The sequence below is a fragment of the Xenopus tropicalis genome, chromosome 5 (assembly GCF_000004195.4).
Source record: "Xenopus tropicalis strain Nigerian chromosome 5, UCB_Xtro_10.0, whole genome shotgun sequence".
Lineage (NCBI taxonomy): Eukaryota > Metazoa > Chordata > Amphibia > Anura > Pipidae > Xenopus > Xenopus tropicalis.
This window is the reverse complement of record NC_030681.2, coordinates 152,305,466-152,449,644: the sequence shown is the minus strand read 5'-3', so window position 1 is coordinate 152,449,644 and position 144,179 is coordinate 152,305,466. Positions and strand designations below refer to the sequence as shown.

The 144,179-nt window shown below is 43.0% G+C and overlaps 3 protein-coding genes and 1 long non-coding RNA gene across 5 annotated transcripts; 1 reads left to right on the top strand and 3 right to left on the bottom strand.

The window, feature by feature from the left end:
• Positions 1–10,561: 10,561 nt before the first annotated feature.
• LOC116410796 lies at positions 10,562–19,162 on the bottom strand. Its single transcript, XM_031901855.1, has 12 exons — positions 18,875–19,162; positions 16,737–16,811; positions 15,801–15,887; positions 15,573–15,593; positions 15,159–15,173; positions 14,531–14,620; positions 14,313–14,363; positions 13,762–13,836; positions 13,553–13,653; positions 13,199–13,352; positions 11,871–12,030; positions 10,562–11,087 (listed from the first exon to the last, which is right to left on the bottom strand). Exons 1-12 carry the CDS (start codon positions 19,143–19,145, stop codon positions 10,955–10,957), a joined length of 1,233 nt encoding a protein of 410 aa, XP_031757715.1. The 5' UTR covers positions 19,146–19,162; the 3' UTR covers positions 10,562–10,954.
• Positions 19,163–27,097: 7,935 nt separating this feature from the next.
• pnoc (prepronociceptin) lies at positions 27,098–80,083 on the bottom strand. 2 transcript variants are annotated; one of them, XM_031901483.1, is made up of 3 exons: positions 80,030–80,083; positions 63,244–63,383; positions 27,098–29,081 (listed from the first exon to the last, which is right to left on the bottom strand). In XM_031901483.1, the coding sequence occupies exons 2-3, from the start codon at positions 63,367–63,369 to the stop codon at positions 28,479–28,481; spliced, it is 729 nt and encodes a 242-aa protein (XP_031757343.1). In that variant the 5' UTR covers positions 63,370–63,383; positions 80,030–80,083; the 3' UTR covers positions 27,098–28,478.
• A 28,498-nt stretch (positions 80,084–108,581) lies between these two features.
• Positions 108,582–127,909, bottom strand: LOC116411099. The gene is made up of 3 exons (XR_004222843.1): positions 127,817–127,909; positions 117,776–117,909; positions 108,582–108,740 (listed from the first exon to the last, which is right to left on the bottom strand). It is a non-coding gene; the product is annotated as an uncharacterized LOC116411099 (long non-coding RNA).
• An 11,288-nt stretch (positions 127,910–139,197) lies between these two features.
• On the top strand, positions 139,198–143,904 carry stk35 (serine/threonine kinase 35). The gene is made up of 3 exons (NM_001004779.1): positions 139,198–139,841; positions 141,206–141,422; positions 143,365–143,904. The coding sequence occupies exons 1-3, from the start codon at positions 139,296–139,298 to the stop codon at positions 143,598–143,600; spliced, it is 999 nt and encodes a 332-aa protein (NP_001004779.1). The 5' UTR covers positions 139,198–139,295; the 3' UTR covers positions 143,601–143,904.
• The last annotated feature ends 275 nt before the right edge of the window (positions 143,905–144,179 follow it).

Below are 144,179 nucleotides of genomic sequence, written 5' to 3'. Positions count from 1 at the left end.
GGCTGGTGGGGGGGGGAAGGGATTTATATGTGACATTATAAGGTTTCCAGCTTTTTTTCCCGCCAGCTGATCCCATGTAGCCTGGAATTTCACATTACACAATGATTGTACTATCACTATCACATCCCCGTTGTCCAACCGTTTCCCCAGAGGGGCCCAATATCCATTGGAACCAGTGACCCAAGGGTCTGCAATGGATTAAAATGATAAAGAACTGAATAAATACCGGTTCTGTTCCAGTCAGTGTTGGGCCCGGCGCAGTCTGTGCTTCCATTTAGTTACGGCTGGATATTTACGTGACCTTTGGCCTCTGGCGCTTCTCAGACCGACCCCCCGGCCCTCGAGATGGCAGAACAACACGGCAGCATCGATATTTGTTATTACGCGGTATTTATATAACACAGACACGTCCATGTGGTGCTTTTCCGTCACACCAGTCCCGGCCCAGTGTAGCGCACAAGCTCAGTCCCTATGGCGGTCACATTGTCTCGTTACTCACAGGGACAACATACAGACTCCCTGCAGACTGCCGAACTAAAGTAGCGCCCAACAGGGTCTGACTGGGGGGTGCAGGGCCCACCGATGCTACCGCCCCTGGAGCCCTGCACCCCCCAAGGTGCCCCTGCCAGCTGCTTCCCCCCAACGTGCTCCACCCCCCGACCTGCCCCCCCTAACCCCCGTAGGGGATCCCTCCCAACATCCTCCCCCGAGTGCGCATAAGTGAAACGCGTCAGGAGAGGACAACAAACTTTAGGTCTGGGCCCAGTGTCCCGGCGACCCAGTCCGACCCTGGCACCCAAGATGAGACCCTCGCCATGATGAGCAGGGGGAGGGTGGCAATGAGCAGGTCATTGATGCACGATGTCGCCCCCTCAGGGTCCCGCAGGTATTACACAAAGTTGAATGAGGGGCAGGCAGGCCCAGTACTCACCCACGCTGTTGCGCTTTAGACTCACATTTCTTCTGCCCACCCCTAGTTCCAGCCCTGGCACACACTGCCCCATCTCTAATCAAACTGACTTTGCCACCCGTGTAAAATAATGTCGCTGTGCCAGTCTCTGCCTCGTACAGGCTCAGTTCATGCCAGGGCCTCTTTGGTAGCCCAGAACATGTTGTGCAGCATAAAAACTCAAAGCCACACTAGACCCACAGCATATACACCCCCTGTCCCATAGAGCCTGTGTTCTGTATTAGTGTAGGGGCCCCTACCTTAAAATTAGATAGGGGGCTTTCCAAGGGCTCCCATGTAGCAGCACAAATGGCGATCCAGCCATATACACGTTAGTCTGCTGACCCGCACACCCACATCTATACCTGCATCAGAAAATTCTACCAGCAACCCATAGGGTATTCTCTTTTTTCTAACCTACTGTAGGACTCTACCAACCAATATTAATGTTTTTTTGGCCTTATTGCAAATATATAAATAACCACTAGAGGGAACCCTTACACAGGGAATAGCGGCCAGGAATAAGTGATGTTTTATTACCCAATGGGCCTGATTCACTAAAGTGCGATAAAAATTATCGCACGCTTTTTTGCGTTAAAAAAGACGCGATAATTTGAGCGCGATTCACCATAGTATATTATCGCGTGCGATAAAACGCCATTTTCGCATGCTGTATTTCTCACGCTAGTTTTACCGCATGCGTTAATTTCCGCGCTGAAAAGAATACGATCGCATGATTCACTATAACTTTTGCGCACTAAATATCGCATTGGGCTATGCGAAAATTAACACCTACTACAGGCAGGCGAAAAATTATACAAAAGTACAGTAAATGAGTTTTTGCAATAAAATATGGACTTACAGTGTTATTTATTCAAGTCTGTGTTTCCCCCAGAGTGACGCAGCCGCCAGTTTGCAGGGAAATGTTCATTTTTAATACAGTAATTTTCTGCAAGTATTGGCGTGTATGGCTAACATGGCGTGCGTTCATTTGCGCGACTATTTATATTTGGCTACAAGTGATGAAATGTTTCGCCAGGCATGGATTCGCAGCGAATTTTTGGACGTGCGTTGAATTTTTTCGCGGCGGATTTTTTCATGCGTTTCGCAAAACAATCCGCCAATGGCAAAACGCATGAAAAAATTCGCCACGCAAAAATTCAACGCACGTCCAAAAATTGATACAAGCATCAAAAAATAATAGTCACGGGCAACAATTTTTTTGCCCGCACAACATTTTTGCCGTTTCGGGGATCTTTCGAAAGATTTGCTAATTTTTCACTAAAGAAACCAGAACACATTTGCTCATCACTAGTGGCTACTATTTATATGCTACTATTTATATGCTACTATTTATATGCTACTATTTATATGCTACTATTTATATGCCACTATTTATATGCTACTATTTATATGCTACTATTTATATGTGGCTAATATTTATATGTGGCTAATATTTATATACACCATTTATATGCGGCAACAATTTTTATACACTATTTCTATGCTACCATTCATATGCGGCGACTATTCGCGTGCGTAATTTACAAATACCGCATTGAAATAGTCTTCGCGAGTTAAATAACGCATGCAATATCGCGCGTAAAAAAGCGCAAGTATGCTTATAGTGAATCGTGCGAAAAATCGACAAAATTAAGACGCGGTAAAAATTTTAGCGCACAATAAAAATAGCGCACGTTTTATCGCACTTTAGTGAATCAGGCCGAATATCTCTATATAGATTGGCCCCTGCACCAGTGCAGCTTACAGGGAACATTCACACCCACTATGGACAGTTGGAGCTTCCAAAACTAGAATGTTTGATATTTATAATAAGCACAAGAAAATTGAAAAATTGAAATGTAATTGGTCTTTTGTATTGTAATACTTTTTTTTATAGTTTTTGAATTATTTGCCTTCTTCTTCTGCCTCTTTCCTGCTTTTAGATGGGGGGTCAGTGACCCCGGCAGCCAAAAACTATTTGTGTGGCTACAATTTTATGGTTTCTGTTAGTTTTTTATTATTTATCTTTGTATTCAGGCCCTCTTGTATTCATATTCATGTCTCTCATTCAAATGACTGCCTAGTTGCTAGGGGAATCTGGACCCTAGCAACCAGATAGCTGTGGGAATTCCAAACTGTAGAGCTGTTAAATTTAAAGCTAAATATTTTAAAAACTACAAATAATAAAAAATGAAGACCCCTTCAGTATATACGGAATGGCATTGCAATAAATGGCCACTAGAGGGCAGCCTGCTATCACAGATGGAATTGTATACCGTAGTGATTATCCCAAAATGATTATTTTGACTAATTATTGTCATTATAATTCCCAAGAATTACATTGTAATAGGGAATTATACATTTCCGTATAAAGATATAAACAGGTTTAGTATCGAGACATTCTTATACTTAGTACATAGAACGACAAATGGTACCATAGAGCCGGATCCATTTCATTGTAATCCCTTTTTTGCACACACAGAATTAATTAGAAACTACAGGTATGGGACCTGTTATCCAGAATGCTCGGGACCTGGGGATTTCATGATAAGGAGTCTTTCTGTAATTAGGATCTCCCTGCTTTGTCTACTAAAAAAGTAATTTAAACATTAAATAAACCCAACAGGATTCTGTTGCCTCCAATAAGGGGTAATTATATCTTAGTTGGGATCAAGTACAGGTACTGTTTTATTATTACAGAGAAAGGGAACCATTTAACCATTAAATAAACCCAATAGGGCTGTTCTGCCCCCAATAAGGGGTAATTATATCTTAGTTGGGATCAAGTACAGGTACTGTTTTATTATTACAGAGAAAAGGGAACCATTTAACCATTAAATAAACCCAATAGGGCTGTTCTGCCCCAATAAGGGGTAATTATATCTTAGTTGGGATCAAGTACAGGTACTGTTTTATTATTACAGAGAAAAGGGAATCATTTAACCATTAAATAAACCCAATAGGGCTGTTCTGCCCCAATAAGGGGTAATTATATCTTAGTTGGGATCAAGTACAGGTACTGTTTTATTATTACTGAGAAAAGGGAATCATTTAACCATGAAATAAACCCAATAGGGCTGTTCTGCCCCCAATAAGGGGTAATTATATCTTAGTTGGGATCAAGTACAGTTACTGTTTTATTATTACAGAGAAAAGGGAATCATTTAACCATTAAATAAACCCAATAGGGCTGTTCTGCCCCAATAAGGGGTAATTATATCTTAGTTGGGATCAAGTACAGGTACTGTTTTATTATTACAGAGAAAAGGGAATCATTTAACCATGAAATAAACCCAATAGGGCTGTTCTGCCCCCAATAAGGGGTAATTATATCTTAGTTGGGATCAAGTACAGGTACTGTTTTATTATTACAGAGAAAAGGGAATCATTTAACCATGAAATAAACCCAATAGGGCTGTTCTGCCCCAATAAGGGGTAATTATATCTTAGTTGGGATCAAGTACAGGTACTGTTTTATTATTACAGAGAAAAGGGAATCATTTAACCATGAAATAAACCCAATAGGGCTGTTCTGCCCCCTGCGACGCTCAAAATGGAAATGTTTTTACTTTAAACCAGACTCTGCTTATCTGTTCTGCATTCATAACTACGGCGCCGCTCCTATAGCAACCGTAACTCATAACTTTAGCGCTTGTTCCGACGCTCCTGTGTACAAAGGCCGGGGAGCCTGTGATGGGAAACAAGGGGCGGTATAAGCGCACTTACCCTTTGATGCTTAGGGCCCCGGGGCTGTTCATCTAGACAAGTGCTTTTATGCTCAGATACATTCGGAATCTCTTTATTCAATTAAAAGTGCAGCACAATAAAGGCAGCGCGGAAGGTTCTTCAAAGAACTTGGATCACGCCATAAAAATATATTTTCTTTAATAAAACTCATGTACAGATTATTGGGGAAATGTTATTACTGGGTTTCATTTCAAATGTAGCAGAATCCCAAACTGTGCGGACAAGTAAATAAAACACAGAATTAAATAAACCCCAGCGGCCAAATAATGAAACATTACGCTTTATGGATCAGGCTAAAAAAGAAGTAGTTCTTGGGCAAATCAAATGGAATATACAGTAGGTCTCTTTCTCTAACAGTATTTACTGAACCTTTAGCCACTAGGATGGGGTATTTACTTACCTTTAGCTACTAGCTTGGGGTATTTACTTACCTTTAGCTACTAGGTTGGGATATTTACCTTTAGCCACTAGTTTGGGGTATTTACATAGTTACATAGGGTTGAAAAAAGACCATTGTCCATCAAGTTCAACCCATCCGAGTAAACCCAGCACACAACCTATACTAACCAATCTATACACTCACATACATAAACTATATATATACAACCAGTAATACTAACTGTAGGTATTAGTATCACAATAGCCTTGGATATTCTGCTTGTTCAAGAACTCATCCAGGCCCCTCTTATAGGCATTAACAGAGTCTGCCATTACCCCATCACTAGGAAGGGCATTCCCCAACCCCCTCACTGCCCTCACCGTGAGGAACCCCCTACCCAACATCTCCCGGCAGGGCATTCCCCAACCCCCTCACTGCCCTCACCGTGAGGAACCCCCTACCCAACATCCCCCGGCAGGGCATTCCCCAACCCCCTCACTGCCCTCACCGTGAGGAACCCCCTACCCAACATCCCCCGGCAGGGCATTCCCCAACCCCCTCACTGCCCTCACCGTGAGGAACCCCCTACCCAACATCCCCCGGCAGGGCATTCCCCAACCCCCTCACTGCCCTCACCGTGAGGAACCCCCTACCCAACATCCCCCGGCAGGGCATTCCCCAACCCCCTCACTGCCCTCACCGTGAGGAACCCCCTACCCAACATCCCCCGGCAGGGCATTCCCCAACCCCCTCACTGCCCTCACCGTGAAAAACCACCTACGCTGCTTCAAATGGAAGCTCTGTTTCTCTAATCTATAGGGGGGGCCTCTGGTGCGCTGATTGTTTTTATGGGAAAAAAGAACATTCCCCAACTGCCTATAATCCCCTCTACTTACCTTTAGCTACTAGCTTGGGGTATTTACTTACCTTTAGCCACTAGTTTGGGATATTTACTTACCTTTAGCTACTAGCTTGGTGTATTTACTTACCTTTAGCTACTAGCTTGGGGTATTTACTTACCTTTAGCCACTAGTTTGGGGTATTTACTTACCTTTAGCCACTAGTTTGGGGTATTTACTTACCTTTAGCTACTAGGTTGGAGTATTTACTTACCTTTAGCTACTAGCTTGGGGTATTTACTTACCTTTAGCCACTAGTTTGGGGTATTTACTTACCTAGTTTGGGGTATTTCCTTACCTTTAGCCGCTAGTTTGGGATATTTACTTACCTTTAGCCACTAGGTTGGGGTATTTACTTACCTTTAGCCACTAGTTTGGGGTATTTCCTTACCGTTAGCTACTAGGTTGGAGTATTTGCTTACCTTTAGCTACTAGGTTGGGATATTTACTTACCTTTAGCTACTAGGTTGGGATATTTACTTACCTTTAGCTACTACAAACCGGATTCCAAAAAAGTTGGGACACTAAACAAATTGTGAATAAAAACTGAACGCAATGATGTGGAGGTGCCAACTTCTAATATTTTATTCAGAATAGAACATAAATCACGGAACAAAAGTTTAAACTGAGAAAATGTACCATTTTAAGGGAAAAATATGTTGATTCAGAATTTCATGGTGTCAACAAATCCCAAAAAGTTGGGACAAGGCCATTTTCCCCACTGTGTGAATTAACATATTTTTCCCTTAAAATGGTACATTTTCTCAGTTTAAACTTTTTTTCCGTGATTTATGTTCTATTCTGAATAAAATATTAGAAGTTGGCACCTCCACATTATTGCGTTCAGTTTTTATTCACAATTTGTTTAGTGTCCCAACTTTTTTGGAATCCGGTTTGTAGTAGCTAAAGGTAAGTAAATATCCCAACCTAGTAGCTAAAGGTAAGTAAATATCCCAACCTAGTAGCTAAAGGTAAGCAAATACTCCAACCTAGTAGCTAACGGTAAGGAAATATTTGTTTAGTGTGCCAACTTTTTTGGAATCCGGTTTGTAGTTTGGGGTATTTACTTACCTTTAGCTACTAGTTTGGGGCATTTACTTACCTTTAGCTACTAGGTTGGGCTATCTACTTACCTTTAGCTACTAGTTTGGGGTATTTACTTACCTTTAGCTACTAGGTTGGGCTATCTACTTACCTTTAGCTACTAGTTTGGGCTATTTACTTACCTTTAGCTACTAGGTTGGGCTATCTACTTACCTTTAGCTACTAGTTTGGGCTATTTACTTACCTTTAGCTACTAGTTTGGGGTATTTACTTACCTTTAGCTACTAGTTTGGGGTATTTACTTACCTTTAGCTACTAATTTGGGGTATTTATTTACCTTTAGCTACTAGTTTGGGGTATTTATTTACCTTTAGCTACTAGTTTGGGCTATTTACTTACCTTTAGCTACTAGGTTGGGCTATTTACTTACCTTTAGCTACTAGGTTGGGCTATCTACTTACCTTTAGCTACTAGGTTGGGCTATCTACTTACCTTTAGCTACTAGTTTGGGGTATTTACTTACCTTTAGCTACTAGTTTGGGGTATTTACTTACCTTTAGCTACTAGTTTGGGGCATTTACTTACCTTTAGCTACTAGGTTGGGCTATCTACTTACCTTTAGCTACTAGTTTGGGGTATTTACTTACCTTTAGCTACTAGTTTGGGGTATTTACTTAACTTTAGCTACTAGTTTGGGGTATTTATTTACCTTTAGCTGCTAGTTTGGGGTATTTATTTACCTTTAGCTGCTAGTTTGGGGTATTTACTTACCTTTAGCTACTAGTTTGGGGTATTTATTTACCTTTAGCTACTAGGTTGGACCTTGTTAAAGCGTAACCAGGATTCAGGCAGAAGTTGGATGCCAATATTGCTTATATAGGGCCCAACACATAAATGCCCCCTTCACCTTTTTTACCTCTTTATACTCGGCCTATAGAATACTGGAAGCTAAAAGATTGACCAATTCTAAGCAACTTTTCAATTGGCCTTCATTATTTGATTCTTATAGTTTTTGAATTATTTCCCTTCTTCTTCCAACTCTTTGCAGCTTTCAAACAGGGGTCACTGACCCCGGCAGCTAAAAGACTGTGTATTACTCGGCTTTTTATAACTTTTCTCTTTCTATTCAGTCCCTCTCCTATTCAAATATCAGTATTTCATTCAAACCACTCCCTGGTTGCTAAGGTAATTTGGACCCTAGCAACCAAATTGCTGCTGTAACTCCAAACTGGAAAGTTATTACACATTACATCCGCCTGGCAACCCTAGATAAGTCTCCGGAGGGGAAGGCCAATTAACAGAGAGTTGCTGTAGTCATTATAGGATATGAGAAAGGAGCGAATCAGAATCCAGGTTACATTGTGGCTGATAAATTGTCATTATTCCTTAGGGGACCAGTGACAGGCTCTAGGGAAGGGAGCCCCCCCCCCCCCCATAGATCTATTAGAGTTAATTGCCCATCAAACTATGACCTTATCTAAATGAAGGGAATTACATTGCTGAGAGATAATAATATCAGAAATGGGACGGACTTTTTAATGAACGAGAAAGTTTCTTATTTCAACGGGATAAAATTCATATTAATTAAATGAGTGTTATTCCATGGGAATAAGAAAGGATTCACTCCCCCATATTTCACAGCTTTGAGGTATAGAATAAAGTATAAAAGTGCCTTCCGTTATATTATTATTAGGCTCAATAAACTACATGTGAATATTAAATATATAACGGGCATTTTATCCCATAGATACCCCTAAAGGTCCAGCTGAAAGGTGATTTAGGGTAAGATTTGGAGTGAACACTTATTTGCTGTATAGTCTCGGAACTAGGGTGAAACTCTGGGGCCCCACACAGGTTATTTATATGGGGCCCCCCATGAACACAAGCGCAGTACCAACATTTAGGCCCCGCCCCTTGTGTGTGCAATATAAACAGCTGATGTTACTCTATAATAAGCAGCTCATATAGTTCCATTGATTAATGTGCTAATAAGTCACTCAGTTTATTGGGGGTCAGTGGAGTTTGCCCAAAGTTTAACCCCTTCCCACCTACCTGCCCCTGCTCTACCTGTCATTGCTTGATATGGAGGTTACGTGAGTTTTCGCACAAGTTACGCAAACTGCGTAAGTTTAGGGGCCCCAATGATGTTGCTGCGGGGCCCAATAACTAGTCAGTAGTAGTTAATAAAAACAATAAAAATCATGTGCTAATAAGTAAGTATTTTAATTGGTTGGGGGTCAGTGAAGTTGGCTAGGGCGCCCGGTCGGCTTGGCCCCCCCTGGTCTTATCTATATACGTGTCTCTCCCTTTCTGTTTCCCTTCACTCCCCCCATTCACACTATTATTCTCCCCAACACTTTCTCTTACCTGTGCCTTGTTTTTTCCATCCTGTTCTCTATGGGGGAGGCTGGGCCAATCCAGGCTGGAGGAAGCATGCAGGCCAATCTGGGCTAGGGACAATCTAGGCCAATCAGGTTGGGGGAAAGCTGGGTGCAGGCTGGGCCAATCCAGGTGGGGAAGCATGCAGGCCAATCTGGCATCTCTCTGTACAGGCTATGAGCAAACTTAGGGGGCTGTTCCTGCTGAATTGTGCCTAGTACAGGGGTATCCCTATGTGCCATAGTTTTATGGTATCTCTCTGTACAGGCTATGAGCAAACTTAGGGGGCTGTTCCTGCTGAATTGTGCCTAGTACAGGGGTATCCCTATGTGCCATAGTTTTATGGTATCTCTCTGTACAGGCTATGAGCAAACTTAGGGGGCTGTTCCTGCTGAATTGTGCTTAGTACAGGGGAATCCCTATGTGCCATAGTTTTATGGTATCTCTCTGTACAGGCTATGAGCAAACTTAGGGGGCTGTTCCTGCTGAATTGTGCTTAGTACAGGGGAATCCCTATGCTGCCATAGTTTTATGGTATCTCTCTGTACAGGCTATGAGCAAACTTAGGGGGCTGTTCCTGCTGAATTGTGCTTAGTACAGGGGAATCCCTATGTGCCATAGTTTTATGGTATCTCTCTGTACAGGCTATGAGCAAACTTAGGGGGCTGTTCCTGCTGAATTGTGCCTAGTACAGGGGAATCCCTATGTGCCATAGTTTTATGGTATCTCTCTGTACAGGCTATGAGCAAACTTAGGGGGCTGTTCCTGCTGAATTGTGCTTAGTACAGGGGAATCCCTATTCTGCCATAGTTTAATGGTATCTCTCTGTACAGGCTATGAGCAAACTTAGGGGGCTGTTCCTGCTGAATTGTGCTTAGTACAGGGGAATCCCTATGTGCCATAGTTTTATGGCAGTGCAGTCCAGCTTCATTCATAGGTTCATTATGTCATATTAAGCCACACCCTTAAATCCATTTGGCTCCTTCTCTTCTGTGAATAGCACAGCAACCCCCAGCACAAAATGACACACCTCAGAGACCCCTTAACAAATATTTCCTAACAAACCCCCACCAGGTTCACTTCCCACAGGCAGCATTGGGCAGGCAGAGTATAGCATCCAATAAATATGACAGAAACTACAGAAATACAATAAAAATATAATTTATTGTACAATATTTTAATAGACCAAAAGAAAGTTTTTTAACAGTCTTCTGTGATGTCTACAACATAAGTGATGTACCACCAAGAGCGCTGAGTATTGTACGTACATAATATCTTTCTGAATACACAACAGCAGCGTCTGCTCCCTCTTTATACCCCAACCCACCGACCATCCCGCTATCGCCCTTCCGCACCAACGTATTCATTATTTTGGCAAATGCCCTTTAAATAACATCAGCCTCTATAACAGGAGCTGATAATAAGGGGTATAAAGAGGGAGCGCTGTATAAGTATTCAGGGCCGCGGCTATGGCAGTTAACATGTACCGGCACACACACATGTAACAGAATGTCCTTGGGGTACAGCCATAGGGGAACGGAATATCTGTTGCCCTCAGACACCTGTTTGTGTTGCCTTTTCTCTCGTGCCCGGCTTGCTCTTCTTAATATCCGTGGAGATCTTCACTTCTTCCAGTTCCTTCTGGGCAGAAGCCTTTTCTTCTCTCTTTCTTTCTCTTATTAACAAACTGAAACATCAAAAACAGTCTTGTGAGGCATCTTCCAAGGGGTCTAATCCTTATTTCCCACAGCCCCCCATAAAGCTCAAATATAGTAAGCCCAGAAAGATTTGGTGGTTTATGCATCTATGCTTAGCCACCATGGTATAAAAACATTCTCTCCTGCCCCCCCCCCTCCCCCTTTGTGTATAGAGGTGGCCATACACGGGCCGATTGTAGCTGCTGATATGGGTCCCTTGGACTGATTCGGCAGCTTATCGGCCCGTGTAGGGGCAGGAACGAGGGGCATGCCTGACTGACATCTGGCCTGAAATTGGCCAGATATTGATCGGGCAGGTTAAAATATTTAGTCAGATTGGGGACCGCATCGGCTTGTTGATGCGGCCCCCAAACCGACTGCCCCATTGCCGCCATTATAATTTGATCGTTTCGCCCCAGGGCCAAACAATCAAATTAGCCTACACGTTCCCCGGTATCTCCCGCCCGTAGGTGGGAATATCGGGAGAAGATCCGTTCGCTTGGTGACCTGGCCAAGTGAGTGGATCTTCACGTGTATGGGCACCTTAATAGGAATTGCATGAAAGCACCAGCTTGGCCCTTCTCACCTGTTCTCACATGTTAAGGACCACTACTAGTATTCCCAGGCCATACCCACAGAATAAAATGGGAAAGGGACGGGGTGATTTTGGATGTTTAGAAGCCGAATTGTAGGTACTAAATAGGAGGAATGCTTGAGAATCGTTCCATGTGCCTCAGCTTTTAAATCCCCATGGTTAATTAAAGCACACTTACCATATGCAAGTCATTATTGATGCAGTAATCGCCAGGGAGATAACCGTAGCACATATCACTGTGATTTGGGCCAACTGGTTATCTTTAAATGCATCTTTCATTTCTTCAGCAGGAGGTGAAAGTGATGAGCCCAGAGATTGGGGTTTCGGTGCGCTCACAACTACACATGAGAAACAAAGAGGAATATTTGTTATACTGGGTATTAGATCCTGCTTCCTGAATAACAATATGAAAACTATTATATATTGTAGAAAAGACAATTTCTAATTGGAAATGATAAAGTATAATAAGGACCCCTCACTATGTCTGTAATTCTAAGGAGAATATGATATGGGACCAAAATGTTGGGTCAGTGTTTAATACCCTGAATGCTGTACAGGTATCGGACCCCTTATCCGGAAACCCATTATCCAGAAAGTTAACGGAAAGGCTGTCTCCCATAGACTCTATTATAAGCAAATAATTCTAATATTTAAAAATGGTTTCCTTTTTCTCTGTAATAATAAAACAGTACCTGTACTTGATACCAACTAAGATATAATTACCCCTTATTGGGGCAGAACAGCTCTATTGGGTTTATTTAATGGTTAAATGATTCCCTTTTCTCTGTAATAATAAAACAGTACCTGTACTTGATCCCAACTAAGATATAATTACCCCTTATTGGGGCAGAACAGCCCTATTGGGTTTATTTAATGGTTAAATGATTCCCTTTTCTCTGTAATAATAAAACAGTACCTGTACTTGATCCCAACTAAGATATAATTACCCCTTATTGGGGGCAGAACAGCCCTATTGGGTTTATTTAATGGTTAAATGATTCCCTTTTCTCTGTAATAATAAAACAGTACCTGTACTTGATCCCAACTAAGATATAATTACCCCTTATTGGGGGCAGAACAGCCCTATTGGGTTTATTTAATGGTTAAATGATTCCCTTTTCTCTGTAATAATAAAACAGTACCTGTACTTGATCCCAACTAAGATATAATTACCCCTTATTGGGGGCAGAACAGCCCTATTGGGTTTATTTAATGGTTAAATGATTCCCTTTTCTCTGTAATAATAAAACAGTACCTGTACTTGATCCCAACTAAGATATAATTACCCCTTATTGGGGGCAGAACAGCCCTATTGGGTTTAATTACTGTTTAAATAATTTTATTAGCAGACTTAAGGTAGGAGATCCGAATTATGGAAAGATCCCTTATCCGCAAACCCCCAGATCCCGAGCATTCTGGATAACGGGTCCCATGTACTTATTTCCATTTTATCTGCCCAGAGACTAATACACACGGTATCAGTGCTATTTAATAATAAATACTTACCTTTCACAGTAAAATCCACTCTGCTTATCGGGAACATTGAATCCTTGCTCTTTGCCGTACAGGTGTAACGACCTGAAAACTCCTTGTCAACTTTGTGTATAAGAATGTCGTGTTTGTTGACACTCTTCAAGGGTGAGATTCCCGATTCATCTTTCTAGAAATCAAAAAAATGATAAAACCATGTTATATGATAGTGACAAATATCAGTAAAAGAGAAAATACTAAATCACATTGATTCCTGTATAAAAGCTTACAGGTACCATTATATACACTTTATTATACCCCCCTCACTCTTCATCACCCTCCAATGTAAGAAATGAATGAATCAGTATTTAGAGAATTGGGGCAATCTACCTTTTCTAATACAAATTCAAGATTTCCACCAATGTTGTTTAGAAACTTCACGTTGCAGTCGAACTTTAGATCTTCTCCTTCAGCAACTTGCAGATCCTGATCTATAAGATACAAATATCACAATATAAATGAATAAGTTCCTCTCAAGCTCTGACTGATTATGGGCCCAGCCAGAACCCTACCAAGACCCAAAAGAGAACACAACTCACCTTTACAATGTAGCATCTCATTGAGGCACTTGTGGTAGTCAGTGCAAGGTTGACACGGCTTCCCAGTTGTTCTGTCTGCAGATATAGAAATGAATATATTCAGATTTTCATTTTTCACAGCCACAATGCTTATGCTTGGTGAAAGATTATAATTCTAAGGAACTTTCCAATTGACATTTATATTGATTTGAATATTCTTTGTAAATGTAATTGCAATTGAAAGCCATTTGGCACTGCCGGTTCTGCCTCCTGAAACCATGTAGGAATCCCTCAATAGCCTACATGCTTCTTCATAGAGAAATGTCAATGAACTGCCTTCTGCTACATTGATTCAACAGCAGGAAATAGCCAGCGGTGCTCAGACACGGCTTTCAATTGCAATTCCATTTAGGAATAACTTTAAAGCCAATGAAAGTGTATGGGGAAAGTTGCCAGGAATTCTATCTTTCCTTAATAAAGCATTTTCCCTGGGCTAGTAGTATACATAATTATATTTATTATACTATATTATATTGTATTCAGACATGAATGTGGAAGCTGTAAGTACTTACGGTGACATACTTTTCCGTGACATATGCACATCAGGCAGTTGGTCATAATATCTAAAGAAACAGAAAAAAAATAATGTAATTAGTAAATGAATTTTCCAACACTCTAACAAGAGGCCTCTTCATGCAATACAGTGACATTTCTATTATAATAACACAATAACTTAGTGGTCTCCGCTCCTTTACTATGTTCTATGGAAGCTTTATGGTATAAAACGTACCGTTACATTTGTTCTCATTGGAGCCCCCGACACACGGCAGAGTCTGCTCCCTGCACGTGCCGCACTGAATGACTTTCTGCTCAAGAATGCCTAGAAATAGAGAATGATTATATATCAGTACTAAGTTACACAAAGCTAAAGTCACAAGGGTCAGACTGGCCTGCCAGGGTACTGGGGGATCTCCCTGTGGCCCCCAGATAGTACTAATTCCATCTGCCCTTTTTTTATACCCCTCCCATAGGTCTATATCACACCTGTTACATTTAGAATTGTTTATATCTAATTTTTGTCAGTGGGACCTCAGTGTGTCCGGTTGGCCCAGTCTGGCACTGAATAAGTCACTAAGAACATTCTAACGATGGAACGGCTATATGTTACTTTCCTTTTGCAGTCAGGGTCATACATTATAGTAAGGTTATAGTAAGGTATCCTTAACTGTAATATAAACTAATGGATAAGCAGTACATAAGTAAGTAAAGTAAATATCATTAGCACTAAGATCAAAAATACATGTCTCTTTAGTCTTCCTGTTGCATTGGAAAATAGTATAGAAATAGTAACTTTATAATACTGAATACCCAAACTCTATTTATATTACGCTGTCACTGAAGCATTAGACTATACTCACCACATTTGAATCCACCTAGAAAAGACAAAAAGAAGAAAAAGTTATTATATAGGAAATAATATATATATAAGCAATGGTCGGGTACAGAAAATTCTATTAATATATAAAGAGACACAGCTTTATCCATAAATGGGCATTTCAGTTTGCGTTGATTTTTAAAAATGTTTATTAAATTGCTGCTTTGTTAGATAATTTTATGGATTAATTACTAAGGGAACATATTTAGATAGAACTGGGGTATTGAGCAATTTAGAGAGTTAACATAGTGATTAAACAAACCCCCACATTTAATATGACAATGTATTGGTAAATCTAGATTTATATCTGCATTCGGGGTGCAAAATACAATGCGCTACTCTTGCTACTGCCTTACTGCTACTCATCACTATAACACACAGGATCCATAAAACTTACCTTTCAGGTTGGGGCATGCACCTATAAAAAGAGAAACAGAGAACAATTAGTAAATATTTCAAGATAATTAATTTCGAACATATAGTGTTTTAGATTAAGTGGATATGTTATTATATGTGTCATATCTGAATGCTTTAGCTGTGGCTTATCCTTTCTATTGGGGGGGTCATGCATATATAAGACAAGACAATACAGCCGTACAGGTATTATTGGGGTTAAATTACTTACGTTCTTGCTCAAACATTTGAACAATAGCCTCCGCTTTCCGTTGGAGCTCTTGTATGTTTGATTGTATGACTTTCATACGTTTGGTTCCTGCATAAACATGAAAAAAGAAGGCAGAGTTCAGAACAAAGAGCTGGAGGTGTGAATATTGGTTGGTTAGAATTACAGTCTCTTGCATTAGATACAACATTATGTTGGGGGTCAATTCTCATTCCTAACTGCAGGGGCATTGAATTGTTGAATTATTAACAAGACAAATCTGACCCAAACAGCAATTGCACAGCTTGAAACATCCCGTTGGGCAAAGAGTGTATTTCAGATCTTATTAATGTGATTCTCATCTGTCCGGCCTCCATAGGCCCCAGTGTAATGGTGCCCATACACGGGCCGATTGTAGCTGCTGATATGGGTCCCTTAGACCAGGTCGGCAGCTTATCAGCCCGTGTAGGGGCAGCAACGACTGGCCTGCCCGACCGACATCTGGCCTGAAATCGGGCAGATGTCGATCGGCAGGTTAAAAAATCAGTCGGATCGGGGACCGTATCGGCTCATTGATGCAGTCCCCAAACCGACTGTGCTCTTAACAGTCGTTATAATTCGATTGTTTGGCCCCAGGGCCAAACAACCAAATTAGCCTAAATTCCACTGATATCGCCCGCCCGTAGGTTCCCCTGATATCGTCTGCTCGCTTGGCGACCTCGCCAGGCGAGCAGATCATTACGTGTATGGCCACCTTAAGATCCAATCATTGACCCCAGGGCCAACAATTGGATCAGTCTACTTTGGCCCTGTGCATGGGGGGGTCGTATTAAATCCAGATCCACTTGTTTGGTGGATCTGGCAGAGTATGGCCCCCTTTATTCCAGCAACTAGAATACTGTTCCATTGTAGCTTTTTGTTCTCCAAATAAACATCATTTTCTAGTAGAATTAAGCTTACCTGTCTCTTTAGTATTTGCTATAGATTTCATTGTTTTTCGGAACTCTTTGGCCAGTTCAGCTATCCCGAGGGTATCTGTAAAAGAAACAGATTATAACGTTTGTCTTGAATTTCACATACTGGGTTAGTCTGAATGTGCATTTATGGGACTTAGATTGTAAGCTCTATGGGTCAGGGACCTCCTTCCTATTGTGTCTCTTATTCCCTGTGTATTTATACTTATTTATTGCATTTATTATAACACTTGTCCTCCCTGTGTAATTGTGTAGACTGTACAGCGCTGCGTATCCTTGTAATGCTTTATAAATAAAATTATACCCATTACATACATAAAGGGGCACATTTACTAACCCACGAACGGGCCGAATGCGTCCGATTGCGTTTTTTTCGTAATGATCGGTAATTTTGCGATTTTTTTTTTTGTTTTTTTGGCGATTTTTTCGGCGTCTTTACGATTTTTGCGTAAAAATGCGAGTTTTTCGTAGCCATTACGAAAGTTGCGCAAAGTTGCGATTTTTTCGTAGCGAAACGTCGCGCCTTTTAAGTTTTAACGCTACGAAAAAGGCGCGACTTTGCGCGCAAGTGTTAACGCTACGAAAAAATCGCGACTTTGCGCAACTTTCGTAATGGCTACGAAAAACTCGCTTTTTTACGCAAAAATCGTAAAGACGCCGAAAAAAATCGCAAAAATATGAAAAAATCGCAAAATTACCGAAAAAGTCGCAAAATGTTCGTTTCCAATCGGAATTTTTCCAATTCGGATTCGAAATCGTGTCTTAGTAAATCAGCCCCAAAGTGTTTATATACTGTAGGGCCCTAACTCGGTTATACATCTCTTATTTAGAAAAACACCAAATCCATCAGTATTGCATTTGGATCAATACTAAATCTGCTGCAAAAGATTCAAAGAAAATACCAGATTTGATATTGATGGATAATCTAAAGAAGTTAATTATATTGAAATTTTGCTACAGCAACAAAATCATAGGGAACAATTAGGCCGTAAGATTTCAGATTTTTTTTTTTAAAATTCGGCTCATGGGGTTTTATTTGCAACTGAGTTTTTTCGAAAAAAGACTTTGAGACTTTTCCCTAATTGCAGCAAAACTGCAATCTTGCAACTTTAGTAAATTCCCCCTTAGACAGATCGGGGGTTGGATTCAGTGCATCCCTAAAAGAAAGACTTTTGTAATTTATATTACTGGGTTTTGTATTAAATATTGGCCTTTAAAAACACAAAGAAAACATTATATTATGATACATTTTTAACAGACAATATAATTAAATACAGGTATAGGACCCCTTATCCAGAATGCTCGGGACAAGGGTATTCCGGATAAGGGGTCTTTCTGTAATTTAGATCTCCATACCGTAAGTCTACTAAAAAATCAATAAAACATTAATTAAACCCAATAGGGCTGTTATGCACCCAATAAGGGGTAATTATATCTTAGTTGGGATCAAGTACAGGTACTGTTTTATTATTACAGAGAAAAGGGAATCATTTAACCATGAAATAAACCCAATAGGGCTGTTCTGCCCCAATAAGGGGTAATTATATCTTAGTTGGGATCAAGTACAGGTACTGTTTTATTATTACAGAGAAAAGGGAATCATTTAACCATTAAATAAACCCAATAGGGCTGTTCTGCCCCAATAAGGGGTAATTATATCTTAGTTGGGATCAAGTACAGGTACTGTTTTATTATTACAGAGAAAAGGGAATCATTTAACCATTAAATAAACCCAATAGGGCTGTTCTGCCCCCAATAAGGGGTAATTATATCTTAGTTGGGATCAAGTACAGGTACTGTTTTATTATTACAGAGAAAAGGGAATCATTTAACCATTAAATTAACCCAATAGGACTGTTCTGCCCCCAATAAGGGGTAATTATATCTTAGTTGGGATCAAGTACAGGTACTGTTTTATTATTACAGAGAAAAGGGAATCAGTTTAAAAATTCTGAATTATTTGCTTATAATGGAGTCTATGGGAGACAGGCTTTCCGTAATTCGGAGCTTTCTGGATAACAGGTTTCCGGATAAGGGATCCTATACCTGTACTGCTAATACAAATATGCTTTAGAGAGCCCGGCCCTACCAGCTTGGCATATTAGTTGCGCAGCTAATACTTACCCAGTGTCCTTCCTTCCATTTTGGAAACAACGCCCTCAAAGGTCATGGTAAATACTTTTTCCAAGAATCTTTTAATAAAACCGGCTTTGGAATATTCAATAGCATCTAGCTTGTGTCCCTTGTCAAACAAGTTTACAAATTCGTCCTTGATTTTATAAAACTCCTTGTCACATCTGAGGCATACTAATGCAGGGACAGAACTTTCAGTGAATATAAAAAATAGGAATAAAATAAAAATAAAAAAATTCATATAAAAATGCTGGAACAGCATCTCGCTTGCAGCTCGTAAACAAACAACAAGCGAAATGAGAGCCGGCAGGAAACCGCTCTCTCTAAGTAGAGCTTGATGATGTCACAATGGTCATGTCGATGTTACACTGGCTGTGTGCTGGTGATGTCATAATGGTTGTCATGGTGATGTTATACTGGCTATGTGATGGGGAGTTTAAACTGGTGGTATTAACAGAGCTTGTAATTAGATTACTCTGAGAAAAGATTAAACATTTTAACCTATGTAGGTTTATGTACATTACATGTCAACGGAATAAACTATGTTTTATGTACATTATCAAATCCTTTCCAGTTTTAGTAATTAGATTAATCTCAGTAAAAAGTTTAAACATTTTAACCTCAAACAGTTTGTTCAGGGCCGCCATTAGAAACTCTGGGGCCCCACACAGGTTATTTATATGGGGCCCTCCATGAACACAAGCGCAGTACCAACATTTAGGCCCCGCCCCTTGTGTGTGCAATACAAACAGCTGATGTTACTCTATAATAAGCAGTTTATATAAGGATTTCCTTACATTAATGTGCTAATAAGTCAGTCAGTTTATTGGGGGTCAGTGGAGTTTGCCCTAAGTTTAACCCCTTCCCACCTACCTGCCCCTGCTCTGCACTGTCATTGCTTGATATGGAAGTTACGTACATTTTTGAATAAGTTACGTAAACTGCTTAAGTTTAGGGGCCCCAATGATGTTGCTGTTGGGACCAGTAACCAGTCAGTAGTAGTAGTTCATAAAAATAGTAAAAATAACTAGAAAGGGAAGTTTGAGAACAAACTTCATGTTGGGTTCAAAAACGTCAAGTCACTGAATGAAATCTGATTGGCTGCTGTTGGCTCTGCCCACTTTTTCCAACTTTGGAGCACAGTTATATAGTAAAAACCACTTTGCAAAGTTTGGGGGCCCTGGTTTTAATAGTGTCTAAATGGCAGCAACTTAAATTTCCCCACTGAAAGTCAACGAGTGACATCTGATTGGCGATTGGTGGCTACAAAGTTTAGGGACCCTGGGATTAATAGTTAAAGAACGGCAGCAGTTTAAATCTAAACCAATAAAAGTTAATAGATGAATTGTGATTGGTGGTTGGTGGCCCCGCCCACTTTTTCTAAGTCAAAGTCACCCAGTGACAAACAGGGGGGCACCCTGGCATAAATAGTTTGAGAATGACAGCATTTTAAATTTAAACCAATAAAATTCAATGGATGAAATCTGATTGGCTGTTAGTGGTTCAACCCACTTTTCCTATTTTTGAACTGCAGTCCCCCAGTGACCAACCAAGCAAAGTTTGGGGATTCAGGCATAAAAATTGTGAGACTGACAGCATTTTACATTTCACCATTGAAGATGAAATGTGATTGGCTGTTGGTTGCTCCGCCCACTTTTTCTAACTTTGAACAGCAAATACCCAATGACTAACTCTGAAAAGTTTAACAACCCTGAGATTAATACTTAAATAATGGCATCAGTTTAAATATAAACCAATTAAATTTAATGGGTGCAAATGGATTGGCTGTTGGTGGCTCCACCCACTTTTAAAAACCTAAAAATGCAGTCCCCTAGTGACCCTGGGGTTATTACTGTGAGAATGGCAGCAGGTTGGATTTCCCCATTGAAAGCCAATAGTTAAAATCTGATTGGCTGTTGGTGGCTCCACCCACTTTTTCTGACCACAGTTACCTGGTGTCTAATTCTGCAAAGTTTGGGGCCCTTAGTATTAATATTTCAAGAATGGCAGCAGTTTAAATGTAAACCAATGAAAGTCTATAGGTGAGATCTGATTGGCTGTTGTTGGCCCCGCCCACTTTTCTAAACTTGTAACATAGTCACCCAGTGACTGACTGTAAAGTTTGGGAACCCTGACATTTAACCATTGGTGGCCCGGCCCACTTTCCCAAACCTAAACCTGCAGTCCCCTAGTGACCAATTGTGAAGAGTTTGGGCACCCTGGGGTTAATACTGTGAGAATGGCAGCAGCTTGGATTTCAGCCGAATCAAAAGGTAAAATTTGATTGGCTTTTGTTGGCTCCGCCCACTTTTTTTTAACCTTGAACTGCAGTTACCTGGTGCCTAACCCTGCAAAGTTTGGGGACCCCGGTGTTATTACTGTGAGAATGAGTCAATAGGTAAAATCTGATTAGCTGTTAATAGCTCTGCCCACTTTTGGGCAACAATCCCAACAAAACCCATGACTATGTGATTCAAGTTTGGGGGGTCATCTGTCGCTGTTTCATTCGGGGGTGACCCCCAAGGATATGTTATTCAAATTTTGGGGGTGTAGCTTCAAAGCTGTAAGAGTTTGAAAATCTTCCCTGTCAAAGTCAATGGTAAAATTGGGGGGTTCGGATCTGAGCGCTAGGGTAGCCCCGTCCCACTGCTGCGGCCACATTAGCCGGGGGGCCTCTAGGTTCCAGAGGGGGGGATCACTTAGAAAAGCACAAGCAACCTGCTCTGCTATAGAAGATGTGTGGGGAGTTTGGGTTTTGTACCCCTAAACCTGTAGGAGGAGTAGCGTTTAGAAAATGGGGGGCACTAAGAATGAGAAGAAGAAGCGGAAGAATCAGCTGAAGTCAAAGAACAGTCTGTTCAACCCGACACAATAAAACCGGAGCCTCACAGAGCAATAGGGTTTGGCTGCCGGGGTCAGTGACCCCCATAATGCCGAGCTACATGAGCAAATGGTGAGGTTGTTATGAGCCGTCAGTGATCTTCCCATGTGTATCCCCCCCGGGAGCTGCGCTGATTATGGCAGGGTAACAGTGGTGCCATCAGCTGCTGACAACAAGTGAAATAATAAACTCATTTATTGCTATGTACAAGTTTAATGGTGAAAGTTCATATGAAACAATCAGAAATAACATTTTCTCTCTTTTTCTTTACAAACAGTTACAGCAGCGACAAAGCAAGAAACCTGAATGTCATTTCTGCCTTTGTTTATCTAAATGATTGGTCGGCTGGAGGGCCGGCACAGCGGCAACGCTCCTCTGGAACCTAGAGGCCCCCCGGCTAATGTGGCAGCCGCAGCAGTGGGACGGGGCTACCCTAGCGCTACAGTAAGGATCACTGCTTTGGGGAAGGAGCAGAACCAGAGCCCCGAATACCAACACAGAAGCCATTAGATACCAATATGGAGACGAGGAGCAGGGGGTTCCCTGGGCTAAAGGGTAATATGGCACTTTATTATTATTATTATCCCCACAGGGGTCCCTGCCGCGCATCCCTAAACCCCCCACAGGGGCCCCTGTCCGACGTCCTCCCCTGAATGCGTATGTGAAACGCATCAGGGGAGGACATCGGAGGCCAGAGGAAGCAGCAATAGGGACGGGTTTGGGCTGCTGGGGCCCACAAGGGCCGGGCCCACCGGGTATTTTCCCCGGTGTCCCAGCAGCCCAGTCCGACCCTGCCCCAGTCCGACCCTGCCCCAGTCCAACCCTGCCCCAGTCCGGCCCTCCCCCAGTCCAACCCAGTCCGAACCTGCCCCAGTCCGACCCTGCCCCAGTCCGACCCTGCCCCAGTCCGACCCTGGACATGGAAGTGATCTTTATTGCACCAGTTGTCGGTACCATTGCCGTCCGTTAGATCAGTCACCAGTGCAGCTCCATCCGGCTCTCATCCAGCCGCAGCTCCACTTCTGCCAACGCCCTGCCTTCTTCTCCACACGTCTATTCATCAGCCGGATTCTGCCCCCGTGTTGCAATAATCAGTATCAGCAGTGCGGGGAATAGAAATAGGCATTGGTATTTTTTAAAACCTGTAGGTAAATTGCGTTTAAGGGGGTTTGGCCACCTTTGCATTAACTTTTACTTCGATGTAGAGAGTGATATTCTGAGGCAGTTTGCAATTGGTCTTCATTTTTTATTATTTCTAGTTTTTAGTTATTTCATTTTCAGCAGCTCTCCAGTTTGGAGTTTCAGCAGCTATCTGGTTGCCAGGGTACAGGTTACCTTAGCAACCAGGGAGTGGTTTGAATGAGAGAAGGGTATATGAATAGGAGAGGGGCTGAATAGAAAGATAAGTAATAAGTAACAATAACAATAAAACTGGGGCCTCACAGAGCAATAGATTTTTGGCTGCCGGGGTCAGTGACCCCCATTTGAAAGCTGCAAAGAGTTAGAAGAAGAAGAGGGCAAAAAGTTCAAAAACTATAAAAAAATAAATACTGTATTTTCCGGTGTATAAGACGACTGGGCGTATAAGACGACCCCCAACTTTTCCAGTTAAAATATAGAGTTTGGAATATACTACCACCCTGTGGCTCGCAGAACCGAACCCTCCGCTCCCCCCCAGCATCCTCCTGCTTCCCCCAGGGCATCCCCAGCATCCTTCGGTTCCCCCCAGGCCCCCCAGCATCCTCCTGCCCCCCCAGCATCCTCCAGCTTCCCTCAGGGCACCCCCCAAAGCATCCTCCAGCTTCCCCCAGGGCCCCTCCCCAAAGCATCCTCCAGCTTCCTGTGGTGTGGTGGTGTCCCCCGCTATGTGCCGCGGCTCTCCGCTACTTCTGCGCTTTTATGACGTTGCGTCCTGTGTGTGTGACGTCAGTACACTCGGGCGCAACCTTATAAAAGCGCAGAAGTAGCGGGGAACTGCGGCACATAGCGGGGGACACCATCGGAGCCGGAGGAAGCAGGGCCCAGGTCCCCCCCCCATGCCCCCTTGACCCCCGACTTTGGCACGGATTTTTCGGGGTTAAAAAGTCGTCTTATACGCCGGAAAATACGGTAATGAAGACCAATTTAAAAGTTGCTTAGAATAGAAAGTTAACGTACAGGTGAAACACCATATATTAAAGGAACAGTAACACAAAAATGTCAGTAACAGTATCCATTCTCAGTCCTTGTGTTTATATATATCATATTTACACTTTATTATCACAATTGTTTGCTTAAAAAAACATCATGTGTCTCCTACAGTTGTATGGGGTAAATAGAAATAGGGCAATTAGGCAAAATGATGAATCCAGAGAAGTGAATGGTGGTGGGTTCTGGTTCTGTCCCGGGTTCCAGTTGAAGTCCCAGAACTCAGTTGCTCCATTCCGTTGAGTAACACAAAGCAGAAGGTCAGCAGGCAGTGTATGGGAAGGGTAACAAGGGGGCATCATCTTCTGAAGCTGCCCAGACACTGAATAAAGGGTAACTACTCCCTTATGTGGCAGTTATAGGGGCCAGGAGAATATGGGCACGCTGGCTGGGAGGGGATTCAAATATGCCAGCGACACCTAGGGGCCCAATCAGCAACCAGCATCTGCTTTCTTACCTTGGCATCCATGGAAACCAGCCCAAGTGCCCCCTACTGCAAATGATAAGGATATTATAAATCACCAAGGGGTTCCATGACCGTATAAAGGTATGAGGCCGAAGGCTCAGTGCTTTTCTTACAGGTCATGGAACTCCAAGGTGGCTTTTAATATCCTCATATTTTAAAACAGGGGGTACTTTATTTATTATAATATACAGGTTTCAGTGAGTCATGTGACAGAAGTGACATCACTAAGCTCCGATTATAACTGATGACATCACTAAGCGCCGTTTATAAGGATATAATTTACAGCTTTAGGGCAATGACTAAACTGTGTGTTATAAGAATATTATTTTAAAATTCACCCATTGTAAATTTGTCACATGAAACATATTACTGTATTCCCTTTTCTCTGTAATAATAAAACAGTACCTGTACTTGATCCCAACTAAGATATAATTACCCCTTATTGGGGCAGAACAGCCCTATTGGGTTTATTTAATGGTTAAATGATTCCCTTTTCTCTGTAATAATAAAACAGTACCTGTACTTGATCCCAACTAAGATATAATTACCCCTTATTGGGGGCAGAACAGCCCTATTGGGTTTATTTAATGGTTAAATGATTCCCTTTTCTCTGTAATAATAAAACAGTACCTGTACTTGATCCCAACCCCAGGTCCCGAGCATTTTGGATAACAGGTCCCATACCTGTATTACATTTAGATCAGTGACAAAAACTTTACAAACATAACTTTTCCTTATACAGGTATAGGACCCGTTATCCAGAATGCTCGGGATCAAGGGTATTCCGGATAAGGGGTCTTTCCGTAATTTGGATCTCCATGCCTTAAGTCTACTAAAGAATCAATAAAACATTATTTAAACCCAATAGGGCTGTTCTGCCCCCAATAAGGGGTAATTATATCTTAGTTGGGATCAAGTACAGGTACTGTTTTATTATTACAGAGAAAAGGGAATCATTTAACCATTAAATAAACCCAATAGGGCTGTTCTGCCCCAATAAGGGGTAATTATATCTTAGTTGGGATCAAGTACAGGTACTGTTTTATTATTACAGAGAAAAGGGAATCATTTAACCATTAAATAAACCCAATAGGGCTGTTCTGCCCCAATAAGGGGTAATTATATCTTAGTTGGGATCAAGTACAGGTACTGTTTTATTATTACAGAGAAAAGGGAATCATTTAACCATTAAATAAACCCAATAGGGCTGTTCTGCCCCAATAAGGGGTAATTATATCTTAGTTGGGATCAAGTACAGGTACTGTTTTATTATTACAGAGAAAAGGGAATCATTTAACCATTAAATAAACCCAATAGGGCTGTTCTGCCCCAATAAGGGGTAATTATATCTTAGTTGGGATCAAGTACAGGTACTGTTTTATTATTACAGAGAAAAGGGAATCATTTAACCATTAAATAAACCCAATAGGGCTGTTCTGCCCCAATAAGGGGTAATTATATCTTAGTTGGGATCAAGTACAGGTACTGTTTTATTATTACAGAGAAAAGGGAATCATTTAACCATTAAATAAACCCAATAGGGCTGTTCTGCCCCCAATAAGGGGTAATTATATCTTAGTTGGGATCAAGTACAGTTACTGTTTTATTATTACAGAGAAAAAGGAAATCAGTTTTAAAATTCTGAATAATTTGATTAAAATGGAGTCTATGGGAGACAGGCTTTCCGTAATTCGGAGCTTTCTTGATAACGGGTTTCCGTATAAGGGATCCCATACCTGTACTATTTGGGATAGTGCTTTGGTGTGAGAGTTACAGTACAGGATTGAATTCTACTTCATTAGAAATGGAATAAAAATAAAGGGTGACTGCTTTAAATGACTTTTTACAGATTTTGCCCTTTTTTAAACTGTTTCTTGGGTTCAAACACACACACAAGTTCCATATCAGGACTTCAGGTATAGGGATAAGACACAGCTAATATAGGGTATAATTGGGGGGCAATATGGACATTTGCACACAATAGAGCACAGGGGCAGTTATCAGTGAGGTCCTGCTGTGTCACATCTGAATTACTAAGGCGTGGAACGTAAAACTGTTTCTAAATGATTTCGTATTTGCCCCAGAGGGGGGCATCCAAGGCTGGCAATGTAGTGTAAAGCTGTAGTGCCACACAGATGCCTCTCGGGCCACAGGGAGTGGGGATAAAGCCGGGAGCAACTGCACAAAAGCTTTTCTACCCCTCATCCCCTGAATCTGTTACTGCATTAAATAAGCCCACATTTCAGCGTTGGGTGTTTCAGACCTGAAATCAAAATAGTTTTCTTTAGACAAAGTGTTCCGGGTTCCCACTTATAAAATAAATGTCTTGTGTTTAACCCAGCGGAGGTGATTTATATACAGGTTTGGGCCGTTGGTCCCCCAGTATTTAGTTCCCCCCATAATACATTATATTCCATTGGGAACTGGCTGACCTGTGATGGCGCGTTGGGTGGAGGTTCCAGATCCCATTAACCCTTTCTTTGACCTTTCCATGTCACTGCTTGCTGGGTGCTTGCTTGGTTAGCAGGCTATTTACTAATACTGCACCCATGTAATATACAAGTTCAGTGATGCTTGAACAGAAAGTTAATGGGGTGCCGCAGTGACCCATAGAAACTGAACCCCATGGCGTCTTTCGGTGGAAAAAGACATTATTAACAAACAAAAACTTACAATCAAATCCTCAGAAGGCATGAAAACCACTGCTGTTTTATTGGGATTGGGGGCCTGGTTTTATGCATACAAAATGTACTTCATTGGTAAAGTGAACCTGGGGATAGAAGCTAATGGCATATTTCTATTACTATTCACCTTAAGGCTGATGCCCCATGTAGCGTATTCTCAGCAAGTGGAAAAACCTGTGTGCCGGAAGCATTGGACCCGCCCTGGTACAGGCCCAAGCAGCCGATATGCACCAACTAACACAAGACTTTGCCTTATTGGGCTATTGGGTTGACCAAGTCTTTTGGTCTCAGTGGCATAACTTGGTTGCACCGGTCCCCCTGTAAAGAAATTTTTGGGGGAGCCCAGCGCAAACTGTACCTCCTTGCCCACCCAACTCCAGGCCCATACTGTGCCGAACCTCCAGGCCTAGGAGGGGGGACTACAATACAGCAGACCCCACAGTCCAGGCCCCCCGGCAACCATGGGATCTACTGTATAGGGAGTTACACCAGTGTCTGGCCCCCAGGCTTCTGAAAACCATCATGGAGAGGACTGTATGAATGGCCTGAAGCAGCCCTTCTCCCCATGTAGACATTATTCGTTCATTGGTTTATTATTTTCTAGGGTATTTTGCAATTATACATTTCTAAAAAAAAACGTGTTATACATTACTATTTAACACTACTATTCCACATGTTGGCATTGCCAACACCATGCTAACACCCTCATTGGATGACTACACACAGATGTGTCTCGGTGACATATGAACAGCCATACATGTTCCCATTAGCATTCTTTCCATGGGAGAATATAGATAAAAAAAAGGCATTGCCTCCTGTCTAAGATCTCATATCCAATACAGGTTTAATCATGTAAACATCATTTAAGGTGCAATATACAAAGCCTTTTGGGTATCTTTGCCCAGTAGCTCCAAGAAGGTGTTGGATGTCCCTATATATGAATGAACTAGTGCTTATTAATAGGTGGAGTGATTGGCACGTGGCCCAATGGGGTGCTAGGTAATGTGACGCTGCGGGGACACCCCACTTGGTAGAACTGGTACCGCAGATTGAGTGCAACATGGCTGCATTGGGAAAGATCCAAAACAACTGCATTGCATTGCATGTAGTGTTATAATTGGAACACAGGAGTAACATGTACAATGTAAAATAAATGTGAGCCAGTCATGGCAGGACATTATGGCCAGGTTTTTACTGTATTAGACGCCATATTGTTTGTTTTTTTTTCAGCATAAACAAGAGCTACTCTCCCCATATTCTCCCTAGGCCGTGACCGTACAGTTCGCCGACATTTCTAGATGAAACTGCAGAAGGCGGAGGTTGACTTTTTCTGCCCCGTCAGTTACAAATCAAATTCTGCGCCTCGATAAAGAAGTCTTAGATTTCGTTCTGCCCGTTTATGTCGCTCACGTCGTTGGTGAAGCTGTCGTACTCGGCGGAGCGCGTGGACATGCCCAGATATTGTCTCAGAAACTCGCTAAATCGCTTCTGGTTGTTCCATTTCCTGGCGGATTTCCTGACGCCAATAAAACCCCCATAACGCTTCTGGAGATCCTTCGAGGGACCCATGAATTTCCTGTAGCTGTATTTTCCTTTCACGAACCCCCCAAAGCGTTTGGACACGGCGTTGGCCGGATTTTGCAGTTGGCCAAACTCGTCGGGATAAGCGGCCATTCCGAGCGCGCCCTCGGCGCCGTCCAGGCTGGGATCTTCCTCACTCTGTTCGCGGATCAGGTCGCTAATGTCCGACAGTCTCTTTCCTTCCTTCATTTTATTCAAGTCGACCAGTTTTGTGAGATCGCTGAGTCTCTTGAAATTGCTGGCAAACTGGCCGTCTTCCATGTTTATAGGTTTATAGTCTTCCTGGAAGCCGCCCACGCTATCCACGCTGAGCTGCAGCGACGACTGGACCAGAACGGTTTTGCATATGGACCACATGGAGCTGGAGTAGATCTTTCCTTCACATTCCACGATGCAAAGCTGTCAAGAGAGGGGCAAAGAGAATGAACAAAATATTCATATAAATGCCAACGTCTCTATGTATATATTGTATGGATACAGCATTGTATTTATAGAGCGCTACTTGTATACCCAGTGTTGGAACAATGCAATAAAGGGGTGGTTAACCTTTAATATGTTATAGAATGGCTAATTCTAAGCAACTTTTCAATTAATCTTCGTTTTATATCTTTTATAGTTTTTGATTGATCTGCCTTCTTCTTCCAACTCTCTGCAGCTTTCAAATGACCCGGCAGCCAAAAACTATTGCTCTGTGAGGCTCCAGTTTTATTATTATTGTTACTTTTTATTACTTATCTTTCTATTCAGCCCCTCCCCTATTCATATATCAGTCACTCTCTCAAATCACTCCCTGGTTACTAAGGTAAACTGGGCCCTAGCAACCAGATAACTACTGAAATCCCAAACTGGCGAGCTGCAGAACCAAAAGTATTATATTATAATTATATGGACCCATATTTGTCTGTATTGCGCTTTATTTTTGCAATATACGTATAACCATTAATTTTAAGCATGATACAGACATTCTAAAAGTAGTCAAAATACTCTTACCCAGAAAGAATATTAAATTTCTCCTGCAGTAATGATGGCTGGCATTTTCCTAGTAGTTTATCTAAGGTAATTCTGACCAACTTGTGGATTCTTGGATCCAGCCCCTGGGCCTCCACAGTTTGGGTACAACAATATTTGTGGGTTCTGGGGTATTATACATGGAATTGGCACTGTATTTATCCTGCTGTGGGTTCTGGGGTATTATACATGGAATTGGCGCTGTATTTATCCTGCTGTGGGTTCTGGGGTATTATACATGGAATTGGCACTGTATTTATCCCGCTGTGGGTTCTGGGGTATTATACATGGAATTGGCGTTGTATTTATCCCGCTGTGGGTTCTGGGGTATTATACATGGAATTGGCACTGTATTTATCCTGCTGTGGGTTCTGGGGTATTATACATGGAATTGGCACTGTATTTATCCTGCTGTGGGTTCTGGGGTATTATACATGGAATTGGCACTGTATTTATCCTGCTGTGGGTTCTGGGGTATTATACATGGAATTGGCACTGTATTTATCCTGCTGTGGGTTCTGGGGTATTATACATGGAATTGGCGCTGTATTTATCCTGCTGTGGGTTCTGGGGTATTATACATGGAATTGGCGCTGTATTTATCCCGCTGTGGGTTCTGGGGTATTATACATGGAATTGGCGCTGTATTTATCCTGCTGTGGGTTCTGGGGTATTATACATGGAATTGGCACTGTATTTATCCCGCTGTGGGTTCTGGGGTATTATACATGGAATTGGCGCTGTATTTATCCTGCTGTGGGTTCTGGGGTATTATACATGGAATTGGCGCTGTATTTATCCTGCTGTGGGTTCTGGGGTATTATACATGGAATTGGCACTGTATTTATCCCGCTGTGGGTTCTGGGGTATTATACATGGAATTGGCACTGTATTTATCCTGCTGTGGGTTCTGGGGTATTATACATGGAATTGGCACTGTATTTATCCTGCTGTGGGTTCTGGGGTATTATACATGGAATTGGCGCTGTATTTATCCTGCTGTGGGTTCTGGGGTATTATACATGGAATTGGCGCTGTATTTATCCCGCTGTGGGTTCTGGGGTATTATACATGGAATTGGCGCTGTATTTATCCCGCTGTGGGTTCTGGGGTATTATACATGGAATTGGCGCTGTATTTATCCCGCTGTGGGTTCTGGGGTATTATACATGGAATTGGCGCTGTATTTATCCTGCTGTGGGTTCTGGGGTATTATACATGGAATTGGCACTGTATTTATCCCGCTGTGGGTTCTGGGGTATTATACATGGAATTGGCGCTGTATTTATCCCGCTGTGGGTTCTGGGGTATTATACATGGAATTGGCACTGTATTTATCCTGCTGTGGGTTCTGGGGTATTATACATGGAATTGGCACTGTATTTATCCTGCTGTGGGTTCTGGGGTATTATACATGGAATTGGCACTGTATTTATCCTGCTGTGGGTTCTGGGGTATTATACATGGAATTGGCCCTGTATTTATCCTGCTGTGGGTTCTGGGGTATTATACATGGAATTGGCCCTGTATTTATCCTGCTGTGGGTTCTGGGGTATTATACATGGAATTGGCACTGTATTTATCCTGCTGTGGGTTCTGGGGTATTATACATGGAATTGGCACTGTATTTATCCTGCTGTGGGTTCTGGGGTATTATACATGGAATTGGCGCTGTATTTATCCTGCTGTGGGTTCTGGGGTATTATACATGGAATTGGCACTGTATTTATCCTGCTGTGGGTTCTGGGGTATTATACATGGAATTGGCACTGTATTTATCCCGCTGTGGGTTCTGGGGTATTATACATGGAATTGGCACTGTATTTATCCTGCTGTGGGTTCTGGGGTATTATACATGGAATTGGCACTGTATTTATCCTGCTGTGGGTTCTGGGGTATTATACATGGAATTGGCACTGTATTTATCCTGAAGAAGCAGGTAGATCTTTCTCTTGCTGGCATGTAGCCCAGACCGGTTCAGTTTTCTGATAACATGAGCACTGACCCGGGGTATCAGGTAAGTGATTACAATCAATAGTGGGTGTTTAACCTTTCCTCCTCCTTTAATTAGCCTCCTCAACCAAACATCACCCTCTCAGTGTGCCGTGCCATTTCTACTATACTACCAATGTTTTTGCACTTAAGCTGGCATTCCCTTAGCTTGTCATTTAGTTTTTGCACCGTGTTATTTTCCCTTTATCCACTTACACAACTATAAACTCTTTTTTTTTTAATTCATAATTTCTAAACATAAAAAACCTAAAGAAATTGTGTGCTATAAAGCACAATGCTAGATATCTGCGTTAGTAAGCAAGAGAAAAATCTCCGTATTGCCAACGAGCCCTGTAATTAAAGTTCTCTTCATAAAGGCTAAAGCCAGACACAAAGGGCATCGTTTCCTAGAAGCTTCCACGTTGGTCTGTCTTTGGGGGTCAGCACTACGTAACCTTGTGTGCTGGGCTACGGCTGTTCCACAGATGGTTACATGGACTAATTAATGAAGCTTGAAATAAAAAAGATCAATGTTCTAATTATTGGTGTTGTAAAGTAAAGCAGAATAAATGAAGTGAGCAGTATAATGTCAATTGCTCCATTTGGAATCCTTTACAGCACGTTCCAGTTCAGCGATGTCGAAAGAGACCATTTTCTGATTATAGCTGTTTCTAGCAAGGGATGCTGGGAAGGAATCAATGAGCTCGTTATGCAAATGGACTCATTTTCCCTTCTGTGACTACAGGTTGAACTTGTCAGCTTGTCGTGCGTATGGATAGTATATTGGATGTTAGCGAGTCTGTTCCAGGGAGGTGTTTAACTCATTAACAACCCACTGACCCAGCAGTCATTCCCAGGGCTTTGGGGATCATCTCAATACAAATATATTGCCTAAACAGCTCAGTGCTTCATCTAAATAAAGCATTTTCATATAAATATACTTGTTTAGCAGTATGTGCCATTGGGTAATCCTAAATAGGAAACTGCCATTTTAGGTACTAAGGGCCGCCCCCTGGGATCATAGGAGTCACAGTGCACACAAACAAGCCAAGGCACACATACATGCTAGGCCCCATCAGCCAATGAATGGGCAGAGTTCTGCCTTTTGCTCCCATACTACTTCTTGTTACAGTTAGAGCTGCATCACTTCCTGTCAGCTGATCTCTGAGGGAGCACACAGCCCATCACTAAATGGCGGCTCAAGGGAAAGGATGTAAAAGGCCAATATTTACTGATATATATATTCCAATTTGGGGAGATTTTTTAATTGGCCACTTAATATAATATAAACTGTCTATTGGTTACGTATTCATTCTGGGGGTGTAGTTTCCCTTTAGACAATACTCTCTTTATATTTCTTCTTATACATATTATATAAAGTTGCCATATTGTTTCAATGGGATTATGAAGGCATTGAGCTGTACATTTGTATCTATATATATTTAAAAGGAAGCTGACTGTATAGTACGTTGTGTGCATAAAACAATCATTCCGTGTTTATCTCCATATATACATATGATACATCTCCGTCTCCATATGGCTCATCTGTGCTGATGCATTGTGCATAGTTATCCATGAAATAGAAGCATCTTGTGAAATGAAAACAGATTGTGCTGCTCTGTTGAATTCTATGAAGAAGATAAATCAGCTACAGTAGCAATGGGGCCCCTCCCTTTCATAGGTATAAATACAGTTATACAGAGATGGGATATTCAGTGGAAACTATACATTATCCCACATATTTTGCTCTGAGAGGATAAAGCTCAATGCTATTAAAACAGGGACCCGTAAAATAAAACATAGTGGCATTTAAGGACATGATTTAATAGTGATTAATTTATTACATCGCTCAATAATAAGCATATAGATTACTAACACTAAAGGCTGAAGGATTTTTAAAAATGAGTGTGTGTGTGTATATATATATATATATATTTTTGGCGCCATTTTGTGTGGTGGGGATATTTACTGTGGGTGTTGGGATATGGTCTGTTGGTTCGTCCCTAAGGAAGAGCACAGATTGTGCTCGAAACGTTGGAATTTTTTCAATAAAACCACTTTTTCTTTTGTATCAAGTCCCTATGTGTGCGCCACTCTTTCTATTATATACAGTGGTGTGAAAAACTATTTGCCCCCTTCCTGATTTCTTATTCTTTTGCATGTTTGTCACACAAAATGTTTCTGATCATCAAACACATTTAACTATTAGTCAAAGATAACACAAGTAAACACAAAATGCAGTTTTTAAATGAGGGTTTTTATTATTTAGGGAGAAAAAAAAATCCAAACCTACATGGCCCTGTGTGAAAAAGTAATTGCCCCCTGAACCTGGTTGGACCACCCTTAGCAGCAATAACTGCAATCAAGCGTTTGCGATAACTTGCAACGAGTCTTTTACAGCGCTCTGGAGGAATTTTGGCCCACTCATCTTTGCAGAATTGTTGTAATTCAGCTTTATTTGAGGGTTTTCTAGCATGAACCGCCTTTTTAAGGTCATGCCACAACATCTCAATAGGATTCAGGTCAGGACTTTGACTAGGCCACTCCAAAGTCTTCATTTTGTTTTTCTTCAGCCATTCAGAGGTGGATTTGCTGGTGTGTTTTGGGTCACTGTCCTGCTGCAGCACCCAAGATCGCTTCAGCTTGAGTTGACGAACAGATGGCCGGACATTCTCCTTCAGGATTTTTTGGTAGACAGTAGAATTCATGGTTCCATCTATCACAGCAAGCCTTCCAGGTCCTGAAGCAGCAAAACAACCCCAGACCATCACACTACCACCACCATATTTTACTGTTGGTATGATGTTCTTTTTCTGAAATGCTGTGTTACTTTTACGCCAGATGTAACGGGACACGCACCTTCCAAAAAGTTCAACTTTTGTCTCGTCGGTCCACACGGTATTTTCTCAAAAGTCTTGGCAATCATTGAGATGTTTTTTAGCAAAATTGAGACGAGCCATAATGTTCTTTTTGCTTAAAAGTGGTTTGCGCCTTGGAAATCTGCCATGCAGGCCATTTTTGCCCAGTCTCTTTCTTATGGTGGAGTCGTGAACACTGACCTTAATTGAGGCAAGTGAGGCCTGCAGTTCTTTAGATGTTGTCCTGGGGTCTTTTGTGGCCTCTCGGATGAGTTGTCTCTGCACTCTTGGGGTAATTTTGGTCGGCCGGCCACTCCTGGGAAGGTTCACCACTGTTCCATGTTTTTGCCATTTGTGGATAATGGCTCTCACTGTGGTTTGCTGGAGTCCCAAAGCTTTAGAAATGGCTTTATAACCTTTACCAGACTGATAGATCACAATTACTTTTGTTCTCATTTGTTCCTGAATTTCTTTGGATCTTGGCATGATGTGTAGCTTTTGAGGTGCTTTTGGGCTACTTCTCTGTGTCAGGTAGCTCCTATTTAAGTGATTTCTTGATTGAAACAGGTGTGGCAGTAATCAGGCCTGGGGGTGACTACAGAAATTGATATTGAAATTGAAATTGATAAACCACAGTTAAGTTATTTTTTAACAAGGGGGGCAAACACTTTTTCACACAGGGCCATGTAGATTTGGAGTTTTTTTTCTCCCTTAATAACGTAAACCTTCATTTAAAAACTGCATTTTGTGTTCAATTATGTTATCTTTGACTAATAGTTAACGGTTTTTGATGAGCAGAAACATTTAAGTGTGACAAACATGCAAAAGAATAAGAAATCAGGAAGGGGGCAAATAGTTTTTCACACCACTGTATATAAATACACACACATGAACCACGGAGGAGCACTCCCTACGCTAATGAAGCAACTTGCACAGAAGCCTGTAAATAAGTAAGACAAACGCTCAGCGGAAATACTTGTGAAAAATCTGAATTTATTGAACAAAATCCAACAGAAATAAAAGCAATCGTAGAGAAATAACGTTAATAACAATCTACGAGAAGGAACACAGTTGGTGTTTGAAACGTCAGATTTTTTCATTACATTTTGATTTTTCACAAGTATTCCCGCTGAGTGTGGTGCTTTGCTTTTATATATATATATATATACTGTATACAGTGGAGGAAATAATTATTTGACCCCTCACTGATTTTGTAAGTTTGTCCAATGACAAAGAAATGAAAAGTCTCAGAACAGTATCATTTCAATGGTAGGTTTATTTTAACAGTGGCAGATAGCACATCAAAAGGAAAATCGAAAAAATAACTTTAAATAAAAGATAGCAACTGATTTGCATTTCATTGAGTGAAATAAGTTTTTGAACCCCTACCAACCATTAAGAGTTCTGGCTCCCACAGAGTGGTTAGACACTTCTACTCAATTAGTCAACCTCATTAAGGACACCTGTCTTAACTAGTCACCTGTATAAAAGACACCTGTCCACAGAATCAATCAATCAAGCAGACTCCAAACTCTCCAACATGGGAAAGACCAAAGAGCTGTCCAAGGATGTCAGAGACAAAATTGTAGACCTGCACAAGGCTGGAATGGGCTACAAAACCATTAGCAAGAAGCTGGGAGAGAAGGTGACAACTGTTGGTGCGATTGTTTGAAAATGGAAGGAGCCCAAAATGACCATCAATCGACCTCGCTCTGGGGCTCCACGCAAGATCTCACCTCGTGGGGTGTCAATGATTCTGAGAAAGGTGAAAAAGCATCCTAGAACTACACGGGAGGAGTTAGTTAATGACCTCAAATTAGCAGGGACCACAGTCACCAAGAAAACCATTGGAAACACATTACACCGCAATGGATTAAAATCCTGCAGGGCTCGCAAGGTCCCCCTGCTCAAGAAGGCACATGTGCAGGCCTGAAGTTTGCCAATGAACACCTGAATGATTCTGTGAGTGACTGGGGGAAGGTGCTGTGGTCTGATGAGACCAAAATAGAGCTCTTTGGCATTAACTCAACTCGCTGTGTTTGGAGGAAGAAAAATGCTGCCTATGACCCCCAAAACACCATCCCCACCGTCAAGCATGGGGGTGGAAACATTTTGCTTTGGGGGTGTTTTTCTGCTAAGGGCACAGGACAACTTATTCGCATTAACGGGAAAATGGACGGAGCCATGTATCGTGAAATCCTGAACGACAACTTCCTTCCCTCTGCCAGGAAACTGAAAATGGGTCGTGGATGGGTGTTCCAGCACGACAATGACCCAAAACATACAGCAAAGGCAACAAAGGAGTGGCTCAAGAAGAAGCACATTAAGGTCATGGAGTGGCCTAGTCAGTCTCCGGACCTTAATCCAATAGAAAACCTATGGAGGGAGCTCAAGCTCAGAGTTGCACAGAGACAGAAACCTTAGGGATTTAGAGATGATCTGCAAAGAGGAGTGGGACCAACATTCCTCCTAAAATGTGCGCAAACTTGCTCATCAATTACAAGAAACGTTTGGCCTCTGTGCTTGCAAACAAGGGTTTTTCCACTAAGTATTAAGTCTTTTTTTGTTAGAGGGTTCAAAAACTTATTTCACTCAATGAAATGCAAATCAGTTGCTATCTTTTATTTAAAGTTATTTTTTCGATTTTCCTTTTGATGTGCTATCTGCCACTGTTAAAATAAACCTACCATTGAAATGATACTGCTCTGAGACTTTTCATTTCTTTGTCGTTGGACAAACTTACAAAATCAGTGAGGGGTCAAATAATTATTTCCTCCACTGTATATATATATATATATATATATATATATATAAGGTTCCATTCATGCACAGGTAACCAGTCAAAAAAAGAGACAGATATATTATAGTAAAAATAACTGTTATTCAGGAGGAAGGGAGGAAGTTAGAAAGAAACTATTTGAAGTTAAACAGGGTTCCAGGGGCTGATTGTATTCAGATCCCAACGCTGTAACTACAAATCTAATTTCCTTCTACAATGAGGTGAGTCTTGATCTTGTAGCTGCAGGGAATGGGTTTCACATTTATATATAATATAATTGCTATTAGAAGCAGTGTCTGTCCCTTTCTATTCCCTGCCCTGGGGGCTGAGACTAAAACAGTGTAACACAAGGCATCAGCCTGACAGACCTGACAGACCTGACTTGCTGGGGGAGACCTACCTTTGCAACATTGTTTAAACAGTAACAACCAGGAGTTCAGCAAACACTGCTTAATTTGTTCTTAAATGGGCACAGCAGGAGCTCTCTCTGTGTTTGCTGACAGTGCTGCTTTGTGCATATACCAAGGGCGTAATCTGAATATACGAATGAACAGAGTATCCAAAATGGCAAATGATGGTAAAGTAGATTCAGTGCAGAGTTACAGTATGCATTTTGGCCAAAATGAATGAATTCTAATAATAAAATAAATGGAATTCTTGTATGGGGCTATGGGGTGGTTCACCTATAATTGAGGAGGATTTGGGGGATATTGTGGATAACAGACTTTGCAACTTTACTTTCATATCCACTGAAAGGATTCTCAGAATAAGGGGATGAGCTAATAGCAGTCGGAGATACAAGAAACCAATCAGGGAAGATTAAGGATAACAAAAGACAGCCAATTAGTCCAAACAGAGCTGGATCTCAGATGACTGGATGGCTAAAAAGCAAATAATTTCACTTCAGTCAATGCGAAATTGCTTCAATTTGTATCGTTTTGTGGTTTCCAGCTGATGGGGAAGGACTGTACAGCGCAGAACTGTAACTGTATGCGGTACACTAGTGTTTTACGCCACATTAACCAGCGCTGCAAATAGGTGTCCCAGTGATGTGTAAATCATAAGAAACTAAATAGGGGATGCCTGAAAAGCTACAGCGTAAGTATTATTCATATCGAAGTTATTAGTTGTGGTGTGACGGAGTTTTAGTTCGGGGAGATAATTTTCTACTTAGTCCCCTAACAAATAACTCATAATATAGCGGCTCAAATGGGAAACATCGAATGTAAGCTCTGTGGCCCATTAGCAGCTGAAGACAATAACCACAGTAAAATCAGCCAATGAGACGTAAGTGTCCCATTACAGATAAAGTCACATTTGCTCATTTTCTATTGTGTGTGTATAAGGCTGATGCCACACCAGGCGTAGGGCTGATTTTTTCGGCAAGCGGAAAAACGCTTGCCGAAAATTCAGCCCTACGCCTGCTACTTGTGCCTGCACCCGAATGAATGGAATACGCTCGGGTGCAGGCACATGTAGCCGATATACGCACGAAAACGCGAGACTTTGCATTCTCTCGCGTTTTCGTGCGTATATCGGCTACATGTGCCTGCACCCGAGCGTATCCCATTCATTCGGGTACAGGCACAAGTAGCAGGCGTAGGGCTGAATTTTCGGCAAGCGTTTTTCCGCTTGCCGAAAAAATCAGCCCTACGCCTGGTGTGGCATCAGCCTTAAACGTAATTATCCAACCTGTTTTATCAGGGGAACAGGAAGAGCCCAGAGGTGCCCTGAATCTTGGGGATAAAGTGGAACAAAGTCATTGTCCAGTTCAGGTAATTTTATTGTAATTAATTGAGGTAATACTGTAATTAATGACACTTATGTAGGATTGGAAGCAGCTGAAGCATTACTTTATTTCGGTTTCAACCATTCTGATACAAACATGCACTAATACTAGGGATGTGCGAGTACAGGAGCTGCTGGCAGGAACAACAACCCCAGGAGTAACTCGCCAACAGAAATGCCCCCTTGCTGCCAGGCTACCAGCACTTTCTCTCCTTTGTCTTAATGTCTCTCTTTTAAAGGACAAGTCAACCCAGGATATACACTGTTTGCCTAATAAAAGAAAAGATAATTCTAAGCAACTTTGCAATATACAAGCATTGCAATTTGTAATGGTTTTTTACTTATTTATATACAGTGGTGTGAAAAACTATTTGCCCCCTTCCTGATTTCTTATTCTTTTGCATGTTTGTCACACTTAAATGTTTCTGCTCATCAAAAACCGTTAACTATTAGTCAAAGATAACATAATTGAACACAAAATGCAGTTTTTAAATGAAGGTTTACGTTATTAAGGGAGAAAAAAAACTCCAAATCTACATGGCCCTGTGTGAAAAAGTGATTGCCCCCCTTGTTAAAAAATAACTTAACTGTGGTTTATCAATTTCAATTTTCAATTTCAATATCAATTTCTGTAGTCACCCCCAGGCCTGATTACTGCCACACCTGTTTCAATCAAGAAATCACTTAAATAGGAGCTACCTGACACAGAGAAGTAGCCCAAAAGCACCTCAAAAGCTAGACATCATGCCAAGATCCAAAGAAATTCAGGAACAAATGAGAACAAAAGTAATTGAGATCTATCAGTCTGGTAAAGGTTATAAAGCCATTTCTAAAGCTTTGGGACTCCAGCGAACCACAGTGAGAGCCATTATCCACAAATGGCAAAAACATGGAACAGTGGTGAACCTTCCCAGGAGTGGCCGGCCGACCAAAATTACCCCAAGAGCGCAGAGACAACTCATCCGAGAGGCCACAAAAGACCCCAGGACAACATCTAAAGAACTGCAGGCCTCACTTGCCTCAATTAAGGTCAGTGTTCACGACTCCACCATAAGAAAGAGACTGGGCAAAAACGGCCTGCATGGCAGATTTCCAAGGCGCAAACCACTTTTAAGCAAAAAGAACATTATGGCTCATCTCAATTTTGCTAAAAAACATCTCAATGATTGCCAAGACTTTTGAGAAAATACCTTGTGGACCGACGAGACAAAAGTTGAACTTTTTGGAAGGTGCGTGTCCTGTTACATCTGGCGTAAAAATAACACAGCATTTCAGAAAAAGAACATCATACCAACAGTAAAATATGGTGGTGGTAGTGTGATGGTCTGGGGTTGTTTTGCTGCTTCATGACCTGGAAGGCTTGCTGTGATAGATGGAACCATGAATTCTACTGTCTACCAAAAAATCCTGAAGGAGAATGTCCGGCCATCTGTTCGTCAACTCAAGCTGAAGCGATCTTGGGTGCTGCAGCAGGACAATGACCCAAAACAAACCAGCAAATCCACCTCTGAATGGCTGAAGAAAAACAAAATGAAGACTTTGGAGTGGCCTAGTCAAAGTCCTGACCTGAATCCTATTGAGATGTTGTGGCATGACCTTAAAAAGGCGGTTCATGCTAGAAAACCCTCAAATAAAGCTGAATTACAACAATTCTGCAAAGATGAGTTGGCCAAAATTCCTCCAGAGCGCTGTAAAAGACTCGTTGCAAGTTATCGCAAACGCTTGATTGCAGTTATTGCTGCTAAGGGTGGCCCAACCAGTTATTAGGTTCAGGGGGCAATTACTTTTTCACACAGGGCCATGTAGGTTTGGATTTTTTTTCTCCCTAAATAATAAAAACCCTCATTTAAAAACTGCATTTTGTGTTTACTTGTGTTATCTTTGACTAATAGTTAAATGTGTTTGATGATCAGAAACATTTTGTGTGACAAACATGCAAAAGACTAAGAAATCAGGAAGGGGGCAAATAGTTTTTCACACCACTGTATATAATTGCTATTAGAAGCAGTGTCTGTCCCTTTCTATTCCCTGCCCTGGGGGCTCTGGCATATGAAACACTGTAACACAAGGCAGCAGCCTGACAGACCCGACTCGCTGGGGGAGACTGACCTTTGCAACATTGTTTAAAAAGTGACAACAAGGATTTGGGGTTTACCCGTATCCCAAAATAGTGGGATTTGGTGCGTCCCTGTTTGTTATTGGTTGCAAACGGAGCAAGACGTACTGAATACTAAATGATTATTTACTAAATTAGTAAATAATACTAAATGAAAAGCAAACGGATAGATGCCTATCTGCCATATGTGTGATCATAGAAATACAGCATTGTGCTTATAATAGGATATTCTGTCTCTGGCCAATAAGCCAATATCCGCCCTGCTGGGTATGAGATACACTGAGTTATACAGAGGGACTCAGGGAGAGTAACAATTAGTTCATTACAATGGATTTAAACTCTGCACTGGGCACGGAATGGGTAATAATATCAATTAAGCACTAATGAGTGACAGCGGAGTGACCTCAGAGGTTAATTAGGGTCTGAAAATAGGATTTCCTTACCCGGATAGGGAGCGATTCCTTGTGAGGTGGGACACACTAACTGGGCCAGAGGGGCCGTTATACTGTATGAGCCCAAGTCAGAAACACTCAGCTGCTTGTTTTGATATAAATGTAAGAGGATAAGGCACATATGTATCAGAGGGGAAATAGCTTTCACTTAGCAATGGTTTATATGGCCGTCATCGATAAGTGAGAAGAAATACCCAGGTCCCAGTAGCTGGTATGGGATTTATGGGGGTATATGTATCAAAGGATAAGATTCATTCCAATCCCCTATATAGTGCTGAGCTGTAGGGAACTCTCCAATCCCTCCCCAGTAAATATGGCCCTAAAAATCCTATACAAGTGAAAAAGCTGGGGATTCCCTTCTGCTGAATTGTAGGGAAGGTTCACCTTCAGGTTATGTTATAGAATGGTCTATTATTCAAGTTTTCAATTGGTCTTTTTTATTTGTTATAGTTTTGTATTATTTGCCTTCTTCTGCCTTTTTCAAGCTTTCAAATGGGGGTCACTGACCCCGGCAGCCAAAATTCTATTGCTCTGTGAGGCTCCAGTTTTATTGTTATTGTTACTTTATATTACTTCTCTTCTATTTCTCCTCTATTTATATTAGGGATGCAGCGAATCCTGGATTCGGTTTAGGATTGGGGCTGAATCCAGCCTTTTTTCAAATTATTCAGTTTCGGCCGAATCCTTACTCTGCGCTGAACTGAATCTGAATCCCATATGCTTATTAGGATTCCGATTCAGTATTCATCTGAATCCGTCGTGGTGGGTTCAGGGGTTCGGTGCAACCCTCTCTTTCAAACCACTGCCTGGTTGCTAGGTTAAATTGGACCCTAGCAACCAGAGAGCTTCCGAAATTCCAAACTGGAGAGCTGCTGAGCAAAAAGCTAAATAACTCAAAACCCACAAATAATAAAAAAACGAAGACCAATTGCAAATTGTCTCAGAATAGCACTCTCTACATCATACTAACAGTTAAACATGGAAGTTGAAAATTATCTTTCACCCTTCCTGATCTTAATTTGCATATGCAAATTAGGGGTTGGATTCGGTTCGGTTCTGGCAGAACCTTTGACAAAGGACTGAGGGTTCAGTCGGATCCTACAATAGTGTATTTGGTACGTCCCTGGCAGTCACAGCACGGAATATCAGCTTGGCTCTGTATTTTGCCTCTTACAAGACACATTGCAAGCAGCTCATTATGGGTAATTATCTATAAAAAGGGGAAATTAAATTAGCAACAGCTGTGAGCGAGCATAAAATTGTACATTTATCCCTCACCGAATGCTTCAACCCATTTAACTGGTGTCTGTGTGTCAGTCCATTGATACTCGGTACCCAAGCGTTCAGCAACATTGCCTCCTATTTATATCTGCCCTCCTCTCCGCCGTAATCTGGGGGCCAACGTGGGGTAAATACAGGGACAAGATCCCTCGTAGGGTAAAACTACCTCTTGGCCGCTTGGTGGGGCTACAGAAATATATAGACTTATAATAGGGAATAATGTCCCCATAATATGTTATAATAAACATGTATAAGGAAATAAAGGAAAAGCAAACCCTCCTTACAGAGAAGAAAATGAAGTATTCTCAGAAAGTCAACACAGATACCAAATTACAACAGATGCAGTTTTTTTTCCTTGGATTTTAAAATGCAGATCCCTAAACAATGTAGTCAAGGAAATATGTATGTGTTTTTTCACTGAACTTACCCCCCTCCCCTTTCTTATAAACAGGCACTCTGTTCAGAGCCCCCCCATCTACCTTTGATCAAACAAATCAAGCAGCAGGCTTTGAGCTGCTCATTATCAGGGGCTTCTCGGTGACCTGGTAATTCGTTTTATCAGTTCCTCTGAGGTTTTGTGGGATGTGCTAAAGTGAAACTGGCTTCATATTCTTCTTTTGTGCCAGAAATAAGTGAAAGCATCAATGTTTTTTAATTAACGCAATAGGCAAAATGTATGTTCAGCACAACCCCTATTCATTCTGCTCGTGTTGAAGGTATGCACTGTCTCTTTAAAAGTGTGTTGAAGTTCGTTTACTTGGTTAGTGCCCGCCACAACCTCATGAGACGGAAAGCTACAATCATTGGTGGGTGCCAAAATGTAGGCACCTCCCCCCCCAGTGGCGGAAGGAAGAGAAACGCTCGCTTGCAGGTACCCCAGGCCGGGGCATTTTCTCTGCTAACAGGAGCACCGCCCAGGGGTATGAGGTAAGTGATTACAATCACTGGGGGTGCCTAACATTTGGTCCCCAGTGACTGTACCTTTACTTCTCCTTTACTTTTTGATTGTAAACCTTTATTTGGCCTTTAGAGCGCCCTTTCTACTTTCCAGCCCCAACTGCATTAACCCTTCCTGCCCCAGGGGTTGCCATAATGCTCTAATGCTCTGCCTCTTTAACTAATGTGGCTCAGTTTGGCTTTCATGTCCTTTATAGACTTCAGCCGAACAGCAACATGGTGAGAAATACTGACGTCTGTGACTGGGCCTCAGCAAATCCGTGTGTATTCCACATAAGAACATGTAGGGAAGCAATTATGTGCAGGAATATGGCGCCCTGCTATGTACTAACTGTCAGAACCTATGTACAATGTCCTATTAACCTTTTACAATGTCAGCCTCCTACATTCCCTACTGTACAGACGGGGTGTTCAGTCGGAAGTATCCATAAGGGAATCTTTTAGCATGATAGAGAGTAATATTCTGAGACCATTTGCAGTTGGTCTTGATTTTTTATTATTTGTTGTTTCTGAATTATTTTGCTTTTTGTACACCATCTCTCTAGTTGGAAATTTCAGCAGCTATCTGGTTGCTAGGGTCCAGTTTAACCTAGCAACCTGGCAGTGGTTTGAAAGAGAGACAGGAATATAAATAGAGGAGGGCCTAAATAGAAAGATAAGTAATACAAAGTAACAATAACAATAAAACTGGAGCCTCACAGAGCAATAGTTTCTGGCTGCCGGGGTCAGTGACCCCTATTTGAATGCTGGAAAGAGGCAGAAGATGAAGGCAAATAATTCAAAAACTATGCAAAATACAAAATGAAGACCAATTGAAAAGTTGCTAAGTATACCACCTCTCGTTTGAAATTTCAGCAGCTATCTGGTTGCTAGGGTCCAGTTTAACCTAGCAACCTAGCGGTGGTTTGAAAGAGAGACAGGAATACGAAATCAGGAGAGGCCTAAATAGATAAGTAATACAAAGTAACAATAACAATAAAACTGGAGCCTCAAAGAGCAATAGTTTCTGGCTGCCGGGGTCAGTGACCCCTATTTGAAAGCTGGAAAGAGGCAGAAGATGAAGGCAAATAATTCAAAAACTAAACAAAATAAAAAATGAAGACCAATTGAAAAGTCTCTAAGAATAGGCCATGCTATAAGGATTCATAGTAAATGACTATGGGAATAGGAAGGGAGAGCTATACGGTATTTAGCAGAATAAACACACAGGACAGATCCATTTCAGGACTGGAAATAACAAGATATTTTCCCCGTTAGGAGAAAATTATTAATCTCTTCTATTTCATTTTCTCTCGCCTTCAGTAAAATCAAGGGTGACAGAAGGGATTGTGCCAAGCTTTGAGCTCTGATCCCCCCTCCGCTCCCTCCGTACAATGCCGTGACGCAGATAATTGAGCGCTGAAATTGTTTTTTGCACCTGTAAGGGAAATGTTTCAAATTGGCATTAAATTATGTTGGGCTGAATTCAATACTTCTGCCTCATCCCTGGGTTATATCTACGGGCCGGCAAAGACAAATGAAAATGAGAATTCTGCACAATTTACTCAAAAACCATCAATTGTCGGCATTGGAAGGGGCCCGTGCCCGGCGTTGGCGGCTCATTACCCTGCGCTGTGAGGGGGCGGCCATGCATGGCCATAATGGCTAATGATTTGTACATTTCCTTTTACTTATTGATCAGTAGAAATGAATGTCACTTCCATTAATCATAGCAAGTCATCTTCCCAGGTCTCACCTTTAACCCCTTGACTGCTGGGGTTCTTTGGTGACACAGCATGGAACATGGAGTAACCTGGAGACTATCTGCCAACACTGACAGCCTTCTGGCAGCCCATGATGTTTGCAGCTGGGAAATGGTTAAAGTAAGGTATTTATTATTATACTGTAATGGGACCAACGTGGTAATAATAATAGTACAGGTATCGGACCCCTTTTCCGGAAACCCATTATCCAGGAAGTTCCGAATTACAGAAAGGCCATCTCCCATAGACTCCATTTAAATCAAATAATTAACATTTTTAAAAATGATTCCCTTTTTCTCTGTAATAATAAAACAGTACCTGTACTTGATCCCAACTAAGATATAATTACCCCTTATTGGGGCAGAACAGCCCTATTGGGTTTATTTAATGGTTAAATGATTCCCTTTTCTCTGTAATAATAAAACAGTACCTGTACTTGATCCCAACTAAGGTATAATTACCCCTTATTGGGGCAGAACAGCCCTATTGGGTTTATTTAATGGTTAAATGATTCCCTTTTCTCTGTAATAATAAAACAGTACCTGTACTTGATCCCAACTAAGATATAATTACCCCTTATTGGGGGCAGAACAGCCCTATTGTGTTTATTTAATGGTTAAATGATTCCCTTTTCTCTGTAATAATAAAACAGTACCTGTACTTGATCCCAACTAAGATATAATTACCCCTTATTGGGGCAGAACAGCCCTATTGGGTTTATTTAATGGTTAAATGATTCCCTTTTCTCTGTAATAATAAAACAGTACCTGTACTTGATCCCAACTAAGATATAATTACCCCTTATTGGGGCAGAACAGCCCTATTGGGTTTATTTAATGGTTAAATGATTCCCTTTTCTCTGTAATAATAAAACAGTACCTGTACTTGATCCCAACTAAGATATAATTACCCCTTATTGGGGGCAGAACAGCCCTATTGGGTTTATTTAATGGTTAAATGATTCCCTTTTCTCTGTAATAATAAAACAGTACCTGTACTTGATCCCAACTAAGATATAATTACCCCTTATTGGGGGCAGAACAGCCCTATTGGGTTTATTTAATGGTTAAATGATTCCCTTTTCTCTGTAATAATAAAACAGTACCTGTACTTGATCCCAACTAAGATATAATTACCCCTTATTGGGGGCAGAACAGCCCTATTGGGTTTATTTAATGGTTAAATGATTCCCTTTTCTCTGTAATAATAAAACAGTACCTGTACTTGATCCCAACTAAGATATAATTACCCCTTATTGGGGCAGAACAGCCCTATTGGGTTTATTTAATGGTTAAATGATTCCCTTTTCTCTGTAATAATAAAACAGTACCTGTACTTGATCCCAACTAAGATATAATTACCCCTTATTGGGGGCAGAACAGCCCTATTGGGTTTATTTAATGGTTAAATGATTCCCTTTTCTCTGTAATAATAAAACATTACCTGTACTTGATCCCAACTAAGATATAATTACCCCTTATTGGGGGCAGAGCAGCCCTATTGGGTTTAACAGTCTATATCATCCAAAAGAGGTTCTGCCTCTCTTTATTCCACTGGTGGAGTCATTAGGAGAATGAAGATTATATATATATATATACAGGGAAAAAGCCCAGTGGGCCCCGGCTCAGAACTGTTCTCAAGTCCCCCTCTTAAGTATGGGCGCTTAGGGGTGGAATGGATTGCACTTAACAGGATTTGTATAAGGCAACAAGTTCTATGTAAATGCCCCATTATACAGTATATATATATATATATGATAATCTGTAGACAGGACATAGTACTTTATATATAATAAGAAGCATCTGCAGGGATTACATTTAGTTAAAGGGGAAGTTCACCTTTGAGTTAACATTTAGTATGATGTAGAGAGGGATATTCTGAGACAATTTGCAATTGGTCTTCACTTTTTAATTATTTGTAGTTTTTTTTAATTAATTCAGTTTTTGTTCAGCAGCTCTCCAGTTTGGAGTTTCAGCAGCTATCTGGTTGCTAGGGTCCAAATTACCTTAGCAACCAGGGAGTGGTTTGAATAAAAGACTGATATATGAATAGGGGAGGAGCTGAATAGAAAAATGAGTAATAAAAAGTAACAATAAAACTGGAGCCTAACAGAGCAATAGTTTTTGGCTGCCGGGGTCAGTGACCCCTGTTTGAAAGCTGCAAAGTGTTAGAAGAAGAAAGCAAATAATTAAATAACTATAAATAATGAAGACCAATTAAAAAGTTGCTTAGAATAGGCCATTCTATAACATACTAAATGTTAAGTTAAAGGTGAACCACCCCTTTAATCACTCCCAAGAACCAATAAGACCAGACCTGACCTGTATAACAAGACAGGTTCCCACTGACCAATGAGAGTTGGAGTCTGGCTATTGCTGTCCCTCAGCCTTTAGCTCATATTGTTACACTTATGCTTAGGGGTAAGTGGGATCACACTCATACACAGATCCCTATACCCCCCTATTCCCCTCTGTTACTCACACTTGAACCTGTTCCTTACCCACAGCGCAAGCATTCTGCTCCTGACCTGTAATACGGTGCTTACGGAACCAGTCGCCAACTTTGCCCACAATGTTGATGAGAAAATGTTAGTAAAACTCAGCAGGATAGAGAAACCCAACATGAAAGGTAACATATTCAAGGAGAGTAAACTAGTAAGTGGTTACGTGTTATTATTTAAAGGCCAACTAAACCTTTTTCTGTTTCCCTGTTGCATTGTCTCAATATTATACATTGTCCGGCTGTATGTAGCACATATACACATATACAGTTGCAGTTTCAGTCTTCAATGAAATTTCCCTTCTATCTCCTCGCTCCCCCCCCCCCCCCGTAGTGGAATAATCCCCTTACAGGCAGTGACCTATTGACTAAAGTAGTATAATTGGGAGCAGAGCCAGTTGGGGGTCAGTAGACATGAAAAAACATGGTATAGAAAAACAATAACAGGAATATGAAAACCATAAACTGACTGGGAGGCTAATCCACATAGTGCAGAGAGGGTCCAGCGTGACCAGACCCCCCCCCCCATTCTGGCCACACCCATGCCACACCTCCCAGTCCCAACGGCGCTGCTATATTTAAGGTAGGAGAGGGCCAGGGATAGGGGACTAAGGTACAGCAGACCCCACCCTGCTGCCTGGCCCCCCTGTGACTGCTGTATATAACAAATAGTGCTTTTAAACGGGTTGTGCACCTTTAAATTAACTTTTACTATGCCGTAGACATTGATACCATGAGGCAATTTGCAATTGGTTTACAGTTTTTCAGCGGCTTTTCAGTGATTTAGCATTCTCTTCAGAAGCCAGTTTGAAATTTCAGCAGCTATCTGGTTGCTAGGTTCTTGTTTACCTTAGCAACCAGGGAGTGGTTTGGATAAGAGGCTGGTATATGAATTAGGGATGCACCGAATCCCGGATTCGGTTCGGGATTCGGGCCGAATCCAAGCTTTTTTTGAAGGATTTGGTTTTGGCTGAATCCACGGTCCTGGCTATGCGTTCGTCAATTTTTAACCCTTTCCGATCCTAATTAGCATATGCTAATTAGGGTTCGGTTCGTGATTCGGCAGAATCCGTCGGGGTGGGTTTGGGGGTTTGGCCGAACTCAAAAAAGTGGGTTCAGTGCATCCCTAATATGAATATGAATAGGAAAGGGACTGAATAGAAAGATAAGTAATACAAACTAACAATAACAATAAAACTGGAGCCTCACAGACCAATAGGTTTTTGGCTGCCGGGGTCAGTGACCCCCATTTGAAAGCTGCAAAGAGTCAGAAGAAGAAGGAAAATAGATCAGAAACTATAAGAAATAAATAATGAAGACCAACTGCAAAGTTGCTAGGAATTGGACATTGAATGAATAGAAAGTGGGTGAGTTTTTCTGTGGCAAACTTCAGTCTCCATAACTGCTACTTCCCCGCCGTCACGACTCTGTGAGTATATTAGGGAGCCGCGCACTGAGACGGATCTGACATTTAAAGGTTACGTCCGGTTAAATCATTTATTGCCCCTGTAGTGACTGTGCCTGTCTGTGTGCGCAGAGCTACGGAGAGGGGAAATCTACGTAATTATGCTCAGCAATCAAGGTGAAATAATATTCCGCAACGCTCAGCAATGCAGAATTTATTATGTTCTCTCAGAAAACTTTGTGGGGGGGTTTCCGCAGGGGTCAGTCCTTGGGCCTTTGCTTTTAACCTGTTTATTAATGACCCGGAGGTGGGCATACACAGTACTGTTTCTATTTTTGCTAATGATACTATGCTAGTTATACACTCAGTGGTAAGTGTGTAGCCATGGGGGCAGTCATTCAAGCTGGAGAAAAGGCACAGGTTACATAGCAGATAACAGATAAGCTCTATAGAATACAATGGAGTTTTACCAGGCTTACCTGTTATCTGCTATGTAACCTGTGCCTTTTCTCCAGCTTGAATGACTGCCCCCATGGCTACACACTACCACTGAGTGTATAACTAGCATAGTATCATTAGCAAAAATAGAAACAGTACTGTCTATGCCCACCTCCGGGTCATTAATAAACGAGTTAAAGCAGAGGACCAATGACAGACCCTTGCGGTACCCACTAACCACACTGGGCCAATTAGAACATTTTCCCACCACTCTGTGAAATCTATCCTTCAGCCAGCTCTCTATCCATGTAAAAATATTATGTTCCTGGTTGTTTTTCCTTAATTTAACTAGTAACCTTCTTTGTGGAACTGTATCCAATGCTTTAGCAAAGACTAAGTAGATCACATCCACTGCCACCCTAACATCAAGGTTTCTGCTCACCAAACAGAAGTCATTTAAATTTCTTTTTTTATTACACATAAAACCATGCTGGCACAAATTTATGCTGTTTTGATTTTAAATGTATTTCCTGTACCAGTCTTTTATCCCTTATTACCCCCTCCAAAAGCTTTCCTACCCCAGATGTCACGCTAACAGGCCTATAGTTATCAGTTGCACAATTGGTGCTGCTTAATGTTAAATTTGCTTCTATTACTTACAAAAACAAACTTAGAAACTGTGCCTAATGTAAACAGTCTGATTAAAAATATGTTGTATAAACAGGGTTGTATAAACCCGGTGGGCCCCAGCAGCCCAGCCTTGACCCTTGCCGGCGCTACAACGGCCAACCGTTCCTCCCCTGACACGTTAAATATATGCTCGCTCAGGGGAGAACATCGGGTGGGGGACCCTGCGGGGTGGGGTAAGGGAGGCTCAGCGGGGGGTTGGGGGGTGCAGGGGATGCAGCCAGGCAGGGGCCCCTGCGGGGGGGGGGTAAGGAGGTGCGGAGGACACGGCCAGGTGGGGGCCCCTGCAGGGGGTGCGGGGGACGTGGCTGGGGCACCTGCAGGACCCCTGGGGCACCCCCCAGTCCGACCCTGTGTATAAGTGATACCTGATTTAATGTCCGGGGTCAGACTGGGCCTGATTGACACCAGGAAAAAACCCAGTGGGCCTGGACCCCGGCAGCCCAGACCCGATCCCTGTTGCCGCTTGGGGGTAAGGGGGGCGCAGCCGACAGTGACACCTTGGGGGGATGTGGGGCCCCAGTGTGCCCTGCACCACTCCGACCCGTCTATATTAGTGGTTAGAATATGACAGCTGTAATGATGATTAAGAGTTAAAAGCTTGCTTGCTAATTGTAAGGGGAACATTTAGACCTGTCTATGTGTCAGGGTAACGGAGAGACAGTTGTGAGTGCGTCATTTCCCCTCACACCTGCATGCAGCTTGGAGCTTGGGATCAAAACAGCAATTGATATTAGCGAGCGCCGCAGACTGCAATTATTAACTCCCCGCAGGTTCCGTGACAGCGGCACAATCACGCCGAGACAAAACTTGAATTTGGTGTCAGTTTATCATTTGATCAGAGTACTGCAGGGTCAAAACATTCTATCTTTACTTTCTGGGGCAATTAAATACCAATATCCATTAACCAAGGCAGACAGCTTCTGTATTTAGCCATGACTTTAGCCCGTTCTTATTAAAGGGGAAATATACCCCTGTTTCTGAAGTGAGCACATTCAGTTAGGGGCATGAATGATATTGGAACTGCCAGAAATACACAGACCTACCCGATATCTCCAAATGAAAGGAAACCATGATAACTTTAGTATGTTGTGGAATGTTTGGTTCTTATCAACTTTTCAATTGGTCTTCATTTTTTAGCATTTTTGACTTATTTGCTATCCTCTTCTGACTATTTACCACATTCAAATGAGGGTCACTGACCCCAGCAGCCAAAAAAAACTATTGCTCTGTGAGGCTACAATTTAATTATTGTTTGTTTTTATCACTTATCTTTCTATTCAGACCCTCTCCTTTTCATATTCCAGTTTCTCATATGAACCACTGCCTGGCTGCTAGGGTAATTTGCACCCTAGCAACCATAAATAGCGGCTAAACTTCCAAACTGGAGAGTTGCTGGATAAAAAACGAAATAATTCAATTAATAAAAAAATAAGACCAATTGCAAATTGTTTTAGAATAGCACTCTTTACAACATACTAAAAGGTACTTTAAAGGTGAACAACCCCTTTACCTTGTTCCATGTTGAGCTGATGGATTCTGGGAACTCCCTTTCCAAACACTTTGTGCACAATTCACCTGAGCTTTCAGAAGGAGCCAGCGCTACACATTAGAACTGCTTTCAGCTAACCTATTGTTTCTCCTACTCCCATGTAACTGGAGTCCCAAGCCGGACTTGGATTTCTTACTATTGAGTGCTATTCTGATACCTACTGGGAGCTGCTATCTTGCTCCCTTCCCATTGTTCTGCTGATCGGCTGCTGGGGGGGAGGGGGGGATATCACTCCAACTTGCAGCGCAGCAGTAAAGTGTGAGTGAAGTTTATCAGAGCACAGGTCACATGGCTGTGGCACCCTGGGAAATGAAGAATATGGCTAGCCCCATGGGAAAAACAGATTACAATGCAGGATTCTGCTGAAGAAGCTCTATTAACTGATGGGTTTGTAACAAACATGTTTTCCCATGTGACTTTCCCTACATTCCTGCTACAGAATCAACCACCAAATAGGGGAGAAATAAGAAAAAGCCAACACATATAACAGAATCAGAGGAACTAAAAGCTAAACAGGAATCATCAGTAAAGGGTTAAACTGGACGGACAAGTGAATTCCAATCTTAAATGTATAGCTAAATGCTTTTATTAATAGAGAGTTTCACCCCCCCCCTCCCCAAACAGTGTCGGGGGTATCCCCGCTTGCGTAGCGGCTTCTCCAAGCAGAAAATAAAAACAAGGCCAACTGGTATAATAGATAAGCAGCTTGATTTACTCAGGTCTTTAACCGTAATTAAATCTTAAATTGCAGCGGTGCAACCAAGCGAGGTAATCTATTTATATTTGCTTTTCTGCTTGGTTACATCGTCTGCTTGTTTAGTAAAGAATTTAATGAGGGTGAAGAACCCAAACCGAATGAGTCAACTCCATCCAAGCAGAGGGAGGATCTGTACGACCCAGTTCTGTTTCTGGGTACGGGTACAGCGTGTATGCGGTATGCACAGCTCCTGCACTCTACAGGTATGGGACCCGTTATCCGGAAACTCACTATCCAGAAAGTTCTGGATTATGGAAAGCCCATCTCCCATAGACTCCATCTTAAGGAAGTATTTCACGTTTTTAAAAAAATTATTCCCTTTTCTCTGTAATAATAAAACAGTACCTGTACTTGATCCCAACTAAGATATAATTACCCCTTATTGGGGCAGAACAGCCCTATTGGGTTTATTTAATGGTTAAATGATTCCTTTTTCTCTGTAATAATAAAACAGTACCTGTACTTGATCCCAACTAAGATATAATAACCCCTTATTGGGGCAGAACAGCCCTATTGGGTTTATTTAATGGTTAAATGATTCCTTTTTCTCTGTAATAATAAAACAGTACCTGTACTTGATCCCAACTAAGATATAATTACCCCTTATTGGGGCAGAACAGCCCTGTTGGGTTTATTTAATGGTTAAATGATTCCCTTTTCTCTGTAATAATAAAACAGTACCTGTACTTGATCCCAACTAAGATATAATTACCCCTTATTGGGGCAGAACAGCCCTATTGGGTTTATTTAATGGTTAAATGATTCCCTTTTCTCTGTAATAATAAAACAGTACCTGTACTTGATCCCAACTAAGATATAATTACCCCTTATTGGGGCAGAACAGCCCTATTGGGTTTATTTCATGTTTAAATGATTTTTTAGCAGATTTAAGGTATGGAGATTCAAATTATGGATCCCTTATCTGGAAAACCCAAGGTCCCAAGCATTCTGGATAAAAGGTCCCATACCTGTACTTACGCTGGTTACACATGGTTAATCATGAGAAAATCTGTCCCATTTCACTTCGTGAAAAATTCGCCAAACTGCTAAAAAATTTTGTGGTGACTTTTTTTTGTCCCAGTGACATATTTTCTTGGCAACTTTTTTGTCTTGGTGACGTTTTTCTCTGCAAATTGTTGCTGCAGTTTTACACAAAAAATTTGCCAATGACATAATGCTGATTTTCTAGGCCTTATGGCCCTGGGTCCACCCTAAAATCTCTAAGGCTGATGCCACACCAGGCGTAGGTCTGATTTTTTCAGCAAGCGGAAAAGCGCTTGTCGAAAATTCAGCCCTACGCCTGCTACTTGTGCCTGCACCCGAATGAATGGGATACGCTCGGGTGCAGGCACATGTAGCCGATATACGCATGAAAACGCGAGACTTTGCATTCTCACGCGTTTTCATGCGTATATCGGCTACATGTGCCTGCACCCGAGCGTATCTCATTCATTCGGGTGCAGGCACAAGTAGCAGGCGTAGGGCTGAATTTTCGGCAAGCATTTTTCCGCTTGCCGAAAAAATCAGCCCTACGCCTGGTGTGGCATCAGCCTAATGCACACTGAGGAACAGGAGTGAATAGAGCACTATTCTGCACTTTAAATGAGATTGCAAGCTCTGTTGGCCAAGGGGCTTCTCTTCATATTATATATATTGCATAGAGCAGTGCCATTAGTGCAGTGTACAAATAAAGCAATACTATTCATTCACTCATTCTGATGATGTATGGGGGAAGCTGAAAATGAATTACCCCCCGCGGGCGGGCTTTAATGAGGGCATCTATCAGCCAAAGAGCTAATAAACAAACGCTGTTTTGCCACGGGAAGAACAGAGGAATTACAAGATTTTTTATTTATTGAGCTTGTGATGCCTTGATTGGAAAAGAGACAGATATTATTAGGCTGATCTCCTCCTAGCAAACAAAACTGATATTACGTGTGCAACAGGAAATTAACTGCAATATTAGCTTTTAGGGTTAGTGACAACTTATAAATACCCCACGCTATGGGGCTGATCAGTGCTGGACTGGCCCAGCAGGATACCAGGAGAACTACCGGGGGGCCCAGGTGTCAGTGGGCCTTTTGCTTCTAACTATTTCTGTATGGGGAAAAAGAGATGGTAGGATAGAGAAAAGAGACTTGGATAATAAAGAGGTTGAGGGAGGAATAATAGTTTAGAAAGTGGGACTATGGGCCAAGGTTTTCTGGTGGGGCCCTGGCATCTCAGTCCGACATTGTTTTTTTCTGGCCTGCAAAGTAGTATAAATTTGAATTGAACTCGATCATTGCCAATGGAAAACAATAATGTGTTTAAGTTTCACTTGAAACTGGGTGAAGTAGAAACAATGAGGGGATTAACTTCCCCTTTGAAAATGTGTGGAATAGAAAAAAATGAGGGGATTAACTTCCCCTTGAAAGTGAGTGAAATAAAAAAACAACGAGGCAATTAATATAGCCCTGGCCTTGGCTATCTCAGGAACCCTGGGAGCAGGGTGAGTATTGCGCCCCTGTAACAAGAAACATAAAGACTGCTCTTATAGGACAAAGAGTATGAGCGGTCTCACCTACTGCTGCACCCAGAATAACTGCCAGGCGACAATTGAAATCCTTGAATCACTGAATCATTTAACCATGACATAAACGCAATAGGACTGTTCTGCCCCAATAAGGGGTAATTATATCTTAGTTGGGATCAAGTACAGGTACTGTTTTATTATTACAGAGAAAAGGGAATCATTTAACCATTAAATAAACCCAATAGGGCTGTTCTGCCCCCAATAAGGGGTAATTATATCTTAGTTGGGATCAAGTACAGGTACTGTTTTATTATTACAGAGAAAAGGGAATCATTTAACCATGAAATAAACCCAATAGGGCTGTTCTGCCCCAATAAGGGGTAATTATATCTTAGTTGGGATCAAGTACAGGTACTGTTTTATTATTACAGAGAAAAGGGAATCATTTAACCATTAAATAAACCCAATAGGGCTGTTCTGCCCCAATAAGGGGTAATTATATCTTAGTTGGGATCAAGTACAGGTACTGTTTTATTATTACAGAGAAAAGGGAATCATTTAACCATGAAATAAACCCAATAGGGCTGTTCTGCCCCCAATAAGGGGTAATTATATCTTAGTTGGGATCAAGTACAGGTTCTGTTTTATTATTACAGAGAAAAGGGAATCATTTAACCATTAAATAAACCCAATAGGGCTGTTCTGCCCCCAATAAGGGGTAATTATATCTTACTTAGGATCAAGTACAGGTACTGTTTTATTATTACAGAGAAAAGGGAATCATTTAACCATTAAATAAACCCAATAGGGCTGTTCTGCCCCCAATAAGGGGTAATTATATCTTAGTTGGGATCAAGTACAGGTACTGTTTTATTATTACAGAGAAAAGGGAATCATTTAACCATTAAATAAACCCAATAGGGCCGTTCTGCCCCAATAAGGGGTAATTATATCTTAGTTGGGATCAAGTACAGGTACTGTTTTATTATTACAGAGAAAAGGGAATCATTTTACCATTAAATAAACCCAATAGGGCTGTTCTGCCCCCAATAAGGGGTAATTATATCTTAGTTGGGATCAAGTACAGGTACTGTTTTATTATTACAGAGAAAAGGGAATCATTTATTAATTATTTTCACATTATTCTAATTAGTTCACTAATAATACATTTATAAGTATTATTATTCCCAGTGCAATCACTCCTTTTCGCTGCTCATGTTTAAAAACTGACTTTATATATCTTTCCCGTTATATAGTCGCTGGCTTTGTTTCACAGATGGCGGAAGAGTTGGTGACGAATATTGCCTATATTTGGTGACAGTTCTGGCGCTAATCTTTAGTAAACCCTGCAGGAAAACTTACGGAACATGAATGCGATTATATATATACTGTATATATGTGCGCTAGACAATTCACAATGACAAAAGGGCTCTCACTTTAGTAGGCCAGCTCTAGTGTTTTTTCTGGAGCAAGCTGTTATCGCCGCTTATCGCACCTTAGTAAACAGACGCCATTGTCACAATACATCAATATTATATGTAATGAACTCGGCTGTTTAGTGGCTCATGAACTAACACTGGGCAAATATGCGCCATGGCAAATACCAGTGGGTAATTAGCTGTGACTAGTTCGCTGCATGTTGGATAATGAAAGTGAATGTACATTGGGGCAATTACACACAGTGATAGTAACTAGGTGCCATTGTGGGTGCTGATCCAGACAGAAAGCTAAAGCGCACAGAGGGTGAATCTCATTGTATTTCCTTGGCGATTGCCTATTATTTATCACACGGTGCAGCTGCATTCTCTCATTTCCCATTGATTGGTACTTAGCAGAGGCAGTGGCTTCCCTGTCCCTCACTCACATCCCGGGTCTAACGGTGCAAATGACTAAAAGCTAATTGTATAAATCAGATTGTATCTGGCTGATCCCATCAGGGTAATTCTGTGCGGCCGCCGTACAAGGCTTATCAGTGCCAACAAGGCTCACTCTCACTCTCGCTCCCGTGTAATTCCCCTCCCGCGGGACAGACAGAGCTCAATGAAAGGAAAGCAGATAACGGCCTGAAGCATGGGTATAACTGCCTATGGCTCCCAGCCATTGGGTATCGGCACAGAGACTGCCCACTAACAATCACTACTGTGGGGTCCCACTGTGACTCTGAGCGAGAGGGAAAGCAGTAAGTGCTAATGCAGAAATCATGGCTTGTACAGTTATGGGACCTGTTATCCAGAACGCTCAGAACTTGAGGATTGTTCTGCCCCCAATAAGGGGTAATTATATCTTAGTTGGGATCAAGTACAGGTACTGTTTTATTATTACAGAGAAAAGGGAATCATTTAACCATGAAATAAACCCAATAGGGCTGTTCTGCCCCCAATAAGGGGTAATTATATCTTAGTTGGGATCAAGTACAGGTACTGTTTTATTATTACAGAGAAAAGGGAATCATTTAACCATGAAATAAACCCAATAGGGCTGTTCTGCCCCCAATAAGGGGTAATTATATCTTAGTTGGGATCAAGTACGGATACTGTTTTATTATTACAGAGAAAAGGGAATCATTTAACCATGAAATAAACCCAATAGGGCTGTTCTGCCCCCAATAAGGGGTAATTATATCTTAGTTGGGATCAAGTACAGGTACTGTTTTATTATTACAGAGAAAAGGGAATCATTTAACCATTAAATAAACCCAATAGGGCTGTTCTGCCCCAATAAGGGGTAATTATATCTTAGTTGGGATCAAGTACAGGTACTGTTTTATTATTACAGAGAAAAGGGAATCATTTAACCATTAAATAAACCCAATAGGGCTGTTCTGCCCCAATAAGGGGTAATTATATCTTAGTTGGGATCAAGTACAGATACTGTTTTATTATTACAGAGAAAAGGGAATCATTTAACCATTAAATAAACCCAATAGGGCTGTTCTGCCCCCAATAAGGGGTAATTATATCTTAGTTGGGATCAAAATTATTTATCTTCCTCTTCTGCCTCTTTTCAGCTTTCAAATGGGGGTCACCGACCCCGGCAGCTAAAAACGATGCTCTGTGAGGCTATTGTTGCTTTTTATTACTTAGCTTCCTGGTCAGCCCTTCTCCTATTCATATTCCAGTGTCTCCTTCAAACCACTGCCTGGTTGCTAGGGTAAACTGGATCCTAGCAACCAGACTGCTGCTAAATTTCCAAACTGGAGAGCTGCTGAACAGAAAGCTTAAAAACTGAAAAAAAAACCAAAATAAAATAAAAGACCAAATGCAAATTGTCTCAGAATATCAATGTCTACATCATATTAAATAATATTATGAAGATGTTACCAAAGTAAATAAAGACAGAATGGGCAACAACAAATCCTGTGTTTCTTTTCTCATTATACAGAAGCAAAGCCCACCCAGCCTGCCGGTAAAGGGGAAGTCTGCCTTGTGTGTAACGTCATAGCCTTGGGGCCATAAGGAATCTGCACTCCATCTACTTAATTACATGATAAGAATTCATGCTTAATGGACTCAGTTCTGAATTAGATTTCAAACAGGTCAGTCTTCTGCGGCAAATGAATCATGGCAGATAAAAATAATCCTCCGACTTGTCTCCGGCTCCTCATATCCATTCCCAGTGCCTTCCCTGGCGCATCATGTGTTCTGTCATTTACCATTACTGAGCTGCCTGTCCTGATATCGCTCAGCCCTACATATATACATTACTGAGCTGCCCGTCCTGATATCGCTCAGCCCTACATATATACATTACTTAGCTGCCCGTCCTGATATCGCTCAGCCCTACATATATACATTACTGAGCTGCCCGTCCTGATATTGCTCAGCCCTATATATATACATTACTGAGCTGCCCGTCCTGATATTGCTCAGCCCTACATATATACATTACTGAGCTGCCCGTCCTGATATTGCTCAGCCCTACATATATACATTACTGAGCTGCCCGTCCTGATATTGCTCAGCCCTACATATATACATTACTGAGCTGCCCGTCCTGATATCACTCAGCCCTACATATATACATTACTGAGCTGCCTGTCCTGATATCGCTCAGCCCTACATATATACATTACTGAGCTGCCTGTCCTGATATCGTTCAGCCCTACATATATACATTACTGAGCTGCCCGTCCTGATATCGCTCAGCCCTACATATATACATTACTGAGCTGCCCGTCCTGATATTGCTCAGCCCTACATATATACATTACTGAGCTGCCCGTCCTGATATCACTCAGCCCTACATATATACATTACTGAGCTGCCTGTCCTGATATCGCTCAGCCCTACATATATACATTACTGAGCTGCCTGTCCTGATATCGTTCAGCCCTACATATATACATTACTGAGCTGCCCGTCCTGATATCGCTCAGCCCTACATATATACATTACTGAGCTGCCCGTCCTGATATCGCTCAGCCCTACATATATACATTACTGAGCTGCCCGTCCTGATATCGCTCAGCCCTACATATATACATTACTGAGCTGCCCGTCCTGATATTGCTCAGCCCTACATATATACATTACTGAGCTGCCCGTCCTGATATCCCTCAGCCCTACATATATACATTACTGAGCTGCCCGTCCTTATATTGCTCAGCCCAGTTTTCAGAAGGGCTGTCCGAAATTGACGGGATTGGCCAATCGCCACGTCATGACCCCACCTCCATTTTTAAGAATGAGAATTTTTTGCTTAAAGCAAAATAATAGATCCCCAGTAATACTTTGTTAAAACACATTCATCTATATACTAATACTATATATAGGCACTATTGTTTCTGTTGGTATATTTGAATTTTAAAAATGATCTCTGCAGAGGCAAATGGTGTACCCCGGAGCTATGTATAAATATATAGAGAAGGAATATTCTGTGTATTCTCTTCTGACTCCATTTCACTTAAATAGGAATCCCCAAAACTGCTTAGTGAGAGTTGTCACACACTCCCATAGAAGTGAATAGGAGGCAGTAGTGAGGACATGAAACTGGATCAGTGCTTTTATTGGCAGAATTGGCCCTCTCTGCAGTCAGGCTGAAAGGCACACATGGCCCATAGCAGCCATTCTGCTGATCAGCAAAGGCGAAAATACATTTAAATGGAAAACAAAAACTCATTGAGATATTCTGTAATTATTATATTTTGCTTATATAACACCAACTTATTCTGCAGCACTTTATAGTGATTATACATCACTCACATCAGTCTGTGCCCCAGTGGAGCTTACAATCTAAGGTCCCTATCCCATTCCCGTCAGCCCCTGCCCCAGTGAGCCTACAATCTAAGGTCCCTATCACATTCCCATCAGTCCCTGCCCCAGTGAGCTTACAATCTAAGGTCCCTATCCCATTCCCATCAGTCCCTGCCCCAGTGGAGCTTACAATCTAAGGTCCCTATCACATTCCCATCAGTCCCTGCCCCAGTGAGCTTACAATCTAAGGTCCCTATCACATTCCCATCAGTCCCTGCCCCAGTGAGCTTACAATCTAAGGTCCCTATCCCATTCCCGTCAGCCCCTGCCCCAGTGGAGCTTACAATCTAAGGTCCCTATCACATTCCCATCAGTCCCTGCCCCAGTGAGCTTACAATCTAAGGTCCCCATCAGTCCCTGCCCCAGTGAGCTTACAATCTAAGGTCCTTATCCCATTCCCATCAGCCCCTGCCCCAGTGAGCTTACAATCTAAGGTCCCTATCACATTCCCATAAGCCCCTGCCCCAATGGAGCTTACAATCTAAGGTCCCTATCAAATTCCCATCAGTCCCTGCCCCAGTGAGCTTACAATCTAAGGTCCCTATCACATTCCCCTCAGCCCCTGCCCCAGTGAGCTTACAATCTAAGGTCCCTATCACATTCCCATCATCCCCTGCCCCAGTGAGCTTACAATCTAAGGTCCCTATCACTTTCCCATCAGCCCCTGCCCCAGTGAGCTTACAATCTAAGGTCCCTATCACATTCCCATTAGTCCCTGCCCCAGTGGAGCTTACAATCTGAGGTCCCTATCACATTCCCATCAGTCCCTGCCCCAGTGAGCTTACAATCTAAGGTCCCTATCACATTCCCATCAGTCCCTGCTCCAGTGAGCTTACAATCTAAGGTCCCTATCCCATTCCCATCAGTCCCTGCCCCAGTGAGCTTACAATCTAAGGTCCCTATCCCATTCCCATCACTTCCTGCCCCAGTGGAGCTTACAATCTAAGGTCCCTATCACATTCCCATCAGTCCCTGCCCCAGTGAGCTTACAATCTAAGGTCCCTATCCCATTCCCATCAGTCCCTGCCCCAGTGAGCTTACAATCTAAGGTCCCTATCCCATTCCCATCAGTCCCTGCCCCAGTGAGCTTACAATCTAAGGTCCCTATCACATTCCCATCAGTCCCTGCCCCAGTGAGCTTACAATCTAAGGCCCCTATCACATTCCCATCAGTCCCTGCCCCAGTGAGCTTACAATCTAAGGTCCCTATCACATTCCCATCAGTCCCTGCCCAAGTGAGCTTACCATCTAAGGTCCCTATCACATTCCCATCAGTCCCTGCCCCAGTGAGATTACAATTTAAGGTCCCTATCCCATTCCCATCAGTCCCTGCCCCAGTGAGCTTACAATCTAAGGTCCCTATCCCATTCCCATCAGTCCCTGCCCCAGTGAGCTTACAATCTAATGTCCCTATCACATTCCCATCAGTCCCTTTCGCAGAGGAGCTTACAATTTAAGGTCCCTATCCCATTCCCATCAGTCCCTGCCCCAGTGAGCTTACAATCTAAGGTCCCTATCACACTCCCATCAGTCCCTTTCGCAGAGGAGCTTACAATTTAAGGTCCCTATCCCATTCCCATCAGTCCCTGCCCCAGTGAGCTTACAATCTAAGGTCCCTATCACACTCCCATCAGTCCCTTTCGCAGAGGAGCTTACAATTTAAGGTCCCTATCCCATTCACACATACACAGGAGGCAGTATGGGTTTGTAGTGTAGGAGGACAGAAGGTAAGCCACACAGACATGGCAAGGACAAACAAACTCCGTGCAGATAGTTCCCAGGCTGGAACTGGTACTAGGGCCCCGGAGCTGCAGAGTTACCATTTATGATCAACCCTAGAAAAAGACACACAACCAGTAACTGTTATCTGATCCATGTGAAGCTATGTCCAATTTTCCTTTATCCAAAAGAGCAATTGCACCAGTACTAACCACCATGACAAGAGTAGTATTATAGAGTACCTTTGTTATTATATGTAATTATAATTAACTCTTTATTAACATCTGAACTTTGGAATAAAACAAGAAATCATTTTGGATAGATTATGATTAAAGGAGACATATATGAATGAAAAAAACCCTAACCTTTGTAGGCAGTTATGAATAATACATGGTGCTAAACATTAATCCTATCTGTAAAAATGGCCCCTTTATTGGGGGTTTCTATAGATCCTCTCAGGTCCCTGTCTGTGTTTCAAATGAGGGGTGGCTGTGTCCTAACAGTCCAATCACAGCCCTGTAGTCACACAAGCAAAGACAGGTTTCAGTTCCCTATTAGGTCAGCCTAGCTGCTGATTGGTTCCTGTACCATCTCTGGCAAATAGGGGTATAAGTATTTTTGGAGCAGAGCAGACTCATTCCCTTATATTGGTGGGGATCGCCTGTATTTTGCCCAAACGAAATGCGTGGCTCTCATACAGCCTGCCTATTCTATAAGATGATATGGCAATACGCCCAAGCGTTAGGGTTTCACCAATGACTTACCAGAGTGTTGAAGTTGTCTTGTTGGTAGAGGTGCTTGTTGCACGTCATGCAGTCCTTCTGGCAGTCGCACAGCACGTGTCCCAGCAAGCACAGCAAGACTATATTCCACTGAAGCGCCTTCATCATGGCTTCACACAGAGCTGCAGGGAAACACACATATATAATTGTACAGCGCTGCGGAATATGTTGGCGCTTTATAAATAAATGTTAATAATAATAGTAATAATATTTGTATTATTGCTGGGGCCGCCAAATACAACCTGTTTGCCAATACAGTGTACTTAATGCATGGAATCAACGGTGGTGGCTCAGCTGCTCCACCTACAGGCAGTAAGGGTTAGGGGATTCCCAGGTAGAATGGGGGTACGCTATACTCCCCCACTATTCTCTACACCCATCCTTGCAGGTTGGGTCTTTACTTGGAGGCCCCTATAGAAGTGATATCTGTTTTAGTGGGTGAAGGTTGGCCACGGATTTACCAAACCGAATATAAAAACCATCCTTGCTAATAAGCACCTTATTATTAAATGTAGTATTTAACCCCATTCCGTATGCCCGCCACAGGCAAGGGGCATGTAATAGTGCGCTTATTTTCCAGCATATCTGTGATGTTTGAAATAACAAAAATTAGCAATTTATATATTTTTTTTTTAAAGAACAGAATAAGAGGAAACATGAAATACAAAAGAGAAGAAGCAGACTGAGGGGGAGGGACCAAAAGGCACAGGTACCCATTGATAAGCTGGAGCAAGAAAGGCCATAAAGCAAAGGGGGCTCTATTTAATAGAATGGGGAGGAAAGGGAAATACATTGAATATTGGAGCTGGAAAACAGGGGAGGTGGGGGAACTAATAGGAATTGGGGGGGGGAGCAGCAGCACCTCCATAATCCATAGCCCTGTCTATATGCAATTCAGCATTTGCTAATTTAATTGATAAGTATCAATAGTGCCCAATCAATAGTAAGCTGTGCATATAAATAATGAGGAGCTGGTAAGTGGCCAGGCAGACATTACAATATACTGTACTTTTCGCGGATAAAGGCAAATTAAGCTACTGTCATATTAATATCATTCCGCGGCCATATTTGTATAACAGAAGCAATAATCACGCACCATTTGCCAGATCTGTACACTTCATCAGGCTGTTTATGGGCCGATATTGAGCTGCTGGGAGATTACCAGTTTATATCCCCGCGTCTGATCTTATTTGCCGGTTGCCATTGAAGGGCAACTAACTGATTCCTGTTGCAAGCAGAGCGAGCAGTTTATATGAGCTGTCACACCTATCTAGGGTTTGCTTGACTCATTTAGTTAGACCATGTGACACATACAAAGAGAATGATGGGTTAGTGGGAGGGACCTCTAATTAGTATGGATAATGATAATAATGCACAATGAATAATGATTAATAATAATATGAAATGTTTCTCATTTTTCGGTGGGTTTTGCCTTTACTGATTCAGTTATACCATGTAACATATCCACATATAATACAGTGGAGGAAATAATTATTTGACCCCTCACTGATTTTTTAAGTTTATCCAATGACAAAGAAATGAAAAGTCTCAGAACAGTATCATTTCAATGGTAGGTTTATTTTAACAGTGGCAGATAGCACATCAAAAGGAAAATCGAAAAAATAACTTTAAATAAAAGATAGCAACTGATTTGCATTTCATTGAGTGAAATAAGTTTTTGAACCCTCTAACAAAAAAAGACTTAATACTTAGTGGAAAAACCCTTGTTTGCAAGCACAGAGGCCAAACGTTTCTTGTAATTGATGAGCAAGTTTGCGCACATTTTAGGAGGAATGTTGGTCCCACTCCTCTTTGCAGATCATCTCTAAATCCCTAAGGTTTCTGTCTCTGTGCAACTCTGAGCTTGAGCTCCCTCCATAGGTTTTCTATTGGATTAAGGTCCGGAGACTGACTAGGCCACTCCATGACCTTAATGTGCTTCTTCTTGAGCCACTCCTTTGTTGCCTTTGCTGTATGTTTTGGGTCATTGTCGTGCTGGAACACCCATCCACGACCCATTTTCAGTTTCCTGGCAGAGGGAAGGAGGTTGTCGTTCAGGATTTCACGATACATGGCTCCGTCCATTTTCCCGTTAATGCGAATAAGTTGTCCTGTGCCCTTAGCAGAAAAACACCCCCAAAGCAAAATGTTTCCACCCCCATGCTTGACGGTGGGGACAGTGTTTTGGGGGTCATAGGCAGCATTTTTCTTCCTCCAAACACAGCGAGTTGAGTTAATGCCAAAGAGCTCTATTTTGGTCTCATCAGACCACAGCACCTTCTCCCAGTCACTCACAGAATCATTCAGGTGTTCATTGGCAAACTTCAGGCCTGCACATGTGCCTTCTTGAGCAGGGGGACCTTGCGAGCCCTGCAGGATTTTAATCCATTGCGGTGTAATGTGTTTCCAATGGTTTTCTTGGTGACTGTGGTCCCTGCTAATTTGAGGTCATTAACTAACTCCTCCCGTGTAGTTCTAGGATGCTTTTTCACCTTTCTCAGAATCATTGACACCCCACGAGGTGAGATCTTGTGTGTAGCCCCAGAGCGAGGTCGATTGATGGTCATTTTGTGCTCCTTCCATTTTCGAACAATCGCACCAACAGTTGTCACCTTCTCTCTCAGCTTCTTGCTAATGGTTTTGTAGCCCATTCCAGCCTTGTGCAGGTCTACAATTTTGTCTCTGACATCCTTGGACAGCTCTTTGGTCTTTCCCATGTTGGAGAGTTTGGAGTCTGCTTGATTGATTGATTCTGTGGACAGGTGTCTTTTATACAGGTGACTAGTTAAGACAGGTGTCCTTAATGAGGTTGACTAATTGAGTAGAAGTGTCTAACCACTCTGTGGGAGCCAGAACTCTTAATGGTTGGTAGGGGTTCAAAAACTTATTTCACTCAATGAAATGCAAATCAGTTGCTATCTTTTATTTAAAGTTATTTTTTCGATTTTCCTTTTGATGTGCTATCTGCCACTGTTAAAATAAACCTACCATTGAAATGATACTGTTCTGAGACTTTTCATTTCTTTGTCATTGGACAAACTTACAAAATCAGTGAGGGGTCAAATAATTATTTCCTCCACTGTATGTGGCTCACACATTTACCAAATGTTCAGTGACAGGAGCTACAAAGTTTGAAACTGCCCCCAGGCCCTGGGATCTTAAAGGGGAGCTATCATAAAAATGTTTACTACCCCCCCTCCAGCAATCTGGCTCTCTTCCTTCTCTCTCCATGCAGGGAGAGTCATATTTTGATGGCCAGTTATGCCTGGGGTTGCCTGCTTTAGTCTCCTGGCAGGGGGCGGGCGTTGATGTCACTGGGTGGAGAAAAGGCGGGGCAGTGTAGCTATGGCAGCCAATCGCCGCATCAATCTCAGCGAGCCCTGCCCGGTTTTGAAACCGGGTCAAAACCGGACAGTTGGCAACCCTAGTTATGCCTAAAGCTGCCCATACACACATGTTTTGTATGATTTTCAAACCGTGTGTGGGCTCCAAATGATCATCCCGATAATTTTCGTACCATGTTGATCTGACAGGTTAGAAAATTCCGCTCGGATTACTATAAAATCTGTGCAGTATTGTGTATCTGCCAATATCCTTGGGGCCCTACAATGGGAGTCACTTTGGTACCATTGGTGCCTGTAACTATTTCATGTTCAGAACCATTGGTTATATTTAGGGCTTTATCCTACAATTTCAGGCTGAGTGTGAGTTTAGATTGTTGCATTTAAACTTACGATCCATATCCGAACGTTCATTGGAAGAAGACTCAAATCTGAACATGTATGGCCGGCTTTATACTTCAGCGGTGGGGGGCTTTTTACCATGAAGATGTATTAGAGCCGTCTTTCCAAATAACCGACTTCAAGCCAAATCCAGTCTCTACATGCAGCTTTGTGTCACAGCCTGTTATTTAGAAGGAGTTTGTTTTAATACACCTTCTAGGCAAAGCACCCCCCCAATAATGTAGTAGCCCTAACTGTCCATAAGAATCTTAATTATTTGAGAAAAGGTACAGAATGTTTGACTGTATGTCGCTCTACCGATTGTGAGAAAACCTAGGGAATTGTCCCTGCTATGACGCTTCCCATTTAGAATCCGGTTAGGGTCGCCGTGCCCTTGAGTGACGCTTTCTGGCTTCCTGTGAGGGTTATGACCCAAGTCTGGGTTTGAGCACTGCCGTGTTTGCCACGGGGAATTGCAGTCTGTTACCTTTACATTAAAGGGCACCGGTCACCTTAAAATTGCTTCCCCCACCCGAGGTGCCAATAGATCCCACAGAATGGTCTTTTTTTAAAAAAACAGCCCCTTACAGTGTTAGGCTGCCCGCACCCAGAGGGAGTGCCAGAGGGCAAGCAAGTTTCAGGTGATAGGTGCACTTTCATTATAGCTGAAAAGATCACAAGCCTTTTACTGGGTCTGGTTTTATACCCTCCTCCTCCTGGTAAAGGAGCTCCATTAGAGACCCCCAGTTCTTTATTGGGACTGGATCTTCCTTTTACTCCATTCTCCTCCTCCTCCTGGTAAAGGAGCTCCATTAGAGACCCCCAGTTCTTTATTGGGACTGGATCTTCCTTTTACTCCATTCTCCTCCTCCTCCTGGTAAATGAGCTCCATTGGAGACCCACAATTCTTTATTGGGACTGGATCTTTCTTTTACTCCATTCTTCTCATGTCCTGGTAAATCAGCTCCATGAGAGACTCCCAACTTTTTATTGGGACTGGATCTTCTTTTATTATGTCCTTCTCCACTTGGTAAAGGAGCTCCATTGGAGACCCCCAATTCTTTATTGCGACTGGATCTTTTTTACTCCATTCTCCTCCTTCTCCTGGTAAATGAGCTCCATGAGAGACTCCCAACTTTTTATTGGGACTGGATTTTCTTTTACCCCATCCTCTTTCTCATCTTGGAAAAGGAGCTCCATGAGAGACTCCCAATTCTTTATTAGGACTGGATCTTCTTTTACTCCCTCCTCCTCATCTTGGTAAAGGAGCTCAGTGAGATACCCCCAACTTTACTGGGTTTGGATCTAATCTTTGTAAAACTTTTCCCCTTAGCTGTGCATCCTCCTTTATATATATTCATGCTATCGATTTCATTCCATAGTGGCCCTTTGTGCACACATTACATACACTGTACAGCACATCTGCAGTCTGCCCCCCCCCCTGCCTCATTACTGTTATGCACTGCAGTACATTAGCCCTGTATTCTTGGCCTGACCTCTGGCTCATCTCACTTTATTCACAGTACTCAGTGCCTCCTTGCTGATTTGTGTGAGGAAGGGCTGCTGTTTCATAAAGACACAGACAGACAGTTTTGGGAGATTTCTGTATTATTTGTGATTAACATTTAGCTGTTTCTCTATGCAATTCTGTGTCAGCTGCAAATAAAGGGGATCTAAACTGTTCAGCGTTTAGTCAATCAATAAAATGCAACAAACAACCTAAATCCGTGCCACCATTTGTCATTTGTCAAAACCCATCAGTTAATAGAGCTTCTCCAGCAGAATCCTGTATTGTAATTTGTTTTTCCCATGGGGCTAGCCATATTCTTCATTTCCCAGGGTGCTACAGCCATTTGACATGTGCTCTGATAAACTTCAGTCTCACTTTACTGCTGCGCTGCAAGTTGGAGTGATATCCCCCCCCCCCTCACCCCCAGCAGCCGATCAGCAGAACAATGGGAAGGGAGCAAGATAGCAGCTCCCAGTAGGTATCAGAATAGCACTCAATAGTAAGAAATCCAAGTCCGGCTTGGGACTCCTCCAGTTACATGGGAGTAGGAGAAACAATAGGTTAGCTGAAAGCAGTTCTAATGTGTAGCGCTGGCTGAAAGCTCAGACTCAGGCACACTTTACTGCTGCGCTGCAAGTTGGAGTGATATCCCCCCCCTCACCCCCAGCAGCCGATCAGTAGAACAATGGGAAGGGAGCAAGATAGCAGCTCCCAGTAGGTATCAGAATAGCACTCAATAGTAAGAAATCCAAGTCCGGCTTGGGACTCCTCCAGTTACATGGGAGTAGGAGAAACAATAGGTTAGCTGAAAGCAGTTCTAATGGGTAGCGCTGGCTGAAAGCTCAGACTCAGGCACAAGGCACTGAGATGGCGCCTACACACCAATATTACAGCTACAAATACATTTGTTGGTTCAGGAATAAAAGGTTAAATGGCAGAGGGAATTATTTGCTGTGTAACAGTGTCATTTAGAAATAAAAAGTGCCCCATAAATATCATGGCAAAAAAATCACTCTTCTTGGCCAGGAAAAGTTTTTAGTACAAAAGAATGGATGTTTTTAAGTGATGTTGGGAGACGGAACCCTTTAATATACCTGTATTTGTATACTACTATTGAGTACTATACATTGTGGGTACATTTAGAATAAAAGGATGATCTGGTCAATGTGTATGTGGGATCCAATATCAAGCTGGTCATTTTTAATACACATTTGGTATGTACCACAGGGAGGGGGTCCCGGGGGGCTCTCACTAACTTCATACACCCACATATCCATGCATTAAGCAGAGAAATACAGTATCTGTATAATAGAGCCAGAATGGGATTCTAGGGTTTGATTAACCTCTTCTTTGCAGAGCAACAGCAAGAAGTGGAACTACCAGAGAATATTTTAACCCTTCCAAGGCCATGAATATGTATGATTAACATTTCCCACTGACAAGGGAGGTAAAGCACCATTTTAACATTTATAGAAAAAAGTATCCCCTAACAAAACAAATACACAAAAAATGAATTTATTCAAGTCTTCGTCTTAAAAATCAATACACGTACAAACCCCACTGCGTATCCGGATGCATATGGGGGTATGTATGTGTATTGATGTTTTTGAATAAATTCATTTTTTATGTATTTGTTTTGTGACGGGATACCTTTTCCTATAGCTGTTTGTTTAACATGGTACTGGGGGCCATATCCCGTTACCAGTAGCCATATTGATTACTGACCTGTGTGTGCTTCCCCTAGTTACCATTTTAACTTTAACTGTTGTTTTGCAGAACAATAAAATAAAAAAAAACCCTGGCTTGTAGGTCCAGCTCTTCTCATAGGTTAACAGGTTTGAGAATCCCCATTAATCGCTTTCAATTTCCTAAATTCTTATCTCTGGAAACATTCTGTAACGTCTGTTCCTAAATGCTAATTTGATTAAGATGCCGAGATAATCCCCTGTGGCAGCTCAGACGGCTTCAGTTAATCGAATGGGATCTTATTCAGAGTAGAGGATAGAGGTTAAAGAAATATTTGCAAGGATGTCGGATATCCAGAGAAGTCATATGGGATACGTAATGCCTGAGAGCTTGTGAGAGGTATAACTTGTTGTGTATCTTGATGTGTATATGCAATAGTGTATATAGTTCCCTTACTGCTCACTGTGTTGGGTGCCCTGTTGTGTATGTGACTAATAAAGTTATTGCCAGAGTACATATCTGGGGCAGGAAGAGGAAGGGGAGTGGCCATTCTGGCAGTAGGGCAGTAGGGTAAGCAACTCTTAAGCTAGCCATACATGCACCAATATAATCATACGAAACTATAAAAACCATACAAAATCTTCAGACCGTGTTTGGGCTCTGAATTATCATCCCGACCATGGTTAGAGAATTTCGGTTGGATATGGGTAAAATCTGTGCAGTATTGTGTATCTGCCGATACCCTTGGGGCCCTACAATGGGAGTCACTTTGGTACCATTGGTGCCTGTAACTATTTCATGCTCAGAACATCCTCCCATTGGTTATATTTAGGGCTTTATCCTACAATTTCAGGCTGAATGTGAGTTTTAGATCGTTGCATGTAAATGTATGATCCATATCTGAACTTGTATGGCTGGCCTTAGGGGGAGAATAGGGACGGAAACGGATTCGGGACCATAGCATCAATCTAAGCTGGGGGATAGGTCACGACGATGTGGAGAGGACTGTGGGTGTTCACTAAATAAAGAGGAATTCTGGTTAAAGGAACAGTAACACCGAAAAATGTATTTATTTTAAAGAAATTAAACTATAATGTACTGCTGCCCTGCACTGGTAAAAGTTTTGTGTTTGCTTCAGAAACATTACTTGAGTTTATAAACCCTGGTGTGTAGCCATGGGGGCAGCCATTCAAAAGAAGAAAAGGCACAGGTTATAGAGCAGCTAACAGATAAACCCTGTAGAATACAATGGTGTCTTATGTTATCTGCTATGTAACCTGTGCCTTTTTTCCAGCTTGAATGGCTGCCCCCGGGGCTACACAGCAGCTTATTTATATAAACTATAGTAGGGTTTCTGTAGCAAACACCCCAGCTGTACCAGTGCAGGAATGGCTGCCCCCGGGGCTACACAGCGGGGTATTTATATAAACTATAGTAGGGTTTCTGTAGCAAACACCCCAGCTGTACCAGTGCAGGAATGGCTGCCCCCGGGGCTACACAGCGGGGTATTTATATAAACTATAGTAGGGTTTCTGTAGCAAACACCCCAGCTGTACCAGTGCAGGAATGGCTGCCCCCGGGGCTACACAGCGGGGTATTTATATAAACTATAGTAGGGTTTCTGTAGCAAACACCCCAGCTGTACCAGTGCAGGAATGGCTGCCCCCAGGGCTACACAGCAGGGTATTTATATAAACTATAGTAGGGTTTCTGTAGCAAACACCCCAGCTGTACCAGTGCAGGAATGGCTGCCCCCGGGGCTACACAGCGGGGTATTTATATAAACTATAGTAGGGTTTCTGTAGCAAACACCCCAGCTGTACCAGTGCAGGAATGGCTGCCCCCGGGGCTACACAGCGGGGTATTTATATAAACTATAGTAGGGTTTCTGTAGCAAACACCCCAGCTGTACCAGTGCAGGAATGGCTGCCCCCGGGGCTACACAGCGGGGTATTTATATAAACTATAGTAGGGTTTCTGTAGCAAACACCCCAGCTGTACCAGTGCAGGAACGGCTGCCCCCGGGGCTACACAGCAGGGTATTTATATAAACTATAGTAGGGTTTCTGTAGCAAACACCCCAGCTGTACCAGTGCAGGAATGGCTGCCCCCAGGGCTACACAGCAGCTTATTTATATAAACTATAGTAGTGTTCCTGAAGCAAATACCCCAGTTTTACCAGTGCAGGAATGGCTGCCCCCGGGGCTACACAGCAGCTTATTTATATAAACTATAGTAGTGTTCCTGAAGCAAATACCCCAGTTTTACCATTGCAGGGCCACAGTACGTTACGTTTCCAATACTTTAAAACACTTTCATTTTTTGGTGTTACTGTTCCTTTAAAATCCAAGTCTTTCAAATATTCTTACTGAACATTAGTACATATATATATTAGGGATGCACCGAGCCCAGTTTTTTGGGTTCGGCCGAACCCCTGAACCCACCCTGATGGATTGGGCCGAATCTGAATCAGTGCCACAGGCAGAACAAACTGCACAGACTGCCCAGGCCAATACCATAGGTGCTGACTTGCCACAGTGCAGTTTCACAGGGTGGGACTAGCAGCTTTAGGCACCGCCCCCTTCCTTTCCCTGTAGGTGCGTGTAACAGCTACCCCCCTGACCCTCAGCTCTGTTGGCAGATTATGTTAGTGCCGCCATTGGGATGGGTGAAATTGTAATATAGGAACCTGAGGGTCACACCCTAAAGCTGCCCCCCTCGGCTGCCTATAGGGTAAATACGGCTCTGTTCATAGCAACCCATAAGTAAATCATTTTGATCAGATTACCACAAGTTAGAAGACTGTAAGCAAAGATCCCAATGGCAGTTTATGGGTGAGGGTACAATTGCCCTGCTTGGTCCTCATTACAGCGGCCCCCCAGTACCAGGTAGTGGGGGCTCCTGTATATAGATTATGGCACAGACACCAAACCTGCCCCTGCTAATTTCCTAATATGTTATAACTTGCCAGCGTCAGACCGACTGAATGTCCATACAAATCTCCGTATACATTAGCCCTTTTAGGGGGAGGAAATTCATATGGTTCTAAATGCCCGAGTAACAAAGCTGCACAATGATTGTATGTGACTGTGTAACTAAATGTGCATTTCTGACTTAAAAGAGGGTGCCCATTGGGTTGGACCAGATCCCAGGTCTCAGGTGGTGTAAAATAAAGGTGTAACATTTGGGTGCCGATTTAAATTGGTGCGAAATTGCCTATTGCAACCAATCAAAACCTCTAAATCCGCACCCACGTGTTCCATGTTGCTATGTTTCCAGTATATCTGGTTATAATGGGATTATCTGTATCAGCATGACAAACAGCAGCACTAGAGCACATAAGTGAGCACTTTATGATATTATATATATAGACAGCATGGAATATTCACTCATTACTACCTACAGCTGCAACCCAAGATAGTGTTATCTATAGTATGGTTACCTACGTGATACGTTATATAATCCGTTTATTTGTAAATAAAATCCTTGCCACACGTAATATACCCTCTTTATAGATAGTATTTGTGTTCCATTACTTCCCCTTAAATGAACTTGCTATGGGGGATGTACTGGGCATAGAACACAGCTGCTGTACATACAGACTATATAAATGTAGAAGCTCTTCCACCTTTCCTACCCCAGGGAAATACTTATCCTGGCAGGTAGGTTCCTCCTTCACCAACATCCCAGGGCAAATGGGTCTGTTTCTTGCACTAGTTTTCCTGAAAGCTCTAGTAAATAGCTTCCTTACAGTTACTCTTCAGGTTTAATCAACATTAGATTAGCCTAGGCCCATTGGCTGTTGGACACATGGCATATTCTGTGCCAGACCCACTAGTGCCATACTGACATGCTCAATGCTTGGGCTACTTAAACCTATGCCAGACGGAGAGATCAGTAGGTGCTACACAGAGGGGACTAGAAATAGGTCCTATTGGTTTGCTAAATGGCAAGTAGTAGTTTCTGCACAGGTACAAGTAACAGCTAGCTATTGATTACAAAAGCATGCAATAAACCAGAATAAACATGACCAGAACGTCTAAACCTTCTATACTGCACCTTATGTGCATTGCCAGCTGGGATATAGCTGCACAGGTCAGTGCTGCAGACTGGCGAGGCCAATGATAGGCTGTAAATAAGCTCACTGTAGAACCCATTGGAATCTTCCCTTCCCTTCAGCAGTGAAATACTAGTGGTTTATGTTCATGGTCAAGGCCTTCTCCTACTCAGAGCAACCTATCAAAAGAAGAGCCCCAATCACTGGCTCAAGTTATGTGTGGCCCAGGCTTTACCATAGGACTCCCTGGGCTGTATAGCCAAACATGTTAGGTACATGCCAGTAGGGGTGTAGTCACCTCCCATGTTATAGATAAGCCTAAATGGAATATCAGGAAGGGTAATCAGGAGATCAAACTATCTGAGAAAGAGGTGTATTGGATTTACCATCTTAAGTCTGTGGAACAGTATGGTGGCCTTAATAGGGAATGGAAAGTCTCTTGTTATTGCTAATTGCCATTTTGGACCTGTGGACTATTTAAGTTATATAAACTAAATCTATTTCTTGTATGTGTACGTGGTTGGAAAGTGTGTTACAATCTACCTGTGCATATATATAAGAACGGATTATGGGAGCCATAAGTATGTTAGGTAGATATAAGGAATATTATGAAGTATGTTCACTTAATTACTAGGTAATACAAGAACATAAAATAAATATACAAAATGAAAAATATATTATATATACATGTAAATTTAATTTGCAGTGGATTATGGCTTTTTCTGTCTTGATCATGTGTGATGGTTCGTGTTGTTTTTAATATTTTTATTTATCTTCAAATCTATTATTGCATGTATGGGGTTAACACTTGATGTGGGTGTGGCCAGGGGTGTGTATTTAAATGTTTGGTGATTGGGGGGCACTGTAGCAGCTTCTGATGAAGTGGCGAGAAGCCATGAAACGCGTAAAGCTGGAAGTCTAGGTTTCTGTGATGCTTTTGAATGACTTTTTAATCAATTTGGAATCCCAGTGCTCCGTCCATATTTTTGTTTGGACTCTCTGGGCTGTACTATTAGATGGCCCTATCATGTACAGCAAGCTGCATTGTAGCTACTATATCATTAGCTAGCCTGTCTGTGGGGTTCCGGCCATGCAGTACTGCCCGAACACTCTATAAACAGAAGTGCCGATAACATTCAGTGCAGGGAGAGACCCGGAGCGCACAATGTCTATAGAAATCCCAGCCTGATGCTTATTAATATAGGCAGAAACATCATTGGCCTCCCATACGTGGACTCTTACCTTAGTGCTGGGGATTTATAGGTTATCCCCTTTTCTGGGTACTTTCCCATGATACTGACCCAGTAAATTGGGTCATTTACTAACTGTAGGGTGCAAGAAATGGGTGCAAGTCACCCTGTGGGTATGTTGTAGGTAGCGCTACCTGTGTTTGGCACACTGCATCCAGTGGGGGCAGCAGGAGGGTGCTGTGCTTTGGAACACCTTCTAGGGTGCCGGGGAGCCCTGTATTTCCATCTGCCCATGGCAGGCATTAAGTAGGGTGCTGGGGTGCCCTGTATTTCCATCTGCCCATGGCGGGCATTACATAAGGTGCCGGGGAGCCCTGTATTTCCTTCTGCCCATGGCAGGCATTAAGTAAGGTGCTGGGGAGCCCTGTATTTCCATCTGCCCATGGCGGGCATTAAGTAAGGTGCCGGGGAGCCCTGTATTTCCATCTGCCCATGGCGGGCATTAAGTAAGGTGCCGGGGAGCCCTGTATTTCCATCTGCCCATGGCGGGCATTAAGTAAGGTGCCGGGGAGCCCTGTATTTCCATCTGCCCATGGCGGGCATTAAGTAAGGTGCCGGGGAGCCCTGTATTTCCATCTGTACATGATGGGAATTAAGTAAGGTGCTGGGGTGCCCTGTATTTCCATCTGCCCATGGCGGGCATTAAGTAGGGTGCTGGGGTGCCCTGTATTTCCATCTGCCCATGGTGGGCAATTAGTAGGGTGCTGGGGTGCCCTGTATTTCCATCTGCCCATGGCGGGCATTAAGTAAGGTGCTGGGGTGCCCTGTATTTCCATCTGCCCATGGCGGGCATTAAGTAGGCTGCTGGGGTGCCCTGTATTTCCATCTGCCCATGGCGGGCATTAAGTATGGTGCTGGGGTGCCCCGTATTTCCATCTGCCCATGGCGGGCATTAAGTAAGGTGCCGGGGTGCCCTGTATTTCCATCTGCCCATGGTGGGCATTAAGTAAGGTGCCGGGGAGCCCTGTATTTCCATCTGTCCATGATGGGCATTAAGTATGGAGCCGCTATCTGCCTAACAACACTACACGGCGCTATCTGGCACTGTAATGGCCACTGACACAGGGAGAAGTGTTTTGTGCCCCTTAATTCTCCAGCACTAGCGCCCAGTGTAATTATAAATGATCCCTTGTGTCTGTTAATGATAAAATGGTAAAAAGAACCAAAAAGGGCATGGTTTCTCAATCACCAATAGAGCTAAAGGTGCCTGGTATGATATTATTGTTATGAATGTGTATTTATAAAGTACCAACATTTCCCACACACCGTACAATAATTAGGTGTATACATTATATACAGGTGACATATAAAAAACAATAACTAATACAAGAAGTAATAAGGGCTCTGTCCAAAAGAGCTTACAGTCTGAAAATATGTCCACCAGCAACAGAACGCTAGTTCTCTCTAAATGCCAGCTGCCATTCCCGGCTCACTGACAGTCAAACAGTTACATAGTAGCTGAGTTGTAAGAAAGACACATGTTCCGTTACTTTGTGCCCAAGCAAATCCTAATTCTCATTTAGACTCCCAAAGGGCAATGAGACCAGAGCTGGGGGACACTACTGGCATTAATATCAGTATCCCTGTACGTTACTGTGTATTTGCTAATACCCACCGTGTCTGTATATGAACCCCCTTTTTTTGGGAGCAGCAAGGCTCTGGCTGTGGGTGCTGCTCCCACTGTGTGGCTTCTGGGACAGTGACCATCTGATAAAGCGCTGTAATTAGTGACCATTGGGCAGAAGGTGTAACACAGACGGATGGATCACTGGATCTGGGACTTTACCCAAAGCCTGATTGGCTGGCAGCCTATGTTGTATCTTCCCTGTAAATGTCAGGGGGTCTTAGTTCCAACTGCAGCAGCTTCTGTGACTCCCATACACTTATATATCCTAGATTTACCCCCAAATTCACTGCAGTCTCCTTTGTGGCAGGGTGGTCCATACTTACTGCTTCTTGCCTGGTTATTCTGTATAGTGGGGGATACTGGCATCATAGTCATAAAGTCTCCCCTCTTGCTCCCCATTGGCACATTGCCCTTCTCTGTAGCCAAAACTGCAACTGCAACACCCAATCAAATTGTATGAATAATAATCTCTGTGTTGGGAGGAATCACCAAAGCATTTGTATCAAAGCTGAACACCCACAATGGGAAAAGCTGTTCTCTAATTGCCACATTATGTTCTTAATGAAGCAGTAGTGGGAGGGGGTCAGTGACGGGTACATACATCAAACATGCAAATACAGACTGAGGGGGGTAAAAGGGGCAATAGCGCATCATTTCTTATTATATTATACTCAGATAAGGAGCAGCTTAGCACAAAGCCCTCGGTAGATCTGCTAATTAGCCCTCTGAATAACAAGCACCCCTGTCGTCGGCAGTTAGTAGCCAGCAAGCCCCCCCATGGCACACAGCAGCCCCCCCATGGCACACTGTGGCCTCCCCATGGCACACAGCAGCCCCCCCATGGCACACAGCGGCCACCCCATGGCACACAGCGGCCACCCCATGGCACACAGCGGCCCCCCTATGGCACACAGCGGCCATCCCATGGCACACAGCAGCCCCCCCATGGCACACAGCAGCCCCCCCATGGCACACAGTGGCCACCCCATGGCACACAGCAGCCCCCCATGGCACACAGCAGCCCCCCCATGGCACACAGCAGCCCCCCTATGGCACACAGCGGCCATCCCATGGCACACAGCAGCCCCCCCATGGCACACAGCACCCCCCCCCATGGCACACAGCGGCCCCCCAGTGGCTGCCAGCCTATGCTGTGCCATGTGTAGCGCTGAGCAAGTTAATTTGCAAAGTGCTGGGAGTATTGATTGCGTCCCTGTAAGAAACACGCTGCCCCTTCCCTCCTTACAGGGCTCTTAAAAAAAAAAAATCCAATTTCCCAAAAGCTTTTTCATTAAGTAACGAGAAGGAATTTCATTTGGAAAAAAAAAAAAAAATCAGAAAAGCCATTAGGAAAGAGTGTGAATGAGGGAAGGCTGGGATGGATCCGATAATGATCAGTAATTTGCTCTGCTGGGTGCAAGCTGCTATATGGAAACAGCTCGGCAGCCCTGTGGGGAGGATATGGCACATTGCCCCGTGCCCCCCGGCGCTGTACCCCCCCACACAGGGCAAATAGAACTTCAGCGTGCAACTTAGTGTCTGACGCAAAGACACACTGACAATCCATCAGCGACATATGGGGTCATAATATCTAGTAATGTTCCCTGTATAAAGCCATTCAGCCCCTCTTTATCTGCAAACATCATCTGTGCTACTAAGCAACCCAAGGCAACACTAACCCGCACTAACACTGCTCCCAGTCATTCCTGCAGCCAAAAGCACATGGAGGGCAGACTTCATCCCCCTGCAAAGTGATGGGAGCCCCCCAGCCACACAGGGATCCCAGGTAGCAGGCAGCTTCCTACCTTAGGGTGTTTGCAGTAGTCGGACCTCTCCTGATATGTGAGTGTCTCACTGTAGCGTGGGGAATATTTATACCCAGAGACACCCCCACCTCACTCACTCCCATAGAATGCTTGAATGTTTCCACCCCCTCATGGTTCCTGAATGACAGACCAATACCATTCCCCTCGTCTTTTGGAGGAAGGAAAAAAAAAAAAACTACGTCAGATTGAGATCCCTTTACTGGAAGTCTACAAAGTGGCCAGCTATCCTAATTTCCAGTGCCCCCCCCCCCCCCCCCGTGCCTGTGCTGTCAATGGGAGACAGCTATAAGTAATGTGGCAGCTATCTCCCATTCAGTTGGACCCCAGGCAATTAATTAGCTTCAGTGCGGGTCCCAGGGGGTAGTACGTCCATTCTACATGCACCAGTACCCAAACACTATGAAGGAGAAGTGTGGCTCTTGGGGTGATCATATGTAGAACCCTCATCTTTCCACCCAGGACTAGCTCCCACCTAACTGGTGTAGAGCGCTGGCTATATTTTGACACATTAGACCCTCAGCCTCCACTGGGCTCGCCTATAAATATGTGGAGAAAGGGAAAGGTGTTGCACAACTGTACCTCACAGCTGCACAAACAGGATTTCTAGATGCCGAAAGTTCCCGAACTAATAACAAATGTTTATTTAGCACCCAAAATACAGTCCTCATATAGAACCACTGATAGAGCTCCTCCCTGAGGAGAAACTTGGGATGATCCAACTTAACATTTGCGATGCCCTTTGATGGACCTGGATCACCTTGATCCACCATGATCCCTACACTAACAGGCAGTATCACCTGGGAGAGACACCTCCAATCTACCCTCCTGTGTTGGAGCTCAGAGCTGCTCCTTCCAGCTCCCCTGCCTGCCTTACTCCCCTAGACTGGTACTATGAGCAGAGCTCACCTACTGCTACTTACAGTACCTACTCACTATGGGCTCACCTACCTTACGGCCCTGCTTTCTGAGGCCTTGGTCCCAGGATCCCCGCCTGCTGCAGTCACTCCCTTCCGAAGTGGAAGTCCAAAGAGAAGCAGCAACCTGTTCCCACTTACTATATCAAACTCCACAGGAAGTTTTCACCACCCACCTGGGCCAATAATGAACAGATCCTGCCCAAGTATCCAGGTTACAGGTACCAGGACTTCATCTGTATGGAGATAGGAAAATGAAAGAAATCTCAGAATTGTAATCAAAAGCTATAAAAACTGAAAATACACATCCCAGTAGGTTCTATTACAGTTATTTGTGCCCTGGGTACCCCTGGAACTATAGCGGGGTGACTGTTACCCCAATGTTTCTATATATCTGTAACCTTGTTATGGGCTAAGGGGGCCCAGCCTGAAGGCCAGTTAGGGGGGGATTTGGGGTGAGTGCTTATTTGTGCCCTGGGTACCCCTGGAACTATAGCAGGGTGACTGTTACCCCAATGTTTCTATATATCTGTAACCTTGTTATGGGCTAAGGGGGCCCAGCCTGAAGGCCAGTTAGGGGGGGATTTGGGGTGAGTGCTTATTTGTGCCCTGGGTACCCCTGGAACTATAGCAGGGTGACTGTTACCCCAATGTTTCTATATATCTGTAACCTTGTTATGGGCTAAGGGGGCCCAGCCTGAAGGCCAGTTAGGGGGGGGTTTGGGGTGAGTGCTTATTTGTGCCCTGGGTACCCCTGGAACTATAGCAGGGTGACTGTTACCCCAATGTTTCTATATATCTGTAACCTTGTTATGGGCTAAGGGGGCCCAGCCTGAAGGCCAGTTAGGGGGGGATTTGGGGTGAGTGCTTATTTGTGCCCTGGGTACCCCTGGAACTATAGCAGGGTGACTGTTACCCCAATGTTTCTATATATCTGTAACCTTGTTATGGGCTAAGGGGGCCCAGCCTGAAGGCCAGTTAGGGGGGGATTTGGGGTGAGTGCTTATTTGTACCCTGGGTACCCCTGGAACTATAGCAGGGTGACTGTTACCCCAATGTTTCTATATATCTGTAACCTTGTTATGGGCTAAGGGGGCCCAGCCTGAAGGCCAGTTAGGGGGGGATTTGGGGTGAGTGCTTATTTGTGCCCTGGGTACCCCTGGAACTATAGCAGGGTGACTGTTACCCCAATGTTTCTATATATCTGTAACCTTGTTACGGGCTAAGGGGGCCCAGCCTGAAGGCCAGTTAGGGAGGGGTTTGGGGTGAGTGCTTATTTGTGCCCTGGGTACCCCTGGAACTATAGCAGGGTGACTGTTACCCCAATGTTTTATATATCTGTAACTTTGTTATGGGCTAAGGGGGCCCAGCCTGAAGGCCAGTTAGGGGGGGATTTGGGGTGAGTGCTTATTTGTGCCCTGGGTACCCCTGGAACTATAGCAGGGTGACTGTTACCCCAATGTTTCTATATATCTGTAACCTTGTTATGGGCTAAGGGGGCCCAGCCTGAAGGCCAGTTAGGGGGGGATTTGGGGTGAGTGCTTATTTGTACCCTGGGTACCCCTGGAACTATAGCAGGGTGACTGTTACCCCAATGTTTCTATATATCTGTAACCTTGTTATGGGCTAAGGGGGCCCAGCCTGAAGGCCAGTTAGGGGGGGATTTGGGGTGAGTGCTTATTTGTACCCTGGGTACCCCTGGAACTATAGCAGGGTGACTGTTACCCCAATGTTTTATATATCTGTAACCTTGTTATGGGCTAAGGGGGCCCAGCCTGAAGGCCAGTTAGGGGGGGATTTGGGGTGAGTGCTTATTTGTGCCCTGGGTACCCCTGGAACTATAGCAGGGTGACTGTTACCCCAATGTTTCTATATATCTGTAACCTTGTTATGGGCTAAGGGGGCCCAGCCTGAAGGCCAGTTAGGGGGGGATTTGGGGTGAGTGCTTATTTGTGCCCTGGGTACCCCTGGAACTATAGCGGGGTGACTGTTACCCCAATGTTTCAATATATCTGTAACCTTGTTATGGGCTAAGGGGGCCCAGCCTGAAGGCCAGTTAGGGGGGGATTTGGGGTGAGTGCTTATTTGTGCCCTGGGTACCCCTGGAACTATAGCGGGGTGACTGTTACCCCAATGTTTCTATATATCTGTAACCTTGTTATGGGCTAAGGGGGCCCAGCCTGAAGGCCAGTTAGGGGGGATTTGGGGTGAGTGCTTATTTGTGCCCTGGGTACCCCTGGAACTATAGCAGGGTGACTGTTACCCCAATGTTTCTATATATCTGTAACCTTGTTATGGGCTAAGGGGGCCCAGCCTGAAGGCCAGTTAGGGGGGGATTTGGGGTGAGTGCTTATTTGTGCCCTGGGTACCCCTGGAACTATAGCGGGGTGACTGTGACTGGGGTGCTGCTTTATATCTTACAATAGAGAAAACCAACAAATATCTAAAAATATTTTTATACCTTGATGTTTTCATTGTACAACCTTAATATACAGCTCACGTGCAAAAATGAGCAAAAATATTGATATAAATATATTGGTCTGATAAATATTACAGCGCTCACCAATGTTTTGGTCTCTGATTCACTGATTACACTAATGATACATCAGTATCAAATAGGAAAAGATGAAAATGAGTCATTCTGCATTTGTATTTAGTGCTCTTTAAAAAGGAATGGTGGAGTTTTGGTAATTATCGGGATAACAAGCAATTGATGTCAATTGGCAAGCATCTCCAGTGTAAATGGAAGAAATGTTTTCCTCAAGGAGAAAGTCTTGTTTTTCTAGCTTTTCTGTTTTTTTGAAGATTTGCTGATTTTCCTCTATATTAATAGTATGACATTGAAGTCCTGCTTTATGGCAGCAGTTTGGGGGAAAACTCTTTCCTGTTTTGGCACCATAATGCACAGATCCAGGTTCTTTAGAACTGGTTTGCTAAGAAATAGAAGGAATTCATTGGCCTGTAAAGAGCCCTGAACCCCTGTGGGATGAACTGGAACCCCCGGCTGTGAGCCTGATCCCCAACATCACTGCCCAACCTCACTAATGCTCTTGTGGCTGAATGGGAGAATATTCACTAACCTCTTACTAGCAATAAAATACCAGTCCTGACTTGCTTTAGATTTAGGATTGAACTAGGGCCCATTTATCAAATGTCACAATATCTCCATATATCTTGACTAGAAAAAAAAACAGTGCTGAGATTTTTTCTGAAATCTGGAGATTATCAATTTTCTTTATTTTTTTCAAGTAGTATTTTCTTGTCTAAGTTCAGATAGAGAACCATTTTATCCAAAGGGCACACTGGCTTTTATAGAAGTATTCTGTTGGTGTACTTGAGTTTGAGTTGGGTGAATAAATCCATCTGATAAAAGACTACGGAGATGTTGTAATTCGAGAAGAATGTTCTTGGGCGTGTATTGTAAATAACCACAGTCCAATCTTTTTTATGTTGTCTTTGGAACACAGTGACATGATGGATGACAAAAGCCTTTGGGGGGCAATATCTGGCTTACAGACCTTCACTGGGACACCCCTGGTTATTAGATATTTAACTAAATATGACGTACAGACTAGACTGCCAGACATTTGCCTTGCTGACCATAACAAAAGTTTCTTTTGCAGAATGATGCCATTTGGATTACTTTAGATTCAGCGTCAACCTGGGTTCACTGGACTTAAAAATATATATATATATATGGGAAAAGGCTGAAGTCCCAATGAGAGCCACTTGGTTGCATTCTGCCTAAAACCAAGATACGTGACAATACAGAGGCTTTAATACAGGGGCCGTTCATAGTAACATTGATACTGAAGTAACAAGACACACATACTCAAACTGAAAAGAGAAAGCCAAATCCAGTGTATCAAGAACTCACCATTTTGCCTTAAAGAGGAAAAAGCCCTGGGTATAAAAACGAATAGAACCCCACAAGAATACTACGTAAGCATGATATAAAATCACTTCTTAAACATGTACAAATGAACTCTTTGAGGAATGCATTCCATAGCTCAACTGCCTCCATTGTTTAAACCTAAGGGCAAAGACACATGGAGCTACTTAGTAGCAGCTACTTGTCACGGCTACTAATTGCCAGAAAATCCCCTGCCATAGACAATACTGAGAATTGCCTCTGCTAAACACACGTAGGGACAATTATCAGTAAATGATCAGCATTGTCTGTTTTAGTAGCTGTGACAAGTAGCTGCTACTAGTAGCTCTGTGTGTCTTCACCCTAAAGCCTTTGAGCAGCTCAAGATGAAACATTCTTTTCACTGCCCCCATGTGTCCCCCTTAGTGGAACTGGCAATAAGCAGTGATATCTGGCAGCCCAGCTCAGGTTTGGGCACTTGGGGCAATAGTTATTCTTGCTCGCTGCCTTGATACAAGATACATCAGTTAAACAAATATAATTAGAACCCTCCGAGCCCTCGTCTTCATTATGCGTGCTTTTAATTTCCTTGCGTTCTATTAATTACCTGTCGTTTATTTTCAGCTCCTGATAAGGTGAAATGATGTTTGCACATGTGTCATCCAGAGAAGTCTAAATGGTAAGGTTAATTCCTGCTCTACTATATAAATAGTTCTACTGTATAAATAGTAATAGAGGTGATTGAGATACACTCGCAACATCTCTGGAGGGGAAGGAATAAAACACAAACTTGAGAGATTATCATCAGCAATTTGCAGTAGGGAAGGGTGGGAGGCAATTAACTGAATGCTACTGATAATTGGCTGAATGTTTCAGCAAATATGAATTAGGCAATCTACTGTGTATAATCAGAAAATGCCACAAATAAGCTTGCCAGAGTGAACAAAAATGGAAAAGGGGCTTTAATGGCATTTGGGAAAGCCACCAGGAAATCCCAGTAGGATAGTACAAAATGGCCGAAACTGAAAGGACACTGAAAGCACTCAATAGTAAGAAATCCAAGTCCGGCTTGGGACTCCTCCAGTTACATGGGAGTAGGAGAAACAATAGGTTAGCTGAAAGCAGTTCTAATGTGTAGCGCTGGCTCCTTCTGAAAGCTCAGACTCAGGCACACTTTACTGCTGCGCTGCAAGTTGGAGTGATATCGCCCCCCCCTCACCCCCAGCAGCCGATCAGCAGAACAATGGGAAGGGAGCAAGATAGCAGCTCCCAGTAGGTATCAGAATAGCACTCAATAGTAAGAAATCCAAGTCCGGCTTGGGACTCCTCCAGTTACATGGGAGTAGGAGAAACAATAGGTTAGGTGAAAGCAGTTCTTATGTGTAGGGCTGGCTGAAAGTTCAGACTCAGTCACACTTTACTGCTGCGCTGCAAGTTGGAGTGATACCCCCCCCCCTCACCCCCAGCAGCCGATCAGCAGAACAATGGGAAGGGAGCAAGATAGCAGCTCCCAGTAGGTATCAGAATAGCACTCAATAGTAAGAAATCCAAGTCCGGCTTGGGACTCCTCCAGTTACATGGGAGTAGGAGAAACAATAGGTTAGCTGAAAGCAGTTCTTATGTGTAGGGCTGGCTGAAAGTTCAGACTCAGTCACACTTTACTGCTGCGCTGCAAGTTGGAGTGATATCCCCCCCCCTCACCCCCAGCAGCCGATCAGCAGAACAATGGGAAGGGAGCAAGATAGCAGCTCCCAGTAGGTATCAGAATAGCACTCAATAGTAAGAAATCCAAGTCCGGCTTGGGACTCCTCCAGTTACATGGGAGTAGGAGAAACAATAGGTTAGCTGAAAGCAGTTCTTATGTGTAGGGCTGGCTGAAAGTTCAGACTCAGTCACACTTTACTGCTGCGCTGCAAGTTGGAGTGATATCCCCCCCCCTCACCCCCAGCAGCCGATCAGCAGAACAATGGGAAGGGAGCAAGATAGCAGCTCCCAGTAGGTATCAGAATAGCACTCAATAGTAAGAAATCCAAGTCCGGCTTGGGACTCCTCCAGTTACATGGGAGTAGGAGATGTCTAAAGGGTCATTTCCATGGACACAACTGACCTAAAGCATTGACACCTGCTCTGAAATTGGCATGATTTGTGCCAGGTAGGTGCCAGTTTATGCACCCGTGTCTGCAGTTGGGCTGGAAACCTATACAAATGTTGCTGGGAAAAAACATGACAATTTGTGCGAAAAATTGCACTTTGCATACACCACTGCACTTGTAAATGAGCTCTCATAGACTGTAAATCCGTCCCGTTAGCCATTAGACTGTGCGTCTTATCTTACTAAAAACACTTCTTGCTTCTTCCTGCTGATTAGTATCATAGAGCCGTGCCGGCAGCGTAATCACTGTGCTTATTGACCTGCTTTCCCCAAGAATTACATTTTGACAGTCACACATTCTGGCCTCGTTTCAGACATCCCGCGGTGTGTTCATCAGACCTGAGCATACAATATGGCTTATCTCTCATGTCACAAGAAAAAACCGACACAGCTGGGAATCTTATTTACTGGGCGAATAGGAGTGAGGAATGACCATAGGCAAAACATGAAGGAACCTGGAACTGCGAGCTGCCGAGTGAGTTTGGAGAGAGAACAGAGGAAGGGCACAGCCATGACTGAAGCTGAGACATGAGTATTGGCTGCCAATTTCATACTACATGTTGGGTCAACGTTGATATAAGTGGCTATGGAAGGCTAATTACAGGGTAATATACAGGGTAGTAGCAGGGTGTGGCAGTGAGGTGGAAACAGGACTATGGACAACATCTGTGAAGGAAAAACATGGATCCATTTTTTCTTCTGGAACACAGACAGGAAGGCAAACATCATCTAAGGGCCACTGGGGCTACCAAACCAAGCTGTTGGATGTCAAACTAATTGCCTCCGGCATTGTGGCATTGCATCAATCGCATCAGAACTTCTCACTATTACTGACAATAGCAGTTAGTGCTGGGCGGTATGACCAAAAATTTATATCACGGTATTTTTCAAAATTATATCGGTATCACGGTATTTGACGGTATTTTTTTTTTCCCCATGCATGATTAGGTGACCACCCCAAACACCCGCCACCCGCACCCCCCCCCGCCACCCCAAACACCCCCCCATCCGCACGCAACCCCCCCACCCCCCCATCCGCACGCACCCCCCCCACCCCAAACACCCCCCATCCGCACGCACCCCCCCACCCCAAACACCCCCCCATCCGCACGCCCCCCCCACCCCAAACACCCCCCCATCCGCACACCCCCCCCCCCACCCCAAACACCCCCCCATCCGCACACACCCCCCCCACCCCACCCCAAACACCCCCCCATCCCCTTCACATAAATATAACCCCCCACCCCATCCCACCCCCCCCCAAACACAACCCCATCCCCTTCACATAAGTATAACCCACCCCCACCCCAAACACCCCCCCATCCCCTTCACATAAATATAACCCCCCCCCCCCACATAAAATATAATTACTGGCCAGGCACCCCCCCCCCAGACAGCTCACATTGGTATCCGACTCTGAATGCGTCCTAGCGATGGCGCTTTTGTAGAGTGTGCGCGCTGACGTCACGTGCGCGCTGACGTCACGTGCGCGCTGACGTCACGCGCGCACCCGGAAGTATTCAGCACACCGGTGTGTAGAAAATTCATATCGGTTTAAAAAAAAAAACCGGTGATCGGTTTTTACCGGTATACCGCCCAGCACTAATAGCAGTTACTGCGCCCTATTTTCATACCATTGTTTTTCAGTTTGTGGAATTCATGACTTGTGTTCTACCAGGTTAGGATCTGCTTCCGTCATTATGCTTCCAAATACCAAAGAAATGTCTAGAAAAGTGGCCATCGGTGAATGATAATCTAAGGCTTCCAGCTGTGATGCAAAAAGCCTTAAGGTCCCCATACATGGGCCGATTCTAGCTGCCGATATGGGTCCCTTAGACAGATTCGGCAGCTAATCGGCCCGTGTATGGGCACTATGGGCCGGCCCGACCAATATCTGGCCTGAAATCGACCAGATCTCGATCGGGCAGGTTAGAAAATCTAGTCGGATCGGGGACCGCATTGGTTGATGTGGTCCCCAGACAGACTTTGCCTATACCCGTCATTATAATTCGATCCTTTGGCCCCAATCGAATCAAATTCAGCCTGGATTCTCACGATATCGCCCACCCCATAGGATCTTAAGGTGCATGGGCACCTTTACTGCTTAAGGATGGGGCCTGTCCCACTGGGACCCCTAAGAGCAAATAGCTGGGTCTCTTGTGAAACTTTTGGCAGTTCGGCATCCAGAAGGGACATGTGGTTGGCAACACACAGCCCCCCCCAGGAATGCTTCTTCCTTGCTTGCAATATAAATCCAATTTGTGCCCATGAGATTAAAAAAAATGAGGCTGATGGAATTTTGGTTCCAGAAAAGCTGAAGACCCCTGGGCTCATTGTCCCTGACTATTCCTTGTTGTACACTGGATACTTTTCCAGCCCCAGGTAACACAACAGCTGGGATAATAAAGCGCTGCCCTTCTGCATGATTTACTTTGTACAGCCTAATAGTTCCAGAGAAGCCAAAAGCAATTTGCCTATCTACAGAATCAGGACAATATACCCTAATGAATCTGTATCAGGTACAGGAGGAAAACACTGATGGACTGTAAAAAACATTAAAACAGAAACCAAATATATAAATCACCGCATAGGCAGGGTGCTAAATGCTATACGCAGGCAGAGGGTGACCTTTTTGTATGGAAACGCTAAATAGTAAGTAATACAACGTAAATGACACGACGGGGCAACATCACAGACTGGCACCATTGCATATCAGGGCCAACAAATCATAGCTCTGTATACATTCAGTGATAAGACGTCAGTTATCATTCAGCACAGGTAATTGCCTAAAATAGCAGCTAATATGTATCATAACAGGGATGAGCAAAATCAAATACAGACGCACATCCCTCCAGTCAACGACCCATAACTGGAATAATAAGTGCAATCTGCCTACACAGGTAAAGGGCAAAAACTGGAAGAGTCTGAGTGGTACTTGGAACACAATCTACAAATGCAATATTTGTCATCAGACATCAGCATTGAGGAGATGGATCTACAGCACATGGTCTTCTCTTCCAGCATCCGGGCCACAGTCTCCTTAGCCTTTATCCCTAAAAATACATTCAAACTGGGCATCTTACTCACTCATATGATATGTGACTTTTATCAGACGCATGTAATCTTTAAGACAGCTTAGTGTAAGGCAGTGATTCCCAGACTGTGGGGATGTCCTCCCTTTGGGGCGAAAGATCCAGCCCAAGGCCAGATAGGGAAAGGTTTAGTTACACTGTCTATCTGCTTTGCTTGCTAGCCCAGCTTGGGTAAAAACTGGTGTTAAAACATATTCACTGCCCTAAAAAATATTGGAAACATGGCTGAATGGCTGATAACAGCAATCTATTCCTATATCTCTAATTTGCTGACAATGTGTTAAGGTCCCCACACACCATAAGATCTGCTCGTTTGGCGATGTCGCCAAGCGAATGGATCTTCTCCCGATATCCCCACTTACGGGTGGGCGATATCGGGATAATCCAGGGTAATTCGATCGTTTGGCCCTGGGGCTCGATGATGTGGTCCTCGATCCGACTAGATTTTCTAACGTGCCCGATCGAGGTCTGGCTGATGTGAGGGCAGATATCGGTCAGGCAGGCCCGTCAGGAGTGCCCATACACGGGCCGATAAGCTGCTGAATCGGTCCAGGGGGCCCATATCGGCAGCTACTATCGGCCCATGTATGGGGACCTTTAGACCTTAAAGCAAGGAATGAAAGGAGCCCCATATGTGCCTAAAGCGTAAGCATATATGCCCAAACTGTAACATTGTACCCTGGTTTCCATGGGCACCCTCGGCACTGAATTCTCCTTTCATTTGTGTTAGAATGCTTTGTTTTAATATTAGAAAGAATGACGTTTGGGGTCAGAACCTTCCTACCGTAAGGGCTACAAATTTATATATTCATATTATCGTTAGAATTTCCCAATAGACCATTAAGATTCTACTTTTGAAGGACACTTTTAATATTCACGTCTACGTTGGGTTTTAATAGGTGGCCTGAAGGCAAGTACGGATTCTATCACAAGGATGGAACTTGTCACCAGTTTGGAAAAAAAAGTGATGGGAAGGAGAAATATACTGATCTAGTTTTATGGGAGGCGGCACTTTAAAGGGCTGATTGGGTGTGGGGGCAAATAAATATTTATTAACTGTTAATCCTGAGCCAAAAACTAATGATAACAGTTATAAGGGACCTTTTCTCCTGCTTTTCAGATCTTGAGGTCTGAGCAATCCCAGTTGAAGATATTGCCCCACAGGGTCGGACTGGGACACCGGGAAAAATTCCGGTGGGCCCGTCTCTAGTGGGCCCCGGCGGCCCAGACCCGACCCTTTGCGGAGGGGGGCCCCTGTGGGCAGGGCGGAGCGGCACGGGCACCTGCAGGGCCACTGGTCCGGGAGACCCGGTGGGCCCTTCACCCCCCAGTCCGCCCCTATTGTCTCAACTGATACAGCACTTATATAGGCAGGGTCGGACTGGGCTGGTGGGACCCCGGGAGAAAACCCTGAGCTTTATCTAATCAGACCCCCCCCAAAATCTGTTCATAAGGAGGGTTTGCATGTTTCTGCAGGTCCCTAATACTATATGATTTACTACACTGATGCAGTATATTTTATTATCTAGCAGCTCCAGAGAATGACTAGTTTTGGTTATGGCAGCAGTACATTATATTGTAATTACTTTTCTACACTTTTTTGGTGTTACTGTTCCTTTAAGTCGGATTAAGCTCAGACCTGTTTGTAGCCGCTGATATCCAGGGCTCATGTTAGAGAGAGCTGTACGTGTCGCTTGTAGTTGGCTTAATTTAGCCTTTATTGATTTCTTTAGGGCAATTATACCCCCACGGGAAACAACAGAGCCCTTTTCTTCTCAGCTACAAATAGCAGCTACTAATCTGTGTGTGACACGAGCTTTAGAGTAATTCATAATCAATCTGAACGCTTCTGACAGCCTCGCATCATTTATTCTGTCATTCACGGTTTTACTTCTCAAAATTACTTTTGTTTCAGCTCGAACAATTTTCCTTTCCGAAGACATCAGCGCACATCAAGAACATTCTCAGATGTTCCCAACACTTGTCAGGCAGGTTCCACTTGCCCATACGCTGCCGCGCCGCTTGTGTTTCACTTGTTTGCACAGAACTGACGAATAAATCATTCAATGGTTACATGGAAAGGGCAGTAAAGCTGGGGGGGCTGCGTCTGATTCCCGGCGGCCATCTCTTTGTGGCTTTGGGAAGTCAATCCATTTCTGTACATCTCTGGCACCAAAATTAGTTTGTAAGCTCTGTGGGTCAGGGCCATTCAGTGCCTCAACAAGCCCTGGAATGTTTGATCTTACATAAGAGTGGTACCTGTCATTGAGATTCACTTGTTCACTCCTTCTTTCCTGTATATAAGCAAAGGAATGCTACCCCATACACCCTAACCAATGATATATACAATTAAATGCAGAAACCCGTTATCCAGAAAGCCCCGAATTATGTAAAGGCCATCTCCTATAGACTCTATTATCAGCATATAATTCAGATTTTTAACAATGAATTTTCTCAATGAATTTTTCTCTGTAATAATAAAACAGTACCTGTACTTGATCCCAACTAAGATATAATTACCCCTTATTGGGGGCAGAACAGCCCTATTGGGTTTATTTAATGGTTAAATGATTCCCTTTTCTCTGTAATAATAAAACAGTACCTGTACTTGATCCCAACTAAGATATAATTACCCCTTATTGGGGGCAGAACAGCCCTATTGGGTTTATTTAATGGTTAAATGATTCCCTTTTCTCTGTAATAATAAAACAGTACCTGTACTTGATCCCAACTAAGATATAATTACCCCTTATTGGGGGCAGAACAGCCCTATTGGGTTTATTTCATGGTTAAATGATTCCCTTTTCTCTGTAATAATAAAACAGTACCTGTACTTGATCCCAACTAAGATATAATTACCCCTTATTGGGGGCAGAACAGCCCTATTGGGTTTATTTAATGGTTAAATGATTCCCTTTTCTCTGTAATAATAAAACAGTACCTGTACTTGATCCCAACTAAGATATAATTACCCCTTATTGGGGGCAGAACAGCCCTATTGGGTTTATTTCATGGTTAAATGATTCCCTTTTCTCTGTAATAATAAAACAGTACCTGTACTTGATCCCAACTAAGATATAATTACCCCTTATTGGGGCAGAACAGCCCTATTGGGTTTATTTAATGGTTAAATGATTCCCTTTTCTCTGTAATAATAAAACAGTACCTGTACTTGATCCCAACTAAGATATAATTACCCCTTATTGGGGGCAGAACAGCCCTATTGGGTTTATTTCATGGTTAAATGATTCCCTTTTCTCTGTAATAATAAAACAGTACCTGTACTTGATCCCAACTAAGATATAATTACCCCTTATTGGGGCAGAACAGCCCTATTGGGTTTATTTCATGGTTAAATGATTCCCTTTTCTCTGTAATAATAAAACAGTACCTGTACTTGATCCTAACTAAGATATAATTACCCCTTATTGGGGCAGAACAGTCCTATTGGGTTTATTTAATGGTTAAATGATTCCCTTTTCTCTGTAATAATAAAACAGTACCTGTACTTGATCCCAACTAAGATATAATTACCCCTTATTGGGGGCAGAACAGCCCTATTGGGTTTATTTCATGTTTAAATAATTTTTTAGCATGGAGATTCACATTACGGAAAGATCCATTATCCGGAACACCCCAGGTCCCGAGCATTGTGGATAATAGATCCCATACCTGTATATCTATTCATATAACATTATAGGAGCCGGGGCAGCAGCTGTCAGGTTGTGGGTGCTGAAAGGACATGTAGCTGTACATTTAATTACATTGAACCACAACTGATATTTCCCTGCTGACACAGAGCCCATGTCTTTCTGTAGTGAGTAAATGTCAAGCTCAAACAGCCATGTCAGATCCAGTTTGGGTTCTTTGTTCTTGTTTGTGGTGTTTGTTCTACGCTGTAATGCCCGATCCACACCTGCCTTGTTACTCTCCTGTCTGGAACCTTTTTCCAGCTTTGCCTTCTCTTTTCCAGTCATAACTTGCATTGTTCCATTCTTGCCTTGTCTCCATTGCCCCAATATGCTATTCCTGATCTACCCATTCCGCTCCTGCCTATTGTTGCTTTCTACGTGAAGGTTTCCGTTATATGAATGTTGCCTTTTACTTATCCAGTCCTGTTTTACCTTCTCTAATATTGCAATGCAATGTTCAGCCCAGTCTAGCCCACTCCTGCTGGAGAATTGAACCATCCCTGCTGTGAGAAAGTGTAACCTGTGCCCTGGAAGCAAGATGTGTTTCCATTGGTCTAGGAGTAGTGTGAGTAGTTGCTGTCCCTAGTCTGTACAAGGGGAAGGAGTACATGGAGGTGAATGCCAGAGTCATAAAGCCTTAGTAGGGCCTGAGGAGGAGGAAGGCCTCAGTACTTAGAGAAGATGAAGCTTTAAGGTAACTGAAGCCTTGGTGAAGTCAGGATAAGGTGAGCATTAGGGTAACTCAGTTGCACTGGGCCCCCCCCAAGCAAATATTCTGAGGGGGCCTGGCACAAACAGTCCCTAGGGTGGCACCTAAATACAGCCCTGGATACTGCAGACCTGCTGTATAGGTAGTTACGTCACTGATGGTATGGAGATATACAGGGTGAGCTAGAAAAAGCAGCTTTGTGCTCTACGAGGAGATGTAGTGTGGGGTAGTTCTCCAGGTGACACTCCTAAGATTGTAGGTACTCAAGTGGGCAGGCCTAGAGGGGAAGGGAGGAGTAATTGCAAGGGTGGGAGCAGGCGAGGGGCCTACATTCGCACACATTTAAAATCCAGTCCTGTCCCTTATTACTCATTTACGTCTACAGTATGTCTAAATGTGCTCTTCACTCTTCCCTATAGTTGCACCTGGCGCCACTCCTTCCTGCCTCCTGTTCCAAATCAGGCACTGCTGCAGCAAGCTGGTTGCTAGGGTCCAATTTAACCTAGCAACCAGGCAGTGGTTTGAAAGAGAGGTCTAAATAGAAAGATAAGTAATAAAAAGTAACAATAACAATAAAACTGAGCAATAGCTTTTGGCTGCCAGGGTCAGTGAATAGGCCAGTCTATTACATACTAAAAGTTAACCTGAAGGTGAACAATCCCTTTTATACGCTGTATTATATTTAAGGTAAACATTTACATGGTTCTCCAATTCATCCCCAAGGTAATTATATATGTATAGAGTTTTTTCTGCAGTATATTCCTTTAGCTGCGTAAGTGGCCAATTAGTACTGATTAGCTGTGATAACATAAATATATATGAGCCATGTAAATATGATTATGGGTGTCCCGTGCTATTATCCCTGATGGACAGTATAATTACCCGGAGCCTATTTATGGTCCATGTTGGGGAGCCAGTAATTGTATTGCCCGTGCCTGTACCCTAATGACCCTGGTATGATTATGCCTAATGAGGGCATGTAATTAGTAGAGTTTGTAATAATATGTCCTATATGTTTGTTTGAGATATTTATGTTAAATGAAGTCATAAATAGAAATACATGTATAAAGATATAAGTTGCGTGTATTCCCCCTTGCATGGAATTCCCCTAGCACAAAGGCACGTGCCAATGGGTGCAACATAGGGGTGCCAGTGGCGAAACCCAAACAATTGGAATTGCGTTCAATTTTTTCAATGGAAAACTGGGGTGTCCAGTTCAAAACCAGATGGATGGGAACCCTAGTTCTGTCTATATTCTGCCTGATGAGTAAGCCCAATGCTTTCATTGTATGGGGTCTGTTATACCAGTTATCCAGAAAGCTCTGACATTTGCTTTTTATTTCTGTAATTATAAGAAATGAATTCAACTTGATGATAACTAAGCCGTGTTGATTTACTGGCCAGAATATTGTTTGGGTTTCACGGCTGAAAACCAAACAGACAGTTGAGACCCGAACAGGTCTAAGGAAAACCAAACTGTTCGGGTCCAAATTGAACAGGTAACAACCCTATTGCAACATGCTAGGGAAGCCCTAAAGGTGCAAGTGGTGAGTAAAGGGGCTGTACTGTGACCATCCACATAGGTGCAGGTTTGTCAGGAAGCCTCCAATGTGCAAAGCAGGATAATGGAAATACAGGTATAGGACCTGTTATCCAGAATGCTCCGGACCAAAGGTATTCTGGATAAGGGGTCTTTATGTAATATGGCTCTCCAAAGTCTACTAAAAAATCAATACAACATTAAATAAACCCAATAGGGCTGTTCTGCCCCCAATAAGGGGTAATTATATCTTAGTTGGGATCAAGTACAGGTACTGTTTTATTATTACAGAGAAAAGGGAATCATTTAACCATGAAATAAACCCAATAGGGCTGTTCTGCCCCAATAAGGGGTAATTATATCTTAGTTGGGATCAAGTACAGGTACTGTTTTATTATTACAGAGAAAAGGGAATAATTTAACCATTAAATAAACCCAATAGGGCTGTTCTGCCCCCAATAAGGGGTAATTATATCTTAGTTGGGATCAGGTACAGGTACTGTTTTATTATTACAGAGAAAAGGGAATCATTTAACCATGAAATAAACCCAATAGGGCTGTTATGCCCCCAATAAGGGGTAATTATATCTTAGTTGGGATCAAGTACAGGTACTGTTTTATTATTACAGAGAAAAGGGAATCATTTAACCATGAAATAAACCCAATAGGGCTGTTATGCCCCCAATAAGGGGTAATTATATATTAGTTGGGATCAAGTACAGGTACTGTTTTATTATTACAGAGAAAAGGGAATCATTTAACCATTAAATAAACCCAATAGGGCTGTTCTGCCCCAATAAGGGGTAATTATATCTTAGTTGGGATCAAGTACAGGTACTGTTTTATTATTACAGAGAAAAGGGAATCATTTAACCATGAAATAAACCCAATAGGACTGTTCTGTCCCCAATAAGGGGTAATTATATCTTAGTCGGGATCAAGTACAGGTACTGTTTTATTATTACAGAGAAAAAGTAGATCAATTATTTGATTAAAATTGAGTCTATGGGAGATGGGCTTTCCATAATTCAGAGCTTTCTGGATAACGGGTTTCCGGATACCTGTTCCTTTTATAGGCAAATTTAGTCTATTTCACAAGTAATGGCAGCTTAACAATGAGATGAGAAATAGATAGTGTTCCAGGAAGAATAGTGGGCAAGGTGGGTGCTGGGCGGATTTATAGGTAGGTAGGTGGGTTTATAAGAGAGGCCGTTACAGTGAGAGAGGGGCCCACGTGCCAGGATACAGTATATATTAAGCTGAGAGACAGTACTGCTTCACCCTGTTCCTATTTCCTTGCCAGGAACACAGTCGGACTCACGCCGCGATCTATCGCCTGCGCTTTGTTCTTGTTATTATGAGATTATGTGCCGAGCTCCTGTGTAATTCTGCACATTAGTCCCACCCGCCTTGGGTACACACTCTCCCTTTCAAGCCTATTAGGTGCTTTATTGCTCCTGTGCAGCGTCCGGGCTCATATTTCATTACGGCGGCGGCTATCATGTGCACCCATGCTGCTTTGCTCTCCTTCCCTCTCGTGCATTCATCACTTTTCTGCTGGGGAGTCACAATTGGTCATTAGATGGCTCTCGGTGCCTGACACAGGTCACTTATTATGGGATGAGTCAGGGCAAATTCTGTTCTGGAGTGTCAGAATATTTACATAAGTCGGGTTGTAAGTGGCCGCACTTACTGACGTCTCCCATGCCTTCCATAAACAGGGACACAAGAGCTGACGCACACAAATCACGAGGCCATTAATCTAATGAACAGGATGGTTGGGACACTTGTCCTATTACAATGTTTGGGTTAAACCTTTTTAGCACCTTAAATAAACATAAAGACAATTATTACCCTCAAAGTCTTAATTATGGCTCATAACAAGCACTGCGCTGCCGTGAAATAGTAAAGATGAATTCACAACCCAATAGGGCTGTTCTGCCCCCAATAAGGGGTAATTATATCTTAGTTGGGATCAAGTACAGGTACTGTTTTATTATTACAGAGAAAAGGGAATCATTTAACCATTAAATAAACCCAATAGGGCTGTTCTGCCCCAATAAGGGGTAATTATATCTTAGTTGGGATCAAGTACAGGTACTGTTTTATTATTACAGAGAAAAGGGAATCATTTAACCATGAAATAAACCCAATAGGGCTGTTCTGCCCCAATAAGGGGTAATTATATCTTAGTTGGGATCAAGTACAGGTACTGTTTTATTATTACAGAGAAAAGGGAATCATTTAACCATGAAATAAACCCAATAGGGCTGTTCTGCCCCAATAAGGGGCAATTATATCTTAGTTGGGATCAAGTACAGGTACTGTTTTATTATTACAGAGAAAAGGGAATCATTTAACCATTAAATAAACCCAATAGGGCTGTTCTGCCCCCAATAAGGGGTAATTATATCTTAGTTGGGATCCAGTACAGGTACTGTTTTATTATTACAGAGAAAAGGGAATCGTTTAACCATTAAATAAACCCAATAGGGCTGTTCTGCCCCAATAAGGGGTAATTATATCTTAGTTGGGATCAAGTACAGGTACTGTTTTATTATTACAGAGAAAAGGGAATCATTTAAACCATGAAATAAACCCAATAGGACTGTTCTGCCCCAATAAGGGGTAATTATATCTTAGTTGGGATCAAGTACAGGTACTGTTTTATTATTACAGAGAAAAGGGAATCATTTAACCATTAAATAAACCCAATAGGGCTGTTCTGCCCCAATAAGGGGTAATTATATCTTAGTTGTGATCAAGTACAGGTACTGTTTTATTATTACAGAGAAAAGGGAATCATTTAACCATTAAATAAACCCAATAGGACTGTTCTGCCCCCAATAAGGGGTAATTATATCTTAGTTGGGATCAAGTACAGGTACTGTTTTATTATTACAGAGAAAAGGGAATCATTTAACCATTAAATAAACCCAATAGGGCTGTTCTGCCCCAATAAGGGGTAATTATATCTTAGTTGGGATCAAGTACAGGTACTGTTTTATTATTACAGAGAAAAGGGAATCATTTAACCATTAAATAAACCCAATAGGGCTGTTCTGCCCCAATAAGGGGTAATTATATCTTAGTTGGGATCAAGTACAGGTACTGTTTTATTATTACAGAGAAAAGGGAATCAGTTTAACCATTAAATAAACCCAATAGGGCTGTTCTGCCCCAATAAGGGGTAATTATATCTTAGTTGGGATCAAGTACAGGTACTGTTTTATTATTACAGAGAAAAAGGAAATCAACTTTAAAAATTAGAATGATTTGCTTATAATGGAGTCTATGGGAGATGGCCTTTCAGTAATTCAGAACTATCTGGATGACAGGTTTCCGGATAATGGATCCCATACCTGTACCTTCATACGTTCTTCCTCATCTGGGGGCATTAGGGCATGGTCTCTTGGTTTATTTTTCTGTTTTGTACTAATTAAACCTCTCGTGCCCTGTGCATAGAAGCAAACACAGTTGGCTCAGTGTAAATAAAGTTCAGTGCAATGGAATCACAACTGTACTCTGGGGGGTCGTAAATCCCCCAAAAAAGTAATGTGAAAAAAGTCTAACGTTTTTGATGTGTTTTTTTCTGCAACAATTCAGAATCCAAAAACTCTCCCCCTGAAACCTGTCGAGCTCATGTAGAAGGCAATGGCAGACGTCCCTTTCCTTCCCTAGAAAATATTTCTTTGCTTCAAACTTTTTGAGTTTTTTTTTTATTTAAAAAAGTCACGGTTATTGTGCGACAAGACGATAAAGTTGTGCTTTTCACAACTTTTCTGCAACTTTTTCCCACATGTGCTTTTTTTTGATAAATGTCTGACATTCATGGAAACGAGTTTATTCATGGTTTCAAAGAGAATAAAATGAGATCAATTTGTTTTTGTAAATCGTTCGTAAAAGATTTGGTCGAATACCGAACCGAATCCAAATTAGCATTTGCTAATTAGGTTACATAAGGGTTAAACTGCACGCGGCGCAGTTTACATGAGAAAAAGTCACATGATTTTTAGGATTCAGTTTGGCCAGGAGCATGGATTCAGTCGAATCCGAATCCTGCTAAAAAAAAGGCAGAATCTTGGCCAAATTCCAAACTGAATCCTGGATTGGCGACATCCCTACTAAAAGTTAACCCCATAGTTTCCCCATAGCAGTCTCTGCAAGCTGAAGCAGACTGAAAATGCCCCTTTAAAGAAGACTGAATACAAACGGGCCCCTCCAACTTTTAACTGAACAGCAGTATCTTTAGCCATGTTTAGCCATGGTATCCTACTGAAACTGGTGCCCCTGAAATTAAATATTAGCATCACTTTGTGCTGACAAAAGATTGGAAAATCTCAGCTTGTTGAATGAAAGCCTTTGCAGTTTAATGCGCCGGCTGAATAGCGGCGTGTCTGGGCAGAGAGCGATGGTGCAGATAAGATTCCCCATTGCTGAGGCAGCTCGCGGCTGTGCCAAGGAGCAGGGATTAGAGTGATTGGAAGTATTGTGTGGCCGGGGGCTGCCTGTCACAGGGAAAGCTTATCAGGGAACAAAGGAGCTAACTACATACTTGTTTATTGAACAGATTAAGCCCTATGTTAAACAAGCGAGGGGTGCCTGCTTCTCTGAGCAAAATGCTGCCCAAAATGTCTCTTTGGAACTGGCAACAGAGTCAAGGGCTGATGCCACACAGGGCTGCAGAAAAACACAGGCAAAAAATAAAGGTGGCCATACACGGGGCAATTGTAGCTGCCGATATGGGTCCCTTGGAACGTTTCGGCAGCTTATTGGCCTGTGTAGGGGCAGAAACAACGGCCATACCCAACCGATATCTGGCCTGAAATTGGCCAGATATCAATCAGGCAGGTTAAAAGAGTTAGTCAGATCGGGGACTGCATCGGCTTGTTGATGTGGTCCCCCAACGACAGTGCCATTGCCGCTGTTCTAATGCGATTGTTTGGCCCCTACACTTTCCTGATATCTCCCACCCGTCGCAAGCCAAAGAAACGCAAGCGTTTTGAGCCAAAATTGTCCAAAAGCGTTGATGGTCTTCATGGGAAATACACATAGGATTGCCGGCTTTTATCAGTGGGTAGGGGGCATTGATGTCAGGGAGATGGGAAAGAGGCAGGCCCATGATGTCACGGGCGAGGAAGAGGTGAAGTTGTGACATCACTGGGCGGGGCTATGGCCATTGCCCAATCGCCGCGTCAATCTAATTTAGTCCCAGAGGAGGTTTTGACTAAGACAGCCCTTCTAAAAACCAGACTGTCCAGGTCAGAACCGGGCAGCTAGCAACCCTAAATACACAAATATAGAGCTGGGTGGGTATACACCTGAAATTACACAGCACACCCATCTCAGTGATGATAAGGAACACACTGTAATAAGATACACAGGATCCCTAGTGGATTTTAACTCAGCTCCATATATTGCAATATTGCATTGTTGTTTCTGCTCTCACACATGGGCAAATCAATTTGGTCGGTACATAGTCATTTCGGACCAAACTACCCTATAATCCATTAGTCTACCCAAAAGTTGTTCAACAGAACTGGTGGTTGGGGAATGTCCAATAGGGTGATAACCCCAAAAGTACTAATGACCCTCCTGTTGCTTGGTAAAGGGGTAGAGGTTGAGACTTACAGGTTATCCATAAAGTGTAATAAAATAATTTAGCACCCTATTCGCAATGAGTGAGATAAAGGCTCAATGTCCCCGCAGGTATGAGTGTAAGGGGCACAATAGGAACCCTCCAATTAACGCTGATACTGACCCTCCCTTATGGTTATGGGGTAGAAAGAAGTTAAAAGACAAAGGAAAGAGTCTACAAGCCCTACCTGTGCTCTTATGGAATTTTTTTTTTTTTTGTAATAATAGTTTTTCAAGTATAATTAACACAAAAAGGAAAAACAATAAAGGAAAGAGGTTTAGGATAATGCTGTATATCAATACAGAAGATAATCTATAAGGTTACGCAGGTTAAATTACATTTACCGTGAATAAGATGCCAAAAGTCTGTTGATGTGGTGACTCCTGGGGGGGAGTGTGGGGCGGATAGATCGATTTGTCTCCAGGAAAAGTGGATTTCCCTTCATAATGTCCATGTCGTACCATGTTGTATGTTGGAAAGTATAGACTGTCAAATATATAATTGATTGTGGGAGGGTGTAGATGTATGGAATCCAAGCTGAATTATTTATGTCATTTCATAAAAAGGTGCAAAGCAAAGCCAGAACTATGACAATGTCTCTGTAATAAACACCCTCTAGTCATACAGGAGGGGTTAATAACTATTGCCCTGGACGTAAGTGCAAAAAAATTTCTGCATTTAGTCCTCATTCAAGAAGCACTTGTGTCTGGGGCATATCTGTATATCTGCATTAAGGGGCAGATTCTATTCGTTCTATTAATTCCTATGGGATTTTTAGAAGCATATTTATCGATGGGTGAAAGTTAGAGTTGACAATTTGATAATTACGCTTCTAAAAATCCCATAGGAATGAATAGAACGTGGTGAGTTTTTTAAGCTCTTACTCACATTTTGCTAAATCTGCCCCTAAATATCCAGTGCAAGTTGCTAATTGTAGCTCTAAGGTAGGGGTCCCCAACTTTTTATACTCACAAGCCAAATTCAAATGGAAAAAGTGTTCTGAAGCAACATAAGAATGGGGGTGCCAAATAAGGGCTGTGATTGGCTGTTTGGCCCCTATGTTGTCTGGCAGCCTACAGGAGGCTCTGTCTGGCATTACACTGGGTTTTTATGCAACCAAAACTTGGCCTCCAAGCCAGAAATTCAAAAATAAGCACCTGAGGTCACTGGGAGCAACATCCAGGGAGTCGGTGAGTAACATGTTACTCCTGAGCAACTGGTTGGGGGTCACTGCCCTTAGGTGTAGCAGGCAGCTCTGTCCCAGAGTGAGGCAATGGAACATGACTGAGCGAATTAAAATTCCTTTCATTAGACAAAATAAAATAGTAATTGGGTGGAATTCCCCTTTAAATCTGCCCTTATGTGTTTCCTGTTTTATACCGGGCTATCTCATGTAAATATAAATCAAGGAAAATGCAATATTCATTGAGATTTTTGTGGTTTCATAGTTTTTTGAAACCATGACTAATCTCATTTCCACAAAAACCACAAATGTCTAGTCATTTATTAAAGATCCAAATTGAAAAAGAGAAGGAAAAAACATGAAAACCAAAACATTTTTGATTGTTGCCCGAATGAAAGTGTAAAAAAACCCCCCCGAAAACTGCTAAAACCAGAAAGCAAAGAAAGATCTTCCAGTTGTAAAAATAACCCCTGCCAGTGACTTCTACGTGATCTCGGCAGCTTTTACATGGCGTATTTTTTCTTTTGGATTTGTTGCAGTTTTGTCACATGATAAATGGTGAAAAAATTGTGGGTTTTTCTTGAAACAAAATCGTATTTTTTTTTATGAATTGTGAAACAAAAATTTCCCCCTAAATGTATTATAAGTGAATTTATCCTCTGGCAACTTGCCTTGCTCCCCTTTCTACATGTATTTGGCACAATCATTTGATAGAAAAACAAGAAATTGTTCTAAGATTGCTGATGCCATAGCTGCTGCCACGGAATTGCTATTATTAACAAGTATTTATAAAATGGCAGCCAGTTGTGCCGAGCTGTGTGTGTGCATGAAATCATTCAGAGAGCACTCTGTTCATTACTGCTTCTCAAGTGCAAGGAAATGAGAGCGGTTGAAGGCTGTAATATTAGGAGAAAGTCTAATGGAACATGTAAGGGGATTGTGGAGAAGGGGTGCAGGGCTGTCAGACTGGGGTGTGAGCAGGGTCGGACTGGGGGCCCCAGGGGCCCTGCAGGTGCCCCACCGCCGGCCACGTCCCCTAACTCCCCCCCGCAGGGTCCCTCACCCGACCTTCATCCCCTGAGCGTGCATAAATTTAACGTGTCAGGGGAGGAACGGTTGGGCAGGGGGAGTGCCGGGAAGGGTCGGGTCTGGGCCGCCCGAGTCCACTAGGGCTGGGGCCCACCGGGACACCCAGTCCAACCCTGGGTGTGAGAGGCCCACTGGGACTGCTACCCCTGACTGCCCACTTACTCACCACCAGCCCCTGGTATCAGAAGCCAAGCAAATAGCAGATATTTGCACAATCAGGATGCAATTCATTGCAAAATATTTGGTGGAACTGTCCCCTTCTCAATGCCCAGAGTCGGACTGGAGGGTGCCCTGCAGGTGCCCCCGCTGGCCGCATCCCCCGCACCCCCTAGGGGGCACCCGCTGTACCCCCCACAGGGGCCCCCACCCAACGTCCTCCCCTGAGCACATGTAAATTTAATACATCGTGGGAGGAGCACCGTTGGCCGAGGGAGCGCAGGCAAGGGTTGGGTCTGGGCCGCTGAGGCCCACTAGGGACATGGTCAATGCCCTCACCCAAGAAGTGAAGTCTGTCAGGGTAGAATGGCAGACAAGGAGTTGTTGGTGCAGTGGAAGAGCCTGGCAATGGGCTGGAGTCTCTGTGTCCTGACCAGTGGGGCCACAACGGAGTCTCAGAAGCCATTGGCCATAGTGTTTTAAGTTCAGACCTAGGAGGAGGTTGGTTGGGATACAAGCACCTCAAAAATAAGAAAAGGGCTGGCACTGGAAAAGACTGGACCAATTAGCTAACAGTGGTGCAATTAAAACATGTTTATTTTTTATTTCAAGAAAAAACATCTCAAACATGGACAAATCAAAATGCAGACATATTAGACATCCTATCCATCTAATTCTGTATTTTGATTGGTTGTTTTAGCCTTAAATACTGTTATCTAGCCTATTATTAATTGCCCACTTTTGGCACGAAAAGAGGCAGGCTGTTTGTGTTTGAGATGTCTTTTCTTTTTAAATAAAAAACAAACATGTTTTAATTGCACTGGTTTGCTAATTGGCCCAGTCTATTCCAGTGCCAGCCCTTTTCTCATTTTTTAGGTATTTTTGTTTAAGGTTTGAAGGTTTTTGAGGCTTGTGCTCATGGGCCCTTTATATTAATGGGTGAATATACCCTATAACTAGTCCAATAGGAACATTTCTTTATTAATGGGATACAAGCAGGCAGGAGTTTGGCAACAGAAAGGCAGGAACGGGAAGAGTTAACAGAAGGCAGGAAGGAGAGGGGTGAATGCAGCACAAAGTCCAAGGAACAGGCAGCAGGTCAGGGCTGGAATAGTGTGTCCAGCAGGACTGGGAGCAATGAATTAGCACTTTGAAGGTCTTTTTTTAGCACCAGATATCTAATCCTGGAAAATTCCTGGTGTCTAATGGGTAGACTTGTCTGTGACATCACTGGCACCGACCCGATGTGAATACTACTCTGTGAAGCAGAAGACCAATCAATAATGACTTACAGTAGTCAATACATGACGTGACAAGAGAGCGAATTAGAATTTCGGTGGCTTCTTGAGTGATGAACGCTCATATTCAGAAATAATCTGTAGGTGAGAGTCACATGATTTAGTTATTGATTGGATACAAGAACTGAAGAGTCAGGATCAATGATATCCACAAGGCCCGGTGTTAGGGTTTCCATCTGTCCGTTTTGGAACTGGATGGTCTTGTCTTTACACAGGCCTATCTGGGTTTCATAGGTCTGAAAACTGGATAGAATTCTTCCTGATTGACACAAATTTCAGCCAATCACTTTCTCAGGATTACATAAACACACATAGAGGCCCATTCATGAAACCACAAAGGACTATAATGCAAGGAGCAAGAAAATGGGTGGAACAGATGGGGAAAGGGTGAATGTGATGGGGAAATGGGCAGGATAGAGGTGGGCCTGTGAGTATAAAGGCTGATCAGCATGGAAAGGGTGGGGATTTGGAGCCTATTACAAATTTACCTGGAATGATCCACTCAACCACCCCCTGCCCTTTGGGCCACTCCCAAGTAGGAAAGTAATTGGGGGGGTGATTTCTACCCTGTGGTCTGGCCTCCAAGGGCCCCTCACAGCCACAGGGCCATCTTCCTCTATAGGTTAATGTAAACCTGTCCTGTCCGAGCCGCCAATCTACCGTTTCGGCAGCTTATCGGCCCATGTAGGGGCAGCAACGAGGGGCCTGCCCGACCGATATCTGGCCTGAAATTATCGATCGGGCAGATTAAAAGATTTAGTCGGACTGGCCGACCCATTGCCGCCGCTATAATTCGATCGTTTGGCCCCAGGGCCTACATTTGCCCGATATCGCCCACCCGTAGGTGGGGATATCGGGAGAAGATCCGCTCGCTTGGGGACCTCGCCAGGCGAGCGGATCGTTACGTGTATGGGCACCTTAATACCCCATTACTCTGCCAGTTCCTCGGCACTAATTGAAAGAGAGATGACTCACGAAGGGACATCGTCTCAATGAAAAGGAACAACTCAATTACAGTAACGCACAAAGAGTAACTTTTGCTATTTCCCTGATAAGCTATCACAGTCTGTCAAAAATGTAATTTATTTCTGTGACAAGTACGGGAGTAGTTTTTACGCTGCGCCGGCTGCACTTTATACGCCAGAAAAACCATGATTTTTTAGCCAGTTTACAGCTGTCGGACTAGTGTAAAGCAAGATGTGTGTTTGTTGCGCAGCGGGAAGGTCAGCGCTGCATGAATGCTGTTTCTTTCTTTTTGGCACATCATTTCAGATATATATAAAAAATGATATATATATTTTTTTTTTTGTATTCAACTTTCCAAATCAATGTTATCTGCCTGGGTGCCATCTCTGTGAGGCATGAAAGGCCGGCATTGATGTGCATGTCACTGAGAGCGCCCCCGCGCCACTCCATACAAGCTTTCTCAACTGAAAGGAAATATTTTGTTACTTACATTTGCTTTCTTTTTATTTTTTGGTTGTTAAGTGCCCAAAGCCTTTCCTCTTTCAAAAGAAAATAACTTTTTTTTTATATATTGTCAGTTTGGTAACAACAACACATACTAAGCAGGGAGCACTGAGACCAACTGAATGCTCTTAGGGCTCTGGCACACGGGGGAGATTAGTCGCCCGCGATTAACTCCCTGTTCGCGGGCGACTAATCTCCCCGAGTTGCCTACCCCTGCCATCCCACCGGCGAACATGTAAGTCGCCGGCGGGATGGCAGATGTGGCGGGGCGATTTCTCGGAAATCGCCGAAAAAGCCTCGCGAGTCTTTTTCGGCGATTTGCGAGAAATCGCGCCGCCGCGTCTGCCATCCCGCCGGCGACTTACATGTTCGCCGGTGGGATGGCAGGGGTAGGCAACTCGGGGAGATTAGTCGCCCGCGAACAGGGAGTTAATCGCGGGCGACTAATCTCCCCCGTGTGCCAGAGCCCTTATACAGAGAGTCACTTGTAAATAACAGAACTATATTGAATATGAAGTCAGAGCCTGTTCTATAGACAGGCCATAAAGAATGGGCTTCTCATCTTCCTACTGACTCCCTTGCACTATATTCTGTTGGTCTTGTGTATAGTGTGTATACAGTGTGTATAGTCCCACAGTTAACGTCCCCATACACTTTGAGATTCGCTCGCTTGGCGAGATCGCCAAGCAAGCGGATCTTCACCCGATATCCCCACCTACGGGTGGGCGATATCAGGGAGCATGTAGGTAAAAAAGAAAAAAATTTGGGCCAAACAATTGAATTATATTGGCAGCAATGGGGCAGCCGCTTCGGGGACTGCATCAACAAGCCGATGTGGTCCCTGATCCGACTGAATTTTCTAACCTGGCCGATCGATATCTGGACAATTTTAGGCCAGATATCGGTCAGGCAGGCCCCTCGTTTCTGCCCCTACACGGGCCGATAAGCTGCCGAATCGGTCCAAGGGACCCATATCAGCAGTGTATGGGGACCTTAAGTTCCCTGCACACTGTAATACCATAAGGCACTACTATTTGTACTGCTCATCTACTCCTTACCTTACCATCTGCTTCTTGTTCCTTATGGTTCTTGTGAGCATGCATCCAGATTAAAGGGAATACGTAACCAACACACAGTTTATATTATGTTAAGTGGCCTATTAAAGAATCTCCCCAAACTGGAATATATATCAGTAAATATTGCCCTTTTATATCCTTTCCCTTGAGCCGCCATTTAGTGATGGGCTATGTGCTCCCTCAGAGATCAGCTGACAGGAAATAATGCAGCTCTAACTGTAACAGGAAGTAGTGTGGGAGCAAAAGGCAGAACTCTGCCCATTCATTGGCTGATGGGGCCTAGCATGTATGTGTGCCTTGGCTTGTTTGTGTGCACTGTGACTCCTATGATCCCAGGGGGCGGCCCTTAGTACATAAAATGGCAGTTTCCTATTTAGGATTACCCAATGGCACATACTGCTAAACAAGTATATTTATATGAAAATGGTTTATTTAGATGGAGCAGGGTTTTACATATGAGCTGTTTATGCAATATATTTGTATTGAGACCTACATTGTTTGGGGGTATAGTTTTCCTTTAACCAGCCCCATTAGCAGTAATACATAATGTAACCCTATTATGGCTTAGTATTAGGCCAATGTCCAGCTAGATGGTACAGAGCACGGGTACACGTGACTCTAACACACAGTATGGGCCTTCACTAGAGGAAAAAGTGTGCTCTCCACTGCCAACGGTAGAAGTGATAAGAATAGAACACAAACAACTAGAACTTGATTTATTTGTCCAAGACAAAGCAATTGTGCAAGCTAAATACTCACAGCATGGAGATAGCACATGTGCAGTCAATATTAATGATTGTTGTAGCATCAATGTGGGAAAGTAGACAAATCCCAAGGGTTTCCACCTTAAAAGCTGTTCAAAATAGTGGTGATTGCGTCATTGTAATAAAATGCAGCAGATCAGTGAATGACGACATAGAGGAAAGCTAAGGCTGTAGAGTGGATGGGAGATACTAAAGATTAATGTGATGAACGTTCCTGTGTGTGGTGATAGGGTTCTGAGGTGGAGGGAAAGTGTGAGTGTATGGAGATGGTGATCAGAGAGAGGGAAAGGAGAGCTGAAATGGATACTGTCATATTTATGGGGCAATTTTTTTTTTTGTAACTTAAATTTTATTGGTGTTTTATGCACAATAATTGTAACAGGCATTCAAGAGGTCAATGGTAGCATTGTTACAGTGTAGTCCTCTTCTCTTGGATTGGTAATAATGTTTTAAAAAAAACAGTTGTAATTGTCAATCATAATAGGAGAACAAGTTAAAAAAAACAAGTAAGTAAATTGGTTGGGGGAGACATGAAGGGGAATTTGGGTCCCTTGGGGGGAGAGAGGGAGTATTGGTCTTGGTTGTGAATCGGGTAAGGGGATTAATCTTATATAGGGTTTAGCCTACTCGGTGCCCTTGTATTGGTTATGTAAAGGTCCCATCTAGACCAGACCTTCCCATTGTTCTGCTGATCGGCTGCTGGGGGGGGGGGGGATGTATCACTCCAACTTGCAGCGCAGCAGTAAAGTGTGCCTGAGTCTGAGCTTTCAGCCAGCGCTACACATTAGAACTGCTTTCAGCTAACCTATTGTTTCTCCTACTCCCATGTAACTGGAGGAGTCCCAAGCCGGACTTGGATTTCTTACTATTGAGTGCTATTCTGATACCTACTGGGAGCTGACACCCATTGTTTGAGCCCACTGAGCCCCCCATACAATGCCTGTTGAACACATGGTACATTTAGCAGAGTCAGGAGTTTGCAGGATACTCACATTCACCATGTTCTACATAAGAAGATCCGGGGATTGTGATGACTATCATGAAGTATCTGTATGTAGTTACGTAGATGAGTCTGCCTTCCTCGTCTCCAGGTTTATTGTCTGCCTTGGGTACATCTGCCTTTGCTTCTCCTGCTGAGCCGACTTGATAATGCAGGGCTGTCAGAGAGAGATAATTATCACTGTCACACATAAAAATATTGTTTCACCTCAATGGAGTCAAATGCCTACAGGATCTTCCAAGAAATCAATTGCTTTCTCTGCAGAAACAAGTTCCCAGACACGGCTCAGAGTTTCATGTTGCGCCGCTGTGGGGGCACGGGGAGACATTAATATACATAGAGAGAAAGAGACGGAACATAATGAGAATAGGGACCTGTGCTCAGTAATAACAAATAAAGCCTAAATCATGGGGATTATGGTATGTCGTTTGATTACAAGCAAGTAGCCTTCCATTTAATGATTGTGGCCTTTAAACCGCAATCACTTGTTTCTGGCTTACAATAGAGAGTCAATTGCTACTTGAAGCATTTCCAGGTATTGGTTTATCCAGCACCGGTGCCTACTAATTGTATTTACAATTAAGGAATAGTTGTACATAAGAGCTATATCAGCATAATACATGTGTAAATTCCAAGTGACTGACTCTGTATCTAGTAAAGTGATATAGCAGGGCTGGAACTAGGGGTCAGTAGGGTAGGCAGCTATCTGGGGCGCAGCTTCTGGGGGGCCTGTCCTACACTCACTCCCCCCGGTCTGGCCAGTCCTACACTCACTCACCCCCGGTCTGGCCTGTCCTACACTCACTCACCCCCGGTCTGGCCAGTCCTACACTCACTCACCCCCGGTCTGGCCTGTCCTACACTCACTCCCCCCGGTCTGGCCAGTCCTACACTCACTCACCCCCGGTCTGGCCAGTCCTACACTCACTCACCCCCGGTCTGGCCAGTCCTACACTCACTCACCCCCGGTCTGGCCTGTCCTACACTCACTCACCCCCGGTGTGGCCTGTCCTACACTCACTCACCCCCGGTCTGGCCAGTCCTACACTCACTCACCCCCGGTCTGGCCAGTCCTACACTCACTCACCCCCGGTCTGGCCTGTCCTACACTCACTCACCCCCGGTCTGGCCTGTCCTACACTCACTCACCCCCGGTGTGGCCTGTCCTACACTCACTCACCCCCGGTCTGGCCTGTCCTACACTCACTCACCCCCGGTGTGGCCTGTCCTACACTCACTCACCCCCGGTCTGGCCAGTCCTACACTCACTCACCCCCGGTCTGGCCAGTCCTACACTCACTCACCCCCGGTCTGGCCTGTCCTACACTCACTCACCCCCGGTCTGGCCTGTCCTACACTCACTCACCCCCGGTGTGGCCTGTCCTACACTCACTCACCCCCGGTCTGGCCTGTCCTACACTCACTCACCCCCGGTCTGGCCTGTCCTACACTCACTCACCCCCGGTCTGGCCGGTCCTACACTCACTCACCCCCGGTCTGGCCGGTCCTACACTCACTCACCCCCGGTCTGGCCGGTCCTACACTCACTCACCCCCGGTCTGGCCCGTCCTACACTCACTCACCCCCGGTCTGGCCAGTCCTACACTCACTCACCCCCGGTCTGGCCTGTCCTACACTCACTCACCCCCGGTCTGGCCCGTCCTACACTCACTCACCCCCGGTCTGGCCCGTCCTACACTCACTCACCCCCGGTCTGGCCCGTCCTACACTCACTCACCCCCGGTCTGGCCAGTCCTACACTCACTCACCCCCGGTCTGGCCAGTCCTACACTCACTCCCCCCCGGTCTGGCCTGTCCTACACTCACTCACCCCCGGTCTGGCCTGTCCTACACTCACTCACCCCCGGTCTGGCCAGTCCTACACTCACTCCCCCCGGTCTGGCCAGTCCTACACTCACTCACCCCCGGCCTGTCCTACACTCACTCACCCCCGGTCTGGCCAGTCCTACACTCACTCACCCCGGTCTGGCCTGTCCTACACTCACTCACCCCCGGTCTGGCCTGTCCTACACTCACTCACCCCCGGTCTGGCCTGTCCTACACTCACCCCCGGTCTGGCCGGTCCTACACTCACTCCCCCCGGTCTGGCCGGTCCTACACTCACTCCCCCCGGTCTGGCCTGTCCTACACTCACTCACCCCTGGTCTGTCCTACACTCACTCCCCCCCGGTCTGGCCCGTCCTACACTCACTCACCCCCGGTCTGGCCTATCCTACACTCACCCCCGGTCTGGCCGGTCCTACACTCACCCCCCCCCCCCCGGTCTGGCCGGTCCTACACTCACTCCCCCCGGTCTGGCCTGTCCTACACTCACTCACCCCCGGTCTGGCCTGTCCTACACTCACTCACCCCCGGTCTGGCCTGTCCTACACTCACTCACCCCCGGTCTGGCCAGTCCTACACTCACTCACCCCCGGTCTGGCCGGTCCTACACTCACTCCCCCCGGTCTGGCCGGTCCTACACTCACTCACCCCCGGTCTGGTCAGTCCTACACTCACTCACCCCCGGTCTGGCCGGTCCTACACTCACTCCCCCCGGTCTGGCCTGTCCTACACTCACTCACCCCCAGTCTGGCCTGTCCTACACTCACTCACCCCCGGTCTGGCCTGTCCTACACTCACTCACCCCCAGTCTGGCCAGTCCTACACTCACTCACCCCCGGTCTGGCCTGTCCTACACTCACTCCCCCCGGTCTGGCCAGTCCTACACTCACTCACCCCCAGCAGATCAATGGGAAGGGAGCAAGATAGCAGCTCCCAGTAGGTATCAGAATAGCATTCAATAGTAAGAAATCCAAGTCCGGCTTGGGACTCCTCCAGTTACATGGGAGTAGGAGAAACAATAGGTTAGCTGAAAGCAGTTCTAATGTGTAGCGCTGGCTGAAAGCTCAGACTCAGGCACAAGGCACTGAGATGGCGCCTACACACCAATATTACAGCTACAAATACATTTGTTGGTTCAAGAATAAAAGGTTAAATGGCAGAGGGAATTATTTGCTGTGTAACAGTGTCATTTAGAAATAAAAATTACCCCATAAAAATCACGACAATATCCCTTTAATGAAAGAATAGGTTTCCAGTTTTTCTATATCATTCTTACTGAGGAGTCTCGTTATCTTTATATCGTTGCTTATTCATATTTGTTGGGGCGACTATAGTGTTTGTTATTTGAGCAGCAAGCTAAATCTTATCATTTAGGAGAGATGGCAGAACACAAAATCTTCCAGACACAGAAAAGTTTCTTGTGGTTTTTGACCTAAAGTTGATCAGTATAAGCCCAATTAAGCATGCTGTGTTAAGGTGGCCATACACGTTCAGATTTTAGCCTTCTTCTGACGAATGTTCGAATATAGATTGTTAAATGCAATGTTCTAAAACTCACACTCAGCCTGAAACTGTAGGATAAAACCCTAAATATAACCAATGGGAGGATGTTCTGAACATGAAATAGTTACAGGCACCAATGGTACCAAAGTGACCCCCATTGTAGGGCCCCAAGGGTATCGGCCAATCAACGTCACCAAATTATTGGGATAATTCTGAGCCCACACATGATCTGAAAACCATTTTGTATGATTTTTGGACCATGTGTTGGCTCAGAATTATTTCCAGAAAATTTTTGCACCATGTTTTATATCGGTGATACCGATGATTATATTGGTGAGTGTATTGCCAGCTTTAAAATATAAATGTATATATATATATATATATGTAAAGTAACTGTAACTGTGATGGGATTTTGGGAGTTTCAGTAGCCAGTATAATTTTATTTACGCTTTACACTTATCTAGGGTTGCCACCTATGCCGGCTTTTTTTGCCGGGCAGGGGGTGGGCGATGATGTCTCGGGAGGTGGGGCCATGATGTCAATGGGTGGAGCCAGTGACATCACAGGGTGGAGCTACAATGCGGCAATTGGTTGACCACCGCATCAATCTTAGTGAGTTCTGCCCAGTTTTCCTAATTTGGAAAACCGGGCTGAAGGTTTTGACCCGGACAGCCCTTCTGAAAACCGGGATGTCCAACCCAAAACTAAACAGGTGGCAACCCTACACTTATCCCTCTCCTGTTCATATCCAGGTAAGTTGGTATTCTCTACACAGTGCAAACCATATGCATCTAAGGTGAACCTTCTAGAAGCCACGGCTTATTGTTTCCTTCTTGTTTTCTAACTATAGGGAAACAAGGAGACTGACAGCGTCGCCTTAGCCGAGAGTAAAGCAAAAGACATGAAATGATCAGATTGTAAACGGTGGGCTGAGGAAGGCACGGGTCATGTAACTCATTTTAGTATCTGTCACTGTGTTCCCCAGGGAGTTATAAATACAGCAAGAGATAAAGAGCCTGTTACCCTAAGGCTACAAGCTACACATCCTCTCATTTGTTATTTCATGCTTTGTAGGCTTCATATTTGCAAGAGGCCAAAGCACCTGAGCTGGTTAAGATGATAATATTCCTTTAACACTTTCCCTGCTGAGCCCTACTCAGTTAATAAAGGGTTAATAAAGGGTAGGAAGCAGTTCAGTGCTGGGTGTGTATTCGCAAATTGTGAGAAATTTGGGAATTATTTTCCAAAAAGAAATAAGGCAGCAGATACAATATAGTCTCTCCCCATATGTAATAAAAGGCACTGAGGTTGCCCAGGAGCAGTAACCAATAGAAACCAATAAGGTGATTGCTTCTAAACAGGCGACCAGTAAATGCCTCCTGCTGATTGGTTGCAATGGGTTACTGCTCCTGGACAAATGTTGTGGGGCTCATTTATAAACACTGGGTTCACTTGCCCCCGCCAGTTACCTCTAGCAACCAATCAGTGATCAGTGATCAGTTTTTTTAAGCCAGCTGCCAGGGCTGGAACTAGGGGTAGGCAGAAGAAGAGGCACCTGCCTAGGGTGCAACGATTGGGGGGAGCCAAGCAGGAACCTCTCCTGCCCACCCCTAGCAATGACTCCCCCCCATTCCCCGCAACACGTGAGGTGGGGGGAAGGTGCAAGGGCGAGGTGACCGATCGGGTTGCCTAGGCCCTGGTTACCATGGGTTCCTCCCAGATGTCAATTTGCCCAGTGGTTATAAATGACCCCAAGTGTCTTTTATTACATAACCCCCTGTATTAAAATAAAAAAGTTCTATGCCATTCCAGCATGTGAAAATTACATGGCTACTGTAGGGTAAATATATATACAGTATATATATAGATTAAACTATTATCAACATGTATTTATAGTCTGCAGCACTGTGTACATACAAAAAACCAATACAAGCGGTAAAGAGGGCCCTATATAAATACATCTAGATTCAAATACTGATCAAGGAACTGGTGTTTGGCATTCAGTAATGGTTTTATTGATCTCATTTTCTTTATCCAGTCATTTAAAGGAGAAGGAAAGTTACAATCACCAGGGGGTGCCTAACATTCCCCGTGATTGTAATCACTTTCCTGAAGCCAGAATTAACCCCTGGTTGGTGCAGTCTTCTCCTAACAGGAGCACCGGCCGGGGTAAGTGATTACAATCACTGGGGGGTGCCTAACATTTGGCCTTTCCTTCTCCCTTAAGCAAAATAATATACTTATTTCAATTAACTTGGGTCCTGTTTATAAGATGACAAAATAGGAATCATTAAAGCTGTCAATGTTGGAATTGTCTATTTGTAGAATTGTGTTTCCAGAGAAACCAAAGGAATTGGGTGTAATGTTGGTGTCAATATACAAGCATAGGATCCGTTATTTGGAAACCCGTTATCTAGAAAGCTCCAAAATATAGGAAGGCCAACTTAATGTTTATCAAATAATTACCTTTTTTAAAAAATTATTTCATCTTTCTTTGTAATAATAAAATAGTACCTTGTGCTTGATCCTAAGATATAATTACCCCTTATTGGGGGCAGAACAGCCCTATTGGGTTTATTTCATGGTTAAATGATTCCCTTTTCTCTGTAATAATAAAACAGTACCTGTACTTGATCCCAACTAAGATATAATTACCCCTTATTGGGGGCAGAACAGCCCTATTGGGTTTATTTAATGGTTAAATGATTCCCTTTTCTCTGTAATAATAAAACAGTACCTGTACTTGATCCCAACTAAGATATAATTACCCCTTATTGGGGCAGAACAGCCCTATTGGGTTTATTTCATGGTTAAATGATTCCCTTTTCTCTGTAATAATAAAACAGTACCTGTACTTGATCCCAACTAAGATATAATTACCCCTTATTGGGGGCAGAACAGCCCTATTGGGTTTATTTAATGGTTAAATGATTCCCTTTTCTCTGTAATAATAAAACAGTACCTGTACTTGATCCCAACTAAGATATAATTACCCCTTATTGGGGCAGAACAGCCCTATTGGGTTTATTTAATGGTTAAATGATTCCCTTTTCTCTGTAATAATAAAACAGTACCTGTACTTGATCCCAACTAAGATATAATTACCCCTTATTGGGGGCAGAACAGCCCTATTGGGTTTATTTCATGGTTAAATGATTCCCTTTTCTCTGTAATAATAAAACAGTACCTGTACTTGATCCCAACTAAGATATAATTACCCCTTATTGGGGCAGAACAGCCCTATTGGGTTTATTTCATGGTTAAATGATTCCCTTTTCTCTGTAATAATAAAACAGTACCTTGTGCTTGATCCTAACATATAATGGAAGCAAAACAATCACATTAGGTTTAATTAGTGTTCAAATTATTTTTTAGTAGACTAAAGTTATGGAGATCCAACACCCCAGGTCCTGAGTAATCTGGATAACAGGTCCTATAACTGTAGTAATGGGATTTTATTGAAGCAAATATGATTTCATTGAAATGAACCAAAGTACAGGTTGTACAATATTGATGACTTTTTTATCATGTTGTGCAGAAGGCGTTAGTTATTCTCCCATAGAAATAATGGAATAATGCAGCCAAACATTTCAGTGATATAATGGTCAACATTGACGCCACAGGCATTATAGTATAAACAGGATGAAGTGAGGAGAGAGTCAGTCATTTCCATCAGAGCTAAAGTTTTAAAAAATTGTCAACATTTGGAAATTCTGGGAGATTTTTTAAATCTTTAACAATTGTTCCAACTGAGCTGTTCGATCTCCCTTTCTCTTGTAGCACAGAATCAGGTTCTCATTGCTTTGCACACTTGGAAAAGAAAAAAATCAACAAAGACAACAATAATTTATTTTCCCCCGAGGCACAAATTGTTAATTTAATGGTAATATATCTCAGATTACATTTTGTATTCTAATCTCTGTCATACTAACTAACATCATAGAACCCTTTCCTGATACAACTGTGAATAATTAGTGCATGGTTAGGGGAGCCAGAGTGGCCTATCTCTAGCAGCAGATTCGCCGCTGGGCAATTAATCCTACCTGCCCTCTCTTACAGTGCCTGTTAGTACTGTGTATATAAATGGCTGCATAGAAATATGGCTGTATGCACATATATACTGTATATGATGTTCTCTCAATTAGCAACTGATATGTAATTGCCCTCACCCCCAGGGGTATCGACGGCTTGCCAGATTATATCATAAACATGACAGTAGAAATGTAAAGGACTTGCCTAACAGCAGGATACTTTAATGTGTCCTGAACCTAAATACATGTATTAAATAGAAATTCTGTATCAAATCCTCCAGTGAGTGTGTTTTTCTGTAGCTGAGCAATTCAACTGGATTCCTGCGGTGAACAGCTACGCAGATAATTGAAAGCGTGAGGTTTCCTGCAGTTAAATGGTGAAACCAGACCCGAGCGGCCGTCTCATATACGTTCTGCACCTCCAGTGGCATCTGCGCAGAATAACAGCTTTCCTCATGATTTTTCCCAGTGAGAGACCTCGGTTGTGCATTCAACAGATGGTTTATGTATGCAGGCACTTTGTTTTATAGTAGAAAATGAGAAAAAAGTGCAACCCTTTTACCATCCAGTAGGCCCATTATCTGATGTACCAAGAAGTCTATAAAGCCCTTTGGCACACTGGGAACTGCATAAATCCCTTGGGTGGAAGGACAGCCGCGAGTGGGGTTTACAGGACAATAAATTACTATTTCCCAGTGAGCAGTGAGGATGTAAGTGCACCTAGGTTTCCCAGTGCCATACCCAGACCCATTACGATATTCCACCTAAGCACAAAATGTATTTTAAAAGAATCTAAAAGCACAAATGTATTGCAGAGATATATAATAACTTTATTAACTCCTTTCCTGGTGGAAACCACCTGCTTGGTAGTTTTAAATAAATAGTTCAGTGTAAAAATTAAACTGGGTAAAATAGACAGACTGTGCAAAATAAAAAATGTTTTCAATATAGTTAGTTAGGCAAAAATGTCATCTATAAGGGCCTTACAAGGTTTAGTACCACAGGACAGAGTGGAAATGAAATACAGCAGAGGAAGAAAGTTCTTATCAATGTGAAACAGTAAAAACAATTAGATTTTTAATAGATCTGCTGCTTTAGGATAAATGTCCCCATACACAGGCGACATCACCAAGCGAGCGGATCTTCTCCTGATATCCCCACCTACGGGTGGGCGACACCGGGAGAATCCAGGAAAAGGAATAGGACAGGCAAAGGAAAAGTCGGTCCGGGGACCGCATCAATGAGCCGATGCGGTCCCCGATCCGACTAGATTTTCTAACCTGCCCGATCGAGATCTGGTTGATTTCAGGCCAGATATCAGTTGGGCAGGCCCGTCGGTAGTGCCCATACACGGGGCGATTAGCTGCCGAATCGGTTCAAGGGACCCATATCGGCAGCTAGAATCGGCCCGTGTATGGCCGCCTTTACTCATTATTGTCAATTTGGCAATTCAAAGACTTCATTGACTCAATTTTTTTTTGTCTTTTTAAAAAAAATATATGAAGTGGGATCATATGAAGGTTACTAGTATCCAGGCTTCCCATCACCATATCCAATAGAGCACAATTTGTGGTTGGACTCTCTAATTCTAAAAATGTTCATGCAGCAAATTCTGGGGCTGCAGCCCCGATGCCTTCTTTCCTGCTCTGCGCTTACAACTTTAGCCTCAGAGGGGAACCACTCTGGTTTAAAAAATAAAAATTCGGCTCTTAAAGTTACCAGAGGTGGCTTTTTGCCGCCCCTGGTAACTGGCCGTCTACGGCAAGGTTCTCATGGCAGGACCGGCCCTATATATTTCTAGGTTTTAACTCACATTTAGGCACCAGTGGCAGTAAGCAGATGCCTTCAGCTTGTTGTTCCAATCAAATGCCTCAGAATGTTGCACTCTGTAGTTGTAGGGTTTTCTCTTTGGCAGAAAGTCTGCAAATCCCTATTGCAATGTGAGTTCTGCAAGAGAGAGGAAAAAGTTAGAGAAGACGACAACAAAGGTGGGTAAAGGCTAAAAATACAGGTATGGGATCTGTTATTTAGAAACCCATTATCCTGAAAGCTCTGAAAAAAGCCATCTCCTATAAACTTCATTATAAGCAAATAATTCCAATTTTTAAATATGATTTTTTTCCTCTGTAATAACACAGTACCTTTCTACTTGATCCCAACTAAGATATAATTAATTCATATTGAAAGCTTTTGAACAGACGAGGTATGGAGACCCAAATTATGGAAATCCCAGGTCCTGAGCATTCTGAATAACAGATCCCATACCTGTGTTCTAAGTCAGGATGGCCAATGTGGTATATATATTTTTTATCTATTATTAATATCTTTGATGTCAGGGGTAGGTGTTTCTAAATATATAGCTTACAGTAAGTCAAAGTAATATAAATGTCTCTTGTGTATTATAGGATGTTAAATTAAGTGCTATATATTCTGCTTTTATTGCTCCAGAAAAAACTGCTGTAAAACTGATCTATCCCTACACTGACTGCTGCACCTTAGTGATAAATTCTGATGTATGTGGATGGCAAGAAACAGATCAGTGAATTTCATGAGGCATCTCCCTTCCCATTTATGTCACTAAAATGTATAGAAGGTAAGTAATAGGTATTTCCACAGCACCCACGGGTCTTATAAGGTAAGTAATAGGTATTTCCACAGCCCCCACGGGTCTTATATTGTTACGTTATATTTTCAAGATTCCCAGAGTGATCTGAGAGCTTTTCATCTCTATTAATTTATTTGAAACTGAATTTACTGGAAGTACAAGGTCCCCCACTAAAAGCCTCCTGCTTAAGATCACAGGGAAGCACAGTGGCTTTATGGAGAAGCAAATATGATTGTGATTGTGGTTTATTGGTTTTTTTGTTCACTTGAAATACTCTGTGTAGAAGAGCAGTTGGGAGAAGGTGATAGAAAAGGACAGACATTGGTTAGAAAGGCCATGACCAACCCAGACAATCACAGCTGCCTCTTTTTGTTTGTTTGTTTCAAGGACTGAAAAATAATGAAAAGGGTATGATGGAGATCAGACTGCCCAGCCTGAACTAACATATGGAAAATTATCTCCTTCTAACCAACTGTTTGGGTGGGTTTGGGGGTTGTATAGGTCAGCGGAATCCTTGGAAAGTCCATGGTAGTGTTTAAGGAGCTTTGGTATTGTGCTTAGGAAACACAGCCTAAAAGTGTGGCTAAGTGTGTATTTGTGGTGCATTAAGTGGACTGCAGGGGAATTTCTAGTGCAAATATGGTTAATAATTCATCATAGTCAGGTAATTATGAGGCAGCTGAGAGAGGAGCTGCCTGTAAAGGAAAAAAGGGGTCACTATCATAGTGGGGCAGAGAGCAGGAAGGCTGCCTGTGTTAGGAACTCCCAGGGGGGCTGGGGGGGGGGGCTGCCTGCCACAGCAAGGAGCAGAGGGAGCCGTAACAAAGTGTATGAGAGCCAGAGTATCAGGGCTAAGTGAGAAGCTGGTGAGCTGGTATCCCAGGAGGGGAGACACAGTAGGGCTTGGTGAGAAGCCAAAATGTTCCAGAAGCTGGTGAGCTGATATCCCAGGAGGGGAGAGACAGTAGGGCTTGGTGAGAAGCCAGAATGTTCCAGAAGCTGGTGAGCTGGTATCCCAGGAGGGGAGAGACAGTAGGGCTTGGTGAGAAGCCAAAATGTTCCAGAAGCTGGTGAGCTGATATCCCAGGAGGGGAGAGACAGTAGGGCTTGGTGAGAAGCCAGAATGTTCCAGAAGCTGGTGAGCTGGTATCCCAGGAGGGGAGAGACAGTAGGGCTTGGTGAGAAGCCAGAATGTTCCAGAAGCTGGTGAGCTGGTATCCCAGGAGGGGAGAGACAGTAGGGCTTGGTGAGAAGCCAAAATGTTCCAGAAGCTGGTGAGCTGATATCCCAGGAGGGGAGAGACAGTAGGGCTTGGTGAGAAGCCAGAATGTTCCAGAAGCTGGTGAGCTGGTATCCCAGGAGGGGAGAGACAGTAGGGCTTGGTGAGAAGCCTCAGTGTTCCCAAATGCAAGAGTCACCGTGAAGTCACTGGGGATAGTGAGAAGTCCTTAAAAAGTTCCAGAGCGTGGAAGTTGCCCTGGATGGTGAGAGCCCTAGAGAGGGGACAAATTTTGAATAAGTTTGTTGAAATTGCTGATGAATTGTGTTCCTATGACCTTTATGTTGGGAAGAGTTTGCCCAAATAAACCTGTGTTTTTGCCAAATGATGTGGTGTCCCTGTCTCTATGCTCCTGCTTACCTGTCTGCCACAGCTAATTTCCCCCAACAATTCCGTATACAGGCAGTCAGCATGTCACACAGTGTAATAGAAAAGATGCTTATAGACAAGGAAAAGGAACATCGCAGTGCAATGCATTGTGGGGTTATGTAGTTCCTGCTGTCTGTAAGCTGTGGAGAAGTTGTTACAATTTGTAAGAGCAATGTTTTAGTCCCTCCTCCCCTGCCAGGATTTCAAATGAGGCAGAAAGAGAAGAACTGTTTTGCACTGGGATTTCAGCATATAAACATGGGATTTATTTATACTTTTTGAAGAAAGAGATTACAGTGATGGGTATAGCCAGAGTTCAGTGATTTAAAAAAGCAGTGTCCATATGAAATTTCCCTTACTCTATAATATCAGAGAAAATGGTATGAGATCTCCAGTAATGACTGTTGTTATAGGTTAGGTTATCTCTCACAAGTCCATAAAAACCCCATAAACAGTATTTGGACTGCTCTAACTACTAGTCTTAAAAAAATCTTAGAGATTTTTCCAGGCAATGTAAAGCAATGAGAAAATAACAAGCTCATTGAATTACGTATTGTTCTGCCTTTTCGGGAAAACACAGAATCATTAAATTGCTCATGTGGAAACCTGAATCAGAGAAACGTACGTCAATGGGGCAGAAAGACAGGAATATTTTCTTGTTAAATGGGCTCAAATGAAGTATAAAATATAGAAATGTGGTTGTGTTTCAATTTAGACAGCAATCTGCTGGATCTCTTGGTGCTACAAGAAGAGGTAAAACAGGGCATATTGAAGCTGGGGGGGTTCTTTATGTATAATTCATATATTATTATATATTCAGGTTGCATTCGTACATTCCCAGCCACCTCCATGTGACCATGGTCAAGGGACATAATGGCATATTTGTAGGAGTGAAAACTGCCGTTTCTTGACTTTAATGGGTAAAATGGCCAGACAGTACTGATGCACAGGAATTAGTGGATTCAATTAAGTCTGAGATAAGTAAAAGTATATTTTGCTTTATATATAGCTCAGGATATAGCCAAAGAGACTATAGTAAATATTACGTATGGCCAGTCAGGTCTTTTGGGCAAAATTCCATTTTAAAAGAAAAAATGAGGAGGCCATTACCGAAAGGTCCGTAATTCTTTGGAAAAATCACTTTTGACGGTTCAGGACCAAATGGTTCTATCATTCATTAAAAATACTCTTTTCTACTTTCTGGAATCCGAGCAGAAGAAGAATGTGCCGATTTCTTTAGTGTCTCTTTTGATCTGGGCTCCCAGACAATGCAATTACTCTAATTGTGGGAATCAATTTCAGGCTTCACGGATTGCTGGTTTTAATTCTGAAAAATGAAAATGACGCTCAGGAAATATCTACAGGCTCCACATGCATACGAAACCGTATGAATCTATATAACGTGCCATTTGTCCTAATACCTAGGAGATCCATAAAAAAATAATGGGTCTTATCGATACGGATTTCAGCCTAATATATTTAATTAATCACAACAACGTAATCAGGAAAGGTCAGGTCACGGAGAGCAAGATGCGTACAGGTTAAAAATAATATATTTGATGATTAATATAAGGTTAATGTGTGACACATCATTTGTATTATTATATGCCACGCCCACTACCTTCATTAACAGACTTAGAGACAAGTTCCAATTGGCAATAGACACAGTTTCATATTTGAGGTTTTTTGGCAGAAGGTTGAAGGTAGAAGTGACTATTGACACATTCCTGGTTCTTAATATAACACAGTGATCCCCAACCAGTGGCTCAGAGGCAACATGTTGCTCACTGCCCCTTTAATGTTGCTCCCAGCGGCCTCAGAGTAGGTGCCAATTTTTACATTTCTGGCTTGGAGGCAAGTTTTAGAAGCAAGGAGATTTATACGGGGCTCACTTATCAACACTGGGCAAATTTGCCTGTGGGCAGTAACCCATAGCAACCAGTCAGTGATTGGCATTCATTAGCCACCTGCAGGTAGAACAATGAATGCAACAATTTGGTTGGTTGCCATGGGCAAATTTGCCCAGTGTTGATAAATGACGCCCACAATTTTACTCCAGCAGTTTGGTTTTTTTTTAACTGAAGAAGCCACCTGGATGAGTGGTGAAACAAGTCCAGTCAGTGGTGGGCCAAGCCAGCCAGGCCCCCTAGGCAGCCTGGCCGGCCAGGTCGCCGAGTCTTCACCCCTGATGGGGGCTACGAGCTTGCATATTGATGTCCCAGATGGAGAGGGGAGCGCGTGGAGAGCAACTGTGAGGGTAAGCAAACCCAGATTAGGGGTACGCAGAAGAGGTACCCGCTAGTGCCCTCCCCCCATTGTGCCCTAGGCAGGTGCCTCTTCTGCTTACCCCTAGTTCTGGCCCTGACTCCAGTTGTTTTAGACTTCTACTAGATACTATATATCATGACCTGGATGAATAAGAATCTTCCTAGACATATGGCCAACACTTTTTTACATATGAGTGTGGCTGACAAGTAAAAAAATGTTGGGGATCCCTGCTATAACATGTCAGCAAATTTACGTCCCCTGAGCTTCCCCTTTGTACAACAGATGGAAGAATTCTCTGTATATAGACATTAGTTATTAAACAGACAGGGATATCACAATGCAAATGGTTCCTTTTAAACTCAAAATGATTTACATGGTTTAGTGAATGAGAGTAGTGCTGGAAAGGATTTATTATGCACCTTATTATACACCATGATTTAAAAACTAAGTAAGCTTTATCAGAAAGGTCTATGTAAATACAGCCATAAGCACTCACAGAAACGCTGCTCTTAGTCCTCAGTGAAAAGAAACACCACATTTCTTTCCTTCTATTTTGTACACATGATTTTCTGTATCAGACTTCCTGCTCTCAGAAAAATCCTTCAGGGCAGGGCACAAGTCTGCTCAGTTTGCTCTTCTCTACCCCTCCCTTCTCCTCCTCCCCTCTGTACTGTGTAATCTGAGCTTAGAGCTGTTCCATGAGCAGTGTGCAGGCAGGGAAGTTAAGTCAGGCCAAGCTCAAATAGCAGCTGCTATCTTAAACAGAGGGATCTTCTATGGCTGTTTACTCAGGTATGGTAAAGCTTTCTGCAGGATAAATATTGTGTTCTAGCTTGCACTAATGTGGCTAATTAACTTTTTTTTATCAACGTTCTTTGTGTGAATGGGTTAAAATAAGATGTCCATTCTCAGTTAGAGCTTGCTACTCCTCAGCAAGAAGAGCTTTGCCTGCACGATTCTTTACTCCATATCAAGACAGCAAAAATGTTCTATTTAGAAAGCTCTAGGGATGCCCACTGGAGGGTCTAACTTGAGAAGTTCAGGATTACTATATCTACTGTAAACACAGCTTCCGGAAGAATGGCCTCACTGAAGTGTAAAGTGTGTTTATAAATAAAGTGAGCACTGGTATTAGCCAGGCTTAATTCCCAGGAGCCAACTGAACAGAACATGAAAAGTCAATACAAGAAGTCACAAGGCACCAAACGCATTACTTGATTGCCTGAAAATTGACATAAAACACAGAGGACTGTGATTCACGTTTACCCAGCTAAGAAGGTAATCATTGGTGTTTCAAGGGATTTCTCAGCTCTGGTTTCAGGACAATAAATGTCAGATCTATGAAGGCATCTCCTGTATTCCCCATACAAGATAACACTGGCAAACTGTATTAATACAAGGGCTTATCGGAACACACAAAATCAAGCAGCAGCCCCGGTGGGCCCTGCATCCCCCAGTCCGACCCTGAGCATGAGAAACCTTCTGGTTAAAAGGCCCATGGGAAACTGAGTGGTTACAGCTCGGAGAGACAGTACCCTATAGATTAGGATTGACAGGAAACTTAATTTGCTGTACTGTTCAGCATTATCAATAGACAGAATGTGGTGTAACTCGCTGTCTGTGTAGGTGGCCAGGTCAGACTAATTCAGCTAATAAAAAAAAATGTAAGTTGTCACTGAGCCTTCCAGATCAGCTCAGAATAGAATTGCTAATTCTAAGCAACTTTCCAATTTGTCATCATTGTTTATTTTCTATAGTTTTTGGGGCACATTTATCAATGATTGGGTCTGAATGTGAAAAATTCTTATTTTTTCAAATTTATAGAATTTTGTGTATTTTCCATGATATTTTCGTTAATTTCCGCAAGTTTTTCGTGCTTTGCGTCAATTTGTGCGACATAATTGACTACGACTACGAAAGTTTCGGATTCATTCAAGCATCAGTATGGTGACTTTCCTTGGGCCGGGTTGGAGCTGCAGAGTGCCATTGAGCCCTATGGGAGACTTTCCTTGGGCCGGGTTGGAGCTGCAGAGTGCCATTGAGCCCTATGGGAGACTTTCCTTGGGCCGGCTTGGAGCTGCAGAGTGCCATTGAGCCCTATGGGAGACTTTCCTTGGGCCGGGTTGGAGCTGCAGAGTGCCATTGAGCCCTATGGGAGCCTTTCCTTGGGCGGGGTTGGAGCTGCAAAGTGCCATTGAGCCCTATGGGAGACTTTCCTTGGGCCGGGTTGGAGCTGCAGAGTGCCATTGAGCCTTATGGGAGACTTTCCTTGGGCCAGGTTGGAGCTGCAGAGTGCCATTGAGCCCTATTGGGAGGCTTTCCTTGGGCCGAGTTGGAGCTGTAGAGTGCCATTGAGCCCTATGGGAGACTTTCCTTGGGCCGAGTTGGAGCTGCAGAGTGCCATTGAGTCCTATGGGAGGCTTTCCTTGGGCCGAGTTGGAGCTGCAGAGTGCCATTGAGCCCTATGGGAGGCTTTCCTTGGGCCGAGTTGGAGCTGCAGAGTGCCATTGAGCCCTATGGGAGACTTTCCTTGGGCCGAGTTGGAGCTGCAGAGTGCCATTGAGCCCTATGGGAGGCTTTCCTTGGGCCGAGTTGGAGCTGCAGAGTGCCATTGAGCCCTATGGGAGGCTTTCCTTGGGCCGAGTTGGAGCTGCAGAGTGCCATTGAGCCCTATGGGAGACTTTCCTTGGGTTGGAGCTGCAGAGTGCCATTGAGCCCTATGGGAGACTTTCCTTGGGCCGGGTTGGAGCTGCAGAGTGCCATTGAGCCCTATGGGAGACTTTCCTTGGGCCAGGTTGGAGCTGCAGAGTGCCATTGAGCCCTATGGGAGGCTTTCCTTGGGCCGGGTTGGAGCTGCAGAGTGCCATTGAGCCCTATGGGAGACTTTCCTTGGGCCGGGTTGGAGCTGCAGAGTGCCATTGAGCCCTATGGGAGACTTTCCTTGGGCTGGGTTGGAGCTGCAGAGTGCCATTGAGCCCTATGGGAGACTTTCCTTGGGCCGAGTTGGAGCTGCAGAGTGCCATTGAGCCCTATGGGAGGCTTTCCTTGGGCCGAGTTGGAGCTGCAGAGTGCCATTGAGCCCTATGGGAGACTTTCCTTGGGCCGGGTTGGAGCTGCAGAGTGCCATTGAGTCCTATGGGAGGCTTCCAAAATCATACACTGAAGGTTCAAAGTCAGAAAGGTTTTTGCCCCATTTACGATTGTTTAGATATGAAAATTTCGCAACTTTCGGATCGTACCACGATATTTTCGTACGGCCACCATACGAATTTTCGTGCAATTAGCACACATCCGAAATTATTGTATTTACTCCAAATTTTTGCCAATCGTACTTTAAATTATCTGAAATTCGGACTTTGATAAATCTGCTCATTTGAGTTATTTGCCTTCTTCCACCGACTCTTTCCAAAATGGGGATCACTGACCCCGGCAGCCAAAAAAGACTATTGCTCTGTGAGGCTCCAGTTTTATTGTTATTGTTACATTTTATTCCTTATTTTTATATTTAGTTCCTCTCCTATTCATATACCAGTCTCTCATTCAAAACACTCCCTGATTGCTAAGGTAATTTGAACCCTAGCAACAAGATAACTCATGAAATTCCAAACTGGAGAGTTGCAAATTGTCTCAGAATATTACTCTCCACATCATACCAAAAGTTAACTCAAAGGTCTGACCCTCATGCTAAATTTTCAGAGATGATGAGGAGCAATCCTATGAACCTGGTTTTGATTTAACTCTCATTGAACCACTTATAAGAGCAGTGAAAGAAGCATTAGATCTTGCTCCTAAGGAGGTGGTAGAGTCCAAGGTTGATAAGCTATTTGACAAGACGATCAAGTATTTGATTTCTGTTGAATGGAGCAAATTGGAAAAGAAGATTTCGATATAATGTATCCCTTTGAGGAGGCAGATATGCTCAGTTGGGACATTCTCAAGATAGATGCTGCCATTTCTAAGCTGGCTACAAAAAACAGTGTTGGCAGTGGCGGATGGAGCCTCTTTTAGGGATCCCATGAGAAGGATGGAGGCAGCCTTAAGGAAGATGTTTTCAGCTGGAACAGCTGCTTTTAGGCCGGCTATAGCTATGTTTCCAGGGAGAAGCCTGAGAAGCCTTGGTTAGTCGCGTTGAAAAATCTAACATCGTGGCAGCTTTAGCCAAGCTTAAACTAGCAACAGAGTTTTTCCCAGAAGCCTCTATAGATTTGGTTAGGCTCATGGTGAGCTCAACAGTATTGTCAGATGGAGTCTCTCAAGCTCATAAGTTCAAGCATCCTCCAGAACAACTGGATTGTTACCATAGACCTCAGGGATTTATATTATCATCTTTGGAGGATCAGAAGTTCTTGAGGTATGCAATTGGATTCCACCATTTCCAGTTCACTTGACTGAGGTTGTTGGGAATTAAGATTTTCCATTACTTGGACAACCTGTTGATAAAGGCTCCCTCCACAGAGAGAGTGCTGGGAGATCTTGAGAAAGTTTGACAGAATCTTCAGACCCATGGATGGCTCATCAGTTGGGAGAAGGATCTAGAGCCATCTCAAGTAGTAGAATTTCTAGGGGCGAGGATAGACTCGAGGCAGATGACCCTTTCCCTACCAACTCAGTGGAGCATGACAAGGGAATTTCAGAATTGGTGGGGTCTTCAAAGATAACAGCTAAACAGGTTATGAGGATTCCGGGTCTGCATACATAGAACTAGGTCCTTGGGCCTTATCTACTTCTTGGGCTGTAAAAGGGGAGGTCTCGGTAGAGAAAGTCTGTGGAGCTGCTACATGGGCCAGTTCTAAGACGTTCATTCATTTTTTAATCTTTATGTCCAGAGTCTTCAAGTTATCTTTTGCTTTATCTATCTTGAAGTTTCTTTTTCAGTAACATTTTTGTCAGCATCATAATGTTTGTGTTTCTTTGTTTTCCCATCCAATAGTGCTTTGGTAATTCCTATGGTGTATGCTCTTTCGATGAGTCCAAGAATGAGGGAAATTTTATCATACTTACCGTAATTTCTCTTTCCCAAACTCTGAAGAAACAGCATACACCATGCCTGACCCCTTAGTAGGGCTTGAAAATTAGAGAGTGGGCTTGGTGGGAGAGGGGCCTAATATAATATCCTAGGGGAGGAGGCGGTGCTGTGCTAATCTACCATTGGGTGGGAATTAACCCATGGTGTATGCTGAGTCCAGGAAAGAGAAATGACGGTAAGTATGGTAACATTTCCCTCATTCCTTCGTTTTCTATGTGCTACTCTTTTCATCCTTTACACACTTTTGTGCATGCTCATTAGTACGTTGTAGTTTTCTCGTTAAAAGCAAAAGAAAGGTAAAGCTCACCTTATCGACTTCACATGAAAATATAAAATGAAAATATCCCAGTAGCTGTAATTTCTTATAACTTGAACAGATTCGGCTTTTTCATTTGTTCGCCACTTGAGTCATAGCCTGTAAAAGACATATAGGGCCAGTGAGAATGCCAGTTGGTATAATGATGCCCATCTAGAGATTAAATTGCTGTGCGTTACATGACAGCCGGTCTTGAAAATTTTAGATTTTTCCCTTTCTCATTCAGGAGAACTGTGAATATGTAATTTAAGGTAGCAAAATGAAAACTATGTTTAGTCACATGAAGAGATGCATTTTGCTGTCAATAGACAGGTGTTTATGCTAATAGCACCTGTAACCTAGAAACACGGAATGTAGAAATATATTTACTTACAAGAATATGGATTTCTTGTTTCCTTATCTTTATTTAAAGGCACTTGGCTACCGTAGCATTCTAGGAGCCTTTCCTACAAAGCTGTGTTCTACAATACTCCAAGAGCTGCTACATTTTTCATAATTAGTATGATCCCACAGTGTGCCCCTAACTAAACACTACATTGCATTGTGTGCTAAATCCCCATTGCGTTACAGCTTATAATATGAGCTGTATATTGTCTGACACAACATGGGGCCCATTTACTCAACCACGATTTTTTTGTGGTAACCACGATAATTTCTGATGTTCGAAAACATCACGAAAAGTCTTTTATCGGTCGTACAAAAAGATCACGGTTGCGTTCCGGAAGTAACGATATTTTCGGATTCGAATATTCGGCTTTGAAACCTTCAATGTATGATTTTGGAAGTCTTCCATAGGACTCAGTGGCACTCTACAGATCCAACCAGGTGAAAAGATAGTCACGATACCAAAGCTCGAATGAATAACGAAATTTTCGTAGTCACTGCGAAAAGTACAGCTACGAAAAAAACACAAAAAAAGATGTGGAATTTTAACTAAATTATCGTGGACATTACGAAATGTTCTATAAGTTAGAAAAAATACGAATATTTCTCAAAAATACCTAATCGTGGTCAATCGTGGTTTAGTAAATGGGCCCCCGTGTGTTCTTTTGTTTTACAGAACTCAATATTGACCGCACCGTCACCGTACAGCTCACATACTCAGACTGGGCATTCTATCATGAGAGTGGAAGAAAGCTACCCTTAGGAAGACAGGCAGCCCTACCAAACCATTTTAAATGAAGCTTGTATATCAAGAAATAACATTCCCCATATAGGTCTTTAGAATACAATGTAACGAGACGGGAAGGGATTTACTTCTCATTCTAAGCGTAGCTTCAGAGTGGAAATGGACTTGGATTATTCAAATAAATAACCTGTAATTCAAAAAAAAAACCTGCCTGGAAATACCAATGTAACATTTGAGTTCACACAGGCACGTAAGATGCTTAGTAAACTCTTCGAAACACCTTCGTAATACACTTGAACCCTCTCAAGCCAATCCTCTCTTTAATTACATGCATCGTAAGCGTAATAATATTGCTACTCAGGCACCCAGTTGGTGAGATTGGCCTAAACCTTACTTTAAACCTCCGCTAACCCTCAAAGCTTTAAATTGGTTGTATTTTACAGTATAAGTTCATTCCTTGCCAAGCAGTATACAGCCATATACAGTATGGCATTTGTTCTCAGGGCTTTCCTTGGCCTGGGCTAGCTCACAACTGTAGGTAGTTTTTGATTCTATTCAAGCTTTTATCAATCTCCCTGATCTCTGTGAGTACATATACAGATGCCAATCATGTTACAGTACAATAAGCTAATATAACCAAGTATATGCCTAATTTTTACCTTATATATATCCTAAAAAGAAATGTATGGTTTACTTTTCTAGTGCCTCCATCCCTTTAAAGGAGAAGGAAAGATAAAAACTAAGTCAGCTTTATCAGAAAGGTCTATGTAAATACAGCCATAAGCACTCACAGAGTCCTCTATCAAAAGAAACACAGGATTTCTTGTCTCCTTTTTTGTAAACATGTTCTTCAGTATCAGACTTCCTCTCTCAGAAAAATCCTTAATTCCTGGGTCCACAGTCTGCACAGCTCTCTCCTCTCAACCTTCTCCTGCTCCCCCCTCCTATAAGAATTCACTCCCCTTCCCATCAGAATGTGTGATCTATGCTACCAGCAGCTAGAGCTGCAGCACAGAAGCTACTGAGACCAAGCTAATATGGCAGTTGCTATCTTAAGCAAACAGAGAGAGCTTCTAGGGCTGTTTATTCAGGTATGGTAATGCTTTCTGCAGAATAAATACAGTGTTCTAGGTGGCACTAATGTGGCGAATCTATTGGCAGTAAAATGCCAAAACGACTTTCCTTCTCCTTTAACTTTAATAAATAATTTCCTTCCTGCCAATGACATGATATGAGTTATACAGGGAACTTTAAGTACCCCTCATGTATTATATGGGATAATGTACCCCTTACTGTAAATGATAAGGATATTAGCAGTCACTGAGGGGTTCTGTGCCCATATAAAGGCACAAGGCTGCAGGCTGAGTTATACAGGGAACTCTGAGTATCACTCATGTATTATAAGGGATAATGTACCCCCTACTGTAAATGATAAGGATATTAGCAGTCACTGAGGGGTTCTGTGCCCCCCATATAAAGGCACAAGGCTGCAGGCTGAGTTATACAGGGAACTCTGAGTATCACTCATGTATTATAAGGGATAATGTACCCCCTACTGTAAATGATAAGGATATTAGCAGTCACTGAGGGGTTCTGTGCCCATATAAAGGCACAAGGCTGCAGGCTGAGTTATACAGGGAACTCTGAGTATCACTCATGTATTATAAGGGATAATGTACCCCCTACTGTAAATGATAAGGATATTAGCAGTCACTGAGGGGTTCTGTGCCCATATAAAGGCACAAGGCTGCAGGCTGAGTTATACAGGGAACTCTGAGTATCACTCATGTATTATAAGGGATAATGTACCCCCTACTGTAAATGATAAGGATATTAGAAGTCACTGAGGGGTTCTGTGCCCATATAAAGGCACAAGGCTGCAGGCTGAGTTATACAGGGAACTCTGAGTATCACTCATGTATTATATGGGATAATGTACCCCCTACTGTAAATGATAAGGATATTAGCAGTCACTGAGGGGTTCTGTGCCCATATAAAGGCACAAGGCTGCAGGCTGAGTTATACAGGGAACTCTGAGTATCACTCATGTATTATAAGGGATAATGTACCCCCTACTGTAAATGATAAGGATATTAGCAGTCACTGAGGGGTTCTGTGCCCATATAAAGGCACAAGGCTGCAGGCTGAGTTATACAGGGAACTCTGAGTATCACTCATGTATTATATGGGATAATGTACCCCCTACTGTAAATGATAAGGATATTAGAAGTCACTGACAATATAAAGGCACAAGGTTGAGTTATACAAATCAGTGAATGGTGGAACCACATATATTTTAAGACACAATGTACCCCTAATAGGCATGGGCAAATTTGCCCAGTGTTGATAAATGAGCCCTTTAATTACATAACCCCGAACGTTTTTAAGGCATGGAGCTCAATTATTATGAAAATAGTCATCGCATGAAAACCCCTAGTCTGAAAGACTTAAAAACTTAATACCTGTAGTGCTAAATATAAACTGGAGAGCAAATGGAACGCTGGGTAATTAGTAGCCCTGAAGGCCATGCCAAAGTCAGTGTGATACAATCTGCTGCTTTTGGTGATACAAGACAAGGACAAAACGATGGCTGGATGATAACCAAGTCAGTGAGTGAAATTGTTCCTTACTCACAGAAATATTGATTATGCTAAATCAGTGTCTACTCTTTGTAGGGAGGCACTTGTACACAGGCCATAAAGTCTCTCTTTGTTGGCTGAATCGGCCGGTGACAAGCCATCCCAGGGTGTCCTTGGAAAGGCATAAAAAGTAAATTGTGATCACAGGAAATAAGATTCCCCTTGCATTGTTGGTAAATCAAATATCCTTTACATGACTGACCGGTGAGGACCTTCTCCTGCCAATATCCTTTCAATTTACATTTTAACAGTACCTGGGTGTCTCCATCTTGGGAAAGTCTATAGAGTTTTCTTAGTTTAACCTTTGAGTTAACCTTTACTATGATGTACAGAGTAATATTCTGAGACAGTTTGCAACTGGTCTTTATTTTTTATTATTTGTAGTTTTTTTAATTATTTAATTTTTTGTTCAGCAGCTCTGAAGTTTGAAGTTTTGGCAGCTATCTGGTTGCTAGGGTCCAAATTACCTTAGCGACCAGGGAGTGGTTTGAATGAGACACTGGTATATGAATAGGAGAGGACATGAATACAAAAATATGAAAAGTAACAATAACAAAATAAACTGTAGTCTCACAGAACAGTAGTTTTCTGCCTGTGGGGGTCGGTGACCCCCATTTGAAAGCTGCAAGGAGTTAGAAGAAGACAGCAAATAATGAAAAAACTATAACAAATAAATAATGAAGACCAATTAAACAGCGGCTTAGAATTGGCTATTCTATAACTTACTAAAAGTTAACTTAACGGTGTAAGAAGATGTATATGACTTGCAATATGACAAATAGTTGTTCTTCATTAAAGAGTTCTTCCATGAACTGTAAGTTGAAATCAACACACATATAATATGTTATTTCATACTCAGGCAATAATGACTGATTGTCTTTATTTAATATAAGCTTTTCCATCCTTCAAATCTCCACCTGCTGCTGTTGAACTACAGCCCCACACATAGCAGAGTTATGGGAGTTTAAAGGAAAACTATACCCCCCCCCCCCCAAACAATGTAGGTCTCTATACAAATATATTGCATAAACAGCTCATATGTAAAACCCTGCTCCATCTAAATAAACCATTTTCATATAAATATACTTGTTTAGCAGTATGTGCCATTGGGTAATCCTAAATAGGAAACTGCCATTTTATGTACTAAGGGCCGCCCCCTGGGATCATAGGATTCACAGTTCACACAAACAAGCCAAGGCACACATACATGCTAGGCCCCATCAGCCAATGAATGGACAGAGTTCTGCCTTTTGCTCCCACACTACTTCCTGTTACAGTTAGAGCTGCATCACTTCCTGTCAGCTGATCTCTGAGGGAGCACACAGCCCATCACTAAATGGCGGCTCAAGGGAAAGGATGTAAAAGGGCAATATTTACTGATATATATATTCCAGTTTGGGGAGATTCTTTAATAAGTCCCTTAACATAATATAAACTGTCTGTTGGTTAAGTATTCATTCTGGGGGTATAGTTTCCCTTTAACAGCAGCTGTAGGACCATAGCCTAGGCATCACTGGTCTGTTATTTTCCCCTATTAGTCCCAGCAATCCTCTTCAATATCCTGGACAGGCTGCTTGCGCTGTACAATAAGAATCCAACTTCTAAATTAACGTTCCAATTTTCACTTTGAAATATATGTACTATGAGCACTCGCCATTTCTTGTGTTTTATGTCTAATCCGGCTCTGCTCAGAAACAGCACATTTTACAAGTGCATTTCAGTTAAAAACAGTGCAATAAACAAAAGATTCCACTCGCCCATACCCTCAGTAGACCCAAGCCGTATATTAGTACTAGCAGGCAGCAAAGTACAGCAATAAACATGCACCATTACACATCAGCTGTAATCTGAAGCCCTTTGGAGCAAAAAGATTTCAAAAGATAGCGTTCAGGATTGTATTAAAGGGCCTGAAATGCCAAGAATTGTCCTACGTGTTCATCAGTTCCAGAAGAAATCATTAGCAGATTCTCATTCCCTAGTTGCTAAGGTAACTTGGACCCTAGCAACCAGATGGCTGCTGAAACTCCAAACTGAAGAGCTGCTGAACAAAAATCAAAATAATTAAAAAACGGCAAATAATAAAAAATGAAGACGAATTGCAAATGTTACTCTCTACATCATACAAAAAGTTAACTTAAAGGGGTGGCTCACCTTCAAGATAACTTTTAGTATGTTATAGTATGGTCTATTCTAAGCAACTTTTCACTTGACCTTCTTTTCTTATTTTTTTGTAGTTTTTAAATGATTTGCCTTTCTCTTTTAAATCTTTCCAGCTTTTATATGGGGGTCACTGACCCCGGCAGCCAAAAACTATTGCTCTGTGAGGCTCCAGTTTTATTGTTATTGTTACTTTGTATTACTTATTTTTCTGTTTAGGCCCTCCTCTATTCATATTCCTGTCTCTCTTTCAAACCACTGCTGGGTTGCTAGGTTAAATTGGACCCTAGCAACCAGATAGCTGCTGAAAATTGAACATGGAGAGCAGCTTAACAAAAAGCGAATAATTTAAAAAATGCAAATAATACAAAATGAAGACCAATTACAAATTGTCCCAGAATAGCGCTCTCTATATTATACTAAAAGTTATTTTAAAGGTGAACAACCCCTTTAAGATGTTTTGTCAGTCTCAATGAAGGTGCTGGAGGAGATTAAAGGGAAACTACACCCCCAGAATGAATACGTAACCAACAGACAGTTTATATTATGTTAAGGGGCCTATTAAAGAATCTCCCCAAACTGGAATATATATATCAGTAAATATTACCCTTTTACATCCTTTCCCTTGAGCCGCCATTTAGTGATGGGCTGTGTGCTCCCTCAGCGATCAGCTGACAGGAAGTGATGCAGCTCTAACTGTAACAGGAAGTAGTGTGGGAGCAAAAGGCAGAACTCTGCCCATTCATTGGCTGATGGGGCCTAGCATGTATGTGTGCCTTGGCTTGTTTGTGTGCACTGTGACTCCTATGATCCCAGGGGGCGGCCCTTAGTACATAAAATGGCAGTTTCCTATTTAGGATTACCCAATGGCACATACTGCTAAACAAGTATATTTATATGAAAATGGTTTATTTGGATGAAGCAGGGTTTTACATATGAGCTGTTTATGCAATATATTTTTATTTTGTTTGGGGTATAGTTTTCCAATAAGCACAGGCAACAATACGTCCCATCTGCCATCAGCCTTATTGCTTTCCTAGACAAGTGGCCGGGGTTCCTCCAGTCATCTGTGCTACTTCCTGTTATTGTGGCTTGCAGCAGGGGCACCATGGTATTCTTTTCCTTACTGGCAGTAGGCACAATACATGCTAGTGCCAATAAATATAAACGCCAATACACCCTGAACCATCAGCTATCAGATGCCAGTTGAATGCTAATGGCTGCCCATATTGCTCATCTGGCAGAGCCCTTTGCTTACAATAAGTGACCAATTTGAGTATAACTGCCAAGCCGCCCTACAGAGGAATACTGTACAAAGAGAAAGACTGAGTAATAATGTTTTATTTTCAGCTGGAACATCTATTATTTTAGGCAGAGGCAATGCGCAGAGCTGTCATCTCTGTATGAGTTAAATACAGCTCATTTGATGCTTAACTGCAGGTAATATGATTGCTTCCTACAGGTAATTACACCTTAGTAGCATTACACTTCATTTCCAGTTGGCAGGGAAACCCTTCTTATTTTTGCAAAATAAATCACAATTATACACCTGCTGTAGAGGAGGAAATATATACCATACAGGGCGGCTGTGATGGATAAGTGTTTGGGCCCCTTCCCAATTACGTAAAAAACAGAGCTTCCCAGGGCCCTTGTACCCAAGTGCGGCAGTCATTAATGCAAATCCTTTGGCACTTAGCTATGGGTCACATACAGTGTGTGGTGTTCTTGCTTACCAACTGAGGCATAGCCACAGAATGACTAGTGACCAGTATAATATTGGTGGCCAGAATGCTGAAACAGTCCATTGTGGGTACCTGTGTGAGACAACAAGTTTAGGTTAGGTATAAGCATACATTAAAGGAACAGTAACACCAAAAAAGGTGGCTCCTCCAATGTCGCCCCCTGCACTTACCTTTACAGAACCAAAGGGGTCCAGGGGGGGGCCACATCGCTAGTGTGGAGAGCGCAATTGCAGGGGAGGAGGGTGAGATTTTGAGTTTCAAGGCATTGTAGAACATACACATTATATATGAATTTATAGCAGTTGTCTTTTTTGAGGAACAAAAGATTAAAAAAGTACTGCACATAATGCTGAAGTTGTACATGAACAGCTTTCCCAGTAGGTTTATTTGGAGACTTAGTGGATCAGCATGAATTATAAGGGATAATGTACCCCCTACTGTAAAGGATAAGGACATCAGAAATCACTGATGGGTTCTGTGGTCATATAAAGGCATAAAGCTGTAGGTGGTGGTGCTATACATCCAGTATGACATATAACACAAAGAATATTGAAAATCCTAAGTGATGAAAGCATTATTTTAACATACGCAATTCTGCATCATTTTTGTGCAGCATGTGTTGTTCTATGCTAAAAAGCTATTGTCAAACTCACATTATTTTTTCTTTGTTTTTTTCTCTTTAAAATAATTGCACAAGGATTTAATATGCCTCAAAGCTAATCGCTGTCAGCAGAATAATTTAGTAACACATAAAATCCACAGGCAATTTGTAGAAACAAATGGAAATCCTGCCCCCTCTGTATGAAATATAATGCAAAAAAAAAAAAAGTCAAACAATTTATATTATCTTCTTGCTAAATAATTCCCCTTCATTCTGATACATTAGTTTGCCAACGAGTAGCAGAGTTATCGGGAACGGCGCTGCAGCATTAATGGTGAAGCCGCCTGTCCCTTGTTTAAGGTAATAACTTCAAGCAGAGTTAATCGCCTCGTGGCAGGGAGCACTTGGAATCGCTGTCATTTAATTTGATTTGCAATTAGAATTTTTTTCTCTAATAACAGGAACAGTTCATCTATGGCAGAATGACAGACAATTCCTCGGACGATGATTAGCAGCAATGAGCATTTAGGTCCATGGAACTATCTAACAATATTTTAGTGATACGACTACTAATATATCATAGGATTAAAGGGCGCCTATTACTGGAACAATAGTTTTCTCCACTGCAGCTTACAAAGCCTAAAATCCATATAGGGCAACAACAGTATAAATTCAAACATGAGTTACCATTCCCTCCGCTGAGTACTGTAGGGGCTCACACTGGGTGCTTGGATGGGTCTACCTTGGCCCTCATTATGATCCAATCACTGGCACAGGGGCCAGTCTGGGTAAAGATCAGCGTATGGCCAAATTCAATCTGTTTTGAAGGCATTAGGGCAAAGGTACATTGGGCAATTAGCAACTTTTTAAAAAAAAGTAATGGTGACTAACCGAGTTTTTAAAAAGTCGTGGCATTAAATGAGCAGTGCAGGGCCAGGCGCCCTAGGCAACCTGGTTGGCTTGGGCCGCCCACTGACAACACCCCATCCCCCCCCCCCGCGCGCACCCACGCATATGCAGACAGGGAGGTGGGGGGTTAGAAGGACTGCTGCACAGTCAGGGAAAGGGTCCGGAACCGGTGGTAGGTGACAGAAGAGGTACCTGTCTGGCACCCCCCCAACCATGGCACCCTAGGCAGGTGCCTCTTCTGCTTACCCTGCTAAGGAGGTTATGCAATAAAAAGCACTACTGTATGTGTGCCCAAGAGCAGTAACCCATTGCACCCAATCAGCAGGCAGCATTTACTGCTTACCTGTTTAAAAGCAAACATCTTGTTGGTTGCTATGGGTTACTGCTCCTGAGCAAAGTTAGTGCCTTTTATTACATATGGGGTAAGTGTCATCACTAAAAGTGGGTGCAGATTTAAGCTGCCAATTCAGACCAAGCTGGCAGCTTATCTTCCCATGTAGATTCCCTCACCAACAAATATCTGGCCTAGATAGCTATCAGGCAGGTTTAGAAATCCTAAAGGAACGGCTACGGGCTTTGTTATTATTGGCCTCCGATTATTTGTCCGAGGGCCAAATGTTCACATCAGCCTGATTTGGCCCAGTGCATAGATGGGCCACATTACTCCTCAGGTTACTTCTCACTCTCAGAATATGGTTAATTGGCTCCACATAAAATTGTAAATGTGATAGGGCCCCTTAGATTGTGAGCTGTACTGGGGCAGGGACTGATGGGAATGATATATATTGTTATGTTCCCTGGAATATGTTATTGCTATATAAAGGATGATAATAATGGTGCATACATACCTCCCAACTGTCCCGATTTTTGCGGGACAGTCCCTCTTTTAACAGCTTACTGAAAAGTCCCTCATTGCCCTTTGATCTCCTGCAGTGAAGCTAAAAAAGATACAAATTTAATTAAAAGTAGCTTTTGGCAGAGAGCGTCACCTGCACTTAGATACATTGTTTCTTGCTTTTAATTAAATAAGGGGGCTTTTGACAGAGAGCCCAGAAAGGTAAAAAGCCCCCCCTGCACTAAGATACAATTATTATTATTAACATTTATTTATAAAGCGCCAACATATCCCGCAGCGCTGTACAATAAGTGGGTTCCATACATTGGGCATACAGAGTAACATATAAAGCAATCAGTAACCGATACAGGAGGGGAAGGGAGCCCTGCCCAAAAGAGCTTACACTCTACAAGGAGTAACATATAAAGCAACCAATAACCGATACAAGAGGGGAAGGGAGCCCTGCCCAAAAGAGCTTACACTCTACAAGGAGTAACATATAAAGCAACCAATAACCGATACAAGAGGGGAAGGGAGCCCTGCCCAAAAGAGCTTACACTCTACAAGGAGTAACATATAAAGCAACCAATAACCGATACAAGAGGGGAAGAGAGCCCTGCCCAAAAGAGCTTACACTCTACAAGGAGTAACATATAAAGCAATCAGTAACCGATACAAGAGGGGAAGAGAGCCCTGCCCAAAAGAGCTTACACTCTACAAGGAGTAACATATAAAGCAACCAATAACCGATACAGGAGGGGAAGAGAGCCCTGCCCAAAAGAGCTTACAATCTACAATTGTAACTGATAAGCTAAACAGGTCTCTTATGGGAACTGAGACTCGCAGCTTAAAGGGCAACTTCACCTTTTTCAGCAAAACTCTAATAAACACGTAAAACACGGACCCCACATAAATGGGCGTGGTCAAAATTTTTTTTTCAAAATGTTGTGAGAAATGATATAATCTCTGTTAGGTTCCCTGGAATATGTTGTTGCTCTATAATGGATGATAATAATGGTGCATATATGTGTTCTGAGGTAACAGTTGTAGTAGGCCCCATTATTTCTTCCTCCCTAAATCCCTATAGTAAGTGCAGTGTCTCAGAGACCATAACCCTAACAAACTTTATAACTTTATAACCATTGGTGCTAACCAATTTACAGTACTAATTGCTATTATTGTGCTACAATCTATACAGGCCAATGGCAACCTTTTAGCTTATGGTCACATTTCCCCTCAGCCTCACACCAATTGCCGCCAAAATGCGCACATCGCGTTGCGGACCAATGAGCGCTCGGCTTGTGGCACAGGTGAGGCGGCGTGGGAGGCGGGGCTTCAGTGAGTGACACAAGTGTGTGGGGCCGCTAATGGCGCCATTAGGGCGCTAACGGGCCGGTGTTTGTTAGCAATAGTAAGAGGGGGGAAGGAGGGCTGTATGCCTTACTCGGGGGGCAGTAGATGGCGGAGGAGCCGTGCAAGTACAGGCTGGAGCGGGAGGTGGGCCGCGGTAGTTACGGGGTGGTGTATGAGGCTACGGTGAGTGACACGGGCCGGAGGGTGGCGGTGAAGCGGATCCGGTGCAGTGAGCCTGAGACGGTGGAGATGGCGCTACAGGAGTTCTGGGCGCTGCGGAGCATTCAGAGCCAACACCCCAATGTCATCCGCCTGCAGGAATGTCTGCTCCAAAGCGGCCCGGCCTCCATCCAGCCAATCAGCAGCCGCCGCAAGCCCCCCAGCCATCTGCTCCTGGTAGAGAGTTGCCTGAAGGGCCGGCGCTCCGCGGGGGAGGGCTCCTGCTTCCTCTGGTTCATTACTGACTATTGTGATGGGGGGAACCTCAATGACTTTCTCCTTGCGCGGCCCCCCGATCCCCGGCTGCACCGGGCTTGTATGCAGCAGCTAGCCGGGGCTGTGGCCTTCCTGCACCGCAACCAGATCGTACATCGGGACCTCAAGCCTGAGAATGTGCTGGTGTCCCAGGGGCCCTCAGGGCCGGAGCTCAAGGTCAGGTCTGCACATTGCCTTGGCTTCCTTGCCTTCTACAGATAATATCATCTGAAATAGATCCAGGGGTACCCAGGGCACAAATACGCACCCCAAATCCCCCCCTAACTGGCCTTCAGGCTGGGCCCCCTTAGCCCATAACAAGGTTACAGATATATAGAAACATTGGGGTAACAGTCACCCCGCTATAGTTCCAGGGGTACCCAGGGCACAAATAAGCACTCACCCCAAATCCCCCCCTAACTGGCCTTCAGGCTGGGCCCCCTTAGCCCATAACAAGGTTACAGATATATAGAAACATTGGGGTAACAGTCACCCCGCTATAGTTCCAGGGGTACCCAGGGCACAAATAAGCACTCACCCCAAATCCCCCCTAACTGGCCTTCAGGCTGGGCCCCCTTAGCCCATAACAAGGTTACAGATATATAGAAACATTGGGGTAACAGTCACCCCGCTATAGTTCCAGGGGTACCCAGGGCACAAATAAGCACTCACCCCAAATCCCCCCCTAACTGGCCTTCAGGCTGGGCCCCCTTAGCCCATAACAAGGTTACAGATATATAGAAACATTGGGGTAACAGTCACCCCGCTATAGTTCCAGGGGTACCCAGGGCACAAATAAGCACTCACCCCAAATCCCCCCTAACTGGCCTTCAGGCTGGGCCCCCTTAGCCCATAACAAGGTTACAGATATATAGAAACATTGGGGTAACAGTCACCCTGCTATAGTTCCAGGGGTACCCAGGGCACAAATAAGCACTCACCCCAAATCCCCCCCTAACTGGCCTTCAGGCTGGGCCCCCTTAGCCCATAACAAGGTTACAGATATATAGAAACATTGGGGTAACAGTCACCCTGCTATAGTTCCAGGGGTACCCAGGGCACAAATAAGCACTCACCCCAAATCCCCCCCCTAACTGGCCTTCAGGCTGGGCCCCCTTAGCCCATAACAAGGTTACAGATATATAGAAACATTGGGGTAACAGTCATTGGAGTGATATCCCCCCCCCTCACCCCCAGCAGCTGATCAGCAGAACAATGGGAAGGGAGCAAGATAGCAGCTCCCAGTAGGTATCAGAATAGCACTCAATAGTAAGAAATCCAAAAAAAGATTGCTGTGGATCAGCTGTATAGAAGTAGGCTGGACCGGTGCAGTTTTCTGCTAACAGGAGCACTGGCCTGGGGTATCTGGTAAGATATTACATTTACAGGGGGTGCGTAACGGTAACCTATTACTTTTAAAGGTACATTTTTAAAAATTCAGTGATCTACTGTTTCCTTTTTCTCAATGAAATTACTTTTTTCATTTAATTGAAAATACACCATTCCATACGATTTTGTAACCCAAGTGTATTTGTGTCCAGGTTGCAGACTTCGGTCTCAGTAAGGTGTGCCAAGGAAATGTAAATGTCAACCAGTACCGTCTCTCTTCTGCCTGCGGGTCAGATTTCTACATGGCGCCGGAGGTGTTTGAAGGCCGCTACACGGCAAAAGCTGACATTTTCTCCCTTGGCATTCTTTTTTGGGCTATGGTTGAATTGGTTACCTTCAGGGATGCAGACTCACAAAAGGAACTGCTAGGTATGTTATTTGTTTTGGTGATAAAGCTGGGCAGGTATGAGAAGATCCAGGCCGATCTGGTTATGGGTCTTTGCTGACAGGTTGGGCGAGGACTGTTTCTCGCACTGCGTATAAACACAGGCTGAGAAATCGCCAATCTGTTCTGCCTGCTCCTGTGTCTGTGTTAAGGGTGAAGTCACACAGAGCTACTAGTAGCAGCTACTTGTGGCTACTAAAATAGACAATGGTGATCATTTACTGATAATTATCTCTCTGTGTGTTTTAGCATAGTATAGTCTATGGTAGGGGATTTTCTACATTTAAGTAGCCTTGAAAAAGTAGCTGCTTCTAGTAGCCCAGTGTGTCTTCACCCTAACAGTTACTGCGTTGGCCTGTGTGCAGACACACACAGTGGAAATTGGAGTGGATTTTGGTTTGAAAGATCTGTTTGCATTTCTGTGTACTTATCTGAGAGGAATTTTATACCTTTCCACTAGATACCTGCTCGGGAATCAGGCCATTAAATGGGTCAGTTAAGTGTCTACTTGGTCTGGAGTGGCCAAAAGCCTGAGACAACAATATTATCTACCTGTGTATGGGTGGTTCACCTTTGAATTAACTTTTAGTATGATGGAGAAAGTGATATTCTGAGACATTTTGCAATTGGTCTTCAGTTTTTGTTACTTGTAGTTTTTTAGTTATTTTATTTCCATTCAGGAGCTTGCCAGTTTGGAGTTTCAGCAGTTTGGTTGCTATGGTCCAAGTTACCTGAGCAACCAGGGAGTGGTTTGGATGAGAGACTGGTATATGAATAGGGGAGGGGCTGAATAGAAAAGAAAGTTACAAAAAGTACCAATAACAATAAAACTGGAGCCTCACAGAGCAATAGGTTTTGGCTGCCGGGGTCAGTGACCCCCATTTAAATACTGCAAAGAGTTAGAAGAAGAAGAAGAAGGCAAAGTGCCTTATTTCTGATGTCAGAAATAGCAGTAAAGCACAGTTTATTAGGTGCAAGTTGTGTAGATGAAAGGGAGCCCTGTAAATAGCACTTTCATCATCATTTATTTATATAGTGCCAGCAAGTTATGCAGCCCTTTGCATTCATTTAACAGGGGTCCTAAAAATTCTTTAACATGGGTTTTAGAATACAAATTGGATCTGAGCGTTGTCCCCGCTCTTCTGATTCTCCTAATACACTTTCAGTTTGCAGCAGTATGGCATATAAAACATGCCATTTAGGTCAATTACAAAAGAGGGGGTCTTTTGTTGCCAATTCAATGTTGCCATGACATTCTTTTCCATTGCTGGCAGTGCAGATGGTTGCTTAAATTCTTTAAAGGGGTGATTCACTTTTAATAGGCTATAGAATGGCTAATTTTAAGAAACTTTTCAATTGGTCTTCATTTTTTCACTTCTATAGTTTTTGAATTATATGCCTCTGCCTCTTTCCATTTTTCAGATGGGGGTCACTGACCCCAGCAGCCAATATCTATTGCTCTGTGAGGCTGCAATTTGATTATTATTGTTAATTTGTATAACTTATCTCTCTAGTCAGTCCCTTTACTATCCATATATCAGTCACTCTCTCAAATCACTCCCTGTTACTAAGGTCAATTGGACCCTAGCAACCAGATAACTGCCGAAATGCCAGACTGGAGAGCTGCGGAATAAAAAGTAAAATAATTAAAAAAAAAACAAAAAAAAAACTGCCAGTAATAAACAGTGAAGACCAATTGCAAATTGTTTCAGAATAGCACTTAAACTATACTAAAAGTTAATTTAAAGGTGAACTAACCCTTTAATTGCATGATTTAAGTTTTTTACCTGTAGTAATTGGCACTGCCTGCAATGGAAAGGAATTTATGGACATTTTGCCACATCAATAAAACCCCAAATCTGTTCTACACCAAATCTGCTTTGCTTCCATAACAAGTAAAATATAGCATTTCTACTAATTTTGTAGGTGTATATATCTGCCAAGGGAAGAATCTTGTTTCGGTTGGAGAAGCACTTTTGGAAAACCCTAATCTGGAACTCCAAATACCATTAAAGAACAAGAAGTCCCTACCAAGTGATGTGTGCAAGCTTATATTGGACATGCTGGCGCTGAATTGCAAAGAGAGGCTGGATGCATTCCAACTGGAGATCAGAATCGAGCAGCTATCGTATGGGGAGAAACTGCAAAGATCTGGATCATAGGATCCCATGTCAGGATTCCCAGAGCCAGTATCCCAAAGTAAGCTGGAAATAAATAATAATATATACTATTTCTTACCTCCGTTGTTTGAGTCTAGACTGATTGGGTGCCCCCCTTTGGCTCAAGGTGAGCGGACTGCAGAATTTTAACTCGGCGGATGAGTTATGCTATACCTTATTAAAAATTGTTAGAAAAAACCTAAGATATGTCTGGACACGTGGACACATTTCTATCTTAAATTAAAAATAATATTCAGCGGGAATTGAATTTTAACCTATTAAATTGGAATGAATTCCACCACTGAAATGGTTTTTCGTTATTGAGAATATAATGGTCAAGCAGGGGAAAGGTAGTGTCTGTGGGTCAGTATTGTGCATGACGGCATTTTAACTTCTCCGCTAAATGTTTGTTTAAAGCATTATTATTTTTAACTTTTCTTTTTTTCTTCTCTGTTACTTTCAATCCTGGAATTGCAATTGCTGCAACATGCTTTTCGCGATGCTTTATGGCCAGTGTAACCTAAACTAGTGCAGTGTGCCCTATGCATATAAATGAACTTTTAATTAACTACATAGAATGTA

What these genes read in the sequence shown, in the direction of transcription:
- stk35 (NM_001004779.1), top strand. Translation starts at nt 139,296, where the DNA reads ATGGCGGAGGAGCCGTGCAAGTACAGGCTGGAGCGGGAGGTGGGCCGC. An exon ending in CCTCAGGGCCGGAGCTCAAG is followed by an intron (nt 139,842 to 141,205) that starts GTCAGGTCTGCA and finishes ATTTGTGTCCAG; the next exon opens with GTTGCAGACTTCGGTCTCAG. An exon ending in CTCACAAAAGGAACTGCTAG is followed by an intron (nt 141,423 to 143,364) that starts GTATGTTATTTG and finishes CTAATTTTGTAG; the next exon opens with GTGTATATATCTGCCAAGGG.
- pnoc (XM_031901483.1), bottom strand. Translation starts at nt 63,369, where the DNA reads ATGATGAAGGCGCTTCAGTGGAATATAGTCTTGCTGTGCTTGCTGGGA. An exon ending in AAGACAACTTCAACACTCTG is followed by an intron (nt 29,082 to 63,243) that starts GTAAGTCATTGG and finishes CTCTCTTGACAG; the next exon opens with CTTTGCATCGTGGAATGTGA.
- LOC116410796 (XM_031901855.1), bottom strand. Translation starts at nt 19,145, where the DNA reads ATGCTGTTCCAGCATTTTTATATGAATTTTTTTATTTTTATTTTATTC. An exon ending in CAATGAGAACAAATGTAACG is followed by an intron (nt 14,364 to 14,530) that starts GTACGTTTTATA and finishes CTGTTTCTTTAG; the next exon opens with ATATTATGACCAACTGCCTG. An exon ending in TCACGGAAAAGTATGTCACC is followed by an intron (nt 13,837 to 14,312) that starts GTAAGTACTTAC and finishes CTATATCTGCAG; the next exon opens with ACAGAACAACTGGGAAGCCG.